The sequence below is a fragment of the Chlorocebus sabaeus genome, chromosome 2 (genome assembly GCF_047675955.1).
Source record: "Chlorocebus sabaeus isolate Y175 chromosome 2, mChlSab1.0.hap1, whole genome shotgun sequence".
NCBI lineage: Eukaryota > Metazoa > Chordata > Mammalia > Primates > Cercopithecidae > Chlorocebus > Chlorocebus sabaeus.
In genome coordinates this window covers 95763642-95865686 of record NC_132905.1, presented here as the reverse complement: position 1 = coordinate 95865686, position 102045 = coordinate 95763642, and the positions used below count along the sequence as shown (strand labels likewise).

The 102045-nt window shown below is 49.3% G+C and overlaps 1 protein-coding gene and 1 pseudogene across 5 annotated transcripts; both read left to right on the top strand.

Annotated features, from left to right (window-relative positions):
• Window positions 1-3628: 3628 nt before the first annotated feature.
• Window positions 3629-78608, top strand: PRDM15 (PR/SET domain 15). Of its 5 annotated transcripts, none has more exons than XM_007968809.3 (25): window positions 3629-3728; window positions 23478-23523; window positions 24171-24264; window positions 26289-26442; window positions 28507-28759; window positions 36511-36612; window positions 41770-42000; window positions 43530-43659; window positions 44916-45097; window positions 45339-45433; window positions 46245-46332; window positions 47211-47270; window positions 53557-53724; window positions 56104-56198; window positions 58723-58854; window positions 60123-60257; window positions 60915-61078; window positions 61967-62046; window positions 62400-62519; window positions 65913-66044; window positions 67132-67215; window positions 67630-67805; window positions 72143-72223; window positions 73964-74173; window positions 75187-78608. In XM_007968809.3, the coding sequence occupies exons 2-25, from the start codon at window positions 23487-23489 to the stop codon at window positions 75664-75666; spliced, it is 3483 nt and encodes a 1160-aa protein (XP_007967000.3). In that variant the 5' UTR covers window positions 3629-3728; window positions 23478-23486; the 3' UTR covers window positions 75667-78608. The 5 variants fall into 5 exon arrangements, with proteins under 5 accessions (XP_007967000.3, XP_007967010.3, XP_037840774.1 ...); XM_007968828.3 differs by having other exon boundaries at window positions 3667-3724; XM_037984845.2 differs by lacking the exon at window positions 3629-3728 and adding an exon at window positions 18321-18562.
• LOC119619407 (uncharacterized) lies at window positions 75893-78608 on the top strand (annotated as a pseudogene).
• Window positions 78609-102045: the final 23437 nt, after the last annotated feature.

Below are 102045 nucleotides of genomic sequence, written 5' to 3'. Positions count from 1 at the left end.
TAGACCAGAATTTCAGCGCTGGTTGTTTGCCTGGAGAACCTCTGCTCACAGCCGCGAGTCTCTGGCTCTGCCTGTGTCAATTGGAGAGATTAAGGACTACAGCGCTCTCTCTCTATATATATATATGTGTGTGTGTGTGTGTGTGTGTGTGTATTTTTTTTTTTTAGAGGTTGTCTCGCTCTTGTCATCCAGGCTGGAGTGTAATGGCATGATCTCAGCTCACTGCAACCTCCTCCTCCAGGTTCAAGCGATTCTCCTGCCTCAGCCTCCCGAGTAGCTGGGATTACAGGCGCCTGCCACCACGCCCGGCTAATTTTTGTATTTTTAGTAGAGACGGGATTTCACTGCATTGGCCAGGCTGATCTCAAACTCCTGACCTCAAGTGATCCACCAGCCTTGGCCTCCCAAAGTGCTAGGATTACAGGCGTGAGCCACCGCACCTGGCCAAACATTTTTAACAATTTTATATATATATAAAAACTGGTGTAGTAGAGTCAGGCACATGATACATTTTATTTGTTGAGTTAAACAAATGTTTAAAAACCACCAAAGACTAGCATGAGGAAAAGGCTGGTCTCCTTCCCTGGAACCAGGATAAATCACTGAGGAAGTCAGAGGCAGGGCCAAGACTAAAATTCAAGTCACACAACAGTACTCTCTGAAAAATCTATATACTCCTATGATAAAGGTCTACTAAATTGTCCCGATATATCATCCCCTAATTTGTGGATATGTAAGCAACTGTGAAACGTGTCTCTAACCTGGTGATTCACTGTGCCATAAGGCCCACTGCCGGTGAATAAGGTCAGCAATTACTCTTCCAGGATAATATCAAAAGTTTTTTGAACTTCAATGCTGCCTGTTTGGGGTGAGAATAACACAAAGTGAGAGTCAGTGTTTCATATTTAGTAGGAATTAACTTACTTGCTGATGATCAGACTTCCCTCTTTATGAGAAAAATTAGCCAATTTTTTTTTTTTTAATGAAAAGCTGGAGGTGGCTGGAGAGGTGATTAAGGATGTCTATCATGCTTTGCACAGGAGTAGGTTTGTATTTAAATTATAACAAAACCGGAGCCAAGGAGACATGCTAATTGGAAAAATACTGATCTAAGGCAGGCAGGCTGTCCACAGGACTGCAGGCGTAGCCCTCAGTGATTAATTACCTCTTAATCCCATCTAGTATCTGTTCAGGAAGAAGTAGTGTTCACAAGGAAATTCACTGACAGCCACGGAAGCTCTTGTCTGTTGTTTTTTAAATTTTCAACTCTTTTTTTTTTCCAAACCTATGGAACAACCCCTATAGCCTTCACTTACATTCACCAATTTTGCCATATCTGCTCTCTGTCGGTTTCTATCTGTCGTGTTTGCAGATATCACCCTAAATCCTTCAGAACGATTTGCTCAGAACAATGAATGGCACTGGCTATCATACTTTCAATACAATGATCACCCTTTGGAAATTTAATATTGATCCAATACTATTATCCGGTATCACCGTTCATGTTCACATTTCCCATTTTCCCCAATAACAACCTTTATAGTTGTTTTTTCTTTTTTTCTGCCCATTATTCAAAGTTGTATATTGCATTAGTTGTTAATAATGAACATTTGACACTTTAAGCAACAACTTTTCTTTTTTTTCTAAGTTTTGGAGATGAATCTGCCTTAAGAGGTATTATTTCTAGACTGCACTGAAGGATTATAGCGGACACACTGACAATCCTCTCGAAGATGAGATGTTGTTGTGTAAGTGAATTCCAGCCATGGGCTATATGTAGTAACAGGAGAAATGGCTTGGGGGAGGTTGAAGTCTTTGCTTTACTTTCAGTTATTTGCACTTGCCCTGGACCTGTCACTTTTTTTCTGTAAACAACCTTTTATTCACATATGCTGAGGACTATTTCACGTCCTGAGGCCCGGAGAACCAGTCATCTGGCCATTTTTGAACAGTGAGTGATGTCACTGGAGGTGCGTGTGTAGAGGGAATGTCCATTAGCTGTTGTGGTGGTGGTGGGAGTGGGGTTGGGCAGAGACCTGAATACAGAGAAGGTTGTGGAAAACCTGGGAAGTGTCTGATGGAGTACGGAAGGCTTTGGGAACAGGCTTGAGGGACAGAAGGCTGGAGGGAGGCGTGAAGTCCCGGGTGGGGACAAGCAGGGAGACGACGGACGCCGGGGATGCTCCAGAAAGGTCTAGGGGGCCACGGGATGGCCTACTGTAGAATGCTGGGCCAGGCAGATAAACCAGCCTTCACAGAGCAACTTGCCTCATCTGTCTCCGGCTGCCTGGCGTTGCAGCCTATGTATGTGCCCAGGTGCATCCAACACTTCCCATGGCATGGCATGTAGTTATGACTAACCTTTATACATATGCCATTCATACAAGTGAGTCCGTCTCTGGCATCATTCCTGCATGTGGGTCAGAGGCTACGTGCATTTAGAATTTTTATGGATATCCACAAATTATCTGAAGGGAAGCTATACTAATTTATTCTCCTACGAGCAAAGGAGAGAGCTTGTTTCTCTAGTCAAAATTATGCTATTAAACTTTTTTTTTTCTGTTTTTTGAGACAAGGTCTCACTCTGTTGCCCAGGCTGGAGTGCAGTGGCACGATCACAACTCACTGCAGCCTCAAACTGTGGGACTCAAGTGACCCTCCTGCCTCAGCCTCCTGAGTAGCTGAGATTACAGGGACGTGCCACCGAGCCCAGCTAAGTTTTTTAGAGACAGGGTCTGGCTATATTGTCCAGGCGGTATTAAACATTTAAAAACATCTTTGCTACTCTAATAAAAATGATCTCACTGCGACTTTGTTTTTTCTATTACAGCGTAGTTGAATAGCTTATGTGCTTAAGAACCATTGAATTTCCTACGAACTGTCCATCCATATACTTTGCTCGTTTTTCTATATACATATATATTTTTATTGGTTCACAAGAGTTTCACATACATGAGGGAAACGAGCCCTTTTGTGGTATCAATTTAAAATCATTTCCCCTGGGTCATCACTTATCTTTACGAATGGAGGTTTTTGCCAGGCAGCAATGAACAAGTCGCCTCTCTGAATGTGGGCGGCCAGGACTAAGGTGAAAAGTCTGTCCCTTCTCCGTCTCACGTTTTGTGATGGCACACACACTTCGTGGAGGGGGTCAAGAGAGGCGACACAGGCCCCCAGGGAAGAATGGAGAGCCAGGCCCGCGGCTGGCCCCGTGCTCACCCGTCGCGTGGCGGAGCCCGCCCGGCCAGACTCCCTTCCCGGCCCCTCGCGGGCACAGAGCTCGTGTCCCAGGGCCCCGCCAGCCAAATCCAGAGGTCACCGTGAATGGGGGCAAGTCCCAGGCCTGTTCTAGAGAAACACTCGACCCACCCACCACCACCACTCCCCAACCCCGCAAGAAACGCGTCCGGGGAGAGGTGAAGGGAACTGCCTGCGAGCGTGGGCGGCGGGGCCGTGCCACGTGGGAGGGGGCCGCGCGCGGAATTCCCTCCGGCCAGCCCCGCCCCGCGCGCGCCCGCTGCCCAGTCCACGCAGCCTGCGCCCCGCAGTCCCACCCGCGGGACCCCCGGCCGCGCCAGCGTCTCGCCTGCGCCCCTCGCGCCCGGCCGCGGACTACAAGTCCCGCCATGCCCCGCCACCGCCCCCCGGCTTCCGGTGCTGCGCAGTTTCCGGAGCGGATCGTAACCCGGAGTCCGGATCCGATCCCGCTCTGCACATTCCAAAGGCAGGTAAAGCTCCGGGCCCTGCGCCCGCCGCCCGCCCCGGCGCGCGCCCCGCCGGCCCCGGTCCGCGCCCGCCACCCCCGCGAGCCCCGGCGCGCCCCGGGCCCGCCGCCCCCCGCCCCCCGCGGCCGGCAGCCGCGCGCCGCCCCGGTCCAGCCGCCATGCCGACTGTTCTTTGTTACATTCGCCGGCTGCGGGCACCGTTGGCGATCGGAGTCAAAACCCGGCTGGATTTCCCGGAGCCGCTCCGGGATCGCCCTGCGCGCCGCCCGCCCGCCGGGTCCCGCCGCCGCGGGCGCTCCTGGCCGGGCTCCGCGCCCCCGCCCCCGGCCTCGCGCCCCCCGCCTGCCGGCGGCCAGGCCCAGCGCGGGGCCGCGGGGCTGCCGGGCCCCGTTCGCCCGTGGGCGCGGCGCAGGGTCTCCGCCGCCCCCGGCCCGCGGCCCCCGCCCCCGGGCGGCCTCGTCGCGGAGGGCCCCGGGGATGTAGCTGTCCCTCGCCCTCGTGTACAGCCCATGTGGGTGGCACGGGAGGGTCCCTGGACCCCCACCCCCGCGTTTAGAGAAGCTGAGTCTGGGTGATGGGGTCTCCCAGACCCCCTGCGCCTTGTTTTCTTAAGCCTTTTGGTGGCAGAGAGAAGGTAGCGAGGTGGATGGACAGGTGGTCCTGCCCGGGGTGGGTAGCCGTGCGGGGACGGGGCGTGCCCGGCCGCTCAGGTGAGGCTCGCCTCGCGCGGACAGGTGGGCACGGGGGCCACGTGCGGCCTCCGACGAGAGGGGCGGTGTTCACACAGGTGAAAATAGAAATGAAAACTCATGGAAATAAATACTTCTACCTGGTGGTTAGAGTTATCTCCCATTTACCTTTTTCTTATGCTCCTAATGTAGTGGATGGGGTTTTTCCCCTACAAATGCTCAGAAATTGCCCCTCACCCCCAAGTCCCAAAGGGAGTTTAAAACGGTAGAAACAAATGTGTGATCAGAGACACGTGGACCTATGTGTGTATTTAAAGCTGCCAACACTTGTTTTAAAAAAGCCACATTGGCTTAAGCCAGACTCAAGTGAATTTGGAGAACCCTGCTTGGTTCCTGAAGGTGTTTTTAAGGGTGAGATGTAAAGGAGCCACTGGTTTTGTGATGAACCTTAAAAGGTAGCAATGACAGTTCTCCTTGGAGAATGCAGTGATGTCAACACTTGATAAGGGCGTGATCCCACCCGGGTGCACACACCACTACCGTATTTTGTTTCAAGCTCGGACATTTTCACGTATTCCACGTTTTCACTGCTTCACTCCTTCCCCAGATTTCCTGACATCGCTGCCTCGCGGTGAACGATTAAGAAATAGTAGCTCTGTCATTTAGATTTTCAAGAGGAAAAACACCAATTTGTTTTTATAGTTTTTCTTCTTGTATCTGTGATTCATACTTTTTGCAGCAAAGTAGCCAGCAAAGAATAGACTAATATGTTCCATTTTGGAAGCAGGCAGGACGGTTATTTCTCCAGAAGACAAATAAATAAATTTAAAAATCAACTGTAGTTGGAAGTCTGCTAGCTTGTCTCAGAATAATTATATTTGACAAAGGAGTCTGTTCGCTTAGGATGTGGCTCTCCTATCATTTTCGATGTCATTGTCTGTGCAGAAGGCCAGGAAAGAACAGTCCTGCCATTTTGCAGATTGAAAGGAGATTTAAGGCAACTGTCTTCCACCCGTGTGCTCAGAGGCTGGGATGGTGCGCGGTGACTTAAATGCTTTTTCAGACTTTGTTCCTCATTTGCAAAGCGTGGATGGCCCTGCTCAGCTCCCCTCACAGTGCTGGTGTGTGCAGATATTCATTCATTCGGCCATTCATTCATTCATTCCACCAGTGTTTACTGAGCACCTGTTACGTGCCCCACGCTGTAGTGAATGGAGAGGGGGCTGCACCTGGTGGACCTAATGTTCTGGGCAGGGGGGTGGGAGGTGGTATAGATAGAAAATCATAAAACTCTCAGGTAAGGGGGTAGGAAGAGCATGAAGAAAGGAAGGAGGGCAGGCAGGTGGCGGGCAGGGGTTGGGGTACTTGGGGGCTGGGACTAGAAGGGGCTGTCGGAGGAGGGGCCACAGTGGAGATGGTCCTGTGAGGGAGCCTCTGGTGGAGGTGGGTGGGGTGGTGCCTGCCCCCACCAGGTAGATGTTGGCAAATGCTGAGGCCCTGGGGTGGGATGAGCCCAGGATGGGACAGGCCAGTGTGGCCGTGAAGGTGAGGCAGCAGCGGCCGTGCACCAGGCAGAGATTTTATTCTGAGTGCCTTATGGATGCCACGGAGGGGCTTTGAGCAGTGGCGGGGCAGAGTCTGCATCTTTTGGCTGTGTGTGGGGAATGGAGTTGGCATCACTGGAATCCCGGCCCTGCATGGTTCCACTCCACAGAACACGGAGGTAGAAGGGGAGATGGGGCAGGACAGAGCCTAGCTCCAGAGCCAGGCGGGCCTGCTGCTGGTTTGGTTGGGAAATGCATAGTGGGTGACTGGAACTGCTGTTTACGGAGGTGCAGCTGACAGCTGTGTCCTGGGTGTGGGGGTGACCTGAGGGAATCAGGGGCCCTGTAGACCAGACATCTTCAAACTCTCCCTCAGAGTGGGAGAAGCCCCTGCCCTGGGGCCACGTCCACCCCTCAAAAGGCTCCTCCTAAGGAAAGGTCCCTCCTCTTGCAGTCATGGCCCTTGGGCGTGGGAACTGCGGGGTCCCAGCAGATTTAAGGGTGTTGGGGAATGGCTCCCCTGTGGGTCACAGGCCTGCAGCAGCTGCGGGAGCCTCTGCACCAGCGGTGTTCATGGTGATCGTTGATGACAAGTTGATCTTTGATGAATTCAGGCTCAGAACTCAAGAGGATGTGGCACTGGGAGACTCTGCTGTGGCCAAGCCCCTTCTGCTCCCATCTCCTTATTTCTGGAGCCAGCTTCTCTGTGCTCACATTTCTAGAAAGAGGAATAAGGAGAGAGGTGAGCATTTGTCCATGATACGTGAACTGATTAGGGGAAGAAAACTCTTTCTCTTCTATTAAACAGAGCTTTTATGTTAGAAGATGATTTACCAAAATGTAGACTCTTTCTGTTTCGATCAGTGGTGTTCCAATTGTAGTCACACCGCAAAAAGGAGATTTGGTTCAATGGTGGACCACATATATGATGCTGGTCCTGTAAGATGATAGTACCCCATTTTTACTGTACCTTTTCTATGTTGAGATAAGCAAATACTTACTATTATATTACAGGTACCTACAGTATTCTGTTAGTTAAGTGCTGTACAGGTTTGTAGCGTAGGAGCCGTAGGCTGGGCCGTATAACCTAGGTGTGTAGTAGGCTATACCATCCAGGGTTGTGTATGTACACTCTGTCATATTTGCACGACTACAAAATCCCATAGCAATGCATTTCTCAGAATATATTACTGTCATTAAGCAACACATGACTGTACTGCAGTGATACTTCAGGAGACGTTAGCACAACCCTATATGGTTGTAGAAAATCAAGACGAATTCAATTTATATGCATGTTTGTGTTGCAGAAAGTTACAGGAGGGTGAATCAATAGAGTAATTTCAAGCACGAATATATGACGTTGGGTTTACATTTTGTAGTAACACAAATAGGAGTTCCTAGAGGAGGAAGTGTATACTTTCTGGCCTTAAAGAAGAGCTTGCTCGTGTGCATTGTAAATAGAAGACCGTGGCTGTCACATTGTCATGCCTAGATTCTAATAGGTATGTTTACAAGAGTGACATGGCAGTTTTATTTTCAGTATTTACAGTATGCTGGAAATGGTGTCCCTTGCAGCTGTTTGAAACAGGGATGAACAGTTTATACTGTCAGCTGAGATGCAGGGAGTAGCGTTTTAGGAAACATTTTCATGGGGATACTGGCAAAACTCAAAGAGCCTGGCTGCTCCTGGTTCCAGGCGTCAGTGGAGCTACCGTCTGGGGCCTGGGGAGACTGAGGGGCCGCCAGGATGCCGGCTTGGGAGTTGGGGGTGGCAGGTAAGTGCTGCATCTAGAGGGAGGGAGGTCTAGGTAGCCAGCTTGGGGTACCCCCTGTGGAGGCTCTGGAGGGGAGGTACAGGTAGCAGAGGGGTTTAGGAGGGAGCATGCAGTGAGAGGGACCCCCCAGGGCAGAAGGGGTTTCCAGAAGAGGCAATAAGGATGACTTAGGGTACAGAGGAGCTTGGACTGAGCAGGGGCCCTGCTGAAGCCACTCATCCTACATGAATCCTGCTCGGAGTAGGAGAAGCTGAGGTCTGCACCCTGTCGTGGAGTCCTCCAAGCCTGTGGGGTCTGATGAGCACAGGCGGCTCAGCTCTTCCGTGCTTCCATACACTTACATAAAACTGGAGCTTGGCTTTCTCAGAGAAGATGTTTTTCTCTGCCTGAGATGCGCCGTCTGTTACTGGCTCCATTTGACTGACCTCCGTGTTCAGCATGGTCCAGGTCTCCGCTTGACAGCTCTGAGTGTTGACCTGTTGCAAGCATCATCAGTAAACCTTGACTAAGCGATGCGGCTTGAGGCAAACTCATTGTGAGTCCAGGGTCCTTAATCCTTGATGTGGCTGGGGCCTGCAGGAAGTAACTGTGGTTGGACCTTAACTGCCCACTCACTGGACCAGAGTCTGCTTTTGAGAAGGGGTGTTTCAGGTGTCTCAACCCTCTGGGCTTCTGGTCTTTTGTAAGTTTCAAATTATGCATATATATATATGCTACTTAGTTATAGTAGGTTTGTCTTTTATTGTGACCAAAACCATAAATGTTATTTTAGCACCACGTTAGGCAAGAGCTTAACAGGGTCCTTGTTCTGAGCAGGCCGCCTCAACTCTGCCTGTTAGCTGGTCCTGTCATCTGGATTCCTCTTGTCTCCCTGGGTCCCTATCCCCCAGCACATCTGACTGCTCCCGGCTTTGCTCTCTGCCTATTCTCATTCTCTCTGCTTTTTAAAATATGCTAAACCAGCACTCACAGCCTCTCCACCATCCAAGCCCTCTAGGGTCACACAAGCCTCATCATTAAGTAGGAATCAGTCCTCCAACCTTTTTTTTTGTTGTTAAGTAAACACAGGACAGCCAGTTAGAGCAGCCATCAGTGTGGTAGAGTCTACACTACCTCAGTTTTTTGTTTTTTTTTTTTTCCGAGACAGAGACAGAGTCTTGCTTCGTCACCTAGGCTGGAGGGCAGTGGTGCGATCTCCATTTCGTCTCACTGCAACCTGGGCTCACTGAAACCTCTACCTCCTGGGTTCAAGCAATCTTCCCACTGTAGCCTCCCGAGTGGCTGTGACTACAGGCCTACATGCCTGGCTACAGTGCCACCATGCCTGGCTAATTTTTGTGTTTTCTGTAGAGATGGGGTTTCTCCATGTTACTCAAGCTGGTCTCAAATACCTGGGCTTCAGCGATCCTCCCACCTTGGCCCCCCCAAAGTGCTGGGATTACAGGTGTAAGCCACCGTGCCCAGCACAGTTTCCATTTTTAATGTGGCGGAGTGTATACCTTCTCTCCCTCTAAAAGGACCAGATGTGAAGATGAGAAGTATAGATGTCATCTTTGATGAAACTAAGAGGTTCAGAAAGTGAGAACGGAGAAGAAATCATAAACAGTACAAGAAAATGGTAGGGCTGGAGGGCATGGTGCCAGGTTGAAGGCCAGTCAGTACACAGCGTCAAAGCAGGTCACGGGAGCTAGAACAAAAATTCCGAAAGATTCTGGAGGTAGAGAGCTGCACACAGAAGATTTGCTGGCACAAAAGGTACCAGATGCATCAGCTACGATGCTGGAAGCTGACAGACCATGGAGTCCTTCCTTGGACATTGGGCGTTCAGAGGGAAAGTGACCAGTGGCTGTGTGCCCAGGCAGCCCAGTTGAGGTGTGAGGGTAGAATAAGGACATTCACAGACATGACAAATCCTCCTGCAAGATATACCCCCATGCGCCCTGCTAGGGAAACTACAGGAAAATGTGCTTTCCAGATCCAGGGAGCAGACCAAGGAAAGGGGAGTCACGAGGCTCAGGAAACAGCTTCACGTGCAGGAGAAAGAACCAGGCGCTCTCAGGCTGATGTGGAAGGGGAGGCCTGGGATGCAGCTTGTGTCAGACCTGGAGGGCGTGGGACAAGGAGGGGAGGTGCTAGGAAACACAGCGGAACCCTTGGTCCGTCTTGTTGGTCTGACCCGGTGAAAAGCTGTAAGGAGTGCTATAAGGAGAAGCAATCGCAGGGTGCGGGAAGCTATAGCCATGGGTGTCTTCCCCTGTTGCTACCACCAGCAACAGAATGCGTGCACGAGCAGCACACAAAACCTGCACCCAGCAAACACAAGACGCGTGCACATGAAGCCACCTAGCACAGTTCTTCTACAAACTGGCTATAACCCGCTCTCTCAAATCTTATTTCTCACTAAATACAGTGCTTTCTTCCAGCTGAATCCAGTGGTTCCGTGTGCCCAGGAGTGTGCATTTCGTGCTCTCCTTGGCCCTCACCACCCCCGACCTCCTGCATCACCGCCTCTGCCCCGTACAACAGTAGCAAACAAAATGTGTGTTGAACGTGTCCGACACAAAGAGATGATACATGTTTGAGATGATGGATACGCTTATTCCTCTGATCTGATCACTATCCATTAGAAGCATCAGTTTGTACCCCCATAAATAGGTACAATTGATTATATGTCAAAATACATTAAAAGTATAAAAAATGAGGCCTAAGCAAATATAACAAATGAATTAAAGTTATCGATAATGAAGTTGTTTAAGTTCATTCATTTCATTATTTCTTTTGAAGAAAAAAATGTGTTAATAATGAACTTGTTAAGGCAGCCAGTATTTTCAGAGTCATAATATATACATCGATTTAACTATAATCATACTGGGAAGTGGTGGGGGGGAAGAGAATGTAAGAAAACTAGCCCTTCATCTGCCTGTAAGAAGTAAAAATGCAAGATCCAACTTTGAGAGATGAGGGATCTCAGAGGAGTGTGTTATTTTGAGGTGTAGAAGCAGATACAGCAGAAAGAGGCTTGAATGGCCGCCCTGGGGAATGGGATAGCAAATGGGGAAGGGGGAAGGGGCACTTTTTGTGTTTTAAAGCTATTTATATAGATCCCATTTGGATGAAACCAAGAGGTTCAGAAAGTGAGAAAAGAGAATAAATCATAAAAGAAATACTCTTAAGAAAACCTTGTACTGTTTCTAGCTATGTAATAGCTATTTGCTTTATTTTAGAGAAGACAAAAAGAAAGACTTGGAAATAAAAGGGCCGATGTTCCATTGTATCCTGGGGCTTTCCTTGCAGATGGGCAGGGCTGGGCCAGAGGGGGGTTCTGGTCACATAGGTGTGCGCTGCTGCGTAGGTGGAGGCCGGCATGCTGCAGGAGAGGCTGTTCTTAGCAGGGCCGGTCAGAGCACCCATGTGTCCCCATGTCCTGAGCCTGGGTGCTGGAGAGGTGACGAAAGGAAACTCAGCCATCCCCAGGAAGGAGGCTGCTGATTGGCTGTCAGTGGTAACAGCAGAGGACCACTGTTAGCTTCTGTCATGTTTCAAGACACGTGGAGAGGGACAGTGGGCTTCTCATGTCTACTTTCGTGACCCACTGTTGGCCTACAGGTCCCAGATTGGAAACTAGAGGGTCAGTGAGCAGCTCTTGGAAACGTCTCTAGGCAGTGAGGTGTCCTACACTGAGCCAGTGAGCCCTGTGAGGCCTGCGACTGCAATCCTGCCCTACCTCCTGGTGGGCTCACTCCAGTAGGGGAGGAAGGATATGGGCTCAGACGGGGACAGCCTGTGGCTTTAACAATGGCAGCTGCTGCTCAAGAGGGACAGTGGCAGGAAGGGTGACCCCAGGCAGAGGCAGAGGTGGTGGTGCCGGAGGAGGGTGGTTTGGGGGAGTGGAGGGCCAAGGAGAGTCCCCCAAACACTCCTGGGGCATGTGGAACCCCTGGATGAGGCTGGAAGAACGCATCGTATTTAATGAAAAATAAGATGAGAAAGAAAGGGAGTTACCGCCGGCTTATGGAATGCGTGCATTTTAACTGCTGGGCAGCAGGCAGTGAGGAATGGTCGCTGTATTGAGGAATGTTGTGCCATTTCATCACAGCTTTGGAAGCCAGGTGAAACAAACCTCTGTCTGCGCATCTGTATCTGTGTTTTATCTGCATGTCTGTATCTGTGTTTTATCTGTATGTCTGTATCTGTGTTTTAACACTATTTTATGAGATGGTAACAATGAACTGAAATTTGGAAGTTGTGCCAGCTGAAAGGGACTTGGTGAGTACTAGGTCACCTCTTACTGTAAGGTGAGGAAACTGAGGCCCTTGGAGGGACCATAACTCACCTGAGGTCTCTCTCATCTGGTAAACAGCAGAGGCAGACTCACACCCTGGGTCTGGTGTCTAGTTCTCTTGTAGCAAAGCCAGGCCCTACCAGGCCCTGCCCCTTTGCTGACCCCAGGAGTCTGCAGTCTGGACCGTCCTTCTTTAGCACGTTCATCAGCGTGTGCGAAAGGTGCTCTTTGCCCAAGTAAATTTGGGAACCTGCTGGACAGAACACATCTCAGCAGATATTTTTGTTAAAGGACTTTTCGGGGCCTCTCCTGTGCCAGTGTATGTCGTGACTCCAGAGTGGGAATCTGCAGGGTGTCACAAATTGACTGAGCCAGAGTCCCTCTCCACCCACCCACTAGCCCCCGAAGCCCACGCACAGCATCTTTCAGGACAGTTCTGCGGCACGTATTTCTGAAAGTACGTTTGCTTTTTCCGTCAGTGGGTTTTCCCTGAGTGCTTTTAATATTGTTACGCGGGCATGTGCCCAGTGGGAACGATGTTCCTCCTGCTTCAACAAAAATTCCCTGAGCCTCTAGACCAGGGCTGGCTTCTGAGCACTTGAGATGTGCCTGGTCCAAATTAAGATCAGCTGAAAGGGTAAAATACACACTGGATTGCTAAGGCTTAGCATGAAAAAATTCCTTAATACTTTTTTGTATTGTATTTTTTGTATATTTATATTAATAGATGTTGACATAATATTTTGGGTGTACTGGATTAATAAAATGTTACTAAAATTACATATGTGAATCTTAGCAAGAATTTTTATGGCTTAAACCAAGATTGTTCTAAAGTTTATATGGAAAGGCAAAGGAACTAGAATAGAATGGCTGGAACAATTTTGCAAAAGAAGAATAAAGTGGGAGGAACCATTCTGCCCAGCTTTGAGACTTGATTAAAGCTACAGTCATCAAGACTGCATTGACTGGGTTCCGCCGAGTGTGGTGGTGCTGGAGAGACGAGTGGAGTAGAAGGGAGACCCAGGCATTGACTCATGTAAGTGTGGGCACCCGGCTTTGACAGGGACGCGGTAGCCAGTCAGCAGTGCCGAGGCCAGGGGGCATTGTAGACAAAAAGGTGGACCTCAGCCTCAGCCTCTCAGCTTATATAAAAATTCATTCAGATTGGATAACAGATTTAAATGTAAGATGTATAATTGTAAGACTTTACTAGCTGGGCGTGGTGGCTCACGCCTGTAATCCCAGCACTTGGGAGGCCGAGGTGGATAAATAGCTTGAGCCTAGGAGTTCAAGACCAGCCTTGGCAACATGGAGAAACCCCGTCTCTACTAAAAATGCAAAATTAACCAGGCATGGTGGCGCATGCCTGTAATTCCAGCTACTCCAGAGGCTCAGGCAGAAGAATCACTTGAACCTGGGAGGCGGAGGTTGTGGTGAGCCGAGATCAGACCATTGGACTGCAGCCTGGGCAACAACAGTGAAACTCCGTCTCAAAAAAAAAAAAAAAAAAAAAAAAGCCGGTGATGTGTGCCTGTAGTCTAACAACTCAGGAGGCTGAGGCAAGAAGATCGCTTGAGCCCTGGAGGTGGAGGTTGCAGTGAGCCGAGATCGCGCCCCTGTGCTCCAGCTTAGGTCACAGAGTGAGATCCCCTCTTAAAAACAAAGACTTTTCTAAGAAACACAGGAGAAAGTCTTTGGAACCTTGGGCTTGGCAAAGATAAGTCTTAGATGTGATACCAGAAGCGTAGTCTGTGAAAGGGAAAGTCAATCCTTTAGACTTCAACAACATGAAAAACCATTGCTCGGCAGAAGACCCTTAAACTGGGAGTGGGAGGAATGAAAAGACAAGCCCAGACAGGGAGAAATACTCGCAAACTACACGCGACAAAGCATCTAGATATACAGACAAGGAACTCTCAAACACACCTGTAAAATAACGCTGTCAGTCCAACTAGAAAATGGGCAAAAGGGCCGGGCGCGGTGGCTCATGCCTGGAATCCCAGCATTTTGGGAGGCTGAGGCGGGTGGATTACGAGGGGAGGAGTCCAAGACCAGCCTGGCCAATGTGGTGAAACCCCATCTCTACTAAAAATACAAAAATTAGCCAGGCGTGGTGGCGGGCACCTGTAGTCCCAGTTACTTGGAGGCTGAGGCAGGAGAATTGCTTGAACCTGGGAGGCGGAAGTTGCAGTGAGCCGAGATCATGCCACTGCTGTACTCCAGCCTGGGTGACAGAGTGAGACTCCATCTCAAAAAAAAAAAAAAAAACAAGGAAAAGGAAAATGGGCAAAAGATGTGAAGAGACCTTTTACTGAAGAAGATTTATTGATATTAATACATGTGGCCTACAAGCACGTGTAAAGATGTTCAGCGTCTTTAGCCACTAGGGAAATGCAAATTAAAACCACAAGGAGACACCACTTCATATCTGCCGGAATGGCTAAAATAAAACGTAGTGACCCCACCAGATGCTGGGGAGGCCGCTGAGAAACTGGATCTCTCCTGCGTCGCTGGCGGGAGGTGCAAAGTGCTGCAGCCTCTCTGGAAAACAGCCTGTTGGTTTATTAAAAAACGAAACATCCTCCTAACAGATGACCCAGTCATTGCACTCCTGGGCATTTATCTCAGAGAAATGAAAACGTATGTACAAAAAAACCTGTACACGATTGCTCCTAACAGCTTTATTTGTGACAGCCCCACATGGAAAAAACCCCAAGTGTCCTTCCGTGAGCGAGTGAATTGCTGAACAAATGGTAATGCACTCGAACCGTGGAATATTATTCAGCAATATAAAGAAATGAGCTTTTCATTGAGGCAACATCCTGGAGGGATCCCAAGGGCATTATTTCAGCTTAGAAAGAGCCAATCCCAAAGGTCACAGGCTGTCTGATTTCATTTATATGACATTCTTTTGTTTTTTTGTTTTGTTTTGTTTTGTTTTTTGAGACGGTGTTGCCCAGGCTGGAGTGGATCTCGTCTCACTGCAGCATCCACCTCCCGGGTTCAAGTGATTCTTCTGCCTCAGCCTCCCGAGTAGCTGGGATTACAGGCTCCCACCACCACACCTGGCTAATTTTTGTATTTTTAGTAGAGATGGGGTTTTGCCATGTTGGCCAGGCTGGTCCTGACCTCAGGCGTTTCACCCACCTTGGCCTCCCAAACTGCTGGGATTACAAGCATGAGCCACCATGCCTGGCCTATGTGACATTCTCGAAATGACAAAATTGTAGAGATGGAGAACATTTTCTCTAGACATGTGTCTTTTAAAATCGTGAAGCTGGCCGGGCGCGGTGGCTCAAGCCTGTAATCCCAGCACTTTGGGAGGCCGAGACGGGCGGATCACGAGGTCAGGAGATCGAGACCATCCTGGCGAACACAGCGAAACCCCGTCTCTACTAAAAAATACAAAAAACTAGCTGGGCGAGGTGGCGGGCACCTGTAGTCCCAGCTACTCAGGAGACTGAGGCAGGAGAATGGCGTAAACCCGGGAGGCAGAGCTTGCAGTGAGCTGAGATCCGGCCACTGCACTCCAGCCTGGGTGACAGAGCGAGACTCTGTCTCAAAAAAAAAAAAATCGTGCAGCTTTCATTTCCCAATATTTCAAAACCAGTAGCTTTTTCTAAACCTCCTCAGCCTTTGCAGGTCACATTAATAAATAATCCTCAAAACATGGTTTCAAGCTGGGCACAATGGCTGCACTCCCAGCTATGCGGAGGCTGCGGCAGGAGGGTCGCTTGTGCCCAGGAGTTTGAGGCTGTAGTGCGCTATGTTCACGCCTGTGAAAAACCACTGCGCTCCAGCCTGGGCAACATGGTGAGACTCTGTCCTTTCCACATGTTTGTTTCACCTGTTCTGCTGTAGTGTGTAGAGCTCAGCTTGTTTTCCTTTCACTGCTTTCAGGACCCTTTGCACAAAACTTTTCCTGGGGGAACCAGGAAAATCTGCCCCCAGCCCTGGGGAAGATTGTGAACGGAGGAGGTCAGGGCTAGAGTAGAAAGGAGTTGCATCTTAACTCCTTTCAGTTTTGGGGAGTTTGACCACCGGCGCAGCAGAGGCCCCTGAGTGGCTGCTCTCTGCAGGGTCACTCTGTGTGTGAACAGAAAATCTGTGCAAAACTCATAGTCAGTGAGGTTTCTGGGCTTTCTGAACTGAGGGTGTCTGGCATCTCCCCACATCTCAGAGCTCAGCACAGAAAGGAGTCCCCGCTCCCTTAGCCCTGCCTGGGGAGGTTACTTTCCCAGGTGAGCAGGTTGTGGTTGAACCTGGCAGGGCACACCCATCTGGTAACAACAGAAAGGTCAGATTCCTTGTTCTAGACCTTTCCCCCTTTGTACTGAGAAGGGAGTGGATAGGGTCTCCCCAGGGAGTGGAGGTGTTCTGGCTTCTCCCCAGGAATCAAGATGCAGGTCAGGTGGTCCAGCCAGATCTGGGCTCTACCAGCCCTCTCTAGTGTCCCCTGTGCAGGCCACGGTCGCACCCTTTGTTGTGTGGCATGTGTGGAAGGGGAGAAGCTTTGTGCTCGTTCTGCTGCCCCAAATGAACAGCCCTTCAACACCAGCTGCCCATGGCAGGTGTCCCTCGAATATCTGGACAAGAAATGGACTTGGTTTTATTTGAGCTGATAAGATCTTCTTGTGGGTGCCAGGCTGCAGATTCCAAGAACCACATTGTTTCCTTGCAGGATTTCTTCAGTAGCACAGGCTTTATTTGAACTTTCTTTCAAGTACATGAACCTGGAAACCCATAGACAGGCTTAGTGTCAAGTGGAGGGAAGGCAGTGGCCTGGCCAAAGCCAGACCAGGGTGGTCCCCGGAGGCCACTATGGAGAAAGACCCCAGGCCGGGGCCACCTCCTGTCGTGGGCCAGGGATGTCAGAGGCCAAGCACAGGTCGTTGTGGTAGCATTGGAACCTTGCACCTAGCAGGTGCTTTGTAAATATCAAAAAACATTATAAAAGTTTAAAATCACTTTTTATATGGAACATGGAAAATTTCTCTTCCAGATCTTAATGCTAATCTAACTAAACTTTTGAACTTTCTTGGCATAACTTGTGCAAACAAAACATTTGGAACTTTCCAACCACTCTTAATTATCTGGAGGTGAAGGTGTCAGGTCAAAAGATTTATCAGGGCTTTCTTGTACATGGGGTGCTACATACAAAGTACTTAAGAACTGGACGAAAGGAGTAAGTGGAAAAGTCAGTTTTATGCTTCTGTCTTTCATGGTTAAAGATCTAATAGAGGTTGGACGTGGGGGCTCATACCTGTAATCTGAAGTGGGAGGCTGAAGCAGGAGGATTGCTTGAGGCCAGGAGTTTGAGACCAGCCTGGCCAACATAGTGAGACCAAATCTCTACAAAAAAATTTAAAAAATTAGCTGGGCATAGCGGTGCATGCCAGTAGTCCCAGTTACTTGAGAGGCTGAAGCCGGAGGATCGCAGGAGGCCACGAGTTTGAGGTTATAGTGAGCTATGATGGGACCATTATACTCCAGCTTGGGTGACAGAGTAACCCTGTCTCAAAGTAAAATGAAAGAAAATAAATCTAGTAGAAAAAACAGACCATGTGCATGACATTATGTGAAGCTGAGATAGTGGTTTAGGAAGAGTCAACTTTTTGGGGGGATCACGGAGGAGGTGAGAGTAACTGAAGGGAGGAAGGTGCCTGGGAGGGTGAGGTTAGGGCTCTGTCTTGAAAGATGGTAGAACCCCTGTGGTGGACTGAGGGGAAGTGGCTGTGCCTGGGGCGGACCTCGCGTCCGCAGCCTGGGGTGTGTTAGGGGCTGTACCAGGAAGTGGCCGATCCTCTTATCAGACATCAGCCTGTCCCGTGTGCCGGTGCCGAGGAGGGTTCAAGTATATTCTGCTGTACAAGGCTGCTACAAGTCTTGCCCTCTTGGCCCGTGAAGTGTGGTGGGAGAGAGACATGAGATCAGTCACACACAGGCATGGCTACACGGGTGACAGTGCTGTGAAGGAAATCACAGAGCACTTTTGGAAAGCATGCCACATTTTGGACAGGTGGATCAGGGAGACCCTCCCCGAAGAAGTGAAGTTAAGCTGAGACTGAGGAGTGAGCAGGCATGGCAGAGAGGGCTGGGGAGTGAGGAGTGAGCAGGGAGTGGGGAGTGGGGACTGAGGAGTGAGCAGGCATGGCAGAGGGCTGGGGAGAGGTCCAGCCATGGGGGCGAGCATGTGCAAAGGCCCAGAGGCAGGACCCAGCTTGGCGTTCTGGGAAGTGTGGCTGGAGAGGGTGGGGTTGGGTGGGGTGAGAAGGCTACCGAGGGCAGTGGCTTGGCATTCTGGGAAGTGTGACTAGAGACAGTGGGGGTGGGGGTGGGGTGAGAAGGCTACCAAGAAAGGCAGTGGCTGGTTGTGTGCAGGAGTTTGGGGTTTCTTCCTGGAACAGTGGGAAGCCGATGAAGCTTCAGGCTGGCAAGCGATGTGATTGGATTTATGTTCTAGAAGAACCGCTCTGCAGTGTGGAAAATGGGTTGGCGGCCCAGGCAGAGGAGGAAGAGTTATCTGGAGACCCTTGCAGCCTTACAGGTGGGAGAAAGTGGGGTGTGGCTAACGGAGGTAGTAACGGGGGCTGTAGGTAGTTGGTGTGATGGGCAGGTGTGAGAGGGAGGCCGGAGAGGTCACAGCGGTTCCCGGTCTCTCTGACAACCGCGTCCTAAGATGCAGGAGGTGGGGGCAGAGAGACTCTGTCAGGAGAGTCCAGGTGTTTACTTTTGACATGTTGGTTTTTGGGTTGACTGTTGCCTTCTGAATGAAGATGCAAATGGTTTTCCTTTTATAGATTGTGTTTTTGGTGACAAGTCTAAAAACTGTGGCTTGCTCTAGAGCCCAAAGATGTTCTCTGTTTTTCTAAGTTCTGTTATTTAATATTTTATGTTTTAAGACTGATCCATTTTGAGTTAATTTTCTAATAAGATATGAGGTTATAGTTCATTTTTTTCTCTGTGGATGCTCAGTTGTTCCAGCACCATCTGCTGAAATGGTTGCCCTTCCTCAGTTGAACTTTAAAATCCAATCCGCTTTTGTCTTTGTAAAAAAAATGCAGGCCGGGCACGGTGGCTCAAACCTGTAATCCCAGCACTTTGAGAGGCTGAGGTGGGCAGATCACGAGGTCAAGAGATCGAGGCCCTCCTGACCAACATGGTGAAACCCCATCGCTACTAAAAATACAACAGTTAGCTGGGCGTGGTAGCACATGCCTGTAATCCCAGCGACTCGGGAGGCTGAGGCAAGAGAATCGCTTGAACTGGGAGGCGGAGCTTGCAGTGAGCTGAGATCGCGCCACTGCACTCCAGCCTGGGCGACAGAGCAAGACTCCGTCTCAAAAAAAAAAAAAAAAAAAAAAAAAAGCTTTGGGCGTGTTTGTTTACGTCTGTTTCTGGGTTGTCTGTTTTGTTCCATTGATCTCTGTTCACCTTCTCACCGGTATCAGAGTTTTTTGACGGTAGCTTGATCATGAAGTTTAAAGTCAGGGACACGGAGTCTGTCACTTCAGGCTTCTTTTGCAAAGTTGTTTTTAACAGTTTTCTTCGCTGAGCGTTCCGTGTAAGGATCACTTGTCTGAAGTCACCCCTGATTTCCCATTTACCACCACGCTAGATGCAGATGGTCCTGGTCTGAGCTTCATTGACATCTGTGATAAGTGTGGCTTCCTGATATTATTACCGTGGTCTTCTTGTGATGGCGGTCACGTGTAGTTAGTTTTTGGAGTAGTAGCCATAGAAATTTTAAAGAGATTTTCAGGCAAAGCGGTGGTTCTCAGACTTGAGCTGCATCTGAACCACCCGGAGGGCTTTGCAAGCAGAATGCAGGGCCCTCTGCCAAGTCTGATTCAGCAGGTCTGGGGGTGGGAGGCAAGGATGTGCATTTCTGAGACGTTCCCAAGCAATGCTGGCACTGCTGGTTCCTGGTTCAGAGACCACATTTTGAAATCACTGATGTAAGGTAAGTCTTCCCAGGATTGTTTGTTGAGATAGGGGGATCTTGAACTTTTTTTTTTTTTTTTTTTTTTGAGAGTCTTGCTGTATCGCCCTGGCTGGAGTGCAGTGGCATGATCTCAACTCACTGCAAGCTCCGCCTCCCGGATTCATGCCATTCTCCTGCCTCAGCCTCCCAAGTAGCTGGGACTACAGGCACCCGCCACTACACCCGGCTAATTTTTTTTGTATTTTTTTAGTAGAGATGGGGTTTCACCATGTTAGCCAGGATGGTCTTGATCTCCTGACCTTGTGATCCACTCACCTTGGCCTCCCAAAGTGCTGGGATTACAGGCGTGAGCCACTGCTTCCGGCCTTTTTTTTTTTTTGAGACAGAGTCTCACTCGGTCACCCAGGCTGGAGTACAGAGGCACGCGATCTTGGCCCACCACAACTTCCGCCTCCTGGGTTCAAGCGATTCTCCTGCCTCAGCCTCCCGAGTAGCTGGGATTATAGGCATGCACCTCTGTGCCTGACTAGTTTTTTTTCTTTTTTTTTTTTTTTTGAGATGAAGTCTTGCTCTGTCACCCAGGCTGGAGTGCAGTGGCGCAATCTCAGCTCACTGCAATCCACCTCCCGGATTCACGCCATTCTCCTGCCTCAGCCTCCTGAGTAGCTGGGACTACAGGCGTCTGCCACCACACCTGGCTAATTTTTTTTTTTTTTAAGTGGAGACGGGGTTTCCCCATGTTGGCCAGGATGGTCTCGATCTCCTGACCTTGTGATGCGCCTGCCTCAGCCTCCCAAAGTGCTGGGATTACAGGCATGAGCCACCAAGCCCAGCCTAGTTTTTGTATTTTTAGTAGAAATGGGGTGCACCATGTTGGCCAGGCTGGTCTCGAACTCCTGACCTGAGGTGATCCGCCCATCTTCGTCTCTCAAAGTGCTGGGATTACAGACGTGAGCCACGCGCTTGCCTGGGATCTTAAACTTCTAGTTCTTTTTTCCTCTCCTTTTCCCTGAAACAGTACTTCCTGTGTGCCTTGTTCTGGGATGTCTTGTGTGCCTTAGCGGTCTGGAGACCACACTTCTCCTTCTACAAAGGCAGTTTCTGAGTGTTAAAGGGATTTTTGCTAAGACAGCAAAGACTTTGAAGATGCTCCATTACTCAGGCCTGATCTGCAACCCAGGGTGGCTGTGGTTTCAGATCCCGGGCCCAGAGGAGCCGTTTTAGAGAGGCCATGTGTTGGGGACCAGATGCTGCTAATCAGGACCCTTACTGCCAGGACTCAGACATTTACATAGAATCAGAGTGTAGCACAGGAGGCTAAAACCCTGCTCTCCTGCTTCCCTCACCTCCCTCTTCTGGGTTTCCTTTCCCAAAAGCTCCGCTCAGAGGGGATCTTCTTTGGGGGCACCTGGGGGGTGGGCAGTCTGTGAGAGGTGGAGGCCAGAGGCAAGGTCTGCCCCGGGGAGAGGCGGCCACGCCAGGCCTCAGGGGATTCATGCAGGTTCCCAGGTAAGCAAGGCCAGGACGACTTCCCGCCATCCTCCCACTCCGATTCCAGTACCTTTGTTGGGACTCTGTATTCTGCGGTGATCTAACCACAGTGTGGGGAGCCTCTTAAGGCCTATCGTTCCCATTGCCCAAGCTTCTGACCATGAGTGGCGTGGGTTCCTGCAGGGGGCACACAGGTCCTACACCTCCAGCAGCACAGCAGCAACTCATGAAAGCATGCCCCTCCCCACCCCAGCCTGGGTTTCTTCTGCCCTTTGCCCCTATTCATCTCCTGTTCACTGCCCAGCTGAGCCCCCATCCCAGACTGGTCCCTGTTTGTGCTGAGGTGCCCAGAAGCTGGGGCAGGCGAGGCTGACTGCGGCTGTGAAACTGAGTCAGACTTGCTGGAGCCATGTGAGATACCTTTGAACAGGAATGCGTGTTCTCAGGAAAAGAAGATACAGTGCTGTTCTGGGAGAAAATTTCACCCCCCTGATTATTTCTGGCATTTGAAGGGCAAATTGGAACTCTCTCTCCTCTGCCTCACTTCCTCGTAGCTAACTCACTCTCCTAACTTGAAGTTTTCAACCCCACATTGCTCTCAAACACGCATGTTCAGTGACTGTGAGTTTCCATATGGGTTTTGCATGGTCTGCTTTTCACCCTTCCAAGCTGCTGGGGATGAGTGGGGTGGAGGGCGTGTGGAATCAGCATTCAAGAAGTGCCAGCATGCACGCTTTCCTAAACCACCAGCAGTGGGCATCAGAGAAGCAGGATGCAAGAAGGACGTGCCAATGGGCACGGTTGGGAATGGGGGTGGGCAGAGGAGGAATGATTATTCGGTAGCACATACTGTGTGTATCTTGCTTTATGCTCCTCCCAAACTGCATGAGGTGGGTGTTTTTATTTCCATTTCACAGCCCAGGAGTGAACAATGTCTAGATCACCCTGTAAATATATGTGTGTGTGGGTGTCAGTTTGTGCTCATCTAGCCACTATGCAAGTGTTTCTGGAGGTGAACCTCAAGGATGGATAGGGAATAGAATTATTGGATCTGATAACAGCTTATGTGGGAGCACGAGAGTCCTCCACAACATCACGCATTTATTTAGTCCCCAGAGAAACGAGTGTTTGTGGGGCACCAGCCATAGGTTAGGAACTGAAGAAAAAACGTTGCATTAGACATACCCGACCTTGAGGAATTCACGGCCCAGTGAGTGAGGGGAAAAAAAGTGACAACTGGCTTTTTAAAAATGGTGATATAGGTGGGCACGATGACTCGTGCCATAATCCCAGCACTTTGGGAGGCTGAGGTAGGAGGATTGCTTGAGCCCAGCAGGTAGAGGCTGCAGTGAGCTGTGATCTCGCCACTACACTCCTGCCTGGGTGACAGAGCAAGACCCTGTCACCACAAAAAGGTGCTATATTTGTTTTAAAAATGGTAATTGATGGCTAACATGAAAAGATGAAAATCTGAGTTCATGAGGCTGTTCAAACCCATTGCTTTTATTAAAAATAACATTATTTGAGGTGAGAAGGTGTTTCAGGGACCCCAGCCCCATCCCACAATAAGAGGAGACCCCACTGTGTGCTCTCTTTAGAGCACCACGTAATGTCCCTATACTGGCTGGAGGAGGCCCTTAGTAGGAATTGTCTTTAAACATTATTTTGGTAAGAGGCCAGGCGCGGTGGCTCACACCTGTAATCCCAGCACTTTGGGAGGCCGAGGCAGGTGGATCACAAGGTCAAGAGATTAAGACCAGCCTGGCCAACATGGTGAAACCCCATCTCTACTGAAAATACAAAAATTAGCCGGGACTCATACCTGTAGTCCCAGCTACTCGGGAGGCTGAGGCAGGAGAATTACTTGGACCTGGGAGGCAGAGGTTGCAGTGAGCCAAGATTGTGCCACTGTACTCCAGCCTGGGCGACAGAGGGAGCTCAATCTCAAAAAAAAACAAAAAAAACAAACATATTTTGGTAAGAGTATTTTGGTATTTGGTAATGAGGCTCTCTTGTATCCTGACAGGTGTCAGAGATGGCTGAAGATGGGAGCGAAGAGATCATGTTCATCTGTAAGTGGCCCGGGGACCTGTCCGAGACCAGCCCTATGTCACAGAACACAGATGGGCATGGCGTTTGCTGTCTAGGCAAAGCCATGTCCACATTTGGTTTTTATAATATAGAAAAGTTGTGTATTTAAATTTTCCCTACGAACCATTTATCTCCTAAGCAATGCACTTACAGGGGTGTGGTTTTAATAGGATCACGTTTCTCAGAACTCCTGGCCGAGGGCACTTTGCAGCGGGTAGCACTTGGTCCAGAAAAGTGATCCAGGGCTAGGCAGGAGGGAAGTGTGTTCGAGTTATCATGAACCCGCTTACATTGGCCATTTTCATTTATGCTCATTCTTTGGGGAGGGTCTTGGTCTTCGTCACCGTGGAGGTGACCGTGCTTCAGGTGTGTGGCAGAGCTGGAGCTTTCCCTGGAGGTGTGTCCTGCCTTTGCACTCCTCATGGGTGCGTGAGCACTGACGGAGACCTTCGGGACACAGGCCTCGTGCCATCCGATGCACCCTCCCTTGCTTGTCTTTGTGGTGTCGGATGCATGTGTCTCATGACTCTGGGTCACCCTCAGGGGGCCAGGGTCCCCATTTCCCAGGTTTGTGTTCTTTGCGTGTCTCCTTCCCTGGGTGCTCTAATGCTCAGATGTCTGCTTGCAGGGTGTGAAGACTGCAGCCAGTACCACGACTCCGAATGTCCCGAGCTAGGCCCAGTGGTCATGGTCAAAGACTCCTTTGTGTTAAGCAGGGCAAGGTGAGTGACCGCCGTGAGCTGCTTTCACGGTCCCGGGCCTGTCCATATGCCAGCTGCGGCAGGAGCCTAGCAGCCTTCGTGTCTGCAGACGGGGAGGAAGGAGCCCGAGGGAGAACAGAGGCACTCTGAGTGAGTGCCGGCGATTCCCTTCCCTCTGTGAACTGAGCAGCCTTGCTGCCGGGATGCACCAAAACACGCACTTCAAAGCTCCAGAGTGAGTTTCTTTGATCCACTCCAGGGTTCTTAGCTGGAGCCCAGCTGTTCCTGACACATTGTGGAGGCTGCAGAAGAATGGACTGGCCAAGGTGGTTGATGTGCTGAACACCAGTGGCCAAGCTGGAGGTCTGCTCGTTGGCTTCTCTGCATTCCAGGTCTTGGCCTGCCAGCGGACACATGCACATGCAGGCGGGGCAGGGGATGGGGGTCATGAGGACAGGACGGGGCTGACCCACAGCAGCTTCCGGAAGCAGCCCCTGCAGGCCTGGTGAGGCAGCTCAGTGGGCAGCAGCTGCCCTGCCGTTCCACCCTCACCTGGGGGAGGCCGTGCCACCTGGTGGCCCCGGGCAGGTGAGCTTGGGCAAGGCACTCCTCTCCAGACCTCGGTGCCCTCTGTAAAGGGGAGAGGATGGCGGTTCCTGTGGGGTGGCTGTGGTGTTGTGGGTGACGGTACCTGGCACGTGCTGCTGCTGCACAGATGGTCACCGTCTTTCCAGGACTGTTTCCAGGAGCCTCCCCACTGCCTCACAACACCGTTCATTTGTTTTCTTCTTCGTGTGATTCAAAACAAAGAGATTAATGTTTCAGCCTAAAGTAGAGAGCGGATTAACCTCCCTCTTCCCATCAACCCCCCTCTTCCCCAGAACCCTCAGGGGCTGCCTGTTGCCCATGAAAATTCAGCTGAAACCCTTGGTCCTGCAGTTGGACCCTCTGGGCTGGCTCCTCGTCTCAGTGGCCTCCTGCCCACCCTGAGAGGTCTGTGCTCTGGGGACCCCATGTCTGCCTCTGTCGGAGGGACCTGTGCTCTGGGGACCCCATGTCCACCTCTGTCGGAGGGGTCTGTGCTCTGGGGACCCCACGTCTGCCTCTGTCTGAGGGGCCTGTGTGCTGGATACCCCATGTCCGCCTCTGTTCTGGACGTGTCATGGGCTCGTCCTGGCTCCTATGCCTTCCTCCCCACACCCTGTCCTTGACATTCTTCTACTTCAGTTAAAGAGATCACATCCTCAGTGAAACTGGCCCGCTCCACTTGGCTGGAAACCCTTTCTCTTTGGGACGCCCATGGCCCTTGTGTCTCTCTCGGGTGCTGTTCCTACGGCTCCTCAGCAGCGAGTTCCCTGTGATCCCCCCTCCATCGCTGGTCCCCACGCCAGTCTGACCCTTTCCTGTCCCATAGCAGCCCCACCAGAGATGCACCTGTTGTCGCTGTCTTTCCCACGGGGAGTGAAATCCATCCTTCAGTAAACAGCCCTGCCATGGTGTGGAAGGCCTTGTGGTCGGCCTCGTGTAGCTAAGGCCACAAGATTACGGCTAGATTGCCACAGCCCGAGGGCATCATCACAATCTCAGCCTGTCTTCATTCAGCACCTATTAGGAAGGCTTCTGTTTTCTTTTTCTTTGAGACAGGGTCCTGTGCTGTCATAGTGCAGTGGCACAATCTCGGCTCCCTGCAGTCTTGAACTCCCGGGTTCAAGCCATCCTGCCTCAGCCTCCTAAGTAGCTGGGACTACAGGCACACGCCACCATGCCCAGCTAATTTTTTGTATTTTTTGTAGAGACAGTGTTTCACCATGTTGCCCAGGCTGGTCTCAAACTCCTGGGCCCATTCAGTCTTCCCACCTCGGCCTTCCAAAGTGCGTGCTGGGATTACAGGTGTGAGCCACCAGGAGGCTTCTATTTTATCACCTGGAGAATTTTATTTCAGAAGACCCCTGGCGGTCAGTGAGGGCGAGCTTTTAGGTTATCTTAACGAGTCGGTCCCCAGGTGTGCATGCTCTCTGTTGAGTCTTGTTTTATTCCATTTCCAGGTCATCCCTTCCTCCCAACTTGGAGATCAGACGACTGGAAGACGGAGCCGAGGGGGTGTTTGCCGTCACTCAGCTCGTCAAGCGGACACAGTTCGGTCCCTTTGAGTCCAGGAGGGTTGCCAAATGGGAAAAGGAGTCCGCGTTTCCCCTGAAGGTAAAGGCTGTTGCCAAACAGGAGCTCAGGAACTGGGTGTTTTTCTGGCTTTCCTATGTGGGAATGGGGAGCGAGAACCACTGAGTTTCCATGATTCGTCAATTCCTCAAAAATAGCTCTAAACATTGTAGGTCTGCTTAATTTCCAAGGAAACATTTCTTTTTACATTGCGAGAGCATCAATATTAAGTTGGTGTTTTGTAATTTTCAGTTTTGCAGAACATTAAAGAGTATATTTAAAACATACGCAGGAGAAACACCAAATGCGGACTCCAGCTGTCTTAAACGACCTCCGTTGCTGTTGCAGGCTTTACAAGGCAGTGTCTTGCAGGGGTCCATCACGCCAGTTCTTTTCACACCTGTGCAGAGCGTATGGCGGTTTGCAAAGCTCTTTCAAAGGGAAGGTGTTTGTTTAGGCAGTGATGAGACGTTGGGCAACAGTACGAAGTTTGGTAGCTCTAAAAAGCACATCAGACTGAGAGAAGACAGTGTGAAGACAGTGGTTCTCTACTTTGACGTGAACTCGAGAAAACTAAAATGTATGTATATCGCAAGGCAGGCTTTAGAATACGTAAAAAATGAGCCGTCTGGAAGGCCTACGAGGCCAGGCGAGGCGGGTTTTTGACTGTTCCCATGTCTGCCCTCAGGGGTACGATAGTACCCCCAGCCAGCCAGGCTTCAGAAATATCTGTGAAATAAACAAATGAGGAATGGGTTGTTAGTTAGCAAACTTTTCTTATTCGAGACCCTTGAAAGGGATCCGCTTGTTTTAGGAGGCAGATGAAGTGGACAAGCTTGGGTTTTTGGAAGCCCTTTGAAAACTTGAGCTTATAAGGCAGATTGCAGCAAAAAGGGGAAAAAAGGAAAGGCACTTGAGTTGTTTACAAAAAGAGAAAGAAAGGAAGGGAGGGGAGGGAGGGAAGGAAGTGAAGGAAGGAAGGAAGGGAGGGAAGGAAGTAAAGGAAAGAAGGAAAGAAAAGGCTGTTTTAAGTTGAAGAAATATGTAACAATACCCAGTACAGCCTCTGAAAGGCCGTTGGCTACCTGCCTGTCCTTTGCAGCACCCGTCCAGTCAATGTATGCAGTTGGTGTGGGTGCACGGTTGGGGGTGAGGCCCCTTTAATAAAAGAAGCCTTTTGTGCCCATGTTGGTGGTCTTTCAGCTACGCGATTTTGCAGGTCATTGCCTGGTAGCGGGTTGTTCTCAGTGCATGCGCCAGCGTTCAGCTGGACTGTGCCCACCAGAGGGATGGTGCTACCAGGTGGGAGCATGCCTTCCTCAGCAACTGGTGGTCATTAGGTACCTGGTGGTCCCCCACCCCCACCTCTCACTTCCAAGGGCTCCGTCCTCAGGCCTCTCTAGGAAAAGCTCAGGAGAGGGGAGAGCTGTCTTCCTACAGGGAGGAAGAGCTCAGATCATGGCATCAGAAAATAAGGAACAAAACCCTCCTATAGTCGTGTGGTTGATTTGAACTTCAGAATATGTAAGTTTTTCTCCCTGCTTCCTGCCTGCATTTAATCCATAAAGCAACAGTGTTGTTTGATAGACAGGGAGGTAGCCAGCCGAGGAACCCAGCATCCTGTGGTGGAGCTGGGAGCAGAACGGTGTCCCACTTCCCACTGGGCCATCTGGAGAGCCTAGGTGTCCCTATGACACGGGAACTAGGAGTGGAGCTCAGATAGCCCAAAGCCGACCTGGACCAGGACTAGAACTTCAATATCCCCAGGCCCACTAGAACCTGATTTGAACTTGAGTTCCGCACCCGGGCCGTGAGTAACACTCAGGTATGCAGATGACACATAGACTGCTGTGTGACGTATGATGACACATAGGCTGTGTCTGCTGCTTCCTTTTGCCTGTGACTAACTTGACCCATCCAAACCACATGGTCTACCTGTGACCCTCCTCACCATTGTAAACACCTCAGCGTCCCATACAGGAGCCCTTACGGCCTCTGAGGTGGCAGTGTCTAGATGGGTTCCTCAGCACCCGCCCCCGACACGCTGACACGCAGATGGGTAATCAGCCATTTTCCCGGCTTCTCCGCGGGCTGACTCACCCTCAGGTGTTCCAGAAGGACGGGCACCCCGTGTGCTTTGACACCTCCAACGAGGATGACTGCAACTGGATGATGCTGGTGCGGCCAGCGGCGGAGGCTGAGCACCAGAACCTGACGGCCTACCAGCACGGCAGCGACGTGTACTTCACCACCTCCAGAGACATCCCCCCGGGCACGGAGCTGCGCGTGTGGTACGCGGCCTTCTATGCCAAGAAGATGGACAAGCCCATGCTGAAGCAGGCCGGCTCTGGTGCCCATGGTATGTGGCGGCCCCCGATCCAGAGCCCACCTTCCCTCATGCCTCGCCGGAGGGGTTATGGCCCCTTGGCTCTGTGCTGACCCCACACTGATGAGATGGGTTGTGCTGGGCCAGCTGCTGGGATGCGGAGATTGGAGGGGTGGAGAGTCGGGTCCATCTTTCTGCTTGTCAAACATCCTTGGTCAGTTTGGGCACGTGGATGTAACACAAGCTAACACAGTGAGGCAGTGTTTAACAACAGAGATACGTTCTCAGAAATGTATCCTGGGGCGATGGCATTGTCTTTGGCGCGTTGTAGAGCGCACTCTCGCGCACCTTGATGGCATGGCCTACTAGACACCCAGGCTGTGCCGTGTAACCTGTTGTCCTAGCTACCAGCCTGTCCAACATGTGACTGTACTGCATGCTGTGGGCAACTGTGGTGCATGGTAAGCATTTGTTTATGTAAACATAGACAAGGTAATAGAGGAAAAATACTGTATTAGAATCTCATGGGACCACTGTCATTGACTGAAACCGTGTTACGTGGTGCATGACTGCTTAACTCTGCCCTTGGGGCTACATCCAGTGACTCATCCTCCTAATCCTATGAGGCTGGGGTACTAGCCCTGTCTTTAGGCAGAGGAAATAGCACAGAGAGGTTTAGGAACTGACCCCAGGTCACAGTGGAGTAGATGAAGAAACCAGGATTGGTCCCTGGCACCTGGCTCCAGTGTTACTGTTCACCGTGCAATGGCCGCCTCCCGGAGTTGGGGGGAGTGTCTGTGTGTGTGTGCGCGTGCGCACGCATGTGCATACCTGTGTGTGTGTGTGTGCGCGCGTGTGCACGCCTGTGCGTACCTGTGTGTGTGTGCGCGTGCGTGTGCACGCCTGTGCATACCTGTGTGTGTGTGTGTGCGCGCGTGTGCACGCCTGTGCGTACCTGTGTGTGTGTGTGCGCGCGTGCGCACGCCTGTGCGTACCTGTGTGTGTATGTGTGTGTGTGCGTGCGCACGCCTGTGTGTACCTGTGTGTGTGCGCGCGCATGCGCGCGCCTGTGTGTACCTGTGTGTGTGTGCGCGCGCGCGCCTGTGCGTACCTGTGTGTGTGCGTGCGCGCGCGCCTGTGCGTACCTGTGTGTGTGTGCGCTCGCCTGTGTGTACCTGTGTGTGTGTGTGTGCGCGCGCCTGTGCATACCTGTGTGTGTGTGTGTGTGCGCGCGCCTGTGCATACCTGTGTGTGTGTGTGTGCGCGCGCGCCTGTGCGTACCTGTGTGTGTGTGTGTGTGTGCGTGCGCGCGCCTGTGCGTACCTGTGTGTGTGTGCCTGCATGTTCAAAGAAAGCCCTAGTGAAGGTTATGGGTGTGATCTGCCCATATCTAGCATTCCTGCTGGAAAAGCAGATCACGGTGCCTGTCTTGCTAAGCTGGGGTCAGGGCATCACTTTGCCCATCAAGCAGGGCTGTTGAACTTTAAATCTTTCTCATCCCTGTTGCGGGTGTTTTGACAGAGATCCTCCTCATGAAACCTGAAGAAACTCTATGAAATTCCTTTCGACCTGCAAAACAGCAATTTCATACGGCTGAAGCTGACACTACCCAGGGGAGCAAATGTTATTTATTGTTGGCATGAAGATTATTTGCTCAAGGGGGAGAAATAGATATTGACTCGCCTGACCCCCCCCCCAAACCAAATGACCTGATTCTCATATGAGCATTGTTTCCTTGTTTTATAAATGCAGTGTAATCCAAAATATTAGTAGCTCAGTAGCGTAAGATTCTTAACATATTTGGAAGGTTCTGGTCTGTCCTGTTTGTCAGTATGTTTGAGGCTTTGTAAAATGCCCCTGGTTGTCCCTAATCCCAGGTCTGCGACAGGCTGTGTGGGAGTGTCCCAGCGCTGTGCTGCCCTCGTAAAACACCAGCAACCCAGTGGCTTCACGTCAGAAATGTGCCTCTCACAGTGCTGGAGGCCAGACGTCCATGGTTAGGGTGTCAGCAGGGCTGGTTCCTTCTGGGCACCCTGAGGGAGAATCTGTCCCGGGACTCTCTGGTGGTGGCCGGCACAGCGGCCTTTTGCGTCTCTTGGCTTGTGGCTGTGTCACTCCAGTCTCTGCCTGTCTTCTCCCCCATGTCTCTGTGTCCTCTCTTCATAAGGCCACCTGTCAGTGGATTCAGGCCTCCCCAGTCCATTACATCCTTACCTTGATGGCATCTGCACAGATCCTCTCTCAGAGGTGGTAGGTGGATGTGAATTTTGGGGAGCCACTATTGAACCCACTATGGGCCATGTGAGCACTGGGTGGAGAGGGGCCGCTGGGGATGCTGCCAGGGAGTGTCGGCAAGGAGCCAGGTGGGGCGGCTCCTTCTAGGGCCTGCAGTGGTGGCAGCGTCCTCTTCGGCCAGGTTGGTAAAGTGAGCTGAGTGTACTGGGGACTTCGCACCCTTCACAGAGAAAGACTGTGGCTTTGTGGGGAGTTCTTTAAGAATGAAAAGGACAAAAAGAACTTGCTCTTTACCCAGCTGCTCCTAGCCCCACCCTCGTGGCTTTGCCAAAACCAGGTACCTGGCCTGGCCTGGCCCCGCACAAGAGAGGCCCCCGTGGTGGAGCCTGCTGGGTCAGGGGCCATTTCTAAGTCCTGCGAGGCTGGGCTCTCTGAGCAGACCCAAACCTGGACTGCTTGTGTCTGGAATTCCTGAAGGCCTAGGCAGCTGGCAGCATGTGTGCCCATGGCCAGCCCAGACTGCAGCCATGCTGGGGTTTGGGTTCTGAGATGCTGTCCTTGGCCATTTACCCGCTTGTCAGCTTATATCCTGGGGGATGCCCTCACCACTCTCGCGGCTAAGGTCAAAGCAAAAGTTGCCACCCCTTATTGGAGCTATAGGTGTTTTGTATTCATTTTACCTGCTGGAGACCCTTCAATCTGGAGCTGAGTTTGAAACAATAGATTTAAATGAAGTCAGCCTGGGACTGTGGCGTTCAACAGAGTCGCCTCCTGATTCCAGAGTTCCTAGGGTAATTCCGATTCCTCCCTAAAACCTCTCAGAACGAAAGGACACTTGCCATAATTCGACCAGGACAGTCTGCGTAAATGGGAGCGTACGGTCACTTAAGCATAGCTTAAACCTCAACAAGGTTTATCATTGGGGAAATAAATAAACAACTCAGTTACTCTTAGATTTCAGAAATGCTTTTTAGAATGGTCGCTTGTGTTTGGGGACAAATGGCAAGCAGTTATTTCTGGAGAGGTAGTGAACATCACGATTCCTGTCCACTCACTGGTCAGTTAGGTTCCTCCTTCCCTTCCCTTCCCGAGAGAGCCCCCCGTTGAGCTCTGGCTTGGCCCTTGAAGTGCCGCCGGCTGCCCTGTGGGCTTTCCTTGGGGTCCACCTGCTGATTGTTCAAACAGCAACCCAGCAGCTGCGTCAACGCCCCCCCTACATACACACACACTGTCTCTCATCCTCTGCCACCTACCTGGCTCCTTGCCCTGGGCCCCTCCTCCCTGAGCCGCCAGGAGTCCCTCTCCAGGCACAGTCGTGCTTCTAGAGCCCTGCTTGCCCAATGCACCCAGGGTCCGCCAGAGCCTGAGTGTGTGTTGAGCACCTCACGCAGCTGAAGCTATGCACTGGACCCCAATGCTACCCACTTCTCAGAAATGAGTATCTCATTAGATAACAAGACCTTCGAAGAGAGGCTAGAAACATCTAGAAAGCTGGCCACTTGCCCAGTTCTCACTGTTTAGACTGGACACGTGAAGGCCTGGAGTTCTAGGGTAACTGTGTAATTCCACTCCTGCTCAGCGACGCGGCCTCTGGGGTGGACACTCCCAGAGAGAATGGTCCTACGTGGTGGGAGGAAAGGAGGCTTTTGGTGGCATTGTTGCACCTCTGGCCCAGTGGGCATAGGCAGAGTGATATGAGTGGCCTCCAGGGCCATTGGTGTGCTCCTAGAACCGTACTGGCGGCCGACGAACCCAGGAACCGTCTTCCTGTAAATTACTTATTGTGGTGGCCGAGTCTTTCTTGGTGAGCGTGAGAGCTCCTAAGACTCATTGACTTAATTCTGTCTCTTTCATTTGCTCCAAACATGCATCTTTGTATAGAAATCAGTCAGTTTTGCAGATCAGCAGAGCTGTCTTCTAAATACAGAGAAAAGTTTGGTTTTGTACTAAAGGAGCAGTAACACATCCCTTTAAAAGTTACTTATTTTATTCTGGTAGTGGATTTACTTTTCTAGTTCCTTTTCTTTTTTGTTGTTGTTTTTTGAGATAGGGTCTGGCACTCTCGCCCAGGCTGGAGTGCAGTGGCATGATCGTGGCTCACTGCAGCCACCCTCCTGGGCTCAAGTGATCCTCCCATCTCAGCCTCCCTAGTAGCTGGGCCACAGGGATGTGCCACCACACCCAGCTAATTTTTTTAATTTTTATTTTTAGTAGAGATGGGTCTCACTGTGTTGCCTAGGCTGGTCTTGAACTCCTGGATTCAGGCAATCCTCCCACCTTCCAAAGTGCTGGGATTCCAGGCGTGAACCACTGTGCCTGGCCTTATCTTTTTTTGAGCTCACATTAAGATTGATTTTCTCTCTTTACAAGAACCTGAACCTGCTGATTGATGGAGGGGGCAGCCCAAGCAGCATCCTGGATCTTCATGGGAGAGAGCATGGGGCCCAGGAGGAGAGTGTGGTGGGGGCACCCTGCCAGTAGGGTGTCGTTATGAGGCATCCCATCCCCACCAGCTTCTACTCCCTTTTACACTTGCTCTGAGAAGCTGCTGCTTGAAGAATCCCACAAGATCATGGACAAATGGAAATCAGAGCCAGAGTCCCATTTCTCACTCACCTTCTGAAACACACCTGGGTTTCAAAGAGAGAAAATTTTCAAAATCACCTTTCTGATGAAAAAAGTAAAATACAAACACATTTTATAACATTGGGGAAACTGTTCAGTCACATATAGCATCACTGTTCTAACTCAACTGTTGTTGCCGTATGATTCGCATTTTCTAGTAATTTTTATTTTAATTTAATTTTATTTTTTTGAGACAGTCTTGCTCTGTCACCCAGGCTGGAATGTGGTGGCCCAATCTCAGCTCTCTGCAACCTCCACCTCCCAGTTCAAGCAATTCTCTTGCCTCAGTCTCCCCAGTAGCTGGGATTACAGGCATGTACCATCACGCCCAGCTAATTTTTCTATTTTTAGTAGAGAGGGGGTTTCACCACGTTGGCCAGGCTGGTGTTGAACTCCTGACCTGAAGTGATCCACCCGCCTCAGCCTCCCAAAGTGCTGGGATTACAGGCATGAGCCACCTCACTGGCCCCTGTATTTTAAAAACCAGCACTGATGACATATAGTTTACATACAGTAAGACTCAACGATTTTTAAGTGTACAGTTCAGAGCTTTTTTTTGAGACAGAGTCTGGGTCTGTCGCCCAGGCTGGAGTGCAGTGGTGTGATCTCGGCTCCCTGCAACATCTGCCTCCCGAGTTCAAACAATTCTTGTGCCTCAGCCTCCCAAGAAGCTGAAATTACAGGCGCATGCCACCACGCGTAGCTAATTTGTGCATTTTTTAGTAGAGACGAGGTTTTGCCATGTTGCCCAGCCTGGTCTTGAGCTCCTGGCCTCAAGTAATCCACCCACCTGGACCTCCCAAAGTGCTGGGGTTACAGGCGTGAGCCACTGTCCCTGACAGTTTAGAGACTTTTGAGTGTCTACAGTTGTCTGAACTCCACCACAGTTGACTTACAGACCTCGACTTCATCCCAGGAAGTTCTCTGGTGCTGCCCTGTAGTCAGCCCCGCCCACTGGAACGCCAGACTGTTTGCTGTGCTGTAGCTTTGCTGTTCCTTTTTTTTAAAAAAAAAAAACTGCATTTTTGCATAGCGGAGCTCTCGCTGCACCTCCCATCTTACTGCTTACTTTTCTTTGCGTGCACAGTCTGGCTCACCACATCTTAAGCCTTTTCCCTACTGGTACTATCTCTGGCATCATTTTAAAGCTGTATGGTGTTAGATTTTGTTGAGACACTTCTCTTTTGTTGGATATTTAAATGATTGGCAGTCAAGAATTGCCTTCTGTTAACTAATATTTTTTCTTAAGAATTCTTATCTTTTACAATTAATATTCAGAAAATCCTGAGTACTTCTCTTGATGAGTGGATAGTCATCATGACAAGTTTTTCTAGTCCTCTTTACTTAGCTGAGCACCAAGTTGAGGAGAACCCGCGCTTGTGGGGGTATGGAGGCTTATTGCCGGAGACAAGGGCCCACGTGGATTAGAAGAAATTCTCCTTATTCAGAAGTGGTGGCTTCCAGCTAACCTGGACCCTTGTCCTCTTTTTCTGAAACTTATATGTGAGTGTCTTTCTCTCTTTGGAACCTGTGTATGTTTGGGAAGGTGAGTGAGAAATGGGAATTTGGTTCTGATTTCCATTTGTCCTTGATATTTTGGGATTCATAAAGCAGTGGATTCTCAGAGAGCAAGCGTAAAAGGGAACAGAAGCTGGTGGGGACGGGATGTCCCGGAAAAGTGCCCTGCTGGCAGGGTTCCCCCCGCACACATACGCTCTTTCTGCTCTTTCTTTATTTTTAGTATGACAAAAAATTTCATGTTACATTTATACCTCTTTCTTCTTGTTATCTTATGAAAACTCAGAACATGCTCGCAAACGGTGATAGCAGTAATCTCTGTCTTTTCCTTTTATTCATTGCATCTTTAGTGCTGGTTTTGGATATGAAAAGATACATGTTTTTTTCTAGCGCTGAATGCATGTGCAGTTGTAGTTCTGGATTATTTTTCTAAAGACCCAGGAGTTTGTCTTTAGGAGTGGCCCCTAGAGTTTGCCATGGGTGATGAACTTCAATCCAGGCTGTATCATGATTGGAGTCAAAGTGATGGGCAGGGGTCCTGCCCTGGGCTGGCCCATAGAGCTGCCAGATGTGTAGAGAAACTGGCCTGGGCCAGATCGTGGCACACTCACTGAAAATGCCTCCCAGTTTAAGGTTGCACAAGAGCATCAGTGACTTTTTTGTTAAAAGGTGCCTGTAGTTCTCTTTATAGCCAGGTTTACACCACATGTCATGTACCCTCAGCCTAGCTCTCTCCCCCCAGATTCCTGTGTGGTGTGGGCTGAGGGATGGAGGTGCTTCCTGGGATAGTGGCCCCCTATCTCAGGTGTCTGTGTAAAATTAAGTTCAAATTTAGTAAAATTAAATGCTTAGTTCCTGGGACATGAGCCACATCTGGTTACTGGCTGCCTTGCTGGATACCAGCTATGGAGCATGTCAGTCATCCACAGAAAGTCTGCTGGACAGCGCTGGGCAGGAGCAGCAGCCCAGCCACACACGGGGGCGCCACTGGCTGGCTGTTTTGGGTTCCACTGTCTCTTATTCTATGAGCCAGTGAGAGCTAGAGGAATTACGCTTGGTTCTTTAGGATGCATTTTTCTCATGAAGTCACGTAAGGGACAAACCTGGTCCCTCTGGACTGGCTTCTTGGAGGAGTTCTCAGCTCTGTGACTGGTGACCCTGCAGCAGGCATGTCTCTGTGCTCAGTTGCCTCATCTGTGAAAAGGGGACAGTCACATGGCCGAATCAACCATGTGTGTAAAGCTCTGAAAATGGTGTCTGTCATGTGGAGTGACCACAGGCCTGTCAGCTGCTGTCACCACTGTCATCACCACCTCTCAGCACACACCCTTTCTCCGCTGGGCCGGGATTCGGGGAGACATGAGCTGCCTGGGGGTCACCTTCTTCTCCTCTCATGTCTTTTGAAGCTGCAGGCACCCCAGAAAACAGCGCCCCCGTGGAGTCGGAGCCCAGCCAGTGGGCGTGTAAAGTGTGTTCCGCCACCTTCCTGGAGCTGCAGCTCCTCAATGGTAAGGAGGACGTGTGGGGAGCCCCCATTGTAGAACTCATGTGTTGAGCTCCCTCTGACTTACGCTGTCACCTGTCTGCGGCTGTTGGGATGTCCCCAGCTTTGTCCTGTCTGCCCCACTGCCCCACAGTGTAGTCTCCAGAACCAAGGCTTTCTCAGGTTTTAAAGCTTCTGGGCAGTCCCGCTTCCCACCCCCAACCCCCGCAGGCCTCACTCCTCCTGGTTGTGGAAGTTGCATTTCAGCTGGGCGCCTTGACTCTGGCGCTGGCAGGGGCCAGGAGCCAGCCATGGCATCTGTTGGGCCATCTTGCCTATGTTGTCTCCACTTGACAGCCCCTTCCACTGTTTCTTTATCTGCCAGACATTTTTTTCTTTTTTTTGAGACAAGGTCTGGCTCTGTTGTCCAGGCTGGAGTTCAGCGGCATGATCGTGGCTCACTGCAGCCTTGACCTGCCAGGCTCAAGCGATCCTCCCACCTCAGCCTCCTGAGTAGCTGGGACCACAGACATGTGCCACCACGCCCAGCGAATTTTTGTATATTTTTTGTAGAGACAGGGTTTCACCCAGGCTGGTTCAATCTCCTGGGCTCAAGCAGTCCGTCTGCCTCGGCCTCCCAGAGTACTGGGTTTACAGGCGTGAGCCACTGTGCCTGGCCTGCAAAACATTTTTATCTACTCAGGTTGACATACCAATTTAAGGTGGCCGGGAAAGAGTTGAACACATTTCCAGCTTCTGCAGCGCTCTGGGAACTTTGTTTGTTTCTCTTAGGGAGCTGCTTTTTCTACAAGCCTCTTATGAGGCTAATGTGTAGCGAAGAAAGACTCGCATCAAATAAACCATGGGGGAGTCGCATGGAAACAGTTTGTGGCATTTGTCACATGTGGAACATGCTCAGAGGCCCCAGGCCTGGCAGGGTTCCAGGCAGTGCGGTTGTGAGGAGTGACTGGGACAGTCACTGTGCTGACACCAGCAGACTTTAGCTACCTGGTCACACGTTCCTGAGACATCCTACTCATCTTGGCTGTAATGAATTTATGCACGTGTCATTTTGCCCTCTGCTTGGTGAGAAGCATTTTGTGTTTGTCACCAAGACATAAATAGCAGAGCAGGCGGTTGGGTTTTCTAGAAATGCCACGTTTGTGCAGAGCACACCCCGGACCTCATGGAGATGCATGGTAGGTGCTGCACAGCGGGAGGGTGCTGCCTGCACTGGGCGGTCCCTTCTACAAAGCCAGACAGATGTTGCTGCTCATTTGTTTTTCTTCCTGATAACTAGTTTTGAGTGAAGAAAAAAGAAATTCCTTCATATTTTCAGTCAAATTCTACTTGTATGTCATCAACTACATAAGACGTGGTACTCAGGCTCCCCTTACAGTGAGGCTGATGGTGACTAAGACCCCTCATTGCCAGGTCCTGCAGACACTGCCTTGTATCAACACTGTGCAATACAACTGTGACTCCTTTTCAAGGATGAGTAAACAGAGGCAGGAGTGCCTGCCCATAGCACGGCTGCCTTGAGGGCTGGGGTCAGGTACTCGGTCAGCCCAGCGTCTGCCACCCAGATTACCAGAGGGGTCCCAAGCATTCCTTCCAGGTGACAGCTCTGCCTTCTGTGGCAGCCTCTCGGGGCTTCTCAGGAAAATCCATGGCTCAGGAGCCCGGGACTGGGAAGCCGAGCCCAGGAAGGAGGAGACTGAGGAGAAGCCCCAAAGGCGGCGGGCGTGTGAGCGGGGAGGGGCTGTGTGTGTGTCCCTGTGAGGGGGGAGGGGCTGTGTGACCTCCCTGAGAAAGGAGGGGCTCTGTTTCTCTTTTTCAGGCTAAGGGGTTGTGTCTTCCTCTTGAGATGGATTGTGCTGGGCCAGTTTGGGAAAGGAGTGTTTTGGGAAAGGTGGGGCTCAGAAGTTAGCAAAACATCACGAGGATGTTTCACAGTGTTGGATGTTTCACAGTGTTGGATGTTTCACAGTGTTGGATGTTTCACAGTGTTGGATGTTTCACAGTGTTGATGTGTGCCATCGTGGTGAAACCCCATCTCTACTAAAAATACAAAAATTAGCCAGGCATGGTGATGTGTGCCTGTAGTCCCAGATACATGGGAGGCTGAGACAGGAGAATGGCTTGAACCTGGGAAGCAAGGGTTGCAGTGAGCCAAGGTTGCACCACTGCACTCCAGCCTGGGTGACAGAGTGAGACTCCATCTCAAAAAAAATAAATAAATAAAGACCGGGCCCAGTGGCTCACAGCTGTAATCCCAGCACTTTGGTAGGCTGAGGCAGGCGGATCACGAGGTCAAGAGATCAAGACCATCCTGGCCAACATAGTGAAACCCCGTCTCTACTAAAAATACAAAAATTAGCTGGGCATGGTGGTGCCCGCCTGTAGTCCCAGCTACTCAGGAGGCTGAGGCAGGAGAATTGCTTGAACTCTGGAGGTGGAGGTTGTAGTGAGCCAAGATCACACCACTGCACTCCAGCCTGGCGACAGAATGAGACTCCGTCTCAAAAACAAACAAACCAAAAAACGAATCATAAACATATATTGGTGCAGTTGTGAATACATTTTTATGGTCATGATTATGAATATACTGATTATTTATTTACCCCAAAATAGTGATATAGATATGTTGGTGGGATTGTGAAGAAGATAAGCGTTTGGGAGGGAGAGTATAGTCTATAAGAAAGCTAAATCCTTGTCCTCCATATTAAATAATAGATGCTATCTAATACTGAAAAATGGAAAGGCGATAATAGGTGGGGACAAGTAGTTACAGAGGGCTACTGTTTTCTGTTTTGCAGCTAGGACTGGTTATTTGTGCATTCTCTATTTTTTCTTGCCAAACTTATCAATATCATTAGTCTTTTCAAAGCACCCACTTTTGGCTTTGTTGATCCTTTTTATTGTATATTTACTTTATTTCTGCTCTTATTTATTATTTCCTTTTTACACTTTTCATTCTGTGTGTTTCTAACAAGTTGGATGCTTAACTCATTAATTTCCAGCTGTTTTATTCTCTCGTGTAAGCATTTTGGATGATTTTTTCCTAAGAACCATGTTAGCTGCATTCCACATTTTGATTATACAGTGCATCTAAATTTATATGCACTTAATAATATAGTCTAATAATAGGCAAAAATTGGCAGATCTACAAGGAGAAATAGAAAAATCTGCCTCCATGGTGGGGTCTTTTAATATATACATCTTAATTGATAAATCAGACTAAAAATCACAGGAATATAGATTTGAAGCACACAGTTAACACAATTGATTTAATAAGTATATTTAAAATGCTTCATCTAACAGGTAGAGTATATATACATCTCTTTGATGTGTGGGCTGTCTTCCTCCCACAGTTTAATTCTAAATATTTTCGAATTTGCTTTGTTTTTCCTGTTTGAATTTATAATTGTCTAGAATGATGTTTGCTAATTTCCTTATGTATGGCTTTTTTTTTTTTTTTTTTTTTTTTGACTTTAGTTCCCTTTGTTTTATATTTCTGACCCTCAATCTAAAATCACTCTTATTGCCTTTCAGAATTTCCTCTGGGGCAGGCCTGCTAGTGGCAGTCTTTTCAGTCTTTGTCTCAAGATGTCTTTTTTTAACCATCTGCATTGGAAATGGTTTTCACTGGATATTGAATTTTTGATTTATTCTTATTCTCTTTCTGCACATTGAGGATGTTGTTATGCTACTTTCTTCCGTTGTGCTTGATGCGTCTGCTGTCATTACAATTGTTACTTCATAAGTAATCGCTGCCTTTTACTTGTTTGCTTTTGAAACCTCCTCTGTCTTTGGAGTTCTGCAATTTATAACAGAGTCATCATTTATGTCTTTATTTTTATTTGTTTTCCCTGTTCGGATCTTGAATCTGAAGATTCATGTCTTTCATTCATTCTGGATAATCCCCTACCCTTATCTTGCCCATTGTTTAGCCCTCCTTCCCTATTCTCTCTTTGTCCTATCGTACATGTTTTAGACCTTCTTGTTATATTACACTTCATGTCTTCTTAGCTCCTGCTCATATTTTTCTAGCTCCTTGTCACTTTTCTACATTCTGGGTAATCTTTGCAGCTCTTCATTTTAGTTTATGAGTTCTCTCTTCAGTTGTGTCTAATTTTCTGTTCATACATTGTGTTTTTATTTTGGGTCTCTATTTTATAGAAGTTTTATTTGGTTATTTTTCATAACAGCTTGTTATATTTGCCTTTTTTATGTTTTTTTTTTCACTTCTTTACTCATTTAAATGTATTTTCCCCCAGTTTTCTCCTCTCAGCTTGTGTTATTATCTAGGAATTCCATTCTTCCTGAGTTTGTGTGTGTGTATGTGTCTGCTGACACCCTGATGGGCTCATTGCTTAATTTTTTAGTTTTCCTGGGGCTTTTCTTGCTTTTGTTGTTGTTTTGGTAAGCTCTTTAGCAAGGAATCTTCTTTTTCCCCCGCCCCCACAGTGGTCCTTCCATGCACTCTGGATGGTGGAAGTAGTGTTACAGAGTGTTTTGATTTTGCTTCTGCTACGTCTCCCAGGGCTTTCATGGTTCTAGGGCACAAATCTTTTTTTTGTTTTTTTTTTTTTTTTTAGACAGAGTCTTGCTTTATCTCCAGATTGGAGTGCAGTGGTGCAATCTCGCTCACTGCAACCTCTGCCTCCCGGGTTCAAGCAGTTCTCCTGCCTCAGCCTCCCCAGTGGCTGGGACTACAGATGCACACCACCACACCCAGCTAACTTTTTGTATTTTTATTAGAGACGGGTTTTCACCATGTTTACCGGTCTGGTCTTGAACTCCTGACCTCACATGATCCACCTGCCTCAGCCTCCGAAAGTGCTGGGATTACAGGCGTGAGCCGCTGTGCCTGGACACGTTCATATTTTGATATCTCCTTCTCAGGTTTTTGCTTTGTAGACATACGTGTGTGTCTGCTTTTTTCACTAAACTGCCCTCATGGTGAACCTACCATTGCTTTTACCACTTAATTTACTTTTAAAAATAGCAATTGTGTTGGATGCAGAGGAAATAACACAGTAGAAATGAAGTTCACTTGCCTATACGGAGGTTGGCAAATGAGATTGAAAACAAACACACATGGGAACCAGAGGCCAGGGCAGATGTGGACGGTGGCAGGTGTCCTAATGGCATGGTGCCTTTGCATCTCTCTTTGCAGAACATCTCTTGGGCCACTTGGAACAAGCCAAAAGCCTTCCTCCAGGCAGCCAGAGCGAGGCGGCAGCTCCCGAGAAGGAGCAGGACACACCCCGGGGGGAACCCCCTGCAGTGCCCGAGAATGAGAATGTTGCCCCCAAAGAACAGAAGAAAAAGCCTCGAAGGGGGAGAAAACCCAAAGCGTCCAAAGCTGAGCAGCCTCTAGTCATTGTGGAAGACAAGGAACCCGCAGGTGATGAGTGGATTCCTGGGATGAGTACCTGCGTGGGGTGCAGCCCTCCTGGTACCTGAGGGCTGGCAGGACAGGGGGCAGAGGGCAGGGCAGGAAAACTCAGTGTAGAAAGGCCTCGTGGAAGGTAGACTCTAAGCCCTTCTGTTTTTCTCTCAATCAACTCTAGTAAAGTACAATTTCCATGTAATACATTTCACACTGAAAAGGATACAGGTTGTGGATTTTGACAAATGGATACAGCTGTGAAACCAGCACCCCCGTCAGGGTAGAGGACATTTCCGTCTCATTAGCTGCTTTCCTGACTGTCTTCTGTACCAGTTCATTCCACCCATCCTGGCATTTCTCATGAATGGACTCTGTCTGCCTCTTTCAGGCAGCGTGCAGGCTGGAGACCCGCCCACATGGTTTATCTGTGACTCCTTCTCCTTGATCGCTGAACAGTGCTTGGTCCGTCACCTGTGGGTGGACACTGAGTCACTCCCAGGCCCCCCATCCTTTGATTGTGCGGCATCCTCAGTTGGGTTTGAAGAGGGATTTGACCCTCTTCCAGGGTGTGCGGTCCCTGCAAGGCTCTTGTCCCTGTGGTCCTCACACAGCCCCCATCCAAGCCACCTGCAGCACACGCCTGGTGGGCCTCACAGTGAGGACAAGATCTGATGCTCAGCCACCGGCCCCTTCGCCTTTGTTACTGACACCGGGCAGTTTTTCTTTTTACTGTCTGGGGTACACCAGGATTTCTTTTGTGAGAGTGAAAAGGAGTCCTTCTTGTTTCGATGAATTAGAATTGGGAAGAGCAGCCATCGTGGAATATTCTGAGCCTCCCCTTTTCCACTCTGGGTCTGCACTGCTGGGCGCTGATTTAGGAGCACCTGAAAGCCTCCTGGCCAGTTTCCCCACGTCTCTGTGAATAGGCATAGAAGACGGGGTGCGGGGGAAAGCGGGTCAGGTAGATATTTCACTAATTCTTACTTGCGTTGGGAAGACATTTAGTAGGCAAAGTGTTAGAAACCAGTGGTTGAATTTTTTGGTGTAATCTTCTCCTATTTCATTTGTCTCAGGTTTCTGGCCAGGGTGTCTAGTATTGGCGATGATGTGATCTTTGACTTTTGTACAAAATGGTTAGCTAAAATGGTTATACTCATGTTGGCACATTTAATTAGAAGCATTAACATTTCTAAATCTCTGTCAGAAAATAAGTTCTAAGTTTCTGCTATATATCCAAAATATTTTTGGTTGGTATGAAGAGGGATTGAAGTAATGTTATGATGTTGTGGTTTTAAAAAAGAATAACAAATTATAACTTCAGTTTGGGCTAAGAAAAACATTTTGCTTTTCTGTGTATACTAGTAAATGTGTGGATCCCAAAATATTGCCAGTTTTTTTTCTTTTTTCCCCTGTGTAAACCTCAACATTTGTGCCTACCGCTGTGGCCTGGCTGTGGTCCCCATGGGGCAATGTGTCACCATGGTTTGGCTGTGTTTGTCCCCTGCTCTTGTGGTAACTTGGCTTGTCATATCCCCTTCGTACAGAGCAAGTGGCAGAGATCATTACCGAGGTCCCTCCGGATGAGCCTGTGAGTGCAACACCGGACGAGCGGATCATGGAGCTGGTTCTGGGGAAGCTGGCCACCACCACCACTGACACCAGCTCGGTTCCAAAGTAAGTCCTGCCTGGCACCTGGGGCCGTCCTGTGGACAGACAGTGCTGGCAGCAGCCAGGCCATTCTGGAGGGAAGGCACCTTCCCAGCAGGAAGGCCCCAGGAGAGGAGGTGGAAACGGACCTGCTGAGGAAGCAGCAGGAATGTTCTGGAGCTCAGGAGTTTAATGGTACATCCACTGTGAAAACAGCTTTAAAGAACCGTTTTATTGTGGTTAAATACGCATGGCATAAATTTAACCATTTTAACCATGTTTAAGTGCACAATTCAGTGGCATTCAGGATAGCCACACTGTTGGGCAACCATCTCCCCAGCCATCTGTGGCACTTCCCATCTCCCCAAGCTGAAACACCGTCCCCATTAAGCACCCGCCCCAGCCCCCTCCCCCAGCCCCTGGCACCCACCATTCTACTTTCTGTCTCTGTGGATTTGATGACTCTAGAGATGTCATAGAAGTGGAATCAGACAGAATTTGTCCTTATGTGACTGGCTTATTCCACCCTGGCTCATCCACGTGTAGCCTGTGTCAGAATTTCCTTCCTTTTCAACACTGAGTAATATTCCATGGTGCATATGCCCCGTCTTTTGTGCATCCATTGATGGACAGCTGGGTTGCTTCTAGCTTTCGCAATGCTGCTGTGATAAAACACTTTGCTATTTGAATTTCAGTGAATTTAACAGATTGCCCTGTGTTTTAGTTATGATTCTTGGGTTATTTTTACCCTGGAGTTGAATAAGTTGGTGGTCATTTTTTGGGACCCTTTTTGGATCACCTCTTATAGTTGGCAAAATAATGTCGGAAATGATGTTACCTGTTTATTTATTTATAGTTTATCTTATTGCCCAGAAGAGTTCAGGTGGCTTACCATCAAAAATACATTTAATAGGGAAAAGAAGTTTTAAAAATCAGGTACAGATAATATGTAAAACAGAGGAGAGTTAAGACAGAGTGACAAGAGCAGAAAACAGATGTGGTTATTCTAATTTAGGCACAAATTGACCTCCAGGCTTTCTGGTGGCCAGAGTTAGAACACAGTCAGGTGTGTGGCTGTTACAGCTAAAGCTGCCTAATGTCATTATATATTCAAGGTGTCCCTTTCAGGTGCCCTGGAAGCTGGGAGTGACGCCCGGGCGCATTCCCTCCTTTCTTGCGCACAGGCTTGGGATTAGCTGGGAAGGAGGCTATTTCCACGCTGCTTGTAACCTGGAACTTTTTTCCCACCTGTCTTTTCCCAACTTATTGACGTCCCCGGGCAGGTTCACACATCATCAGAATAACACCATCACACTCAAGAGGAGCTTAATTCTCTCGAGCAGACACGGCATCCGGCGCAAGCTCATCAAACAGCTCGGGGAGCACAAGCGGGTTTACCAGTGCAACATCTGCAGCAAGATCTTCCAGAACAGCAGCAACCTGAGCAGGCACGTGCGCTCGCACGGTGAGTCTGCACGGCCCGGCCGGCGCCCGGGGCCGGGGGTGGGAGGACAGCATAGTCTCCTCTCCTTGGGTCGTCTCCCATGAGCTGCGCCAGTGAGAGGCTGCGGTTGGTGGGCGATCATCTCTGCAGCCCCTTCGCATGAAGGGAGTAAGGCGGCTGGGGGGGTGTTTCCCCCGTGGGCATGCTTCTCTCAGTAAATGCTCTAAGTGGTGAATGAGCTCTCGGTTGGTTGGTTCCTCAGGTGACAAGCTGTTTAAGTGCGAAGAGTGTGCAAAATTGTTCAGCCGCAAAGAGAGCCTAAAGCAGCACGTTTCTTACAAGCATAGCAGGAACGAGGTGGGTGGAAATAAGCCCAGGGTTCTCTTCCCGGTTGTGTGGATGAGGCAGACAACTGACCAAATCACCATGTTGCAAAGAGAAGCAAGAATCCCAGGAGGGAGGAGAGTGGGCAGGGGCTGTGGGGGAGGGAGGAGAGTGGGGGAGGGAGGAGAGTGGGGGAGGGAGGAGAGTGGGGGAGGGAGGAGAGTGGGGGAGGGAGGAGAGTGGGGGAGGGAGGAGAGTGGGGAAGGGAGGAGAGTGGGGGAGGGCTGTGGGTGCCCAGGCGTCCCTGAAAAAAGAGAGAGTCCCAGGAGGGAGGAGAGTGGGCAAGGGCTCTGGGTGCCCAGGCGTCCCTGAGAAGAGAGTCCCAGGAGAGATGAGAGCAGGTGAAGGCTGTGGGTGCCCAGGCGTCCCTGAGAAGAGAGTCCCAGGAGAGATGAGAGCAGGTGAAGGCTGTGGGTGTCCAGGCGTCCCTGAGAAGAGAGTCCCAGGAGAGATGAGAGCAGGTGAGGGCTGTGGGTGTCCAGGCGTCCCTGGGCCACCTGCCAGCCCCTGGTCCCAGTCAGATGCCCACAAGCACAGCAGGAAGACTTAGGAGAATGGAAGTGTTAGGTGCTGGGAGTGGGGCTCCCTGAGTGTGGGGTTCCCTTTCTAGGCAGGTGAACAGCAAGAGCACGCATCCTTTGTGTTCCTAAACAGAGCGGGAGGGTGGCGGAGGTCAGAGTCGTAACAGACACAGGCGTGGAGTCGCCCGGGCAGCGCGTCGGGGGCTCGGCCTCTGTGGACTCTGCGCCGGGCCGTCTCACTCACGGCGTGTCCCTCTGACCAGGTGGACGGCGAGTACAGGTACCGGTGCGGCACTTGTGAGAAGACCTTCCGCATCGAGAGCGCGCTGGAGTTCCACAACTGCCGGACAGGTGAGGGCCGGGCAGGTCTCCCCTCGGCCCCTGTGCAGCTCGGACTCTCAGACACGCTGCAGAGGCGGGGAACTTTAGGCCGAAGTAAAGATTGTTTTCATGAATAGACAGCCTCACTTTTAACATTTCCCTCTGTCCATTTTGCTTCAAAGCATTGTTATCCTAAAGATACACAGATGCAAACTTTCCAGTTAAAAGGGATTGATTTTCTTCCGGCATTTGTCAGCCGAGCTGCGTACGGCCCCACATTGGAGAGCATTGTAAAGCCGGGGGCCGTTCTGGCTAAAAACAGGGAGCAGCAGTGTCGGATGTTTCTAGGGCCGTCTGAGGAAGGAAGGAGAAGGTCAGGATAATGGCTGGAGGAGTGTGAGCGCTGGCTCGCTTGCTTGCAAAGGTTGTTCCTAACCGCGAGCCCTCCTCCATCCACGTCTCCTGCGTCGTCCAGGGTGGAACGGGGTTGCCCCTGCACACATCCTTTTTGTTCTGAGCCTGCTTGTGTGCACCAGTCTCCAAAAATAAAGCATTTTCCTTGTGTGAGGCCTGAAGCCGGGTGTGCCTGGACCAGCCTGTAGTGGAGAGGTGGCCTCTTTGGGCCTGGGGGGCGTCTGAGGCCCCTGTCTCTCTGACCGAATTTGCTGCTAGCAAGTAAACAGACCAAAGAAAAGCAGACACCACGAGGAGGCCAAGGCCAGCTGTGCTTCTCCACGTGGCCCGAGGATGCCCCCGTGTTCTTCAGTGGTGATGTGCAGCCTCTGGGATGTGGGAGTCACGCCTTCCCCATTCCCAGTGGTGGGTGGCACTGGAGGCCCAAGCAGTGGGGTCCCCAGCGGGGCACAGAGGGGTGAGTCACTGTTGCCTTTGTGTCCCCCTCTCTCTAGGACTCATAGCACACCCTGGAGAGGGGGGGCCCGGCGGCAGTCGGCTTAGAGACCTACCAGGTTAGCCTTCGACGCCCACCCCGTCCTTGTCCGCCCGCCTCTGTGTCTGTCACTTGCATCTCTGTGTTGTTCTTGTTAAGGTACCACCCGCCCCTGTGTTGAGAACAGGGCACCCACAGCAGTGGACTCCCAGGGGCTCTGGCCAGGGCTGCCACACGTGAGCCATGTGAGAGGCTCTGCTCCCCTGCCACAGCTGCTGGGGGCGGGGGGCCCTTAGTGGGGTCGGCTAGTTCTACTCTGAGGGCTCCTATTTGAAATCAGGGCTTGGTTCTTCCTCCCTGATGCCTTCTTCCCCGGGTTGGACTGTTCCGAGGGGCAGGAAAGAGTCATGTTTTGCCTGAGCTTTAGTGGCTCTGAAGGATCCATGTCTGGCATGAGGTGGCCTCCAGAAGCTTCTGGATGAATTTCCAGTGTGCCGCACCTCCTGCATTTTAAACCCTCCTATCACAAGAATTCCCAAGAAATCTGGGGCTCAGCCCCCTGAAGACTTTCACTTAGTGCAGCCCCGGCCAGACAGATGAACCTTCATCTTGTTTGCGAACCTCCCCTTGGGGTCCCCGCAGTCCCGCGGGAGTGTAGCAGGCGAGCGTGTTGGGCTTGCTAAGAGTGATGCATCTAAGGCGCTTTGGTGAGGCAGACTCAAGGTTGAGGAAGAGGCATTGCCTCCTGTTATTTTTAACTATTTCTCTGGACCCAAATAAAACAAAGTACTAGAAGTGGCTAAGCAGCAGCGGCTTCCCGTCAGCCAGAGGTGCTGTTAGGCCAGGCGCTGGCCTTCGTTAGTGACCTAGAACCTGAAGAGCGCCAGGGACCTGCATCACACCACCTCTTTCCCTGAGACGCTCTAGTTTCAAAGGTTACCCATTTTAGACTGAAAAGACAGGATAAAAACCTTGAAATGGAGCTCGTTTGCATCATATATGATTTGCATGCTCTTATACTCATTTATAGTATTGAAGTTAAGAGAATGTGTATCTTCCTTCGACAAACCAAGAATTCGTACAATGTGGGGGAAAGTTTTAAAATGTTATAGTCTTGTGGGTTTTTCTGAGACTCCCGCCACGGGACCTGTTGTGGTGCCTGTCCCTTGTGGTGTGACCAGGTGCTGGTGTAGCTCATTGTCGTGTTCCTTGTGTTGTCTCTGACCATAAATACTGTGCTACAGAATAGCAGAGGCTCACGTCCAGGCCCTCAGGCAACATGCAGCCCACCAGCCTTCCCCAGTAACCCCCTCTCCATCCCCGGGCGCCCTGCGCCCCTCTCCCTTCCTCAGACCCCAGTAGGCATCTGTTCTCAGTGGCTCATTTATTCTGACATCAACCTAGACCTCCTCGGCAGCAGGGTTATTGGAGAGAGAAGCATTGTTGGGACCCCGTGCCCATCTGGGTTCCCTAACTGGCAATGAGTGGGTGGCTGTGGGAGAAGCCACCCTCGGTGTGGCAGAGTTGTCCGGGACAGCTGGGGAGTGGTCTGAAGCAGGTTCTCTTTCCACAGTCAAGAGGGGCTTGTGAGGGAGAAAGCTGACGCTCTTGGCAGCACCATTGCCTTCCTTGGGGCTGCAGGACCGGTGGAGCCACCTGCCCAGTGGGGGGTGCTCATGGCTGCTGTTTTGCACCTGCCTGGGAGGGAGGCTCACTTGTATTCGTTGGTACCTGCCTGGGAAGGAGGCTCACCTGTGTAATTTAGTACCTGCCAGGGAGGGAGGCTCATTTGTGCTGTTCGGCACCTGCCCGGGAGACAGGTTCATCTGTGCTGTTCGGCACCTGCCTGGGAGGGAGACTCGCCTGTACTGTTTAGCGCCTACCGAGGAGAGAGGCTCACCTGTGCTGTTTAGTACCTGCCCGGGAGGGAGTCTTACCTGTGCCGTTCAGCACCTTCCCAGGAGGGAGGCTCACCTGTGCTACTTTACGCCTGCCTGGAAGGGAGGCTGCCTGTGCCGTTCAGCCCCTGCCTGGGAGGAAGGCTCACCTGTGTTCTTCAGCTCCCACCTGGGGGGAGGCTCACCTATGCTGTTCAGGAGACCCAAGTTGAGGGGAGTGTGGCAGTCCGATGCCACGGCACTGTAAAGGTGTGGCCTGTGGTGATCTGATGCCACAGCGCTGTAAGGTGTGGCCTTTCACAAAGCCCTTGGCTCTAGTGGCCCCATTCCTAAGAATTCATGATAAAGAGATTTGACAGAAGAAAAAAATCTACATTACTAAAGATTCCGTCACTAAATTATCTACAGTGTCAAAAATAGCAAAGTGAGTTGTGAGAGGTGAACTGGATGAAATGTCACGTAGCCATGAAAGTGATCATGAGAATGTCCAGCATCGTAAGCACGCACACCACGGACGCAGTGCGTGAAGGACACATACCATGCGGTTGCGTGGATATGGACAGAGCCCATCAAATCTTAAGCCAAAACGAAACTGAGGGCAGTGGTTGTATGGATAATGTTTCACTTTATAGAAGGAAGGCAAACAGTGTGTGAGGCTGGGACTCAGCGTAGCGTCTATCATGTTGCCCGTCTTATGGCCCAGGTGAGGGTGGCTCTGGGCTGCGGGTGGGGTGGGGTGTGGACAGGGGAGCCTCGCACAGGGCCACCTCTGCTGTGTTCAGCCCTGGCAGATGCCACCTCCCACTGTCCTGCCATGGTTGGAGCTGTGGGAGGGGACTGTCCCCTCCCAGCCCTGCCGTGTCCTGAGGGTGGCACCCGTGGGGCATAGATTTCCCCACGGCCGCCTCCTGTCTTCGCAGATGACCATGCCTTGTCCGTTCCCAGCTGGGAAGAGGTGAGAACGCCTGGTTTTCCCGGGGGAGGTTGTGTGCTTCCCTCACCCCCCGACCTGGGCTGCACATTGGGGTCACCTGAGTGAAGCCAGATACATTCGGAGGCCTGAGGCCCACCCCTGAAAGTCTCATTTTGTGAGCCCTGGCCAGTGAATCTCTACCTGGCGGGGGTGGAGAGTGGAGGGTGTTCGCCCCAGGGAACGTCATCGGCAATGTCTGGAGACACCTTGGTGGGGAGGGGTGCTCCTGGCACCTACTGGGTGGAAGCCCGGTGTCTGCTCAGCATCCCACAGCGCGCAGGGCAGCTCACAACAAAGGATCTGGCCCAAAACGCTGAGGCAGGGAAACGCTAGGCAGTGCGACCCTCAGACATCTCTCGGTGGCGGCTCCCTCCGGCAGCAGAGAGGGAGAGGCACAGGGTGGCTGCTTTGCACAAATGGCAGCTTTCGATGCAGTTTTGGGAATTTGTATATTTGGCAAACATTTACTGAGCCCGGGAGCTGATCCGTGGGTGAGAGCCCAGGGGCCCAGAAACGCAGTCTGCTGTGGTGCCCCGCTCCTGGGTCACCCGGCTGCCATGTCCTGCCGCGTTGGTGACACAGGGAGGAGAACACAGCTTTGCTGGGCCCTGGGGTCGCCGTCAACTGGTGAGGCGTCTGATGGACAGGGGCAGGGCGAGGGGACCTGGGCTGATGCTGCAGTGTGAGGGACTGCACAGTGAAGGCCCCCTGGGTGCCTGTGCAAGAATCGGAGGGACAGATGGCACTGGGGGTCTGTCAGTGTCCTGGGCGGAGCGGAAACCACAGTTTGACAGCTGCCTTCCAGGAGGGACTGGCGATGAGGTCTGGGATGCAGGGATATGGGTGTTTCTGGAAGCTTCGTGGAGTGTGTGTAGTGTGTGTGGCTGTGTATTTGTGTGGTGTGTGGATGTATTTGTGTGGTGTGTGTTTAGTATTTGTATGGTGTGTGTTTTGAGTGTGTGGTGTGTGTTGAGTGTGTGTATGTGGTGTGTGCTATGTGCATTTTTGTGGCATGTGTGTTGAGTGTATTTGTGGTGTGTGTGATTTGTGTGTGTTCGTGTGTGGTGTGTATTTGGTGTGGCGTATTATGTGTGGTATGTGTTCAGTGTATGTGTGGTGTATGTGTGGTATGTGTTCAGTGTGTATGTGGTGTGTGTGATATGTGATTGTGTATTTATGTGTGGTGTGTGTATTTGTGTGGTGTGTGCTGAGCGTATGTGTTTGTGTTGTGTGTGTATGTGTGTGGGTTGTGTGTGTGGTGTATGTGTTGAGTATGTGTTGTATGGGGCATGTGTGTGGATGTGTGTGTTGAGTGTATTTGTGTGGGGCATGTGTGTGTGGTGTGTGTGGTGAGTGATTGTGTGTGGTTTTGTGTTGAATGTGCGTATTTGTGTTGGGGGTATGTTGAATGTGTGTGTTGTGTATGTATTTGTGTGTGTGGTGTGGTTGAGTTTATGGTGTATGTTGAGTATGTGTGTATGTGGTGTGTGTTGAATGTGTGGGTGTATGTTGTATGATTGTATATTTGGTGTGTTGTGTACGTGTGTTTGTGTAGTGTGTGTTGAGTGTATGTTTATGTGGTGTGTGTTGACTGTGTATTTTTGTAGTATGTGATTGGGTATTGGGGTTAATGGTGTGTGTTGAATGTGTATTTGTGTGTGGTGTGTGTTGAGTGTGTGTATGTGGTGTGTGATAATGTATATGGTGTGTGTTGAATGTGTTTGTATGTGGGGTGTGTGTGGTGTATGTTGAGTGTATCTGTGTGGCGTGATTATATGTGTGTGGTGTGTTGAATGTGTATGTGGTGTAGTGCATTTATGTGGGGCTTGTGTGTGTGGTGTGTGTATATTTGTGTGGTGTGTGTGTATTTGGGGTATATGTGTGGTATGTGTTGAATGTATTTGTGTGTGGTGTGTACTGAGTGTGGATGTATTTGTGTGGTGTGTGATAGTGTATGTGGTGTGTGTTGAATGTCTGTGTATGTAGGGGGTGTGTGTGGTGCATGTTGAGTGTACCTGTGTGGTGTGTGATTATATCTGTACGGTGTGTTGAATGTGTATGTGGTGTAATTGTGCATTTGTGTGGGACTTGCATGTGTGGTGTGTTGAGTATTTGTGTGGTGTGATTTGTGTATTGTGTGTGTGGTTTGTGTTGAATATGTGTGTATTTGTATGTGGTGTGTGTGATTGTGTATTTGTGGGGCATGTGTTTTTGTGTGGTGTGTTAAGTATACTATTTGTGTGGTATGTGTGTATTTGTGTGGGGCATGTGCGTTTGTGTGATGTGTGTTGGGTGTGTATGTATTTGCATAGTGTGTGATGTGTGTGGTGTATGTGTTTGTATGGGTACATGTGTGTGGTGTGTGTATGTGTTGTGTGTGATTGTGTATTTATGTGGGGCGTGTGTGGTATATTGAGTGTGTGTGTGTATTTCTGTGGGGTGTGTGTGTGTGGTGTGTGTGATTGTGTGTGTGATTGTGTATCTGGGTGGGGCGTGTGTGTGTAGTGTGTGTATGGTGTGTGATTGTGTGAGTGGGGCGTGTGGTGTGTGTGTATTTGTGGGGCGTGTGTGGTATATTGAGTGTGTGTGTGTGTATTTCTGTGGGGGGTGTGTGTGGTGTGTGTATGGTATCTGTGATTGTGTGAGTGGGGCGTGTGGTGTGATTGTGTATTTGTGGGGCATGTGTGGTGTGTTGTGTGTTTGCGGTGTGTGATTGTGGGGGGCATGCATATGTGTTTAGATGTGGTGTTGAGTGTGTATTTCTGTGGCGGGTGTGTGTGTGGTGTGTATGTGCTGTGTGTGACTGTATATTTGTGTGGGGTATGTGTGTGTGGTGTGTGTGATTGTGTATTTGAGGTGTTTGTGTGGTGTGTGTGATTATTTGTGTGGGGCATGTGTGTGGTGTGTGTTGAGTGTATTTGTATTTGTGTGGTGTGTGATTGTGTGCGTGCTGAGGAGGATTTGGGTGAAGTGGGGGAATATGGGCACATTGATGTCCGCCCATGGGGAAGGAGTCTGGGAGGGGCCAACACCAGGGATCCTGGGGGCAGGGGGCGGCCACGTTGGTCAGGTGGTCGGTTGGTCGGATGGTGGGTTGGTTGGTAGGGAGGTCATTCTGTCTGTCAGTCGGTTATGCTGGAGAGTGCAGGCCCAGGGGAAGCTTTGGACCGGGCAGCTTTCCTGACAGGAGTGGAGCCATCGTCCCCAGGTGCTGTGGGACAGGGTGGCCTGGGAGGGAGGTGGCTGGCGTTGCTTGGTGATGAAAGGTGAGCTCCGTGTCTGCTTTTCAAGCACTGGGGTTCCCATCTCTGCATCGTGTGTTCCTGGGGTAGACAGCGTGTGACACACAGGTGCTGTTTTCTTCCTGGCCACGCGTCCCCTGTGACTCTCATGCCCGTCACCCACGCTTTATTGACATTCAGGCCACACGTGCGTGCCTGCCTGAGATGTTATTTACCACAAAATCGTTGTGTGTTTGTTTGCTCTCTGGACAGATGACAAGACGTTCCAATGTGAGATGTGTTTCAGATTCTTCTCCACCAACAGCAACCTCTCCAAGCACAAGAAGAAGCATGGCGACAAGAAGTTTGCCTGTGAGGTCTGCAGCAAGATGTTCTACCGCAAGGACGTCATGCTGGACCACCAGCGCCGGCACCTGGAAGGTGAGGCCGCCTGTGCACCTGCTGTGGGCCGGGAGAGGCAGCTCCTGTGGGGTGGGGCAGGGCGGGGTGGCGCGGTCAGCAAGGCCTTTGGGGAGCAGTTCAGCTGCCTGCTCCTTTGCCTGGAAACGCGCACCATCCGATGGGCTCATCCTCTTCTGAGAACCTGTCTCAGGAGAGCAAGGAGCTGAAACACAGGTGTCAGACCTGCTGTGCGCAAGGAGAAGCAGTTGGAAATACCCTAAATGTTCCACACTGGGGAAGGAGTTAAGAACACTGGACGATTTGTAGGGTCGAGTGTTTTACTGTCATTAGAAGTGTTTTTTCAAAGATACTAGATATTGTGAAAAATGCTTTCAATATGACAGAAAGTGGGAAAAACCCGTACAAGAGCAACTAAGAGCAGCAGCCCTTCAAACACCCTTTCATTAAAATTTGGAAAAAATTATTTTATAATTACAAATGAAGCATATGCTTGTTGAAAAGAAGATGTGAGACCACAAAGTCCTGTGTAAAGTATAACCCTCCTGGGCACAGCGGCTCACGCCTGGAACCCCAGCACTTTGGGAGGCTGCAGCTGGAGGATCTCTTGAGGCCAGCAATTCAAGACCAGCCCAGGCAACATAGTGAGGCTCTGCTTTTACAAAAAATTAGCTGGGCACGGTGGCACGTACTTGTAGTCCCAGCTACTCGGAAGGCTGAGGCAGGAGGATCACTTGAGGCTGGGAGGTCGAGGCTGCAGTGAGTTGTGCTTGCACCACTGTTTTCCAGAGCAAGACCTTATCTCAAAAAATATATATAAAAATAAAAAATGAAGTATAACCATGTCCATCCAAATAGGCATACACATGTGCCTTTGTCCTTTTTTTAAAAAAAGGCTGGAATTGTGTCCTGTGTACATTTTAGCACTTTCCGTTTTTACTAGATGTTGGTTCATAAAGACCCACAATGTTTTTCTTTGTGGTGTATCCTCAGGGCTTCATGAATCAAACCTGGACTCCACTTAGTGACTGGGCAGACTTTAGCAAGCTACTGTGCCTCAGTTTTCTCACCTACGCAGGGGAGACAGTACTCAGACCTGAACCCCTAGGATTGCTGTGATGGTTGAACCAGACCCTGTTCTTGAAACTTCTCGCACAGCACCCCACACATAGCAAGCGCCCGTGAATGCCGGTAGCTGTGGATGCTGCCAGAAGTCAACTGTTTCCAGGGATGCAGTGTGGCTGGGTTGCATTGTACCATTTAACGTAACTCGGGTCATCTTATGTGGGAGTAAACTCATGCTTTTGTGACTGTTTTATGGATTTGTCCCTCATATCGGAGCTTGGTGTAAGCCGCTCCTCAGACTCCTGTGTCTGTCATGCTGGGAGCCTTTGGAGAAGGGCCCATTTGTCCAACGTCCAGCTTGCTGAGCATTTTTAAGTCCGGTTCTGCATTTACACCTGGCCAGGCAGGAATGCTCCCAGAATGGGTCGGCAGTGTAGAAATCCTGAGAAGTGGGCTTCTCTCTTTTGGTCAAAACTTACCTGTTTTGCATGAACATTTAAAAATCTGGGCCGGGCGCGGTGACTCAAGCCTGTAATCTCAGAACTTTGCGAGGCCGAGACGGGCAGATCACGAGGTCAGGAGATCGAGACCATCCTGGCTAACACGGTGAAACCCCGTCTCTACTAAAAAACACAAAAAACTAGCCAGGCGAGGTGGCGGGCGCCTATAGTCCCAGCTACTCGGGAGGCTGAGGCAGGAGAATGGTGTAAACCCGGGAGGCGGAGCTAGTAGTGAGCTGAGATCTGGCCACTGCACTCCAGCCTGGGCGACAGAGCGAGACTCCGTCTCAAAAAAAAACAAAAAAAATCTGTCTTGATTCCAATTTGGAACAATATGCCTCAAAACCATAAAGGTTTTATTTACCAGCCTGAGGTTGGTTTGACATTAATTTGCGAGAGATGAATATTGGTATCTTTTAAATAAAAAATGCCTGCCTATTTCACCATCTATAAGACCGTAAGTTGACTTTGAGCCTTTAGATGGAGTGGAAATGCCTTCTTCCATAGGAGCTCATCATTGCTCTGCCACTTAGGAAAATTTAGCACTCGATGCCCTTATATTTCCAAATGTTTCCAATGCGAGAACTGTGTCTGCAGCTGCCACATACGTTGTGCCATCTCCCTTCCTTCCCTGGGGCTGCTTCAGGAATGGCGGTTCGTGCTGATGCCAAACAGTGTGCAGGTGGTGTTACTTACACCGCCAGGCTTCTGTCCCCACTGTGGACAGCCCCGTCCTCCCATGCACTGGAAAGGACACTGGCTGAAGTGGGATCTGATGGACCTTCGCGTGTTCTGAGTGTATTCACTGTCTTGCTGGTGGGGTTGGCAATTTCAGGAGTGCGGCGGGTGAAGCGAGAGGACCTGGAGGCCGGCGGGGAGAACCTGGTCCGCTACAAGAAGGAGCCTTCCGGGTGCCCAGTGTGTGGCAAGGTAACGCTCGCGGTCCGCATCGGAAGCTGAGATGGAAAGCACATCATCATCTTCAGTTAAGACTCTATGAGCTGTACTTACAGAGTATTGCAGGGAAGATTTGGGGGGTAACGATGGGTGCTCAGGTTGTCTTAAACTGGTGTCCACCCATTTTAAAACTTGCCATTTGGATTTCTTTGGCACCTAAGATGAGTTTCCAGTGAGTGGGCTGAGAAAGAAGGGTTCTTCCTGGACAGCCTCTTTTCCTCTTTGCCATGATTTTCCACCTGAGCTACTCCCTGGCTCCCGCTCTCCTGTATAGCATCAGACAGTGACCTTGTGGTTGGGACTGGGGCACAATGAATGAGGACACAGGGAGATCCAGTGGCTTTATTTTGCCTGTCATGCCGGTCTCCTCTGTGCAGTGGATGGCTGGCGTTCTGTAAGTTAGAGTGTGACCGATCCCATGGCAGGTGTCCCAGGCACGTTCAGTGGATGCCCGGCGCTGCCCAAGTGAGGAAAGGGTGATGTCATCCACAGGAGCACATCCATCCGAGGGCTGCGCAGTGAGGGGACCATCCTGGCACTAGCAAGGGATTCCCACACCTGGCTGCTGGGTGGAGATACAGGATCCTAAACATCCAGCAAACACGCTGCCCCTCCCGGGAGAGCCCAGGGCCCACACCGTGGCACTCACAGCTGTCAGGCTGCCATGGCCCCAAGTTCTGTGCATAAGCACCTTGGTTGTGACTGGAGGTGACATCACTTCTTCGTTACTTAGCTTTCACCCAGGTGACTGTAAGATGGCATCTGTGCTCAGAGGCCTAGGAACTGTCTGTAACAGGATGCAAAGCTCATGCTGCAGAGTAAGGGTTCTGAGCGGCTCCCAAGTGGGCTCTGGGCCCCGCAGCTCCAGCATGTTGCTCAGGTGGCTTTCGGAGCCGCTGATTGGAGGATGCCTCAGCCACAAACGGCTCACATGAGCCCCAGAGTGATGCTCCTCCAGCGTTTCAGCAGCTGGGAGCACAGGCCCCCACAGGAGGCCCGCTGTCACCGTCCCGCTGTCACCGTCCTGCTGTCCTGCCTTCCAGCATGCAGTACCATCACCGAGCTTTTGACCTTTTAAAGAGAAAACGGAAATCTCAGTTTTTATATGAAGTTTCCTGATTTTTTTCAAACCACAGAGCGAGCCTGAGCAAATGAGTGAGCAGGGCGGTGTGGCTGGGGGTCCAGGTGACGCTCCGGACTGCGGGCTGGAGGGGCAGGGCTGGGGTAGAGCAGGTGAGTTGGAGCACCTTTGCGAGCTGGGCCAGCTGTGCACAGGCCACAGGTGGGCGAAGCCTGTGCCCCTTGTTCCCTGTCCCTGGTCTTTCTGCCCACTGACCTCTGCCCCTTGGGGGGTACTGGCCCCAAGTGCCTTCCATGCTGTTGAGAGATCGTATGTGCAAAACCAGCTCAGTGCCTGACATCCAAACACGTTTTTATTCTGTGCAGTGTTTATTGAATACCCACTGAGGGTTGAGGTAGGTAGTGAAATAGCCTGTAGTTTGGATGACTGAATTATTTTTGTTTCCAGTTATTTCTCCTCTTCAGCCCAGTCTGTCTGTAAAGACCATGACACCTGCAGACTCTGTCCTCTCCTGCTCACCTTTCACCCTGTCGCATTGCCCCACCTAGTGTCCCTGGGCTGGGGCACGGTGCTGTCAGCCCGTAAGTCATCTGCACATCTTGGAAGGAGCTGTTGTCTGGAGATGCCGGCATCTTGTCCCTAGCGAATCACTCATTCCTTTTCATTTATCTATTGCGTTCTTTTCTTGAGAATGTGGGCATCAGGTGAGCTCTAGGAGGTCACACCCCAGGTTACTTGGCCACTGGGAATGGCTATCCAGATAGAGGCCCGCAGAGCCCTGTGGGGTGCTGAGGTTTCTAGGGCCCTCGCAGTGGTCTCAGCCGCCAGCCTTGTCCACTGCTCTGTGCCAGTGGGGCCACATCTGTCATGTGGACCACGGTATTCCCAGTGCCAACCCCAGCCCTGGTCACAGAGGTGACCCCCTGGGATGGGTATTGGATGAATGGGTGCATCTCCATACCCGTCATGCCAGAGCAAGAAATCAGGGACATTGTGAATGTGCATGAAACACGGTATAAAAGCCAAGGGGGTAACTAGCTTTCTTCTTTGATATCTACTTTCAGAAAATTGCAGGTATTTCTGTGACTTACTGGTTCCTTGATAGTCCACCCTAGGGAAATATTTATATAAGCTAAAAAAATGGAGCTGAACTAACATTTATAATAAAGACTAGCAAATGGTCAATTTTCTATTGTACCATAAGCACCTGTTTACATAATTCAGTGCGTAACCCTTATCCTGGCATCAGTGATTATTTGTATCTCTCGCACACTGAGGAACTATTGAGACCAAGGCCTGGAGCACAGTACCATGCTTCTGTCCCGGGTTGTGGTTTCCCTGGAGGAGCCTGGTGGAGAGGCTCCTTCCCATCATGAGACGCCGCAGCCCCTCACCATGCGGCTCCTCCGCCCACAGGTGTTCTCCTGCCGGAGCAATATGAATAAGCACCTGCTTACCCACGGCGACAAGAAGTACACCTGTGAGATCTGCGGGCGCAAGTTCTTCCGCGTGGACGTGCTCAGGGACCACATCCACGTCCACTTCAAGGTGTCGATCGCGTGCTGCCCTCACCCAGGCATGCTCATGGCAGGCCCCCGGGCCAGTGTCTGTCACAGTCAGCTCAGGCTTCCGTAGCAGAATTCTGCAGGCGGGGCAGCTTCTGGGCAGACGTGCGCTGCTCGCGGTTCTGGAGGCTGGACGTCAAGGCCCCCATAGATTCAGTGTCTGGCGAGGCTCACTTCCTGGTTCATAGATGGCACCTTCTGTGTCCTCACATGGTAGAGGGGTAGGGATCTCTTCTGTAAGGGCCTGAATCCCATTTTTTTTGTTTGTTTTTTGAGACGCAGTCTCACTCCGTCACCTGGGCTGGAGTACAATGGCAAGATCTCACTGCATCCTCCACCTCCTGGGTTCAAGCAAGTCTCCCGCCTCAGCCTCCCAAGTAGCTGGGACTACAAGCACCCGCCATAATGCCCAGCTAATTTTTGTATTTTTAGTAGAGACAGGGTTTCACCATGTTGGCCAGGCTGGTCTTGAACTCCTGAGCTCAGGTGATCTGCCTGCCTCAGCCTCTCAAACTGCTGCGATTACAGGCATAAGCCACCATGCTCAAATCCCATTCTTGAGGGCTCCAGCCTCATGACCTATGACTTCCCAGAGGCCCTGCTTCCTGATACCATTTCCTGGTGGGTTAGGATTCAACATGGGAATTTGGGAGGGTTCAAGTATTCAGACTACAGCAGCGTCCTCAAATAGTTGACAACTAGCCACATTTCATCTCTCCAAAATGAATTCTGTGACTGCGTTGGCCTCACTTCCTGTGGCCCAGCTGCCAGGCCTAGCTTCCCCGCCGTGGCTGCTTCCCATCCCGGACCTGGCATTTGCATCCCTCCCCGCCTTTGAGGAAAGGGAGGAACAGAGCGGAAGCTCTGGGAGCAGGGAGGACTTGGGGTGTGATGAAGGGCGGGAGAAGCGCTGATCAAGAACTGAAGAAGTAACAGGTGGTATGGGAGACCCACTCAGGGGACTCCCCAGCAGTGCCTGGCCCTGGGCACAGATTGAGATCTTGCTGGGCGCATGTGAGAGGTAGCCACGGGTGGCGTGGAGAGCGAGGGCAGCTCTGGCGTTTAGGTGGGGACCCCTGGGGACAAGCTGGGATGGACTGGGACATAAGTGTGGCTCGTTAGGGCCGTCATGGGCATCAGAGAGGTATTTCTTCTGCATCTGGGGAAATGATTGATTGTCCCTGTGGTATAGGTAACTGAGTGAAGCGTCTGCTGCACTGTTCGAAACCGGAAGTGTTGGCTGTTTTCCAGGACATCGCTTTGATGGATGACCACCAGAGGGAGGAGTTTATCGGTAAGATCGGGATCTCCTCAGAAGAAAACGACGACAATTCTGACGAGAGCGCGGACTCAGAGCCTCACAAGTACAGCTGCAAGCGGTGCCAGGTATGGCGGGTCTGCCCCGCAGTGCCTGGGTGGTCTGGAAAGGGACATGGTAGTTTCAAGGCTGCGGGGCCCACACAGCAGGCGCCTTTGTAGATCTTGGAAGCAGCCCTCCCTCCCCAAAGGCTCGGGCCAGTGGTCCTACTGCAGACTGGGTGCCTGTCCATCACCTGTGCGTGGGAAGGCCAGCCCATGCCACCTCGGTGCTCAGGGATGGCCTATGTGGGTCTCACAGGCACACTCCAGGAACTTGCCTTGTGACACGGTTCAGGCACACACATGAAGTGTGGGGGTCGGACTCCTAGAAGGTGGCTGTAGTGGCTGCAGGCTGGGGCACCTCTCCCCTCTCCCTTTCTCCTCCCCCCCTCCTCCCCGCTCAGGCCTGAAGCCCTCACAAGGCCTCCCCCGTGCATGGAAGGGGCTCGCCAAAAAGGAGAGTGGTTTGTTTCCGAGGAGAACCGTGCTCTGAGTTTTGGGCATAAGGCCTTATGGCTTCGGAAAAGTTCCCCATCAAGCCTCTGAGAGTCCCTTCTGCCCTGGCATGAGCTGTGGGTCCTCAGGGTGTGTCGGGTGCCCTGGTTTGTGGACACGACCTCATTAGCTAAGAGGACCAGGGGGCTCATACGGGTGTCAGCAGTGCCCCGTCCACCCGGCCTGCAGCTCACCTTTGGCCGGGGGAAGGAGTACCTGAAGCACATCATGGAGGTGCACAAGGAGAAGGGCTACGGCTGCAGCATCTGCAACCGACGCTTCGCGCTGAAGGCCACCTACCACGCCCACATGGTCATCCACCGCGAAAACCTGCCGGACCCCAACGTGCAAAAGTGAGGCCTGGTTGGGGGCTCCTGGGTTGTGCCAGGAGGGAGGGGACATGCTTCCTTGCAAAGAGACACATGTTTTAAGGAGCCATTTGTAGCTTCGAACAAGTGATATCCTCTGGGTCCAGGGCCAGGGCTGGGGGCAGCAGGTTTGGGGGCAGCAGGGCTGGGGGGCGGCAGGGCCGAGGGGCGGCAGGGCCAGGGTTTATCCTGTGCTTCCACAGTCTCCTGGCACCAGCTGGCCATGTTACAGGAAGATAGCAGGGTTCCTGCCCTGCCTACAGAATGACCCAAAATGCGTTTTCCTGCAGCAATCAGGTTTCATTAATGCCAGGCCACATCTGACACACAGCCCATGCCCCAAGCAGTCTGCTGAGTGACTCAACAGTCCCGGCCAGGGGCGCTAACAAAGAACCACAGCCGGCACAGCCTAAAAACAGACACCATCTTCAGTCCTGGAGGCGGGAGCTCAGGGGTCATGGTGGCAGCAGGGCCGCCACCTCTGACACTTCTCTCCTTGGCCTGTAAATGCCTTCTCCCTGTGTCCTCATAGGGCCGTCCCACTGTGCGTGTCTGTGCCCAATCTCATCTTACAAGGACACTGGTCAGATTGGTCAGGGACCACCCTGATGGCCTCTTTTCCATGTAATCACCTCTGCAAAGACCCCCTCTCCAAACATAGTCACATTCTGAAGTGCCAGGGTTAAGACTTCGATGTAGGAATTGGGGGGGTTAAGATTCCACCCGTGGCAGAGGCTCAAATATTTGCTGCTTTTATCACCCCCGTGGCACCTTGTTGCCTCATCTTTGCGGAGGAAGGTGCTGGGGAGTGCGCCCTCGCTGCCATGGAGCCCCGAGGCTGTGCGGCCATCCTGAGCTTGTCTCTGGTTTCAGGTACATCCACCCCTGTGAGATCTGTGGGCGGATCTTCAACAGCATAGGGAACCTGGAGCGCCACAAACTCATCCACACAGGTGCGTGTCTGTCAGGCCCCACATCCTACATCCCACATATTCTACACACAGAGCCATTGCACCTTGCCTCCCCCATGCCTTCCTCTGTTTCTCCATCTTTTCCCGTCCTTACCAGCCCTGCCACTCAGAGCCCAGTGCCCCCTGCCCCTTTACCCCTGCAGGTCCTCAGGGATCTACTCCAGCCATAGGACCCCCGGGAGGGCTCTGGGGAGGCTGCTGAAGAGGCGACCCCATCCCTGTCACTGCACTTCCAGCTGTGGGGGAGGCTGGGCCCCTCTCCTTGGTACGTCCTTTTTGCGGCCACCGCAGATCGGAGCTCCTCGGCTCTGAGTTGCGGGTGCCTGTGTTCTCAGGTGTGAAGAGCCACGCCTGCGAGCAGTGTGGGAAGTCCTTCGCCAGGAAGGACATGCTGAAGGAGCACATGCGTGTGCATGACAACGTCCGCGAGTACCTGTGCGCTGAGTGTGGGAAAGGTGGGTGCAGGTGTGGGGGCCACGGGCCAGGCTCAGCCAGGCTGCCCAGCTGCAGGACTCTGGAAGGGGACATGACTGAGAACTGGCACATCGACCATAGTGCGAGAGGCATTGCCAGAGTGTGGCCCTGGAAGCCCATAGGCTTCAGTCACTCACTTAAAAGCAAAGAAGGACTCGAGGCAGGATTTAAATCAGTAATCTGCAAGAAAAATCAAGTAGTCTAGAAAGCAGAAAGATGTGATAAATTTAAAGGCCAGAAACAAACCATTTTAAAAGTAGGAAAACAATGCAGGATCTAATTGTTTAAAGTACAGAATGATTCTCAAAACCACCACGGGGTCAGACAGTAGATGCAAAACCCTCAGCGTGTTCACTACACAGACTAGAATTGGCTGTGTGGTGAGAGAGGAATTCACCACGGCCGAGGAATCTTCATTGTAATGACAGAACATTCATTAATAACAAACCTAGTAAATAAAATGTCTCAAATTAGTAAGCAAAATAGAAATATAATTCCAGTGCATGTCATAATTGTAACCCATTCCTGTTTGTTTTGAAAAACAACTTCCTAAAAGTTTTGGAGCAGCAGGTCTGTCTTGGGTTTTGTCAGGCGACCCTGCTCATGCTGTCATGGTGACAGTGTGAAGGAAACACAGGAGCCCGATGAACTGCACTCACCAGATGACCCCTATAAGCACCGGTAGAATAACGCTGCATGTCAAAGCCTAAAAGAACTGCCTGCAGAAAAGGCCAGAAGCGGGATATTTCCTTTCCCCACTTCCTGGCGCTCGGTTCCTCGCCTCAGAGGCCAGCGCAGGCTCTTGCCCCTCCTCCAGGGTAACTGCACAAGGACAGCATGTGGGTGGTTATTGAAAAAGCAGCGCATGCACCTCACCAAGACGTATTTTTTAAACAATACAGACAGATCTGGAAGGTGGCGTTGTTACTCTCCCCTCAAATCCCAGCCAGTCCTTGCAGAGCCACTGCGGTGGTTTCTCTGAACGGAATGTTGGTAGCAGTGTCTGCCTACCTTAGTGAGAGGCTGGCTTGCTCTTTGTCCCCATCTGCCTTAAGCTCCCAGCCCTTTTCACCACCTCTGTTTCTCTTTCCTCCCCAATGCCCCTAAGAAATAAAATGTTTAACACACTGTGGTGAGCCTGGCTGGAGGGGTCCTGAGTAGCGTGTAGTGACAGGAGGGCCAGAGGTGGGGGCTTATTCAGGGCCGGGCCTCTTAGGCAGAGAGGAGCCACACCTGGGTCCTCTGCAGGTCCCCAAATGCCACCAGGTGCCCTGGGAGGTGAGGGGTGTGGAATAAAGCAACATTTTATGTTGTAGAGATTTTAGTGTTTGAAATGTGCTAATTATTTAGTTGCATGGTTTTTTAAAATGAATTCTGAATAGTTGAAATAAGATGCTGGCATTAGTACATTAGTTGCCAGATTTATTTTACATAATACCAAATTTCAGTATTGTCATCTTGTCATGTAACAGTTGCTAGTACATACCAGCACATGCTTGTGCTTGTTTTTTTGATACTTTACTGGTTTTTTTAACTTGAAAATACATCTTGGAGATCTTTTTACATCAGAACATGTAAATATTACCTGATTTTATTTTTAAAACCCTTGGTACGATTCCACCATGTGGATTCATATAACCAGACCCTTTATTTATAAAGTTTCTGGTTGTCTTTTCATAGTCATTATTACAGTGTTCCTAGAAACAGTGTTGCATATTATTACTTTTTTTTTTTCCAGAAACTCTAGCCCTGACCAGGGACTTAGTGTTGGGGACCAAGTGGGAGGCTGTCAGAAGTCGTGAGAGCCTGTCACCAGCAGGCAGGGGCGGGGGCCCAGCCAGTAGGTTTTCTGCATGTGTGGAGGAAAACATATTGTTCAGAATCACATCATGGGCCTTGAAATACTCAGGAATGATCCGCAAGAACTTAGTGTGGTTGGTGACAATATGACACCAGGTGTTGAAAGCTATACAAAAGGCATGCCCTGTTTGGGTATGGAAATTTTATGTATTTAAAAAACGTCAATTTTCCCCACGGTAATTTGTAAACGGATTGAATCACAATTCCAGTAGAGCAAGCTTCACTCTCTCTGTGGCACCTTGTGTTTATTTTGAAACTATTGGCACATTGTTAAAAGGAAGGAAAAACGTTACTGTCACCAACGCTGGCTGTGGTGGGGAGGTCAGAAGGTGGAGATGCCATCTCTTCTGTATTTCTGGTTTTCCTATGACTGTGTGTTAGTTTTGAAATTTGGAATATGTTCATTTCAGAAGCAGGAAGAGGGAGGTGCTGGGGTCTGGGTGTGTCAGCAATGACCGGCACTTTTTTTTTTTTTAAATCAGAAACATGAAAAGTAACTTTTTCAGGTGCAATCACTCTTCGGTCATTGGTAATAGGCCTGCAGGTGCCATCCCCACCCGAGGGCAGGAGCCCTGCAGCTGTGTGTGCTGGCGGCGCGGCTTCATTGCAGGGCATTTGCTCCCCCTGCTGGCCCAGCCACGCAGTTTTCTCTTAGCCAGGGAGGTCGTCTGGCCCGGCCTCGCAGGAGCTGGTGGACAGTCACCCCTGCATCTGGTGAGGGTGGAATTGGAGAACCATTCACCAGCTTACGACAGAGCTGTGTTCAGGCTCAGTAGTTCTTCCCCAAATGTGGAGGGAACATGGTGGCCTGGGAATGCAGGCTGCCCACTGCCCTGGGCAGGCACAGTGAAGGCTGCTCCTTGGGGTGGGGGAGGCTGCCTCTGGGCTGGGTCTCCCTGTGCTCTGGTGCGTGTCAGCCTCCCGGGCAGGTGCGCCAGGCCTCCCTTGCCCATGTCCCCTGTGGAGGGCTTTGTACAGTGCTGTCCCTGCCAGCCCCCTGCACCCTCTGACTCAGCCCCTATGCCAGGGCCATCCTCTCTTCACTGGCTGCATAAGTGAGGCTTTGGAGTATTTCACCTTCTTAGATGGGCTTCTTAAAGGTAGATTGGAAACCACTCCTGAAACCATCTAGTGTCTGAATCCTAATCATCACTCATTGTCAAGGTTGAAGGGAACCCTTAGTCATACTTATATTAATCAATCTCACCAAATTCTCCTGCTAGGTTGCCACGGGCATGCAGGGAAGTTTACCCACAGCCCCTGGTGTTGCTCGCCTTTTTGGGGCTCGGCCATGCCCTGGCAGGAGTGAGTGCACCTGATGTCAGTCTCTCCCGGCCTCTGGGCACAGTCACTTCCCAGGTCTCACTGCTGGTGGACTGACCGGGACCCTCGGGGGCCGGCCCATGCCCTCACTGGTACTGCTGATGTCTGTGCCTGCCCCAAGGTCTCGGGTATGGGCCCCCAGGTGGGCTGCATGGGGGTGTGGCTGCCTCTGACTCGATGTGTCCTCGAAGGTATGAAGACCAAGCACGCACTGCGACACCACATGAAGCTGCACAAGGGCATCAAGGAGTACGAGTGCAAGGAGTGCCACCGCAGGTTCGCGCAGAAGGTCAACATGCTGAAGCACTGCAAACGGCACACGGGTGAGTCCGAGGCCTGGGCTGCACCAGCCACGGCACTCACTGCATAGGGAAGCCAGATGGGCCCGTGGGGGAAGAGAGACACCTCGAGACCCTTCCTCTTTGTGACTCCCAGTGAGTGCCTGGTTCCCCAAGGGAGCTTCCTGGGGCTATGGTGAGCGGCTGTGTCTCTCAAAAGGTCCCCCCCACCCCGCAGAGCCCTTGTCAACCACAGTGCATGCTGCACAGCTCACCTCAGGCATTGGGAGACTGGTCAGTCCTTAAATGTCCCTCCCATTCAGCTGTTTCTCCCACAGGAATGTGCGCAAGAAATAGCGACCAGACAAAGGCCAGAGATGTGCATGCAAGGTTGCTTGTCATCTTTTGTGTTAGAGAAGGTGCCAAAGGTCAGATGTAGCCTCAGTAGGGCAATGGCCAAGCCATGGTGCACCCAGGAGAGAGGAAGGCATCCCTTGCATGGCACACACCACCATGCCCAGCTCATTTTATTTTTGTAGAGACGGGGTCTCGCCATGTTGCCCAGGCTGGTCTTGAACTTCTGGACTCAATCTTCCTCTGGCCTCCCAAAGTGCTGGGATCACAGGCATGAGCCACCGTGCCCGGCATCAGCTCTCATTTGAATTAGTCAAGTTTTGAAGAATCACATTTATTTTGTCTGAGCATGGCAGTTCTGTTGTCTATGCTTGGCGCATCTGTGCCCTCCTTGCCATTTGTCCTGATTTCGGTTGCTGTTTCCTCTCTCGTCATCACATATGCTGCCTAAGAGCTTCCTGGACTAAGGGAAGTGTGGATACATTAATGCTTTAAAGAAATTCCCATCGTTTTTCTCTGGGTTCCACTCTCTATGTGTTCTCAGCCTTTCCCACATTTCATAATTTTTTTGATATGAAATGTCACCATGGAAGCATAAACTTTCCAAGCCACACTTTGCCGGCTGAGGCTGGAGATGAGCATTGTCTACTGTTTTCTTGCAATTAACCACCTCCTGAAGGTTCTGCAGTTCCTAGGACATGTCAGGGAGAAGACATGCTCTGATGTGGACTTAAAACACTCATTAAACATAGGAAGTTATGTGCGCCATTCTCTGCAGGGATTAAAGATTTCATGTGTGAATTGTGTGGGAAGACATTCAGCGAGAGGAACACGATGGAGACCCACAAGCTCATCCACACAGGTAAGCAGGCGCAGCCTGAAGGAGCCTTCGGGGCCGCATGCGGCAGGCTGCCGGGGCTGTCTGAGTGCCTGCAGGGGTGGAAACAACTATTATATAGACGGTTCCAGAACATTTAGTGGTGTCTTGGCTTCATGGTGGCCCCTTGGCCTCTAAAGATTAGCCCGGCATGGCTGCCAAGTATCACTTCTTGAATTTTCTCATATTGGTGCAGTGATGCAGCTGCTGCTGGCAGTGCTCCCCAAGGGACAGAGGCTCTGTGCTCACGTGTGCTCGGGGACCAGCACCGGCCCTCTCAGGATGGGCAGGGTGTGACAGGCTTCTTGCCTCGTGCAGCAGGCCAGGGTCATTGGGATGGCTGCACTGGTGACCTGTGTGTGTCTTCCTATCCACGTGCGTGTGTGTGTGTGTGAAAAGTGGGCAAGCAGTGGACGTGCTCTGTGTGCGACAAGAAGTACGTGACCGAATACATGCTGCAGAAGCACGTTCAGCTCACACACGACAAGGTGGAGGCGCAGAGCTGCCAGCTGTGCGGGACGAAGGTGTCCACAAGGGCCTCCATGAGCAGACACATGCGGCGCAAGCACCCCGAGGTAAGCTGGTGGCTGTGCCCCCTCCGTGCCCTGCCAGTGGGTCATGCACCGGACACCCCCACGCTGGCACATGGCCCACCTCCCTCTACAGACCCCAAGTACTGGAGGCGGAGCCTGAGTCTTAGGTGCCTCTGTGACTGACACTGTCTGCCACCACATTGGAGGCGCTTAGTGCGTGCCTGGGAGACGTTAGGAGAGCCTCAGGCAGACCTTTGCTAAGGTTATAAATTACATCCTCCCTGAAATTATGGTAAGATGGAAGCACAGCCCTGCCACTCCCCCAGTTCTTCCCACTCACGGAACTAAATGTGCAAAATGGGAGCCCCATGTGGTGTTGGGGCCGAGTATGACACTGAGGATGGGGAGGGGGAATTGTACAGATGCAGGCAGAGCCCAACTGCCCTGAAATCCTGCTCCACAGGAAGGGCTGGGATGTTCCATAATTAAATGTGCTTTGAGGAGGAGAACACTGAAAAACAAAACCAGGGGAAAACTTGGTTGTCAGGTCACGGAAAGGAGGAGACTCTCAGCGTAAAAGCAGCAAAAGGAGTTGTGAACACAGGTTTGACCCCATAAGCACTCAGAACAAATAAGGGCCAAAGGAAAAATGAAAAATCTGGGCCGGGCGCAGTGGCTCACACCTGTAATCCCAGCACTTTGGGAGGCCAAGGGAAGTGAATCATGAGGTCAAGAGATCGAGACCAGCCTGGCCAACATAGTGAAACCCCGTCTCTACTAAAAATACAAAGATTAGCTGGGCATGGTGGCCGGAGCCTGTAGTCCCAGCTACTTGGGAGGCTGAGGCAGGAGAATTGCTTCAACCTGGGAGGCGGAGGTTGCAGTGAGCTGCTGAGATTGCACCACTGCACTCCAGCCTGGGCGACAGAGTGAGACTCTGTCTCAAAAAATAATAAATCTGCATAGGCCGCAACTATCTTAGGGAGATAGAGCCTCTAAACATTAGCGATAACATGCACTGGCTCAACACGCAAGGCGCACTCAGGGTGTACACAGAGAAGAGAGTTTGTGCAGGAAGAACAGCCATAGTGAAAAACACACAGGCGTTCAGCTCACTGCACATCGCAGAAACACAAACGGTAGCGGCGGCGGACGGCATCCTTTGCCTGTCGAGGGGTCAGGCTTTAGATTCAGAGTGACCACACTGGCTGGCTGGCATGAGTTGCTGCCCTCACCCTTGGATGTTGGATGTTTTTGTTGAAGGCAGCATCACAGTATTTCTCGAGTGTTTAATAAATGATTATTCCAACTCCTCCACATCCTGCAATAGGAATGTGATTCAATTAGTAATGGCTTAGCAGTGTGTTTGCCTGCACACACATGCTTGCACGGATCCGAAATAAAATTGTGAAATGCTCATTACATACGTGAAAGAGCAGTATATGTTGTGCACATATGTGTGTATATACACAATATACATCACACACATTGTGTGTATGTGTAATACTCACATAAATGAGACGAGGAGGAAGCAAAACATCCCACGGTGATTTTTCTTGTGTTCTTGAAGTTATGGGTAATTTCTTGTCTTCACGTTTTTCTACATTTTCCAATCCCTTGTAATGAAAGTGGCTTCCTTTTGGAATTGGGAAAGCACTGTCTGCTTCAGGCGGCATCAGTCCGTCGGCTCCCTAGTTTGGGCCTGATCCGGGACATCGCTTGTTCCTGTTCCTCTGCAGCCTGATCAGGCTCCCAGGGCGGTGCAGGGACTCTCAGCCTGCTCTCCGGTCCGGGAAGCCAGGGGACTGTGCCTGCATACTCTGCCCTGTGCCCTACTCAGCGGGGAGCTTGGATTCCCGAGTTCCATTGCTTCCCTTTTCATGTAGTGGCCAGCTGGTGTTTTTCCTAGACAGAGTCGGGGGAGCAGGAACCTGAAGCGCCAGGACCACCTTGGTGCCCCAGGGGCAGGGCCCTACAGCCCAGGCAGCAGCCCATGAGCAAGGCTGGCGTTTCAACGGTTCCTTTCCATGACTGTGGGTTTATAGACTTCAGCGTATTGATAAGAGTGTGCACATCACTTGCACACTGGAGTTTTCATGTGCATAGCTGGGTGGAGAGGCCTTACTGATAAAGGCATCTCCCATAAACACTGTCAGAGTCCTCTCACCAGGATTAAACCACTTCCCAAGGTGGCCTGACTGCATGTTCACCTTCTGTGCTCTGCTTCTTCAGCTGGGCTGTGTTACCTATCCCCACTCCCCTCAAGCCCAACCCAGACAGAACCAAGTGACTCAAGAGGAAAGCCTTCCAGACCCAGGAAAGGTGGTGCAGGGGGAATTTGTTTCTCCAGCCTTTTACCCTGTGCTCTCTTTGTGTCATTCCTTTTGATCATCTCACAGTTGTTTCCCTCTACATTAACTCAAATGCCTACCAGTGATGTGATGGGCCAGCCAGCCACAGTCCATCCGTGCCCTCCTGGACTTTACAGTCTGGGTAGGAAACAGAAAGAAAAATTAGAAGTAGATACACAAAGTGATTACTAGAATAGAGGATATGGAAGAGACAACCCCAGACAGCAGTGTGAGGGGAAGGAAGGGGACTCGGGTCGGCTTTGTGTAGCTGTTTGCTGAAGTGAGGCCTGGCTGGCTGAGAGTGGGACATCAGGGGTCCCCTGAGCCTGTCCCCATTGGTGATGCCACAGATTCAGGAGGAGGAAGGTGTTCACTGGAGTCAGACTAACTTAACTAGTTAAACTGTTGGACTAGTTAAAACAGGCATAACTACTTAGAGATTTGGAATCTTTTAGGATTGATACTATTTTGTGACTCCAATCTATGGTTTTTCTCTTCTATGAGCTATGGTGGTGATGGTGGTGTTGGTGATGGTAGGGAAGATGGTAATGGTGATAGTGATGGTAGTGGTGGTGGTGCCACATGGTGGTAGTGGTACTGATGGAGGTGGTGATGGTGTTGGTAATGGTGGTGATGCCACGTGGTAGTGATGGTGACAATGTTGGTGATGAGGGCAATGATCGTGATGGAGGTGGTGATGGTGTTGGTAATGGTGATGGAGGTGGAGATAGGGATGATGGTGACGGTGGTGGTGATGAGGGCAATGATTGTGATAGAGGTGGTGATGGTGTTGGTAATGGTGATAGAGGTGTGGTGGTGGTGATGCCACATGGTAGTGATGGTGGTGACAATGTTGGTGATGAGGGCAATGATTGTGATGGAGGTGGTTGTGGTGGCGTTGATGGTGGTGACGATGTTGATGGTGTCGATACTGGATGACAGGTGGTGGTGATGGTGGTGAGAGTGGAGAGTGCATCCACAGCAGTCTGGTTGCTTTTGCTCAGGGTCCTTTGCGAGTGTCACAGTATAGATCTGTGCTTAGTGTCAATGAGTTACACTGGAGTCTTAACTTAAAACACTGGCCAGCCTTTGTTTGCCATCTTTTCCAGGAAGGGGCCCAGACCTAGTCATGGAATGTAAATTTAACGATGCACTTCTTTTTTAAATGAGTTACGTCCACAAAGCATAGCCTGCTTTTCCATTTTTAACTTCCTTTAGTTGATCAGAAATTTAAAGATGTTTGCAAAGCTGTTTGGGTGAAGCATCCTTATAGGCAGGCTCTTGCTAATTTTTTTTAGCCCCTCCCCTTTATCACGCCTTCCCCGCATGTTCAGCTGTCTCTGTACTTGTTTTCCATTGTCTTTCTTATGGTCTAATTAGGTCATCACAAGAACACACACAACTGCTGTAGCAGGGTGTGAGCAGTGAAGGTCACTTACTTTTGGGCAGGATGCACTGAGCTGGTGGGAGGGGCCCTGTGGGCACATGGGGTGTGCTGAGAACCCTGTTCATTGTGGCCATCGGAGGGAAGGTAGGGGCAGGGCATCACTTCATCACAAAACCACCAAATGAAAGCACTTGTGTATGGATTCAACCAAAAAGTACGATGTGTAAGGCACAAATGTCTCATTTTTGGTGATTCCTCATAGAACAGGTTTACTCTACCGTATCTTACCTTGTTGTGGTCTTCCTTGGAATAACAGAAGCACTACTGAAACCTCACCCCTTTGGTGTGGGGCCAAAAAGGGAGGATACAGTCTCCCCCCACCCCCCCCCCGGGAGGAGTGGACGTGAGATGATACAGGGGCAAGAGCATTGCGGGAGCGTGAAATAAGGGGTGAGGATGAGCCCTGGGCTTCTGGACCGTTTCGAAGTCAGAACTGAACAGAGGAGACTGGGAAGTGTGGGGGATGCCTGGGAGGGAAGGGCAGGAGTGGTACAGATGGTCCCGAGGCATGTGTGGCTTCTGGGTTCCCGCCTGCATCAGCAGCACCCTGACCCCCAGCTCACGCCTTGTGTTCCTCATAGGTGCTCGCGGTGAGGATCGATGACCTGGATCACCTCCCGGAGACCACCACAATCGACGCCTCTTCCATTGGCATTGTCCAGGTGAGTGGCACAGGGCTCCAGGGGCTCAGAAACATTGGGGCAAGTGGATACCTGCAGAAGAGACCTGAGGGGCTTGGACAGGCCGGGAGGGAGCAACTCTGGGCAAGCCTGTGGCTGGGGTCACCTGTTTTCTTGGCTTCTCTTCACCTCAGAACCTCTTTAGATCATCTCCTCATTTCTGTAGTTTCTGTGACCTCAGTTTGTTGGATACTGGTATATCTCACCTTGGAAAACAGATGTTTTCCAGAAAAAAAGAAATTAGAACAATTGGCTGGGCACAGTGGCTCACGCCTGTAATCCTAGCAATTTGGGAGGCCAAGGCAGGCACATCACTTGAGGTCAGGAGTTCAAGACCAGCCTAGCCAACATAGAAAAACCCCGTCTCTACTAAGTATAAAAAATTAGCCAAACATGGTAGTGCATGCCTGTAATCCCAGCTACTCAGGAGGCTGAGGCAGGAGAATTGCTTGAACCCAGGGGGCAGAGGTTGCAGTGAGCTGAGATTGTGCCACTGCACTCTAGCCTGGGTGACAGAGCAAGACTGCCTCCAAAAAAAAAAAAAAAAAAAAAAATTGGAACAATCATTAAATTGTTCTAAGCAAAATAAGCTTAAACATATCCATTAGATGAACTTAGTTTTTTAACAAATTTTTAGTTAATACTATATTTTTAGTCAGCAAAAATGCTTTTATTTCAGAGAATGTGTCATGCTCTCGGTGATCGAAGATCACATGTATGCCTCTTGTTCTGAAATAGCGCTTTAGAATGCAGTCTTGATGAAGGGGGTTGGGTCCGGCTGAGTGACGTGTAGCAGCTCCAGCCTCAGCCCCAGAACCCACAGGCCATTTCTACCCTTGGCAAGTCACAGGCATGGGGGGAAGGGAGGAAGGGACGTCCCACCATGACCACGATGTAGGCCCACACTGGGTCTGTCTGCCACTGGGTTAGGACCAGGTCGTGTGGAATGGTACAGGAAGCCCGAGAGGAGTGGCAGGTGACCACTCACCAGTCACCACTGCCCCACAGCCTCTGTGAGCCTGAGCGAGTCTGGCTGCAGAGCCAGCCTGGTTCAGAAGATGTGGTCACAGCCCAGCAGCGCCCTGGACACTTGCAGGGAAGTGTGTGGGGATCCACTGGCATCATCACTGCAGCTGGGCCCTTGGTTCCTTTCCCCTGCAGTTTTTTGTGGTCAAATCTATAGTGGATTTGTTACAGCCTTGGGGAACAGAGCCCTGATTTGGAAGTATTTTTAGCCTTGTTCTAGGAGCTCACCTGGGTGGAAACATTCCCCTTTACCCAGTGGCTTAAAAGGTTTCTAAAAAGTGTTTACATTTTAGCATATAATACAACTTTTAAAAATACGACTTGTTGCCGGGCACGGTGGCTTACGCCTGTAATCTCCGCACTTTGGGAGCCAAGGCAAGCAGATCATGAGGTCAGGAGAGGGCAACCATCCTGGCTAACACAGTGAAACTCTCTACTAAAGGAAAAAAAAAAAAAAAACCCAAACAAACAAAAAATATATATATATATATTTTTAATCTGCAACTAAAGGAACTTGCCCCGATCCTTAGAAATACAAGACTCAGCTGTGGTCACCCTGTCTCCTGTGGCAGCTCGGTGGCCCACGAGCCTCCCCACTGATTCGGGAGTATGTTCAGGGCAGTGCTGGGGCTGTCCTGGCTGCTGCATGACGTGACCGACTAACCTGGTTCTTGGCTGAAACTGATTTTCCTGCAGCCTGAGCTGACTCTGGAGCAGGAGGATTTGGCCGAAGGGAAGCACGGGAAAGCTGCCAAGCGAAGTCACAAGAGAAAGCAGAAGCCAGAAGAGGAGGCGGGCGCTCCGGTGCCCGAGGACGCCACCTTCAGCGAATACTCAGAGAAAGAGACCGAATTCACAGGCAGCGTAGGCGACGAGACCAATTCTGCAGTACAGAGCATTCAGCAGGTCAGTTTGCTGCTTTATCTCCTGATTAGGTGCCGGTCGCTTTCCCTAAGCATGAGAGCCCTATGTGCGTGTGACTCCATCTCTTTTTACTATACACAGTGTACATGTGAACTTCACGTGGTTGAAGGCAGCAGACATATCCTATTTTTCACTTAAGCATGTTTCATGTAAGCATTTCTGAGTTCTGACCTACAAATCCTGCTTGTCATTGTTAGCAGCAACATCCATTCTAGCATGTTGGAGAGGGATATCCCTGCCTGGGTGGGAATTAGGTGGGCTGCTTGCAGTCTGTGGAGATCACAGATGGCCTGCCGAAGTCCCTTTATGATGAAAGCTCAGCCCTGTGCATTTGCTGACTAGCTAGAGAGCAAGGATCCCTCGGTCTGGAAGGTGAAGGCAATCCCACAATCCCACTGTCTTGACTGGAACCTTCTGTCTTGCTTAGACTTCGTCACTTTTGCTTTTGAAGCCTCTGAGTGTTTGATCAGTCTGTGTCTGACACTGCACTTCTCTCTCTTGATCTGGGGGATGGTAATCTTGATTGCAAAAGTTCTCCATTTATTTGGCCTTTCATCCCTCTCCATGAAAGAGAATGCTTTCTCTTATTAGCGATTGGTACTGCAAATACTTTTATTGCTCTTTATAGTTTTGTGGTGGGATTTTCATTTACCAACAGCAGGGCACTTCGGAGGAATGAACAGAAAACGAAGCATCTGTTTTCTTTTTCATGCTTACTTTTTTTTTTTTTTCCAGCCAGTGAAGTTAATTTGTTTCTTAGTTCCTTCTTATTGCCTTCATGATTGTGTCTGTTTCTTGTTTTTCTTTTTTGCTGGAATTTTTCCAGAACAAAATTAACTCCGTTTCCTCTTTCATGAAAGAATGTCGTGCTTCTTGTTCCTGGGGCGCGGCGTGTGGTTATTCTGGCAGGGTAACACAGAGCGCATCCTGGGGAGGTCCTTGCGTTCCCTATTTTGCAAAAAGGAACCGATTTTTGTTGTGTGTGAATCTTCCAGGTAGTGGTGACCCTGGGTGACCCAAACGTGACCACACCGTCGAGCTCAGTTGGCTTGACCAACATCACCGTGACCCCCATCACCACTGCAGCCGGGACTCAGTTTACCAATCTCCAACCGGTGGCCGTGGGACACCTTACCACTCCCGAACGCCAGTTACAGCTGGACAACTCAATCCTGACTGTGACCTTTGATACCGTCAGCGGCTCGGCCATGTTGCACAACCGCCAAAATGATGTCCAGATCCACCCCCAGCCGGAAGCCTCGAACCCACAGTCTGTGGCCCACTTCATCAATCTGACCACCCTGGTCAACTCCATCACGCCCCTGGGGAGCCAGCTCAGTGACCAGCACCCGCTTACGTGGCGGGCAGTGCCCCAGACTGATGTCCTGCCACCCCCACAGCCACAGGCACCCCCACAGCAGGCGGCCCAGCCCCAGGTGCAGGCAGAGCAGCAGCAGCAGATGTACAGCTACTGAGCTGCGTTCCGGGAAACTTGGGGCAAGAACTGCAGAGGGATGTTTGGGATTTGTTTAGATTTGTTTGCTGGATACCAAACAAAAAGTCATACATTGCAATGTAAGGTTGACTTAGCTTTGCAGAATATCTCCAGATCCCCCGCCAGCAACCATTACAGTCTGTCAGCTTAACTCTAGAAGTGACCTCTGGCAGGCAAGAGTTTTAAACTGGATGGGGTTCCACACTATGCCTTACCAAGGCAGTAAGTCCTGGGCTGGGGCCCCATCTGCCTCCCCTTACAGAACCAGTGTTCACCTGACACAGGGTTTGGGGAAGTGAAGCTGAGAGAGAAGCAGGATTGTAAGAGGCAGGAGGTGAGTGATTAGGAACACCAATGGTTTTTTCTTTTAGAGCTTGGTTCCTGAGAACACAGACAGTATTCACAGGGGCAGCAGGGAACATTTTCTCCTCGCTTCTGGATTTTTTTTTTTTTTTTTTTTTTTTGCAAGCGAGCAGATTCTCTTTGAACTAGGAGTCGGTTCTTATACAACTATGGGCTGAAACCACATGTGAGGTGTGCTGAGCCGCATGTGATCTTGCAACCTTCGAGATCATCAAGGTCATCGTGGACAAGGGGTCACGTGAGGTCACTGACTCCAGCTCAAAAGGCATCTTAGTCATATCCGTGAATTGATTTCCAATAGAGTTTTAACTTTATTTCAAACATTATGTGTTCAAGGCTGTTATGGCCAACATTGTGTTTTAGTTTTCTGTTAACATGATAAAGTCGTGTGCACTGTAGGACCATCGGTCCGTGTCCACCCCTCACAGCTGCCCAGATGCAGAGGGTCACGCGGCTGTGAGAAGTGAGCCTCCCTGTGGCCGCCAGCGGCTCCTCCGGGTTGTCTCAGGATTCTCTGCAATCCTAATGTGTCCATTCTGGCTGAAGCCCAGCCAGTAGCCCCCCAAGTGGAAGAAATGGGGAAATTCATATTTTCCTTCTGTTTAAACTTCAATCCCAAAGGTTGCTGTATTTCATGACCAGTTTTCTATAAAAATATTGAGAGAGTTTGGCTTTTTACAGTGGAAGTGTAGGTATTTCGGAACCACAGAGAAAATGCTCTTTCCTGCCAGGTGGTAATGAAAGCAGAGAGGCTAGTTCACTAATAGAAGCATTAATTGCCCCTAAAACAATGTGCGGTTAACAGCCAGGTCTGTGTGTGCGGGGACACGTGCTGTCATGTCTGTGTACCAGTTTCAGGGCAGGGGCCAGGGTTGGGGGAGGCACCCAGCCCTCCTGCCCATCACAAGAAACACTGAGAGGTGTGGGGAGAAGTGTGCTCTTAACTTTCCTGGTACTCTGTTGAACACTGGCCACAGTGAGAGGACAAACCTGCCTTAATGTATCCTGCTTTGCCAGTTATCCCAGATCCTGTACTCACTGGGAGTCCATCTTGAGGAAACACTGGCATGGCTGAATAATTGCTGAAGAGCAGTCCTAATGTTGCCAGCAGAGCAAAGGATGGTTGTTTTTCAAAACGCAGCTTTCTCAGCACCTCACTCCACTCCAAACCGGACTTTCGATAGGGCTGGAATTTGTTTTGTGCAATATATGCCTTCGTGAACTAAGGAAAGTTCATCCCCAGGCAGCACGCAGGAGGGTCTGCGGGGCTCACCACCTCACCTCACCCACCATCACTCACGCCCAGCTCTCACCTCTTAGTTGAATGAATAGTGGGAGATCATTTGACTTTTAATTTATGAGAATTATTTTATGTTATTTATGTATATAATTAACTGTTTTATACATAATAGTTGCATCAAATGAACTCGGGCTTGGGGTGATATTGTCTCCATTCTCCAGATACAAGTGCTGCAGGCATCCATGGAATCAGCAGGAGACCAGGGCTCCTAAGATATATTTTTAAAAATCAGTATCGATTTCTTTTTGCCTTTGCAGAATCTGAAGGGCAAATGACCTCGCAGAGACTCCCCCAATGGGCCTTGGGCTCATGACGAACCACCCACTAGCATTGATCTTTTATTCCTCTTCTCTATAAAATAAAGGCCTTGGAAATCACAATTTTATTTTTTTAAAGTTGTTTTAGTGCCTAGAGTAAGACCGCATCAAATGTTTTTAAAGAACCTAATTTAGATTGTGTGGTACATACCACTGCTTATCTCAATACACAGACACCTCATACTTCTTGTTATAAGTGAGAACTCTAAAGAAAAATCCAACTCCCAAGTTTTCTGTAAACATGTGGTCTTAATAGGGTCACTGTCTGAGGCAAAGTGGGTTGTCTTAAAGCAATTGCTACGACTTTGCATAAAAAACTAGATAGCAAAATACAACCACCACGTGCCACCCAGCCAGAAGAGTCCTCAGCTGTACGCGGTTTTGCGTATCGATCGTGACAGGAAGTATTTCGTTTTTTTAACTGATCCAAGGTGCACAGATGTATTCATAAAGGAAGACATTAGATCCAGCCATTGTGGCCAGCAGGCTCTGTGGACCCATCTCAGTGGAGAATTTGTTTTGGACCCGTGGCTCCGTGCATCTGTGGACTCGAGTCCCATCCGCTGGTGTGAGTCTTGCAAGGAGGCCACAGGTACAGCTGCTCCCTGTGAATCCGGTCTCTGGGTTAAGGGGCCCGGGCCTCTGCAATGCTCTAGTGTGTAACGTGTTCTCAGGAAAACGTTCTGTGCCAAGTGCCGCCTCGCTGTGTCTGGCATGGGACTGCGCTGAAGGGTCCGGCATGGAAGGCAGACCCTCCTGTACCTCTATCATTCCCATTTGCAGCATCCAAAGGCGGAAGGCTCATGGCTTCCCTGCTAGAGGTGGCATCCTGGGCCTTCCCATTGGAGTTTGAAAGGCATTAAGACTGTTTGGAGATGTTGGGTGTATTTCGTGTCACATCCATTTGTATGATGATGAATAAAAGGTGCTGTGACCCGTGTTTTCAATGGCTGGCCTTCTGCTCCCACTGCCTGTTAGGAAAGGTGGCGTAGTTAGTATGCTTTGAGAATGCTCGCAATTTCTGCTGTCAGCCACATCTTGATTCCTCTCAGGTCCAGAACTCATAAAATGTTTGAATAATTTGAAATGTTCCCATAGATACTAAGGTATCAGAAGCTTTCACAGAGATTGCCAAAAAAAAAAAGGCAACAAAGAGGGTACATGTAGCATTTTTTTGTAAAGCTTAGATCACCAAAAAGATCAATAGCTAGAGAGAAGCGAATACTTCAGCAGGCATTTCTTTGGGCAGATGGTCTGGAATGACCCCTTATCTTATTGGTCTTTTGATCAAATATTAAATGTATTCTAATTTGCTTTTTTTTTGAGAGAGAGTCTCGCTCTGTCGCCCAAGCTGGAGTGCAGTGGCACAGTCCTGGCTCACTGCAAGCTCCGCCTCCTGGGTTCACACCATTCTCCTGCCCCAGCCTCCCGAGTAGCTGGGACTACAGGCGCCCGCCACCGCGCCCGGCTCAATTTTTGTATTTTTAGTAGGGACGGGGTTTCACCACGGTCTCGATCTCCTGACCTTGTGATCCGCCCGCCTCGGCCTCCCAAAGTGCTGGGATTACAGGCTTTTTTTTTGAGGCTGGAATGCAGTGTGAGATCTCAGCTCACTGCAGCCTCCACCTCCCAGATTCCTGTGATTCTCCTGCCTCAGTCTCCCAAGTAGCTGAGATTACAGGTGCCTACCTACCACCACGCCTGGCTAATGTTTGTATTTTTAGTAGAGATGGGGTTACACCACGTTGGCCAGGCTGGTTTTAAACTCCTGGCCTCAAATGATCCACCCACCTCAGCCTCCCAAAGTGCTGGGATTATAGGTGTGAGCCACTGTGCTCGGCCTGCTAGGTCATTTTAAAGTTAGGAAGCACCTTACATATCCAGTCTTCTGAGGATTTGACCTATGAGAGCAGCACGCCTTGGATACTTATGTTGTATTTTAGATAGCATCTGGCAGCAATGAATTCTCCTGCCAGGAAGTAGGATTCACTCATTTCACGTTTGGCCAATTGTGAGCACGTCCTTGTGTGCCAGACCTGTGTGGTTCTCATTGCACACAAAGGCAGACTGAACCTTTCAAAACACTCTGCAGGGAGAAACGGTGATGTTAGCATGCACATTCAATTCATCAGTGCCCCCATGTTTGTTTCTGGAGTGCAAATTGCCGCCTAGTGATTTGCTCCGCTAAGAGTCATGCAATATGGTGGAAAACTAACGAGGACACAGTCTGAATATGGCCTTTTCACAAGCGTTAGACACAAGCTCCCGTAGAGAGGGGAAGAGAGCAGGCCACTGACTTCTTCCCCATCAGGTTGTACAACTGGTGTTGAGTGTATCCTCACAGGGGTCCTTGTTCTGGCATGACAAGGATAAGTGACCTTGCCTACATGGTGGTGCAATCATCAAAATCATCTGGAAGTGGCCCTGGGTTGCCCGGACAAAGCTGGCTGGGGCCTCCCCTCCCATCTGGGCCTTGCTTCCAGTGGAGCTGAGAGCTTCCCTTCCCTTAGCCAGGGAATGTAACTCCCCTGAGCCCAGGGTTCCCAAGTGCAGGCAGCTGGCATTCTGTGTCCTGGAAGCATAGCAGCCACACCCAGACTGCCTTGGAGCCAAGTAGCCTGTTTTTTCCCCACTGACAGGCTTGCCTTCTATGTGTTTTATAAAGAGGGAGACCGTGGGGAAGGCACCCTTCGTTGGGATGTAGAACCACCACCTGTCTAGAGACACACCACTGCCCAGCACACCTCTGGGTAGAGGGAGGACCAGACCCAAGACTTCACTCCTGCCAATATAGCCTGTTCCCCGAGTGAGACGTTCAGTTCCTCCTGAACACTGCTGCATCTGTGAGAAACAAACTCACCCGTCCAAACCCGAAGAACGGACTCAGGGACCTGGAGAATAGCAGAAGTGAGACTTCTAATTACGGTCTTGCAAGATTCGTTGTCTGATGAGTAGGCACACCCAGTGCAGTTTCAACAAGCAATTTATCCCCTAGTGTGCAGGTCCCTCCCCCAAGTTCCTCACAGGTTGAGCTCTATGGGCTCACAATCTTCCCGGACATCACCTATTAGTTGCTGGGCAGGGGTTTTAGGTGTCTTTTTAGGGTTGTCCTACTGCATTTTGTTGCAGCCCACAATGCACTGCAATCCTAGTCAGCTCAGGGGCTCTTCAAGCATTTGACTTATGATCTAAGTAGCTGGGCAGGCTGATAAGAATAGACAAAATGAGTTATTTTACAGGCAAGTAAACTTTCATCTTAGACTAAATTTGATTTGGGTGAGGGCAATGAAGGGGGAGTGGAGAAAGGGGGAAGGGAGGCTGGCAAGCAGGCATTGACAATTCAAGCAGGGGCCTAGTGTATCCTGTTTCTTCTGCAGTTTGCTGACCTAAGCCGATTCAAGGCAATTTGTCTTAGAAATAGATCACTGCATACATTACTTCCTTCACGTCACCGCACTTGCATCACAATTTGGGGCTTGACCTGACCACCAGCTGTTTCCTTCTCTCGAGTTTTAGTCACAAAATCTTATAAGCAAGGTAATGAAGGAAAGAGGCGCCTGTCTCCATGTTGTAGGAAACAGCCTCTAGAAACCCAGAGACTGCCCTTGCTGCTTATCTAAAACCGCCTGGAAGAGGCATGCTGGTCGCAGGAGAATCCTATGTGTCCTTTGTGTTTTGCTATTTTTTCTGTGAATTAAAGCGTATGATTCTTCTCTACCTGCGAGTCTCATAGGATTCAAGCTCAACACATCCAGCTCATAGAGTTCACACACCCTTTCCCCGGCCCGGCCTCAAACCTGGCCCTTCCCCACTGACCCTATGCTCAGCCAACAGCCCTGTCATCACTAAACACACAAGCTCAGAGCCCAGCTTCATCCTGGACTCGCCCTGCTTCCCACCCTGACATCCAAGTGTTTGCAAAAATGTCCAGGTTTTAAGACCAGGTGTGGTGCCTCACATCTGTAATTCTAACATTTTGGATGCCAAAGCAGGAGAATCGCTTGAGGTCAGGAGTTCAAAACCAGTCTTGAACAACATAGTGAGACCCTCTCTCTTACAGGAAAAAGAAAATGTCCATGTTTCACCATGTCCTCCGCTATTCCCCAACTCTGGGTTTCCAGCTGACACCTCCTAAGTGCCTGTCAGCTTCCACTCTTGTCCCAGGAAGTCTATTCTCCATGCCGTGGCCTCAGGAACTTGAAGGTGTACATTCTACAGTGTGGCCCACACACCAAGCCTAGCGTCCTCCCTTGGATCCTGAGAGCTCTCTGAATACCCATAGATCCTTTCTGCAGCCTCCAGGTCTGTAGGGCCTGGCCCTGCTTCCTGCCAGCCAGTCTTCTTTCTCACCCCCACCCACCCCTCACCAGGGTCTTGCATCTGCCATTCATACTGTATGGAGGGGCTCACACAGGGAATTCAGTTCTCCGATCTGAACATTTCTGCTTCTGACCTGCATGGGTAGGAACTAGACTTAACTCTTCTGCTTGAACCAGCTAAAAAGCCCAGACATGGCCAGGCGTGGTGGCTCATGCCTGTAATCCCAACACTTTGGGAGGCTGAGGTGGGCAGGTAACTTGAGGTCAGGAGTTCCAGACCAGCCTAGCCAACATGGGGAAACCCCATCTCTATTAAAAATACAAAAATTAGCCGGGTATGGTGGTGCACACCAGTAATCTCAGCTACTTGGGAGGCTGAGAGAGGAGTATCACTTGAACCTGGGAGATGGAGGTTGTAGTGACCCGAGATCACCCCACTGCACTCCAGCCTGTGTGAAAAGAGACTTCATCTCAAACAAAATCATAAAATAAAATGTATAATAATATTAGCACTGAGGCCAGGAGGAGAGGCAATGGAAGTATTCTGTGTAAGATTCTTATGTTCTATGTGAAGTGGCAGACTCATTTGAAGGTGGGTTACAATAAGTTAACGTTGGGTGCTAGAAACTCTAAAGCAATAGCTATCACAGAGCAAAGTTATAACTAATGAGCCAACAGAGGTGATACATGAAATGCTCAATTAATGCAAAAGAAAGCAGCAAAAGAGGAAGAGAGGAAAAGAAGAATAAAGAACAGATGGACCAACAGAAAACAAACAGCAAGATGGGGGATTTAAATCCACTGTATCAATAGCTTTCAACAAAATGATCCGAACACCCTAATTGACCAGCAGGGATTGTCAGATTGGAATTAAAAACTAGGAGCAGCAGCAAGACTACAGTCTATGGCTTGTATGAGAAACTCACTTTAAAATAGAATTATCTGCTCTGGAATTGACACTCCTCCTAGCTGCTCCCAACTCACAGGGGAGGCCCAGTCACCTACAGGGGCCAGGACCTATAGGTCCTACCATGCGTGTGGGCTGGACATCACTGCTGAACAGTACTGAAGACCACCCCAGACTCTACAAGGTGGGTCATATTATCCTCCTCACTTTACACACGAGAAAAGTCATGAAGTCTGATAACTTGCTCCAGGCCACACTGTTGGAAAGTTGCAAAGTTAGAATCTTACACCCATACCTGCCTGATCCCAAACCTGCACTCTTGTTCCTCCTGTGACACGGCCTGAGTCTTCAAAAGGAATATAGTTGAACCATACACAATCATTGCTTCTGTAGGTCAAAAATTGCCAAACATTAGTTATTGCATGTGGTTCAATCTGATGCGATTGAGCCATATGACTTTATTATTTTTGCCAATTTAGTTTTCTAAATGTTTGAATTCTCAGAGTCCAGTATTTAAGTGCCGTTGAATTTTGTAAAGTGATGAGTGACTTAGTGATGAGTCATGAATCGTCTGCCCTGAGTAAAAGTCCCTAGGGTTAATTAGAAAAGGTGAATATATTTATATCATATAATGCTTATATATCATAAACATTATATGATATGTTTATGGCTGAATATTTTAATTTTTTATTTTAGGTTTTCTTGGACTGGAATCAGTAAGTGTAAAGTTGACCTTATGTTTCAGAGCTATTAGACATGGTAGGCAAAGTAATTAAAATTTTTTTGAAATAATAGACTCACAGCAAATTGCCCAGTACAGGGGAAATCCCATGAACTCTTTTCCCAGCTTCCTCTAATGGAAGCAATTTACATACTCTTAGTACAATTAGCAAAGCCAGGATATTGACACTGGTTCACTACTATGACTACTACAATCACTGAACTGGTCTGCAGACTTCATTCAGATTTCCCCAGTTTTTACACACACTCATTTTTGTGTGTGTAGTTTTTTTTTTTTTTTTTTTTTTTTGAGACAGTCTTGCTCTGTCGCCCAGAGTAGAGTGCAATGGTGCAATCTTAACTCTCTGCAATCTCCACCTCCCAGGCTCAAATGATCCTCCAGTCTCAGTCTCCCAAGTAGCTGGGACTACAGGCACACACCACCACACCTGCCTAATTTTTGTATTTTCTGTAGATGGACAGGGTTTCGCCATGTTGCCCAACCTGGTCTTTTAACTCCTAAGTTCAAGTGATCTGTCCACTTTGGCCTCCCAAAGTACTGGGATTACAGGAGTGAGCCACTGTGCCCAGCCACATGTAATTTTATCCCATGTATAAATCAGTGGAACCACCACAATTAAGTTACAGAACTGATCTATTTCTTTGAAGGAATGCCTTCAAGTTACCCCTATGCAATTGTACCCATTGCTCCCCCTCATTCCCTAGCCTCCCTGACCCCTCTCATTCCTTACCCTCCCCCATCACTCCTCATTCCTTAGCCTCTCCCATCCCTCCCCCATTCCCTAGCCTCACTGATCCCTCCCCCATTCCCTAGCCTCAATCACCATCTGCTCTCTACCTCTATAATTGTCATTTCAAGAATGTTACATAAAATGAAATAATACATTCCATAACTTTAAGAAATATGGTATACTTGTCTATCAAGGTATTATTCTTTACATGTTAACCATTTTTTTTTTTTTTTTTTTTTTTTGAGACAGAGTCTCACGCTGTTGCCCAAGCCGGAGTGCAGTGGCACAATCCTGGCTTACAACCTCCACCTTCTGGGTTCAAGCGATTCTCCTGCCTCAGCCTCCCGAGTAGCTAGGATTACAAGCGCATGCCACCACACCGGCTGATTTGTGTATTTTCAGTAGAGACTGGGTCTCACCACATTGGCTAGCCTGGTCTCGAACTTCTGACCTCAGGTGATCTGCCTGCCTTCAACTACCAAAACCATGATTTTTAAATGGAAACTTTTATTGAGATAGCAGATCACATAAAATCAACTTTTACTGAGATAACAGATTCATATAGTTATCAAAAATCATTGAGAGATCTCTTATACTTTGTCTGGTTTCCCCCAGCGGTAACACTTTGAAAAACCATTGTACTAGATCACAGTTAGAATTGACTTTGATACAATCCACTAGTCTTATTCAGATTTCATTTATACCCTGTGTGTTTATTAGATTCTATACAATGCTGGTGTATCATTGTGTTGGTCTGTGTATCTGCCCCACGTCAAGATACCAAGTATGTCACTTTTTGAGATTGGTTTTTCCTTTTCGCTTTTGAGACAGAGTCTCCCTCTGTCACCCAGGCTGGAGTGCAGTGGCTCAATCTCAGCTCACTGCAACTTCTGCCTCCCGGGTTCAAGCGATTCTCCTGCCTCAGCCTCCTGAGTAGCTGGGATTACAGGGGTGCACCACCACGCCGAGATAATTTTTGTTTTTAGTAGAGATGGGGTTTCACCGTGTTGGCCAGGGTGGTCTTGATCTTCTGACCTTGTGCATGGTACCCTAGAGATGCTCCCAAGTTGCTAGGTGTGTCAATAGTTCATTCCTTTTCCTTACTGAGGCCATTATGTGGATACACTATGGTTTATTTAGGCATTCACCCACTGAAGGACAATTTTGGTTGTTTCCAGTTTGCAGCTATTCTGAATCAAAGTTGCTATGAATATTTGAGTATTTTTGTGTACATAAGTTTTCATTTCTCCGGAATAAATGCCCAGAAGATTACTAAAGATCAGTGTATAGGTTTCTGGGGAATAATTGTGGAACTGCCCTATAACCAATGTTAAATCATTTCAAATGTGGTATTTTCCATGTAACTAGTATTGTGCAGTACAGAGGTTGTACAAATTATTCATGCTGTATTCTAAGAGAAAAATTTAACAATTCAGATCATAGTTTGGGGAGATAAGAAAAAGAATTTGCCCAGTTCGGATGAACCATGGGGAGAAAAGGCTCCCAACATCTTTTAACCATGTTTTTTCTGGGTCTAGGTGTTGTTGGAAGACATACTTCCTTAGCCACCAAAGCTTTGAAGCTTCAAACCAATAGCTGAATGTGTTCCATCCAGTTGGAATTATCACTTGAAATTTTCAAGTCTTCATGAGACTCGAAAACCCTCATCTCCAATGATTCACTTATTAATAAGATCACTAATGAATTCTTCAACTTCGTTCATTAAGTTATATTTGTTGTCCCTTTTCAGCAAATGGTAAAACATGATCATTCAAGCCTTTGAATTCTCCATGCTACCTTAATGATTAATGGAATGTTACTGTCCAGTAGAAAATGGTTCTTTATGACAAGTGATCTTTATTATGCTCGATGATTACATAATGGAAATAGCAAATTAAAAAGGCATTTATCTGACATAATTACGTAAGTCTTACGTCTAAAATTGTAGTACATTCTGATGCCCCCTGGGTACATGTTGGCATTTAAATATAGAAGCTAGTGGTGTATTATTGTGCCTTATTTGGTTTTAAACTATCATATTCCCTGGACTGTCCCCCCCACATCCCAACCATTCCTATATAACCTTCTACTGCCCAACTTGGGACGGTCTACTAGAGAGCCTTGATGGATAAAATAAAAAACAGTGGAAACTCCCAGTAAATACCACAGTGAAAAAAAATACCCATGTCACATGCTCTAAGTATCTTAGTATCCCAAGCTAGGATCTTTTCTTACTGCAGTTGGTTGTCTACTTGGTAGATTGGACATTGATTTGTTTAGTGCTTTAGAAACAGAGCTACAATGTGTTCCTAGATTTTCAGTTATTATGTAGGTCTTGAAAGCATCAGTAAAAATATGAAATTGAAAAGAATTCTATTTAAATATCCAGCTCATCAGTTTAGGATAAGACGAGGAATAGCCTGATGTGCGATAATCAGTCATTCTACTAACATCGGCTCAGTCGCTCCCTGAAATAATTGTTATCTCATTATTAGATGATTTAGGTTTCCCAATAAAAGGACAGAATTCATTGTCAGTAAAACTGAATCATTCATTACTATTGCTTGAGGGAGAGTCTCATGTCACTCAGACTGGAGTGCAGTGGTGCGATCACAGCTCACTGCAGCCTCAACTTCCTGGATTCAGGTGATTCTCTTACCTCAGCTTCCCGAGTAGCTCGGACTATAGGTGTGTGCCACCATGCCCAGATAATTTTTTTTCGGTATTTTTTTTTTTGTAGAGACAAGGTTTCACCATGTAGCCCAGACTAGTCACTAATCCCAGGACTCAAGCAATCCGCCTGCTTCCGCCTCCCAAAACGCTGAGATGACAGGCATGAACCACCACACCCGGCCTCCGTAAAACATCATTACAAAATATTGTCTGAAAATCTGTAATTTGATGTTTATGGAACTGGGTTTCTTTTGTTTTTGCATCACTGTCCATACTTTGGGAGAAATTGGGAATTTTGAGAGGCTGCCAGGCCCTTACTCAGGCCGAATAATTCCTTTAAGGAGAACAAGAGCGTGGATGGTGCACACTAGGCTGAAATGCATGGGCCCTAATGAAGAGCATCCCTCCAAGGTTCAGTGGAAAGTTCCTGAAACAACCAGCAAGCAAGCATATGTGCCACCAAACAGCCTTTTTTTTTTTTTTGGAGACGGAGTTTTGCTCTGTTACCCAGGCTGGAGTGCATGGCGCGATCTTAGCTCACTGCAAGCTCCACCTCCCAGGTTCAAGCAATTCTCTTGCCTCAGCCTCCCGAGTAGTTGGGATTACAGGCGCCCAACACCACGCCTGTCTAATTTTGTATTTTTAGTAGAGATGGGGTTTCTCCATGTTGGTTAGGCTGGTCTCAAACTCCTGACATCAGGTTATCCGCCCACCTTGGCCTCCCAAAGTGCTGGAATTACAAGTGTGAGGCACTGCCCCCAGCTTGTATTTGTTAAAAGCTAATAGCCACATTTTCTTAATCCAGTCTGTCACTGATGGACATTTGGGTTGATTCCAAGTCTTTGCTATTGTGAATAGTGCTACAATAAACATACGTGTGCATGTGTCTTTATAGCAGCATGATTTATAATCCTTTGGGTATACACCCAGTAATGGGATGGTTGGGTCATATGGTACATCTAGTTCTAGATCCCTGAGGAATCGTCATACTGTTTTCTACAATGGTTGAACCAGTTTACAATCCCACCAACAGTGTAAGTGTTCCTATTTCTCCACATCCTCTCCAGCACCTGTTGTTTCCTGACTTTTTAATGATTGCCATTCTAACTGGTGTGAGATGATATCTTATTGTGGTTTTGATTTGCATTTCTCTGATGGCCAGTGATGATGAGCACTTTTTCATGTGTCTGTTGGCTGTATGCATGTCTTTTGAGAAATGTCTGTTCATATCCTTTGCCCACTTTTTGATGGGGTTGTTTTTTTCCTGTAAACTTGTGTTCTCTAAGTTCTGGATATTAGCCCTTTGTCAGATGAGTAGATTGCAAAAATTTTCTCCCATTCTGTAGGTTGCCTGTTCACTCTGATGGTAGTTTCTTTTGCTGTGCAAAACTCTTTAGTTTAATTAGATCCCATTTGTCAATTTTGGCTTTTGTTGCCATTGCTTTTGGTGTTTTAGACATGAAGTCCTTGCCCATGCCTATGTCCTGAATGGTATTACCTAGGTTTTCTTCTAGGGCTTTTATAGTTTTAGGTATTAAGAAAATGTGGCACATATATACCATGGAATACTATGCAGCCATAAAAAAAGATGAGTTTGTGTCCTTTGTAGGGACATGGATGCAGCTAGAAACCCATCATTCTCAGCAAACTATTGGAAGAACAGAAAACCAAACACTGCATGTTCTCACTCATAGGTGGGAATTGAACGAGATCACTTGGACTCTGGAAGGGGAGCATCACACACCGGGGCCTATTATGGGGAGGGGGGAGGGGGGAGGAGGGAGGGATGGCATTGGGGGTTATACCTGATGTAAATGATGGGTTGATGGGTGCTGACGAGTTGATGGGTACAACACACCAACATGGCACAAGTATACATATGTAACAAGCCTGCACGTTATGCACATGTACCCTAGAACTTAAAGTATAATTTTTAAAAAAAGTAGAAGAAAAAAGCAAAAACAGTAAGTCTCTTAGAGATGAAGCCTTGCTATGTTACCCAGGCTGGTCGCAAATTCCCAGCCTCAAGTGATCCTCCTGCCTAGACCTCCCATAGTGCTGGGATTATAGGCATGAGCCACCCCACCTGGCCTGTTTTATAAATTTTTAAAGCTCCAATTAACATATCAAGAGCCAAGCCTCAGTCTCTGGATATGAGGAGATAGCTCGGGCTGTGATATACAGCTGTTCCTGCCACACTAAAAGCAGGAAACCCTGCCCGTTGAGGCCCCATAGACTGCAGAAGGGAGAGGCCAACAGAAATAAAGGAAAACATAAAGACATACACCTGGTATAAAATGTCAGGGAGGAGGTATATAAGAGAAATTGAGGAATCTTGTGTGACATACCCCATTTGGAACTCTGGAAACTAGAACACAGGATAGCCCCACACAAATACAAAATGCTACATCAAAGCAATGTCAGTGATATGACATAAACAGGTAGAGAGAGGACTAGAATAAGCACTCCTTAGCCTCCCTTCACTGTTAGATGATATAGAAGGGATCTTAAAGTCACTGTAAGCCCAGGGAAAGGAGCCGAGATGAAGGCCTGTGGAACTCTCATGGAACCATACTGGTGATGAGCAATGACTGTTTCAGCAGCTGTAAACTTGATAGTCACAGTCTGGGTGGAGAGCATGGTTTAGACTCAAAGAGCAATACAGTTCAGTGACAATCATTGTAAGGTACACGGATGTGCTTTGGTCAAAGAATAGGCCCAGGTAAACATTCTGTATGACTCAGCGAGTTTGTAACATAGGCACACAGTTCCATGTATAATGTAAACACAGCTATGTAGCCGTAACATGGGAAGGCCATCACTTGGCTCTAGGCTACTATTGTCTATAAAAGGTATAATTGTCCTGCTGACACTGTATAGGCATACTCACACCCAGAGAGAGAGAGAGAAGGCCAAAACTGTCCATCTTTAAAGACGGACAGTGGAGACCCAGAACACAACTCAGCTTATTTGTACCCAGAGGTAAAGATTTAAGCTGCTGACCCTGAAGGCAAGGGAGAGCCGGCTATGCAGTTGTGCATGAGATCGGCCGGAGCAGGCAGCCACAGAGGCAGGGACAGACAGTGTGAGAGCTACTAAATACAGCCATATTTCACCTAAAAAAGAGAGAAAAAAAAGCCAATAGCAAAACGCTCAGTCGCTTTCCTGGCTCCTGACTGCCGTTTTTGATGTTTGCTTTCACGGCTGCAAACACAGCTGCCCGGAGAACTTTGTCCCACTCTGGATGTAATTAGCCACCCCCAACCCACACCTGCCTTCAGGTGGCGTCAAAGCTGAAATATTTTAACCGATTATTCACCAGCCAGTCAGACTTCTGACTCGGCAAGGCTTAACTTCAGCTTTGGTTTGCCATGCAAATTGCTGTGAGAAATTCTGTTTAGTGGACAAGTTGCTCCGGGCTCTGGTGACTCACAGCTGAGCCCAGCGTCCTTTTCCTCAACTCAGGACCAAATCAAGTTTTATAGCCCCCAGCGGCAACTTGACAACCATTGTTTCAAGCCAAGAGCAAGAACATGGCTAAACTATCCCAGACGTGATTTATTTTCTTATTAATGAAGCAAGTGGGAGAGATTTCCACTTCACGCAATCATCTAACAGCATTCCTGTCCACAAATATCCTTGTGTCAGATTCTTTAGGCTATTTCCTCCTGTTCTGTTCTTGTATCAGGTAGAGGTAATGATAGCCTTATGTCTAATAACCTTTCACTTCTTCAATCCAGACTAACCCCTCAACCAGCCCTGCGTCGTTACTGTTTCCTCCAGACTTCTCCCCTCTTTGACTTTCCTATGAACTTTCAAGGACTTCAAGTATTGGTACTATTTGACATATTCTCCTTGAAGAGTCTCTGAAATCACTCTATGAGTGATTGTAAACTGGTGACTTTAAAACTCCAAATCATTTACCATTTTTTTTTTCTTTTTTTTGGAGACAGGATCTCCCTCTGTGGCCCAGGCTGAAGTGCAATGGTGTGATCAAGTGAGCCTTGACTTCCCAGGTTCAAACCATCCTCCCACCTCAGCTTCCCAAGTAGCTCAGACTATAGGCGTGCACCACCATGCCAGCTATTTTGTTGTTTGTAGAGACAGAGTCTCACTATGTTGCCCAGGCTGGTCTTGAATTCTTGGGTTCAAGCAATCCTCCCACCTTGGCCTCTCAAAGTGCTGAGTTCATGAGTGTGAGCCACTGCAACTGACCCCCATTTAACTTCAATTACACCTGACTTTAAGCACATATTTTCTAGAGTATACTAAATGTTGTTCTGTCTTTGATGACAGTTTGTGAAACATCACTGAGACGACGACCTTTTAAAAAGCCTCACTTCCCTAGAAGTGATAAAGCAAAGCAGCCTCTGAGCTGCTTTCCATGACTTTTTTTTTTCGAGATGGAGTGTCTTTTTTTATTTTGAGCTGGAGTGCAATGGCACAATCTTGGCTCACTGCAAACTCCACCTTCTGGGTTCAAGTGGTTTTCCTGCCTCAGTCTCTCCAGTAGGTAAGACTTGTAGTCCCATGTGCCACCATGCCTAGCTAATTTTTCTATTTTTAGTAGAGATGGGTTTCACCATGTTAGCCAGGCTGGTCTCAAACTCCCGACCTCAAGTGATCTGCCCACCTCGGCCTCTCAAGGTGCTGGGATTACAGGCGTGAGCCACTGTGCCCAGCCTGCTTTCCATGACTTAACAAAAGGAAATTGTACCATGTTTAAATTATTGCTGTCATGAATCCATGTACAGATCATGGGATGGCGTGTGCTGGCTTCCTGAAAAATCCTGTACAAAGAACACTGTTCACAAATAGCACCCTTCTGTGCTTTTCAAGGAAAAGTGTAGTAAAGGAGAATGTGGAGGACTACCAGTTGCTCTCTCTAGGTTCTATTTTTCTAATGCACATAAATAATCTACTCATTGTAATGCAGTCTTACACTCCCATCTTTTTGTTTTCTCTATAAAACAGCTCTTCAGGCTGGGCACGGTGGCTCACCCCTGTAATCCTAGCACTTCGGGAGGCCGAGGAAAGTGAATCACCTATAGTCAAGAGTTCAAGACCAGCCTGCCAACACAGTGAAACCTTGTCTCTACTAAAATTACAAAAATTAGCCGGGCATGGTGGCAGGTGCCTGTAATCCCAGCTACTTGGGAGGCTGAGCAGAATTGCTTGAACTCGGGAGGCAGAGGTCGCAGTGAGCCAACATCATGCCATTGCACTCCAGCCCGGGCTTCAGAGAGACACTCTGTCTCAAAAAAAGTAAAAGTAAAAAGAAAACAGCTCTTCATTGTTGTGTATTTCTGTGGTTTTATTTTCTAAGTATATGACTTCATAAACTTTGAGCTTTATTTGATGATCAGTTTTTCAGTTTCCCAGGGGAATTTATAATTTTAATTCTCATCATTGTGGTTACATCAAATCTGAACTTATTTTAGAAACTGTTAGTATGAACTCGACTAGACCATATTGAAAGCCTGGATACTTCTATGCTGACATTTTTCTTAGTTTTTTTTATTCTTTAGAAAATTATGTTTGGTTCATTAAAATCCCATCCTGGCCAGGCATGGTGGCTTGTACCTGCAATCCCAGCATTTGGGGAGGCCAAGGAGAGCGAGAACAGCCTGAGCTGAGGAGTCTGAGACCAACGTGGTCAACATCGTGAGACTTCCTCCACCCCCCACCTCAAAACAATAGTAAAAATGTCATGGCAGCTGCTCCCAGAGGTTTTTGTTTCACTGTATTTTGGAAATTATAGTTAAAATATTGGGACGAAAATTATACTGTTTTAGACTTCTGACATTTCTTTTTAGTTAGCCATACCCTCTGTCCATTGTGCAACAAGGTTTGTGCAAACAATCTCATCTCTGAGATGGATGGGCCCTTCAATTTTGATTTCTGTGATAACACGTAACAGTCAAGGACAGATCAGAAAATAGGTAGACAAAAGTAATTGAGGCTGGTTGTAAATCAGGAAACATTTATCGTTAAAGCTGGGTAGTAAGCCTTAAAATATATATGTGGTCGGTGTTGCACACTGAGCTATAATATGGGTCTTTTTACTGTCTTGAAGATACTGTCTTGAAGAAAAACGTGTACTTTTTAATGTAACAGATTCCAAAGAACCTCCAAGCAGAGCTTATAGACTCTTATTTGGCATAAAAAGCAGGGCATCTCTTCTTGAACTCGAAACCCAGGGTGCATCATGTCCCTTTGGGAATGACACCCACGCCACTGCTGCCCTCACCAGGAGCCAGCCCTGTCAGTATCTACCCAGTCCAGGTGATGGTGTGCTCCCTCCTCCTCATGCAGACACCTCTGCCCTGCTCTGCATGCTGGGGAGTTGGACATGCATACTAGCCAGTCACAGACAAAAATTATTTCCACAGAAAATGCATTATAAAAATGTATCTGAAAACGTGCACAAATGTCAGTTTTTGGTTTTAATCATTCACATATTTAAAATGTTTCGTTAGGCCGGGTGCCGTGGCTCACGTCTGTAATCCCAGCACTTTGGGAGGTCGAGGCAGGTGGATCACCTGAGGTCAGGAGTTCAAGACCAGCCTGGCCAATATGGCGAAACCCCATCTCTACCAAACACACAAAAATTAGTCAGGTGTGGTGGTGCAGGCCTGTAATCCCACCTCTGCCTCCTGGGTTCAAGCTATTCTCCTGCCTCAGCCTCCTGAGTAACTGGGATGACAGGTGCGCACCACTATGACCAGCTAATTTTTGTATTTTTAGTAGAGACAGGGTTTCACCATGTTGGCCAGGCTGGTCTCGAACTCCTGACCTCATGATCCATCCATCTTGGCCTCCCAAAGTGCTGGGGATTACAGGTGTGAGCCACCGTGTCCAGCCCTAAATGTCAATTTTAAATAGTTATTAATGTATCCATTTTGGTTCCTCAGCTGTAATGAATGCACATTAACACAGATCTGGCGGGGATGCAGGAGCAGAGAGGGTGGGTAAGAACTCTGCTTTCTGCCAAGTGTTTGTGAATCTAAAGCTACTCTAAAAAAATTTACGTTTGTTAATTTAATCAAGCATTAGTGGGAGATCAAAATGTTTCAAGCCCATAGGAGACTGTGCAGCATCTTTCCAAGTTAAGCCTACATCTCCCCTACAATGAGATTGGTACCAATATATATATCCAGGAGCACAACTGCTAAATTGTACGGGAGATGTAAGCTTAACTCAGAAATTTGCAGCAAAAACTGCAATTACTTTTGCACCAACCTAAGATAAATGAAAACATATCCACAAAAGACTTACAATGTTCATACTAGCTTCAGTCGGCAGAGGCGTCCGGCTAGCGGGGATTCTAAGAGGGGAGAAGGGAGACAAAGGCAGAGTGGGACTGTCCAGGAGTCAGGAGGAGAGTCTTCCAGGACAGGAGGCTTTCAGTGCCTGCTGCAGGTGTAGCGCTGCAGTAATTTTTTTCTTTCTTTTTCCTTTTTATTGAGACAGTTTCCCTTTTGTTGCCCAGGCTGGAGTGCAATGGCGCCATCTCAGCTCACTGAAACCTTTGCCTCCCAGGTTCAAGTGATTCTCTTGCCTCAGTCTCCCAAGTAGCTGGGATTACAGGCACCTGCCACCTCGTTTTTTTTTTTTTTTTTTTTTTTTTTAAAGTAGAGATGGGTTTTCACCGTGTTGGCCGGACTGGTCTCAGACGCCTGACCTCAAGTGATCCATCTACCTCAGCCTCTGAAAGTGCTGGGATTACAGGCAAAAGCCACCATGCCCTGCCCCTTCTGTGGTAATTTCTAGACAATCTTGTCTTGGCCTTCATGTTTTAAATTTTTTTTTTTTTTGAGACGGAGTCTTGCTCTGTCGCCCAGGCTGGAGTGCAGTGGCACAATCACGGCTCACTGCAAGCTCCGCCTCCCGGGTTCACGCCATTCTCCTGCCTCAGCCTCCCGAGTAGCTGGGACTACACGCGCCGGCCACCTCGCCTGGCTAGTTTTTTGTATTTTTTAGTAGAGACGGGATTTCACCGGGTTAACCAGAATGGTCTCGATCTCTTGACCTCGTGATCCGCCCGTCTCGGCCTCCCAAAGTGCTGGGATTACAGGCTTGAGCCACCGCGCCCAGCCTCATGTTTTAATTTCTAAGCATTCTTTCTGATTATCTGGTCCTTCTTGTCCCCTCCTGTTCTAGTTTCATTGGTAACACATCTTTCTCTGAAGATCCGAAGCTTCCTCTGCTGCCAATCTCTGGACTGTTTTTGTTTCCTGCCTCTTGTACTGCAGGTTTCCTCAAATCTCTGCAAGCCTGAAGGTTCTTGGGGTATGGGTAGGGATTGTGGACCTGTCAGCCTCACTGGTCACTTTCCTAAGGGGCCCCCAAATGCCAATGTGTAGAACCTGCAGGTCCTCTGCACAGGGGATGGTGTTACATAAGATGCATCTGGCTGGCAGTGTTCTGGAAGCTAGGGGGCAGGACAGGGAGACATGAGTCATGCTGGAATGTTCTGCAGGTCTTGGGCTGCCCCGATGTAGCCGAGTGTGGAGCTTCTCCAGTTCAGTCTCACGTGCACGCACACCTATGACAGTTACTACGCGACTGAACGCAAAGATGAAGACAAAAAGATCTGTTTTAAAGAGGGGGTTAGGGGGCTCCTTCTAGTGAACAAGTGCCCTACCCTCTAAAGTCCTTCATATTTACGAGGTAGAATCAACAGGGAGCCAGAGATAATGATTGGTCAGCTGCTTGATTTATCACAGGTTTGCATAATTGCTTTCTTTATACAACAGGCTTCAGATGTGGCTGTAGATAATCACAAGAAACACTGCACCTGCGGCAAGACTGCCCTCAGCAATCCTTCTGGCGGCAGTTTGCCAGTCTGCCAACAACCTGCCTTCGTGAGTTGGCTGTTTGCTCATATACCCTCCAGTGGTATGCTGAGTTGGTCACGACCCTCATTCTTTCGACCTTCAACACACCCATGACCACAGTGCATCCTCACACATCCACACATGTGCATGTACACACACAGTGTAAAGAAAAGTAAACAGGAGGAAAGGCAGTCCAAGGATAACATTTTAAAAAATTAAAAACTTTGGCCAGGTGCGGTGGCTTATGCCTATAATCCCAGCACTTTGGAAGGCAAAGGTGGGTGGATCACCTGAGGTCAGGAGTTCAAGACCAGCCTGGCCAACATGTTGAAACCCCATCTCTACTAAAAATATAGAAAAATTAGCTGGGCGTGGTGGCACATGCCTGTAATCCCAGTTACCAGGGACGCTGAGGCAGAATTGCTTGAATCCAGAAGGTGGAGGTTGCAATGAGACAAGATCACACCACAGCACTGCACTCTACACTGAGCAACAGAGACACTCTCTCAAAAAATAAAAATAAAAATTTTTGTGTGCTTTACGGTCAGACCTTTGATCTAATCCTGCTTCCCACTAGATAGGTCTTAGACTTGAACCACAGTCTTAATATTGACTTTTTTTTTAACAAATTAAAAACAAGCATTTAAATGCCATACTTCGCTTAAGCTTTAAATTACAATTCAAATGAGTAGTCATAAAGACATGTTTGACTCTAACGTAAAGGTTACGTTAAGGTACCTTTCATCCGAGTTTCCTGCGGCGCACGGGTACATCCAGCGACTCTGCTGGGGTAGGTGGGTGTGATTTCACCACACACGTCTCTCAGACCTTGAGATCACAAGTCAGAACACGTGCAGGTTGCTGAAAACACAGAAACCCTGATTTTTCAAGAACGTATTTTACACAGTTGCATATATAACTTGGACCTGTTGTTTCGTAACTTTCACTTTTCCCAAATATAGTATGTATAATTATTTGCATGATCATCTCAATTTTCTTGGGTCAGCAGTGTATTTTATCGTTTTAAAAATAAAAATGGTGGCCAAGCATGGTGGCTCACACCCGTAATCCCAGCACTTTGTGAGGCCGAGGTGGGTGGGTCATCAGGTCAGGAGTTTGAGACCAGCCTGGCCAACATGGTAAAACCCTGTCTCTACTAAAAATCCAAAAATTAGCTGGTCGTGGTGGTTGGCACCTGTAATCCCAGCTATGTGTGAGTCTGAGGCAGGAGACTTGCTTGAACCTGGGAGGCGGAGGTTGCAGTGAGCCAAGATCATGCCACTGCACTGCAGCCTGGGTGACAAGAACAAGACTCCGTTTCAAAAAAAACAAAACAAAACATATACTTACATTGTGTAACATGACGTGTTGATACAGATAGTCATAGCAAAGTTACTATGGTCAAGCGAATGAACCTGTCCACCTCCCCACAGCTGCCTTTTATGTTTTGTGGTGACAGCACCTGAAATCTCTCTTGGTAAATTTCCAGGGTACAGCACAGAATTCTTAACTACAGCCCTCAGGCTCTGCACTGGATCTCTAAACTCAGTCGTCCTATGTAACTGCAACTCTGTACCCTTCTAAAATGATATACTGTTTTAGAAAAGTAAATGTTTTACTGACCTTTAAAATTGATAGCAAAAATAAGTCATCAAAAAATAATTGAACATGTCCATTGCTAACTAATAAGCTTGGAGGGTGGGAGAAAACAGGGAGGAAATAGGCATTTTTAAAACTGTAGGTAAACTTTGAATTATGCATCTCCCCTTTCATTCTCAGAATGGCCGTCTCTGTAAAGGTTCACCCCAATAAACACAGTGCAGCTCGCTTTGGCAGAAGTTTCCCATTTATGTAAAATTAGCTGGTATAAAGTGTAGAGGAAAGAAGAGCATTGCTGTTTGGAGGAACAAGTCCCCCAAATATGCATTTAGATTACGATAACAAGTCTAATAGAACACTTGCATTATTATCCTTTTTTATTTTATTTTGTACTAATATTTTCCTTGCCTTATGATTTATTTCTGAGACAAGGTTTCACTTTGTTGCACAGGCTGGAGTGCAGTGTTGTCATCATGGTTGACTGCAGGCTCAAACTCCTGGACTCCAACAGTCCTCCCAACTCAGCCTCCAAAATATCCAGAATCACAAGTACATGCCTCTATGTTTGCTAATTTTGTTATATGGGGAGACGGGGTCTGTTATCCAGGCCAGTCTTTACTTCCTGGGCTTGAGTAACCCTCCCACTTCCCAAAATGTTGGGATTAGACACGAGCCGCTGTGCCTGGCCAATGTTTTTCTTTTAAGTTACAGCTCCTTAACTTTTATTTTCTCATGCCAAAAATCTCCATCCTTTACCACAAAGCTAGTAAGATTCCACATAACATTTCCTCTACCCTTCAACACACACAAGACAGTCTCAGTGTAACACCAACACTTAGTCAACAATGTGTTTGTAAGAAAGTGATTAACATGTCTGCCTGCTTTCCTCCGCCCGCACCCACCCACCCGTCTCCCCACCTTCCTCTGCCGGCACCCACCCACCCGTCTCCCCGCCTTCCTCCACCTGCACCCACCCACCCGTCTCCCTCTGGCCCTTTTGTTCTTTTTTCTTTTAGTGTATTTTCCATCAGTAGTGCCTCACCGTGTAGCGATATCCAATGGTCCTTTCGTGGTTGAGCAAAATGTGTCCGAATTTAGGTTCTTGGTCTCACGGACTTCAAGAAAGAAGCAAGGCACCCTCCCGCTGAGTGTTACAGTTCTGAAGGACGGTGTGTCGTTCAGATGGGTCCGGAGTTTCTTCCTTCCGGTGGGTTTGGTGGTTTCACCACTAGGAAGAAAACTACAGACCTCCGTCGTGTGTGTCACAACTCTTAAAGGCAGTACGTCTGGAGTTACTGCTTTTTCCTGCTGGGTTCGTAGTGTGTTCTAGCTTCAGAAGTGTTACAGTCCATAAACGCAGCACGAACCCAAACAGCAAACAAACAAAGCTTCCACACACTGGAAACTAAATGGGCAGATTGCCGTCGGCTAGCTGGAGCAGCCTGCTTTTATTCCCTTATCTGGCCCCACCCACATCCTGCTGATTGGTCCATTTTACAGACAGCTGATTGGTCTATTTTACAGAGTGTTGATTGGTCCGTTTTGACAGAGTGCTGATTGGTGCGTTTACAATCCTTGAGCTAGACACACAGTCACAGAGTGCTAGTCTTCCAAGTCTCCGCTAGGTTAGCTAGATACAGAGTACCAATTGGTGTATTCACAAACCCTGAGCTAGACACAGAGTGCTGATTGGTGTATTTACAAACCCTGAGCTAGACAGAGTGCCGATTGGTGCATTTACAATCCTTGAGCTAGACACAGAGTGCTAGACCGAAAAGTTATCCAAGTCTCCACTAGCTAGATACAGAGTGCTGATTGGTGCACATAGGAGCCTCGGGCTAGATATAAAAGTTCTCTAAGTCCCCATCCAGTTCAGGAGCCCAACTGGCTTCACCCAGTGGGTTCTGCACGGGGGCTGCAGGCGTAGCTGCCTGCCAGTCCCGAGCGGTGCCAGTGCTTCTTAGCTCTTGGGCTGTCGATGGGACCGGGAGCCACGGAGCAGGGGGCGGCGCCCGTTGGGGAGGCTGGCGCGGGAGCCCATCATAGGAGAGGAACTCAGACGTGGCGGGTTGCAGGTACCGAGCCCTGCCCCGCAGGGAGGCAGCTAAGGCCCAGCGAGAATTTGAGTGCAGCGCCGGCGGGCCGGCACTGCTGGGGCACCCGGCCCAACCTCCGCAGCTGCTGGCGCGGGTGCTAAGCCCTTGACTGCCCTGGGCCGGCTGCACCAGTCGGCCGCTCCGTGTGCGGGACCCAGGCCGGCGCCCGGAACACGCACTGGCCCGTGAGCGCCCTGCGCAGCCCTGGTTCCCACCCGCGCCTCTCCCTCCACACCTCCCCACAAGCAGAGTGAGGCGCCTTCGGCCTCAGCCAGCCCAGAGAGGGGCTCCAACGCGTGGCGGGCTGAAGGGCTCCTCAAGGGCCCCCAGGGTGGACACCAAGGCCGAGGAGGCACTGAGAGTGAGGGCTGCTAGCACATTGTCACCTCTCAGTACTTTTAAATTCCTATGTTTTAAAGTCAATTGGAATAGCTCCCCTCTGGCTGGTCAAGCTACCAAATGGATACACATTTGGTTCATTTGTCTTATTTTATTTTTGGTATTTAGAAATTGCTTTTTAAAGTTAATTGTGTTTTATAAGGACGTGAAATATTTGCATGGTTTCATAGTCAAATTAGAAAACAGGGTATGTGCAACAAGGACTTACGCCTTCCCCCAGAGCCTTCCAGCCCCCTCCCTGTAGGTGTCCTTGGACACACACTGTGGACTGTGCTCACACTGTTTATTTTTGAAATGTAAGCAGATAGGGAGAGAGAGGTTGACTGATGGTAGACAGATGATAGATAACAGGTAGGCAGGTAGATAGGTAGTACCATAGATGATGAATGGTAGAAACGTAGATAGATAATAGATGATTGGGAGTAAAGAGAGTAAACAGACAGCCAGATGGGTCCCTGTTTCCTGCCTGTACTGGAAAAATGGAAGATTTCCTCCACCTTGCTCTGTTCTGAGTGGTCTGTGCAATAACTCCAGAGGCACGTGTAGACACTGTCCTGCTCCCATTTTCACAGTTGCACTGTGGTCTTTTCTATGCATGAGTGGTAATAATTCAACCACCGTCCATCCATAGGGACTTGGGGTGCTTCACATCTTTTGCTTTTACAGACTATATAATATGTTAACAGAAGTGGGTCTCATGTAAATGCCTGCACCTTGCTCTTTTTATTGAATATAATTTGATTATATTTGTTTTCATTTTTTAAATGGTTGTGTATATGATGTATATGATAAGATCTCAATTGAAGTAACATTTGGATTTGTTATCACTGTGTTTTCCTTCCCTTGCTGTTTGAAAAAGGCAGCCCTTTTTATGCGTCCTTGTCTGAGAGACCGCAAGCAGCACAGCCGCAGGTGCAGAGGCTCTCCCTCTAAGCCGCAAGCAGCACAGCCGCAGGTGCAGAGGCTCTCCCTCTAAGCCTAGGCTTATTGCAGCCAAGCTGTTAGGAGCGAGTGCTACCATCACCAGTCGAGGGTCATTAACTGCAACTTGTCCAGGTTCTTGGCATTTTGAACAAGGAATTGGACAAAACGCCAGCAAAGCAGAGAAAGAATGAAGCAACAAAAGAACAAAAGCGGGGGTTTATTGAAAACCAAAGTACACTCCACAGTATGGAAGCGGACCCGAGCAGCGGTTCAAGGGTCCAAATATCCCCTAGAAATTTCCCACTGGCCGCTTCCTGCTCACTTCATGTAAATGAAGGTGCTTAAAGCAACCAGTCAGAGGCTAGGGTGAAGCTACAAAGTTATACTTTTATGCAAGAGAAGACTCAGCCCCCAATCAGTCTGATTCCTTGTGGACAGCAAGCATTCAGAGGCTGGAGAGAAGTTACAAAGTTGCAATTGAAGACTCCACCCACAATCAGTCTGATTGGTTGCGGCTGCCAATTTACCATTTGCCTCAAAGAAAAGGTGGGGGGTTTAGAAATGGAGTAGCCTCTGGTCCTATGGTTACTTAGGGGTGGAAAGTTAGGGTTTTCCTTTCAATTTAGTTCTAGGAAGTCGGGGTGACCAGCCTTAGGTTCCCTGCCTCCAGACCCTATTCTCCTGCCTCAGTACCTGGAGAAATGCATATGGAGGGGGCTGTCCCTTTAACACCGGAAACCACTAATATGCAAGGGTGGTGGTGGTGGCGGAGGGCGTGGATAAACCACGTGCCGTGTGTTTTACGTGAGAGGTGTCACATAGCAGGTGTAGGAAATATCTCACAGCTATACTGTATCTTCATGGATACTTCCCCGAAGCAAAATTTAGTTAAAAACAAAAAGTAAACATTATGACACAATATTAATGGTTGTTGTGGATGATAGGAATGTGTTTCTTAATATTACACGACAGTCACAACAATCAGAAGATTAAGGACTGCTGGCTTTTTAAAAATTCCTAAAATTAAAAAATCAAAAACCAAACCAAGCCAACCCTCCCACCAAAAAACCCCACACAAAACAACCAGAAAACCCCAAAACAAAACAAAATCCCTAAAATTTTCCTAGGAAAAGAAAAAGTTAAAATTGAT

Coding starts and splice junctions, on each gene's coding strand:
- PRDM15 (XM_037984845.2), top strand. CDS start 18,503: ATGGGTTGGCGGCCCAGGCAGAGGAGGAAGAGTTATCTGGAGACCCTT. Junction 26,443..28,506: donor AGTCCGCGTTTCCCCTGAAG/GTAAAGGCTGTT, acceptor ACTCACCCTCAG/GTGTTCCAGAAGGACGGGCA. Junction 67,216..67,629: donor CCACAAGCTCATCCACACAG/GTAAGCAGGCGC, acceptor GTGTGTGAAAAG/TGGGCAAGCAGTGGACGTGC.